Source organism: Crinia signifera, chromosome 4 (assembly GCF_055691185.1).
Source record: "Crinia signifera chromosome 4, ASM5569118v1, whole genome shotgun sequence".
NCBI lineage: Eukaryota > Metazoa > Chordata > Amphibia > Anura > Myobatrachidae > Crinia > Crinia signifera.
In genome coordinates, this window is record NC_139220.1 from 191,765,894 (window position 1) to 191,896,013 (window position 130,120).

The 130,120-nt window shown below is 44.7% G+C and overlaps 2 protein-coding genes across 3 annotated transcripts; both read left to right on the forward strand.

Annotated features, from left to right (window-relative positions):
- The first annotated feature begins 7,596 nt into the window (after positions 1-7,596).
- On the forward strand, positions 7,597-94,507 carry STRIP2 (striatin interacting protein 2). 2 transcript variants are annotated; one of them, XM_083183292.1, is made up of 21 exons: positions 7,597-7,747; positions 16,126-16,195; positions 17,544-17,618; positions 31,127-31,261; positions 34,007-34,127; positions 35,233-35,301; positions 35,433-35,539; positions 35,818-35,945; positions 36,033-36,212; positions 37,948-38,159; positions 56,138-56,203; positions 56,368-56,431; positions 57,185-57,256; positions 58,510-58,584; positions 62,827-62,924; positions 70,588-70,714; positions 71,995-72,095; positions 75,821-75,887; positions 79,430-79,534; positions 82,197-82,401; positions 93,650-94,507. In XM_083183292.1, the coding sequence occupies exons 1-21, from the start codon at positions 7,703-7,705 to the stop codon at positions 93,898-93,900; spliced, it is 2,373 nt and encodes a 790-aa protein (XP_083039418.1). In that variant the 5' UTR covers positions 7,597-7,702; the 3' UTR covers positions 93,901-94,507. The 2 variants fall into 2 exon arrangements, with proteins under 2 accessions (XP_083039418.1, XP_083039419.1); XM_083183293.1 differs by lacking the exons at positions 7,597-7,747; positions 16,126-16,195; positions 17,544-17,618 and having other exon boundaries at positions 31,130-31,261; positions 34,081-34,127.
- Positions 94,508-109,943: 15,436 nt separating this feature from the next.
- Positions 109,944-115,824, forward strand: SMKR1 (small lysine rich protein 1). The gene is made up of 3 exons (XM_083179720.1): positions 109,944-110,170; positions 113,191-113,237; positions 115,097-115,824. Exons 2-3 carry the CDS (start codon positions 113,235-113,237, stop codon positions 115,337-115,339), a joined length of 246 nt encoding a protein of 81 aa, XP_083035846.1. The 5' UTR covers positions 109,944-110,170; positions 113,191-113,234; the 3' UTR covers positions 115,340-115,824.
- Positions 115,825-130,120: the final 14,296 nt, after the last annotated feature.

Below are 130,120 nucleotides of genomic sequence, written 5' to 3' on the forward strand. Positions count from 1 at the left end.
CAAACAATAGTTTTTACATCTATTTTTTTTACACTGAATCAGCCCGGTGGCCACCGCACAGGGCCACTGGGGACAGCACCAGGCTTCAGCCTGGTCAGGTAAGTCCTGAAGGGGGGGGACCCCTTTATTGGGGGGGGGTCCCCACTCCCCCAGGGCCCCTGGCCAGGCTGACCGGTCAGGGGGTTAATGCTTTGGCCGGGGGGACTTGTATAAAAAGTCTCCCCCCCGGCTGTGGCATTACCCTGCTGGCTGGTTTGGCCTGGGGCTGGTTCTTAAAATACGGGAGACCCCTACTCATTTTGTCCCCCATATTTTGGGAGACCTGGAGCCTGGGGCTGGTTGTTAAAAATCGGAGAACCCCTATTTGTCGGGTTCCCTGATTTTTAATTACCAGCCCCGGCTCTGTCAGCCTGGTGCTGGTTACAACACGCCGATTTTTTTATTTATTTATTTTTCTCTTTTTTTTTACACCTTGCAGCCTGCCGTGCAGACTGCCTACACTAATTCGTATTAGCGGCCGTATATACAGCCAGCTAATACGAATTAATACACCATCGGAGGGTTACAAAGCAGTCGTATTTGACTGCTTTGTAAACCCCCCTCAGGAACACTACTTGGCATATGACTTATGCAGTCGTAGCCATTCGTATTAAGAATACGAATGCAACTTTTTGCATTCGTATTCTTAGTAAATTTCCCCCAGTGTGTGTGTGTGTGTGTGTGTATGTGTGTATGTGTATATATTATATATATATATATATATATATATATATATATATAAATAGAAGCAAGCAGTCTGGTACATCTACATCAATCCAGTAATGGTAGAGTGCCTTCACAACCAGGAAGGATACCAGGGTTGCCGACCCTCCCGGAATTACCGGGAGGATCCCGAAAATCGGGTCCTCCTCCCGGCCCCCCGGAAAGGTGGGCAACCCTCCCGGATTCCGGGGGACCCCCACGCCACCCCCCGATTGCGGCGTCTTCCCCATACCTTTTGGATTGAAATCGTCAATCCGCGGGTGTCAGAGGAGGGGGCGGAGCTAAAATCGCGTCTTTTTAGCTCCGCCCCCTCAACAGAGATCCGTGTATTGGGGGTTTTAACATCCTGGGGGCGGGGCTTAATGATGTAAAGCTCAAGCCCCGCCCCCCGACCTGCAGCTGGAAGTCTCCTCTCCGGGCTTCTCCCGGAGAGGAGACAGAAAAAGTCGGCAACCCTGAAGGATACAATAGCAACAGATAGTGCCGCACTCACAAATTCCTTTTCTGGCACAGGCCCACCAATTTGTCTAGTCATGGTATTGCTGCTACTTGGCATATTATGTGTATGAGGTACTACTACTATGGGCAGTATACACCCTTTTGTGTGCACCTTCTGCTCGTGCTGCCTTTCTGTAAACTTAAAGTATGGGCGAGCAAAAGTTTCTGTTTATGTAATTCTCAAAAGTTTTGTAAGTGAAAATGTTTATCATTACATGCACCCTTATAGGCCTTCAAGTTATTCGGTGGTATGGCTGGAAATTTCTCGGACTGAGCTGCACTGAAGGAGTGGACACTCCGGAGAAATTTCCAGGCATGGCACTGTAAAGAAAGGGTGTGCCAGTAATGCCTCCAGCAGTGTACCACTGGCACAACACCATCCCCCCCTGATCCCCCCCATGTTGCTGATCCTCCCTGTTGGGAGAGAGGCAGCTGCAGCCTGTGCACCGGCACACAGCTAGGGAAGGCCATTGACTATCAATGTTCCCAAAACATTGATGGTCAGGACCAAATGCTCGATGCTTTGGGCATCGATAGGCGAATAGTTTTATGCCATTTATGGACGGCATCCATTGGCGATTATTTTTATTTTTTTTCCTGCCACTACTCGGACAGTCCCTCCCGCTCAGTCTGTCTCCCGCTTTCCATCTCATCAGCATCACTACAGTGCGCCACGCCTAAGTGGCTTCCAAGTTTGGCCAGTAATGATGCTACAGCGGCATTGGGTGGTCTTGGTCAGCGGCAGCATGATTGGCCTCCCGGGTCCCAGCTGAGTGTGACGTGGCTATGCTGTTGAGCTGTGGCCGCCCCCGACCGTGTGCACAGCCCGCTAATGTAATTCAATAGACGCCACCAGAAGGAAGGTGGACCCCATCCTGGACCCCGCCCCCTCTGTCAGTCTGTCATGGTTACCATCCCACTTTCTCCCTCCTCCTCGGCTCGCCTGCGTTGCCGTCGCCCCGCTACCTGGCCTGGCTACTTCGGAAAAGGTGGTGTGTACACGCGCAGAAGAAAACTTTAACTAGAGTGAGGTCCAGCTAAAGTTTCTACTGGGCTGGGAACAATCTATGGCCAGTAATAGAATGGTTTATAGCCATCGATGGCAACTATCGATGGGGGATGTGTTGATGGCCAGCCCTACACACAGACCACACCCCCTGCAATTTTTTTTACAGGCTCTACTCCCCTGTTGGCCACACCCCTTTTGCCAGGGCTTAAGGTGTGTACACACTTGTACAATTTAGACTATATTACAATTTAGACTATATATACAATTTAGAATATCTGCATACAATTTAGACTATCTGCATACAACTTACACACAGCACATAAAGTCTGTGCATCTCGTGCTTTTAGTACTAGATTGCATCGTATCTAGTACAGCAAGCACGGTGCTGTAGCACACTCTATGCCAGTGGTCTCCAACCTTTTTGGGGGCGGGAGCTACTCGCGACAAAATAAACCGCCCGAAGAGCTACTAAAATAAAAAAAAAATTAAAAAAATATGCATAATAGCCAAAAAATGCCCTTTACACACCGTAATCCCCCTGACACATTATGCCACACACCGCAATGCCCCAGACACAAAATGCCACACACTGCAATGTCCAATATGCTGCATACATACCTCCCAACACTGGAGGTAGAGGAGAATGGACATCTGCGCGTGCCAAAGGCACGCGCCCAAAATTAGGGGTTTCACCTACTACCGTGGTACTCCTGCAAGGCTACATCCCCATTTTTTATTTTTTTTTGCTGTGGGGGCATGGCCAGAGCTCTAAGAACTGTAGCCTATTTTTGGGGAGGTAAGCAAACATAGATTTGGGCACCCCTCACTGTGGTTATTGTGAGTCAGGGGGAAGTATTAATTGGCCAACTAACATAAAGCAAAATAGATATATTGTAGAAAAGACAACCCTGAAACAGGGACAGTGCACGCCGAAGGTCTGTGTCAAAAATTTAGGACATGGCTTTGTGGGGAAGGGGCATGACAACATAATGCCACTTATACACCAGCTAGACCCACTTGGACACACTGTGCTAGGATTACGCACACCATTATGCCACACTGTTATGCCCATTACACAACATGCCACACACCATAATGCCCAGTACATATTATGCCAGAACAAGTACAATACACATATATCCAGTGATCAGGGGACTTCATAAACGGAGGGGACTAATAACTACATACCTAGGGATGAGGGGCTTAAAATAGGAAGAGGACATATAGAATACCTATACATCCATAATTTACAGGGAGAACACTAGTAGAGGGCTCCATAAAGTACAAATATATTCAGTGATGTGAGTGATCTGTACTTAAAGTCTGCATTAAACACATTATGTACAGAGAGAAAACAATGTTCAGTACAGAAGCTGTTTGGCATGCATGTGCTGTGAGTGTGGCACACAGGGATTCAGGTATGCCCAGAATTATGTCTGGTACATAGGGATGCCCAGTGTTGAGTGGGTGACACACAAGGATGCCCCGTGGTGGGTGGGTGGCTGGCACACAGAGGCTTGAGGATGCCCAGAGGTGGGGGGCTGGCACATAGGGATGTGAGGATACCCCGTGGTGGGGGGCACACAAGGATGGGAGAAGGCCCCCCGTGGTGGGTGGGTGGCATTATGGGATCAGAGGATGCCTCATGGTGGGTGGCACACAGGGATGAGGAGGATGCCCAGTGGTGAGTAGGTGGCACAGGGATGGGAGGATGCATCTTGTGGGGATGAAGGGATCAGTTGCACCACTGTATGTAACACATAACAATGGTGGTGGGCTTGCTCACCCTGGGTGTACTTGATGCTGCCATTCTCCCAGCGAGATACATATCCCCGGAACACTGTTCAGCCTGGACCTCCGCCTGCAGTAGATGTCCCGAATGGCGGCGGCTCCTCCACGGACACTACATACAGTAGGCAGCAGCAGAGCATACCATCTCCTCCCCCTCCGGCGGCAAGTCTCCCTCTCATTGGGACATGTAGATACCTATTAGGAGGTGCGGAATCTCCCGCTCACGCCGCAAGAAAGTGACCTCCTGCTGCAAAGTGAGTCACTTTACAGCAGGAGGTCACTTTCTTGCGGCTTTGACCTCCTGCCACCAAGCAAGATCCACTACATGGTGACGGAGCAGCAGGAGGTCACTTTCTTGCGGCGTTGACCTCCTGCCGCCGAGCGACGAACACAAACACGTCAAATGTCAGGCGAGCTACCAAAAATCACGGGTTGGCGGCAATGTTCCCTCTAATTTTACGAAGGCTGTGTGCGGCTAAAGATTTTGGCTGTGCAACTTTGGAATGAAATTTACATTTTTGTGCGTCACTTATATATAACTGGAAAATGACGTTCAGCATTTGCGTTAACTTTACTTCAAAATTATATTAAACATTTGAACATTCAAATTACAGTACACAATGTAGTTAATGGGTAAAACACACATTAATTGAGTCCACAACTGCAAAGAGGGACCACTGCTGCTTTGTGCGCTCAATTGTAATGTCTGTGCGCACGCTCGTCAAGGTGTGTGCGCGCGCACGTGCGCACAGCTTAGAGGGAACACTGGTTGGCGGTCCCTGCTCTATGCTTTTTGTAGTAGATGCTATGCAATCTAGTACTAAAAGCACGGAGTTCATTGCACCGTGTATGGGCACCTTTAGACTATATAGTGCAGATCTGCACTATATAGTCTATGCAGCCAAGACTTTCTGGCTGCGATACAGGTGTGCGCATCGGGATTGCAAGGGTTAAAACCTGTGCGATCTGCATGCGATCCAGATGAGATTTTGACTATATAGTCAAAATCTCATGCACATTGTACGAGTGTGCACACACCATTAGATTGTCCCTATGGGCTATTTCACGCGCTCCGGCTCTTGCCGTACGGCGAAATTCCGCACGGCCAGGAAGTCGTGCACACAGTAGTTTACAATGGAGGGAATGGCCACAGCCCGGCAGCTGTCCCTTCCAGTGGTGGGATCCGGCTGCAACCGGACAGGTCCATTATTAACTACAGTGTGTGCGGCACGGCTTTTCGCCGTGCGGGATTTCGAAGTCCGTCAGGAGCCGGAGTGTGTGAAATAGCCCTTAAGATGATAAGGTAGTGTGCAAAGTTTGAAGACGATATGATTATTTAAAGCGTGAGAGACTTAATGTGGAACATCCATCCATCCATACACACACACACACACACAATCATCATTCAATTAAACGTATGTGTGTGTGTGTGTGTGTGTGTCTGCACATCATATATATATATATATATATATATGTATATATATATATATATATTTATATATATCACCTCCCTGTTACCAGGTTTAACAAAAACATACGGTATACATATACGAAGTCATTCTAGGAGAGAAGAAATACTTATTTTATCTGTACCAGAAAGTATTGAGAATTCCTTTTTTTAGCCTATGAAAGGCAATCATACTTTTGAGATATGTAAAGTTTAATAATAATTTTAAAACTTTTCTGTATATTCAGCCGCCTGTATATAAGTTCTCATCAGACAATCCATGTTTTTCCAACATCTCTGTTTCCATTAACAATCCCATCTGCTCAATCAATGGGTTTTTAAGGCATATTGAATATTATTTTAATAAATATACTGGTGTAATATATATTTTGTCTGCAAATATTGTATGTAAAATCAATGTAAGCAATGTTATGATGTTGATAGGAATCTATGTCATATTTTATAGATCAAAAATACCCCCCCTAACCGGAACGAAACGCGTTAGGTCTTGATCATTATCTCTGAAAATAAAAATTATCCCAAAGAATCAGAATCTACAAGCATATTCTTCTTTCATATTTTATTTAAATATTTTTATGGACATTGCACATTGTAACTAGGGCGCTTCTGACACTATTGTGGGTATATATATATATATATATATATATAACCAACAGTCAGAACCGGCACATCAGGACTTAAACGTAGCCAATGCAGATAATGTGCCCCAGTGCCAGCAATAGGGACCTCGCAGCCCCTTGTAGATACACACTGGAAGAAAGGGCACTCAGGGACTCAGTCATAAAGCGCCAACGTTTCGGGGTCTCCCCCTTCGTCAGGACAGGTACTATATACCTCATATAACATCAGGTTATACTATATACCTGTCCTAACGAAGGGGGAGACCCCGAAACGTTGGCGCTTTATGACTGATTAAACCAGTCCACTTTCACCATACTGAGAGTCCCTGAGTGCCCTTTCTTCCAGTGTGTGTATATATATATATATATATATATATATATATTTTTTTTTTTTTTTTTTTTTTTTTTGGAGGATCCGCACTCACAGCCAGCCAAGGTCATCAATTGGGGTGCTTAACTAGAGTGACAATCAATGTGTCCTAATAATATTCTGTGTATGGGATGATTAATCCATCCCTTTAGAATGTAAGCTCTCACGAGCAGGGCCCTCTCTCCTTATGTGCCTTTCTTAGAATATATAAACCTTTGCCACCCTGATAATTGCTTCAGTGTCCTGTCCCCTGGTGCACCTATCCATATTAACCATGTACTTGTCCGAAACTGTCTTGTACTGTAATTTGTTATGTGTTTTTGATTATAACTATGCTCTGTAAAGCGCTGCGGAATCTGTGTGCGCTATATAAGAAACTGTTAATAAATAATAAATAAATAAATCCACGATGAGCACTCACCAGTAAAAACATCAATCTTTTAATTTCTTACTTGCTTATTACAATATAAAGATCTTACTTCGAGGATCCTCAGATCCTGTAGGTCGACGTTTCGGCCACTAGAGGGCCTTTTTCAAGACAGCTCCAAATACTCACAACTGCACAGTTCAAGGATTTCAAGTACTTAAAATCTTTGAACTGTGCAGTTGTGAGTATTTGGAGCTGTCTTGAAAAAGGCCCTCTAGTGGCCGAAACGTCGACCTACAGGATCTGAGGATCCTCGAAGTAAGATCTTTATATTGTAATAATAATAAGCAAGTACGAAATTAAAAGATTGATGTTTTTACTGGTGAGTGCTCATCGTGGATTAATCATCCCATACACAGAATATATATATATATATATATATATATATATATATATATATATATATATATGCAGGTGTATGTATATGTTTGTTTTGTACTCTTTACTTAATGCAACGACACCTAACCCTAGGTCTCTCTCTGTCACCGCGTGTGTAACAGGCGAGTGTCTCCGTCACAGGATGTCACAAACTAACTGACCCGCCGCCAGTCTCAGGACAGTCACACCTCGCGCAGCCGCCCAGTAGCCGCGCCCTCTCCGTACTTTTGTCCAATCGTTAGAAAGAAAAACACGTTCCCCGGCCCACCCCGCTCTCCTGCGCCAATCCGCCAGCGTGCATGGCGCCCCGCCCGTGTCAGCACGTGTGTCACACACATAGCTGGGACGGGGGGCGGCGGGTGACAGCAGGTGCGGCGGCATGGTGGAGCCCGGGAGCAACAGGAGCAGGAGGAGGGAGTCCGAGGTGAGAGATTGGCAGCCAGAGCAGGAGACCGTGGAGGGAGCTTAGGAGAGGGACTCTGGTGGTCACCTGGGGAATGCATGGCGGCTGCCTGACGGGCGAGGGGCATCGCTGAGTTATGGGATTGGCTGTGACTGCAAACATGTACTTTGTGTTAAGGGTGGGGGTGTAAGGCAATTTATAGCTCATAAGATGTTATAATTAGCAGGGATTGTTGGGACTTGAAGCTCACAAAAGCTGCAGTGCTGTATGGTCCCTAACACTAGGCTAGTGTCATGTGACCTCAGAGGTACAGGACACATTTCTAGCATTCTTGTTAAGTGCCCTACATACATGCCGATGTGTGTATGGTTTTCTAGCGATGCTAGAACGATCAGCAGACAGTGCTGACAGCCCACACACAGGGCAACCTGTGAGCGAGCTGACAGCGCCAGTGTTCTCCGGTAGAGAACAATGACGATCAGCAAGATTCATGCTTATTGACCACAGATCTCGTCCAGCGATAGCAACGCTCGACGACCCACATCGCTGTCGCTATGGCCCCTACACACACCGATGTATGGGCATTTGCCAAATTTAGCAAAGTTGCTTAGACAATGCCTTAATATCAGCATGTGTTTAAGGGGCCTACACACATGCCGATATTAAGGCATTTTCTAAGCGACTTTGCTTAGTTTGGCAAAGTTGCTGAGAAAACGCCCCTACATCGGTGTGTGTAGGGGTTATAGCGACAGCGATGCACGTCACTATCGCTGGCCGAGATTGATGAGCAGTGTCCATTAATCTCGCTGGTCTCCAGTGATTGATGAGCAGTGTCCATTAATCTCGCTGGTCTCCAGTGTTCTCCCCCAGAGAACACTGTCTCTATGTGCTGAGCGACAGAGGCGTAGAACTGCCCGACTTAGCATAGCTCAAGTCTCTGGCAGAAATCGCCATGTGTGTAGGCCCCTTTAGTCCAAGTAAGCGAGCAGCCGAGTATTCTAGGTCCAAAGGTGGCTACATAAAAATGTTTATTTTTGTGAAGAATGCAGTCCTATATGAATGTAACCATTTCCCTGTGATTGAATTAGGTGAGCGAAGACCAGCTGTCTCCTCTCCACGTGATCTGTAATCTATTATCCTGTATTCCTTTGGCGCCTTAAAATAAACATAAGCAGAAACAGTGCAAACAAAACAAGAAAAAAGTGCAAAATACTTAAACATAGTTGACCGTGATTGGAAAAGAACTGTCTCGTTTCAGGAACCTCTGTTCACTGGCTCACGCAGGGCCGGCCCAACCATTACGCTGGGTACGCAGCCGCGTAGTGCGCCGCACTGTGGAGGGTGCCATCACTGTCTTCTCACTCCATTTGCCAGGCGCTCGCTGACATTATATTTAATGTGTTGCCTCTGGGCACCAGCAGGGGGACACAGAGTCTGAGCAATCATGTGGCCAGTGCACGGTTTGCCAGGGGGGCTACTTGTTACACCATGGGGAGTGGAATAGCTTTAAAGACTCGGCTCCCCTCGTCCCATCTGCCCAGGTCAGTGCATTGTAGCTTTACTGCGCACAGGTTCATTACCGCGCCTACCTGGCACACACGCAACACACATTTCTAGCACCTTGCACACCTGTGTGTGCGCAAGGAAGCTCCACAAGCAATAGTACCTCCGGCCCTGTTCCGTAGCTGCACTCTCCACCATAAAAAGCCACAACCACGTATCCACCCAGCTCCCCCAAGGTCCCATGTGTAGAACTGACTGCTCAAGAGTGTCTTCTAGGCTCAGGCCTGACTGGATGTCTGAGTAGGTCCCCATTTAGGTGCATGGCTGTGTATGTAGATGAAATAGGGTGTTTATGTAGGGCATGGGTCCTCAAACTGCGGCCCTCCAGATGTTGTGAAACCACAAATCCCAGCATGCCTTGCCACAGTTTTAACACTCCTTATAGCAAAACTGTGGCAATGCATGCTGGGATTTGTAGTTTCACAACATCGGGAGGGCCACAGTTTGAGGACCCATGATGTAGGGGTACATTGTCAATTTGAGTTGTGTGTGGCAGTAAGGGTGGTTGTAGAATGGTATGGTGGGGACTCTGGCTGAGTACCATATGGGGTTATTGGGAATAAGAGGTTATGTGTGTGGTGATAAGGGGGATAGGAGCTGTGTGATGCAGAATGAGACTTGATGATAATTAGTGAGCTGTCTGCCCTTTGAAAGGACCAGTTCTTTTCTGTTAGCGGAGACTCTCATGGAAAAGAGCAGAGGTCAGTGTTCCCTCTAAGCTGTGCGCACGTGCGTGCGCACACAACTCGACGAGCTTGCGCACAGACATTGCAACAGAGCGCACAAAGCAGCAGTGGCCCCTTTTTGCAGTTATGGACTCAATTAATGTGTGTTTCACCCATTAACTACATTGTGTACTGTGTTTTGAATGTTTACATTTTAATATCACTTTGAATTCAAGTTAACACAAATGCTGAACGTCGTTTTCCAGTTACCGTATATATAAGTGACGCATTAGAGTGAACATTGCCCTGGGCGCTCCCTCCCAGCACTATTCACAGCGCCCTAATATAATCAAATCTAACGAAGGAACTTTCACAAACCTGAGTATGAAACAATTCATCTTTACTCATGTAATATCACCCATACTACTTTTATATGGACCCTGCTATGTCAGAATGGGAGGAGGGGGGGTTTGTTAACGGGTTAGGGTTGCGAGGAGGGAGGGTTAGATTTGGGGAGGGGGGGTGTTAGTGGTAGGCTGTGAGTAGAGCAGAGCATAACTTATACCCCTTTCCCACTGCAGGCTTTACACGTGTAAATGCCGTTTTTTTAGCCTTTTTAAACGGCTAGAGCTGCAGTGGGAAAGCTCCAGGTTGCTTTACACGGGTAACAAATACCGGTTTTTGTTACCCGTGTAAAAAGCAGTGTTTTTACCGTGTAATAGCCGTTTTTTCGGCAGTGGGAAAGGGGTAGCCCTTTACCCGTTAAAAAAAAAACCGGCATGGGGTCCCCCCCCACTGCCGAAACCAGCACCAGGCTGAAGGAGCCGGGGCTGGTAATAAAAAATCAGGAAACCCGACAAATAGGGGTTCCCTGATTTTTTACAACCAGCCCCAGGCTCCAGGTCCGGGGCTGGTTCCCAAAATACGGGGGACAAAATGACTAGGGGTCCCCCGTATTTTAAGAACCAGCCCCAGGCACAACCAGCCAGCAGGGTAATGCCACAGCCGGGGGACACTTATGATATAAGTTCCCGCGGCCAAAGCATTAACCCTACCGACCAGTCAGCCTGGCCAGGGGCCCTGGGGGAGTGGGGACCCCCCCAATAAAGGGGTCCCCCCCCTCCAGGACTTACCTGACCAGGCTGAAGCCTGGTGCTGTCCCCGGTGACCCTGGAGCGGTGGTCACCGGGCTGATGGTATTGTGTAAAAAATAGAATAAAAACCATTGTCTTTTACTGGTGAACTATGAGTCCCAGCAAGCCTCCCCCGCAAGCTGGGACTTGGAGAACCACAAGTCCCAGCCTGCGGGGCATTAAAGGGCCCGCTGGGTCTTGTAGTTCCACAGTAAAAGAAAGAGTTAAATAAACACACTGACACACGTGAAAAATAAAAGTTTAATACATACATAACACATACATACTGATACTTACCTATCTTGAGCCCGTAGGTAGCCCTGGTCCTGATGTCCTGGTCCGTGTCGGCGTCTGTATCCAGTCGGCATCCCTGTCGGCGACGGCGTCGGCGGTCCGGAGTCCGAAGAAATCCATTTGGGAAGCTGTGGAAGGAAATCCTACTCACCTGTCCCAGCGCGACGTAGTCCAGGTAAGGTCTTTGCAAAAAAAACAAACCGAACACCCGATCCAAGCGGACAGCTGAGAGACGCACGGTGTGTTTACATCGTGCGGCTCCGCCCCCGAATGCCGCTATAGGCCGCCTTGCGGCCTAGCGGCTCCTGATTGGCCGCTAGGCCGCAAGGCGGCCAATAGCGGCATTCGGGGGCGGAGCCGCACGATGTAAACACACCGTGCGTCTCTCAGCTGTCCGCTTGGATCGGGTGTTCGGTTTGTTTTTTTTGCAAAGACCTTACCTGGACTACGTCGCGCTGGGACAGGTGAGTAGGATTTCCTTCCACAGCTTCCCAAATGGATTTCTTCGGACTCCGGACCGCCGACGCCGTCGCCGACAGGGATGCCGACTGGATACAGACGCCGACACGGACCAGGACATCAGGACCAGGGCTACCTACGGGCTCAAGATAGGTAAGTATCAGTATGTATGTGTTATGTATGTATTAAACTTTTATTTTTCACGTGTGTCAGTGTGTTTATTTAACTCTTTCTTTTACTGTGGAACTACAAGACCCAGCGGGCCCTTTAATGCCCCGCAGGCTGGGACTTGTGGTTCTCCAAGTCCCAGCTTGCGGGGGAGGCTTGCTGGGACTCATAGTTCACCAGTAAAAGACAATGGTTTTTATTCTATTTTTTACACAATACCATCAGCCCGGTGACCACCGCTCCAGGGTCACCGGGGACAGCACCAGGCTTCAGCCTGGTCAGGTAAGTCCTGGAGGGGGGGGACCCCTTTATTGGGGGGGTCCCCACTCCCCCAGGGCCCCTGGCCAGGCTGACTGGTCAGAGGGTTAATGCTTTGGCCGGTGGGACTTGTATAAAAAGTCTCCCCCCGGCTGTGGCATTACCCTGCTGGCTGGTTTGGCCTGGGGCTGGTTCTTAAAATACGGGGGACCCCTAGTCATTTTGTCCCCCGTATTTTGGGAACCAGCCCCGGACCTGGAGCCTGGGGCTGGTTGTAAAAAATCAGGGAACCCCTATTTGTCGGGTTTCCTGATTTTTTATTACCAGCCCCGGCTCTTTCAGCCTGGTGCTGGTTACGGCAGTGGGGGGGACCCCACGCCGTTTTTTTTTTTAAATTCTCCCCCCCCCCCCCTATCTTTACACTGCTTAAACGGGTTTTTAAACGGGTAAGTGTGAATGTGACAAAAACAGCTTTTAAACGGTAATTTACCGTTTAAAAGCTGCAGTGGGAAAGAGTCTTTATGGCTCTTACCCGTTTAAAGACCCGTTTAAAAAAAACGGGTCTTTACCCGTGTAGGCAGTGGGAAAGCAGCATTATATTGGGAAAAGGCAGCACTGATTGAACCTAAAAGTTTGGTGACATTTTGGGAAGTCATTACTGACTGACACATTTTAAAAGATCAATCAGTGGTTGTAATTATTTCATTTGTCAGCTGTAATGAGACCTGCAAATTCTGGTCTGTTGTACCCCTTTCAGACAGAAAAAAAAAACCTGGAATTTCCCTGGTCCTGGAGGGTAGGTTTTTTTTTCTGTCTGAAAGGGTCAACCCCCGGTCTAAAATACCCGGGCTTCAACCCAGGAATTTACCTGGGTTTTTCCCAGGTCTGAATTCCAAAAACCTGGCTGTCTGAAAGGAATCGACCCGGGTTTTTGGGATTATTACACATGGTTAGGCACTGATTGGCTCTCCTGGTGGGGTACACCCTGTGCATTTCCATGCCCACTCCGATGTGCAAAGTAGGGTTGATGTTACCAGCGCTGTCACAGTAGCTTACTGTACATTACTACTAATTGAACTGACGCCGTAGTCTTTAGACCAGGCATGTCCAACGTTGGCCCTCCAGATGTTGTGAAACTACACATCCCAGTATACAGACTCAGACACACACACTATACAAGTGTCATATATCATTAATCAACACCATGTGCTATGAAGTGCCTCAATGTAGCAGCCGCCCCTTGTTTAACAAATACAAGTTATCTTCTGCTCTGTATACAGGAAACTGTTTTCAGAGAGGATTTAATATGATGCGATAAATTGTGGCAATATCCCAATTCCACAACCCAGCTAAAAAACGGTCAGGATTGGCAAATAAGGCATTTTTAACATGAAATTTATCAGATTCACTGACACATCACCGATCATTGCTGGTCAGCAGATCCGGTCTGCGGTGGCTTCTGGGTCAGATAAACGGCATTAAGATTTATGGGGTCCTTAAGTACAAATACTGCAATCTCTATGATAAGGGGCAGTGATAGATATTAATGATATGTCCTTAGCATGTAGGGTAATTGTGTTAAAGCTTGCCAGATTTATTGCAGAAGTTAATACGGATACTCAATTCAAGGGGCTCGACTAATGGAAAAAAGGGGCAGCCCAGTTTTATGCCAGTGGATATCAAATATGGTGTATTTGAAAGTAACTTTTTCTAATACTTCTGCACATTAGGAGTAATATAGTGTAGAAATTCTAGTAAGGAATTTATCTGTAGAACCCATATGCCTTATCTTGCAACCAAGGATAATAACAGGGAGAGAAGTTTAATAGTGTTTATGGAATTAATTAAATCTACAGTGTTTTTGCCTTTTTATTAATAGGATAAATATGTGCATCACAATTGGTTCAGGCACTAAAATAATAAACCTGGACACATAGGGAAAGTGAACCTCAACATAATTGGTGTTCATTTTAGCACTCTTTTATTCAAAGCCTGTGCAATTCCTCTTCCCTGCCCTGGGGTGTCGCTCTCTGCTGTGGTGCTTCTTGCACAGGTCTGGTCTATATTTCGGCACTGATATGCAGATTGCAGAACAGAACTTTGCTAGAAGCACCACTGCAGAGTGTGACACCTCCGGCAGGGGAATTGCATGGGTTTTGAAAGATACAGGGTACCAGGAGTCTAAAATAAGTATCTCTCAAGTGTGAAAACAAAATATTAAACATCACAAGAACGGCACTGTATATTAAATAAAGCCTTAACACCAGAATTTTTTTTTTTTATATTCACAAATAACATGTTTATTTGTATTTATTATTAGCAATTCTATGTTAATGCTGTACATAAATGCCAACAATGAATTGGGTATAGTATTTAAAAGGGAAAAAAAAATCTGAAAATGTGTATAAAATAAACTTTCACCTTCAGTCAGATTTGGAAATTAATTTTTTTTTATGGTCTGTTTAAGGAATAAAAGTAATTTGATCAAATTACTCATATTGTTTGTGGGAACTTGTATAATATATAGTAACAGCATCCTAGTAACCCCTCCAGGATCATGGCAGGGCATGGTGGAGAGAGAAAGAGGGCAGCTTTAGCTCTGCCAGCCCGCACGCCGATGTCATTAATGTAAGCAGGCCCGGCCCGCTGATGTCACTTTTGTGGATGGCTGCCCCCAAGCGCTCTGGTCAATATAAATGGATGCCGTGCACATGGTATCTATTCACACTGTGGCCGGGACCCACAGGCCCAGCTGTTATAGCAGGGAGTGTTTTGCCCCGGTTAAAACTGTGTAGAGCAGGGTTGGACAATAAGCGGCTCTCCAGCTCATCCCAGCAGGCCTTGCATCAGTTTCAGCAAGGCTAAATAGAAATCTAAGGCAAGGCATGCTGGGATGTGTAGTTCATCAACAGCTGGAGTGCCTCTTGTTGCCCACTCTTGGTCTAGAGCAGGGCTGGGCAACAACGGCCCTCCAGATGTTAATGAACTACACATCCCAGGATGCTTTGCATTAGTTTTGCTATGTGGCCATGCTGAAACTGATGCAAGGCATGCTGGGATGTGTAGTTCATCAACATCTGGAGGGCCGCTGTTGCCCAGCCCTGGTCTAGAGTGAACACTAGCAACCTGAGGTATTGCCCCTGTATCAGTGCAGAAGGATAGTATAGTAACTATAAATGAGATGTTGGTAGTCTTCTCTCTAGCACTGAATGGGATAAGTGACCTCTGCAGTCCTGCAGTTAGCTATAGACGGACAGATTTCAAGCAGCTGGGACTCACAAGAACTTATTATTAGATTCTGCTTCTGTCCATTACACGCCCTCAGCTGGCACTGCGGCCAGTTCATGACTTGATCTGTTACAGATTTAAAACCCTCCAGTAATACATTTACTTTTATAAACACATTTAAATAAAATATTGTATCTACTTGTAGGACTTTCAGACTTGTGTTGTGTTCCAGACAGACCCTGACATGAATGAAACATTCTGGACAATCTTTAAAGACATCAAGTTGATCTCACATTATTGTTTTCTTATTCTCAGGTTTTTATATAGTACCGTTTATCAAAATGGGCCACTTTAAATGAAATGGCTTGTTATGTGGATTGGAGCGCCACAAGGTGTGCTTCAAGAGAACTTTTTGCCTTACCTGTTCAGAAGCAAAGTCTCTCTAAAAAAGGGTTTGCATTGATGGACAAGTCCTGTACAGTTGGCTTTTTAATGTTCACCTATATCCTTTAATTTCAAACATTAGTATTGAGGGTGCTTTCGTACCAGTCACACCAGTGTGGTTATTTGTGGCTCTCTTTGTGGTAGTAGTACATGGTATAGCCAGCTAATTGGCTTTTGTTCTTTCCAGGGCTCACAAGATGGTCCCAGTTTGGAGTTTGAGTACAACGATGCAGACCACTTGCCAGCGGAGTTGGCAGGTAAATGTTTAAGCTTATCAATAACATACTGCTGCTGTCCTCTTTACATGATTACTCAAGCATATTCGTGGACTACACTTACAGTATATATATGCCAAGGAATTCTGTCTGTCTGTCTATAGGGTGGTTTCTAAATTCTAGTGGGCTAAAGGACCTTTCACACCCAGGGCACACCCACACCACCAATTGTTGCTTTTAGAAACCAGGTAGTGAGCCTGCGAGGGTCCATTTGGGTATCCCTTGTTCCAATCTTGCTTCTCTTCTCTCCATCCCCTCTCCTCCCCTGTCATGTCAGGAGGTCCTTTTAGCCCACTTGAATTTAGACCTAACTATATGTCTAGTGTCTCCAAAACACTGCCATCTGTTGGCAGCGAGTGAAACTAAATCTTTCTCTCACTCACATGCACAAACACAGAGGCAATCACAAGGTAGCAGAGTTGCTTTCAAAGCATTAGCTTCGAGCGGGTTTACTAGTAGCATAATATGGTCTTTGACTGTGATTTAAGCAGCACACCTAGATTTCCTCTACGTTGCATGTGGTAAATATGTGAGGAGCAGAAGGGAGCATTTCCTAAACTTAGTTTTGTTAGTGCTTAGCAAAGGCCAAAAATGTTAAATAAAATAAAGGTTATCGAGGGCTCATTTTGATGGGTATTGTGATAGGGCACATAAAATAGGACACATTTTGCAGATGTAACTTGCAAATTACTGGATAGAATGTCATCTTCAGGTAGTGGAGGTGTAGGAGTATGTGTGCAGTGAGTGGAGGGTTGGGGAATGTTGGGTGGAAATACCTCTCCAGAGAGCTGAGGAGAGGTGCACAATGGAAGGAAAGGCATCACCAGAGATGTAGGTGTGTGCTGGGTGGAAAGGTGTCACCAGAGAGCTTTGGGTACTGGATGGAATGTCCTCTTCAAGGAGTGGAGTAGTAGGAACACTGGTTGTAGAGGTGTATCCATAGAACAGAGAGTGTGTTGGGTGGAGAGGTGTCAGCAGAGAGTAGAGGGTATACATTGAGTGGAGAGGCATCTGCAGAGATATGAGGATAGGTGTGTGCTGGGTGAGGAGGTGTCACCAGAGAGTGGAGGGTTAGGGAGTACTGGGTGGAAAGACATCTCCAGAGTGCTTGGTGGTAGGCGCACAAGCTGAAGAAAGGCATCGCCAGAGACTGGGAGTAGGTATGCACTGGGCAGGAAAGTGTCACCAGAGAGTGGGGAGTAGGTGGTTGCAAGCAAGCCATTAAGGAAAATTGGTGCAATCCTAAAACAAATTGTGCTGTACATCAAATATGCTTTGTAAGTAAGATCTCAAGGTTCCAACCATAATCTGTTTGGCCTTATTCTCACAGAGCTGTACAGTTACACAGAGGAGACAGACCTATGCATGAACCGCCAGTGTTTTGAGGAAAAGTTTAAGCTCCAAGGTAATTCCTGATCATTTGTTTCCAGGGGTAAATCTCAAAGAAATATAAAACAGCTACTACACCAAACAGAATCGAAGTTATACCTGTATTTTAACAATTACTTTTTTGCAATACTTTGTACAGTAAGCTCCTTTGGACTTCTTGCTTCATGTTACCTGTATGGCATCTGCAACTACAAACTTAAAATACAAGCAAACAAATCCAACAATTATACATGCATGGTCAGATCCAGAAGAAAATGACAGGGGGCGCACCATTATTCAGACTTGATCGCAGGGCAAATTTGTTCTCAAAATGGACAAAACCAGGTTGCACTGTTGGGTGGGGCAAATGTTACATGTGCAGACAGTTTGGTTTGGGTGGGGTGTGTTCAAACGAAAATCTAAATTGCAGTGTACAAATAAAGCAGCCAGTATTTACCCTGTGCAGAAACAAAATACCCCCCCCCCCCCCCCTCTGCACGTTTTACATCTGCCCCACCTGCAGCGCAACATGGTTTTGCCCATTTTTTTTTTTTTTTTTTTTATAATATTTTATTAATTTTCTTTAGTATGAAATATAAAAACATGCATACATGTATATAGCAATACATAACAAACATGTATACATCTATATAGCAATACATATCAAAAACACAAAAATATAACAATACCTGGCAGTAATGCCTATCAATCCTTTAACGGCAATACCTAATGCTTCAACTATGCTATCAGCGTCTTTTGCTGTGGCCTTCTTGTATATTCTATATCTTTCCCGCCTTTTATCCCCATATTTACTCCATAGACCTGTTTATTTATTTCTTTCTCTCTGCTTAAGTCTTATCTTTGTTCGTTTATTTAAAATGGGTGTCTTCCAAGGCGTACTGTTTCTTCATTATACCAAGAAGTTAATTTTATTGCCTGTCTTAGCGATTCTTTTGTTGTTGGAGAAATGTTTTTAATATACGGTGCCCAAATGGAAAAGAATCTTTCCGCCTTCCTTTCTTTATTTAAAGACATTTCAAGCCAGTCCATATGGAACAGGTGCGAGACCCGGGGTTCTAGCAAAGTTAGAGTTAAGGTATTATTTGACACCCACTGCGATAAGATTGTCTTCCGTGCTGCGGCGAAAATTTTTGCCAGGAATATTTTCTCTCCTTGGGTTATATTTCTTTCCCTTACTTGGGTATGTATATCCCACAGGGCCCATTCTGGAGTGAGCGCTACCCTGATCTCATATCTGTTCCATATGTAGTCGCCAATCGCCTGCCAAAACTTATTTACCTCTGGACACTGCCACATGCAATGCATTATGTCTGCATCAGCTACCTTACATTTAAAGCATGTTGAGTCTGATGTTAAACCCATTTGCCATCTTCTTTTCGGCGTATAATAGGCCCTATGCAGCAACTTATATTGCATCTCTGCATATGTGGCCGTGATTAACGTTTTATTTAATCGTACAAAAGCTTTTAAGATTGCTTGTGGTGTTATGCCTGGTAAGTCCTCTGACCACCTCGTAAACCCCATATTCTCTCCCTCCACTAATATCTGTTTTTTAATATGTTGATATATCAATGATGTTGTAATCATTTTGTTTTTATTCCCCATGCTCTTTATCATTTTATTTAGATTTTTCTCAGTTTCAATAACTGTTATTTTTCTTGTAATACTCTGGACATAACTTCTCAATTGGAAGTATACAAATCTGGGTATTGATTATATCAACATATTTTTCGCATAACCCCTGGTATGGCAAGACCGCTGTACAATTTTCGTTCATAACATTGTGCAGGGTTCTCATTCCCGCCCGGTCATAGCTCCTGACAAGTCTGCTATCTTGTAGGGTTGGCATGCCTGTTTCAGTATTGTGCAGTAATGATTGGAACAATGTGTTATGCAAAGTCATTCCCAGCCCAGCATGGGCAAGCCTCCATGCTGCACAGGTTGCCATCAGCATCGGATTATCTGCTACCTTTGCCGGGTATTTTGACGGCCTCATATGCAGCAAACTTGTCAGTGGTATTTCCGGGCAAGAAGCTTGTTCTATTGCCAAATTTACATAATGTTCTTTTGCGTGTATCCAATCTACCGCGTATCTAAAGTTCGCTGCCACTGTGTAACTCTTTATACATGGCAGATTAATACCTCCCAGTGAAGTTTGTTGGGTTAGTTTGTACATTGAGATTCGTGGCTTTTTTCCTTCCCATATAAATCTACTGATCTCTCTGTTTAGTAGTTGTATGTCAGGGTCTTTAATCAGCAGGGGTAGGGTTTGTATAACATATAGCAATCTAGGGAATGATATCATCTTAACCAGCTGGCATCTCCCTATATATGATAGCGGTAAAGACCGCCATGCCCGAAAGTCTGTTCCAATTTTTTTAATTACCGGTACATAATTTGCCTGGTACAGTTCTGCTGGGTTTGCCGTTATGACTAGCCCTAGGTATGTAATATGATGATCTGCCCATAAAAATGGAAAATCATGTGTCCATCCTATTTTTGCCTCTCTATGCAATGCCAATACCTTAGTTTTTGCTTTATTGACCATAAATCCTGATATATCCTCAAACTCCTTCAACGTCCTTAGAAGGCTAGGAAAGGCCTTCTGTGGGTTTGTAAAGTATAACAAAAGGTCATCAGCGTATGCTGATACCTTTAACTCTACGGCTCCGAATTGTATCCCCTTCCATTCCGTTTGGGAGTGGAAGATTCTAATAAGTGGGTCTATGGCGATGTTAAATAGTAGAGGGGATAATGGGCACCCCTGTGGGGTCCCCCGGGCCAGCTCAAATCTAGACGTATTCAGGCCGTTTATTGTCAAACTAGGTGATTCATCGCGCCCTACGGGCGCTCTTCACACCGTCGTAAGGGGCTGCGCCCCCTTAATTTGTGAACGTTTGTATATGAGAAATATGGTTAGAATTGTATGAAAGATGCCTGTATTGCAACTTAGGTGTCCGCGAATCGCGGGAGGGGGGGTCGCGGAGGGTGCCGCGAATTGCAGGAGGGGGGGTTGTGGGGGGGTGGATGCTGCGAATTGCGGGAGGGGGGTCGCGGGGAGGGTTGCCGCAAATCGCGGGAGGGGGGTTACGGGGCGGGGGTTGCGGCGAATCATGGTAGGGGGGGTCGCGGGGGGTGTGCCGTGAATCACGGGAGGGGGGTCACGGGGTGGGGTGCCGAGAATCGCGGGGGTGTGTGTGTGTGCCGTGAATCACGGGAGTGGGGGTTGCGGGGGGGTGGGGGGGGGGTGTGACGCGAATCGCCAAAAGAAAAAATCAACACAGAAAGGTCAACACATGTAAATGTTGACATAAGTGTGGCACTTCATTGGTGTCCATGTCGACACATGAGAATGAATATGAAAACATTCAAAAAATGAAAAAAAAAACTTCAAAAACTCATGTCAACCTTTTTCATTGTCGACCATAGCCATGTCAGTGTTTTCCATGTGCAGTTTAATTCTGGAGCTGCCGCGAATCGCGGGGGGGTGCCGCGAATTGCGGGAGGGGGGGTTACGGGGCGGGGGTTGCGGCGAATCATGGGAGGGGGGGTCGCGGGGGTGTGCCGTGAATCACGGGAGGGGGGGTCACGGGGTGGGGTGCCGAGAATCGCGGGGGAGGTGTGTGTGTGTGTGCCGTGAATCGCGGGAGTGGGGGTTGTGGGGGGGGGGGGGTGTGACGCAAATCGCCACAAGAAAAAATCAACACAGAAAGGTCAACACATGTAAATGTTGACATAAGTGTGGCACTTCATTGGTGTCCATGTCGACACATGAGAATGAATATGAAAATATTCAAAAAATGAAAAAAAAAAAACTTCAAAAACTCATGTCAACCTTTTTCATTGTCGACCATAGCCATGTCAGTGTTTTCCATGTGCAATTTAATGCTGGAGCTGCCGCGAATCACGGGGGGTGCCGCGAATTGCGGGAGGGCGGGGTTCACAGGGGTTCCGGTGGGGGGTTGCCGCGAATTGCGGGAGGTGGGGGGTCACGGGGGGTGCCGCGAATTGCGGGAGGGGGGTTGCGGGGGGTGTGACGCGAATCGCCACAAGAAAAAATCAACACAGAAAGGTCAACACATGTAAATGTTGACATAAGTGTGCCACTTCATTGGTGTCCATGTTGACACATGACAATGAATATGAAAACATTCAAAAAATGAAATAAATCTTCAAAAACTCATGTCAACCTTTTTCATTGTCGACCATAGCCGTGCCAGTGTTTTGCATGTGCCATTTAATCCTGAGGCTGCCGCGAATCGCGGGTGGTGCCGCCATTTGCGGGAGGGGGGGGGTTGCGGGGGGTGGGTGCCGCGAATCGCGGGAGAGCGGGGTTCATGGGGGTTCCGGTGGGGGGTTGCCGCGAATTGCGGGAGGGGGGGGGGTCGCGGGGGGTGTGACGTGAATCGCCACAAGAAAAAAATCAACACAGAAAAGGTCAACACATGTAAATGTTGACATAAGTGTGGCACTTCATTGGTGTCCATGTCGACACATGAGAATGAATATGAAAATATTCAAAAAATGACAAAAAAACTTCAAAAACTCATGTCAACCTTTTTCATTGTCGACCATAGCCATGTCAGTGTTTTCCATGTGCAATTTAATTCTGGAGCTGCCGCGAATCACGGGGGGGTGCCGCGAATTGCGGGAGGGGGGGTCGCGGGGGTGGGTGCCGCGAATCGCGGGAGGGCGGGGTTCACAGGAGTTCCGGTGGGGGGTTGCCGCGAATTGCGGGAGGTGGGGGGTCACGGGGGGTGCCGCGAATCGCGGGAGGGGGGGTTGCGGGGGGGTGTGACGCGAATCGCCACAAGAAAAAATCAACACAGAAAGGTCAATACATGTAAATGTTGACATAAGTGTGCCACTTCATTGGTGTCCATGTCGACATATGACAACGAATATGAAAAAATTAAAAATAAATCTTCAAAAACTCATGTCAACCTTTTTCATTGTCGACCATAGCCATGTCAGTGTTTTGCATGTGCCATTTAATCCTGGGGCTGCTGCGAATTGCGGGGGGGAGGTGCCGCGAATCGCGGGAGGGGGGTCGCAGGGGGGGTGCCGCCAATCGTGCAAGGGGGGGTCGCGGGGGGGGGTATTTTTGCCGCGAATCGCGGGAGGGAGGTCGCGGGGTGGGTGTTTTTTCCGCGAATCGGGGGGGGGGTCACGGGGGAGGGTTTGCCGCGATTCGCGGGAGGGGGGGGTCGCGGGGTGGTGGTTATGCCGCGAATTGCGGGAGGGGTCGTGGGGGGGTTCTTTTTGCAGCGAATCGCGGGAGGGGGGGGTCGCGGGGGTGTTTTTGCTGCGAATCGCGGTAGGGGGGGTCGCGGGGGAGCGGGAGGGGGGGGTTTTGCCGCAAATCGCGGGAGGGGGGCGCTCACCTGGTGGCTGTGGAGTAGCAGTGCTGGGCAACATGGGAAGGCAGTGGGTGTCTGGCACTGTCTGTGGGCTCACTGGGCTGGTTCTCTGTCACATACCTCCCAACATCACCCTCTCCAGGAGGGACACAATGCTCTGTTTCTAGACTTCCCCTTAATGTATGATTGCCATCACCTGTTTTAAACAGGTTAATTTCTCAGAAAGGTGTTCAGCACAGATGAAGGCAATCACACATTAAGAGGAAAGTCCAGGAACAGAGCGTTATAGACACAGACACCCACTTTGAGTGACAGATGTAGCCAAATATATAGGAGATGCGCTTTCGGCGAGGAATACAGGTTCCTGAACAAAGTGATAAATCCCACTCCCAGCCTTTGCGTATGAAATACCCTTAACAAATGTGCCCAGGATACTCGATCAAATGCCTTGTCGGCATCACAACTCACCAGCAGGGAGTTTCCCTTAGCTAGTGAGTGTGATTGTACCAATGCCGCTATCACTTGCCTGATGTTATGTATTGAAGATCTGCCCCTTAAAAATCCCGTCTGTGACGGGTGAATCAATTTCGGCAAAACCAGCTGTAATCTGTTAGCAATAATGGGTGTTAGGATTTTGAGGTCCTGATTTAATAATGAGATCGGTCTATACGATGTCACCAAATTTGGATCTTTTCCCATTTTTTTAATCACAATTATTCTTGCCTCGTTGAACCCCATCGGGGGTGAACCACCCTTAATGATGTAGTTAAAAAAGGCAAGCATGTATGGCATCAATTCTGGTAGCGTCAATTTATAATATTCCGCACTTAGGCCGTCAGGCCCTGGTGATTTACCTTTTGATAGTTTATTTATAACTTGTTTGAGTTCTACTTCTGTTATTGGGTCTATTAATGCCTCACTTTCTGATTTTGTTAATGTAGGGAGTTTGGCTCTTCTCAGGAAGTCCATCCCTAGCTTTGGTTGATCTTGGGGTGGTGCATACAGGTCCTTATAATAATTTAAGAAAGCGTCCGCTATTTCTTCCGTCCTTTTATTCTGTATCCCTCCCTCTGAGGTTATGTTTATGATACGGGTTGCTGGTCGGTGTCCTCTGGCCACCGATGCTAGCAATTTCCCAGCCTTATTACCCCATCTAAAATACCTATGCTTTTGAAGGTCTAGGTAGTATTGAGCTTTTTCCGTACATACAGTATCGTATAGTGCTTTTGTTTCCAAAAATACCTGGCGGGTCTCCCGAGTACCGCTGCTCAGCATTGCTGCATATGCTACTGATACCGCCGTACTCAGTTCTGCATATCGTTTCTGTATTATTTTTCGTTTTACTGCTACATAAGCCATAATACAGCCCCGCATGACAGGCTTAGAGGCCGCCCAAAATAAATTTATGTCGTCTATGTGCTGTATATTATCTTCCACATAATTTTGAAGGTGCTGCTTCAATGCTGCCCCAAACTCGGGGGAATCCGCCAAGTATGTAGGAAATCTCCAATTACGGGACTGGGCGATTGGAGCCTGCAGTGATAGCTTGAACCAAGTTGGTGCATGGTCTGAGATTAATATTGGTTCTATTTTAGACTGGATTACCCTTGTTAATAAAGTATTTTGTATTAGCCAAAAGTCTATTCGTGTTGATGTGTGATGTGGGTGGGAGTAAAAGGTATATTCCCTGTCTGCTGGGTGCTGATGTCTCCATGGATCTGCCACATCCAGGGAGCTCATCAGCAACCGCAGGCCTGGTGGGGGGGTGTTCCTGCTATTATCCTTGGATTTATCCAGTAGTTGCTGTTGTGTGGTATTAAAGTCTCCCCCTATTATTATCTGTCCCTCCGCCCAGTCCTGCAACTGCACATATAAGTTTGTAAAAAATTCCGTATTAGGGCCTGTAGGGGCATATATTGTAGCGATCGTAAACAATTCTCCCTCTATTTTTATTTTAGCAAACAGAAATCTACCTTCTGGATCTTGCAATTTTCCCATTATTTCATAACTCAATGATTTATTTATAATGAGCATAACTCCTCTTTTTTTTGTGGGGAAACAGGTGGTAAGGTATTCTGAAAACCAACTATCTCTGAAAGTATTAGGGTCTCCCTCCTTCCAATGAATTTCCTGCAAAACCGCTATGTCTGGTTTTAGGCGTTTTAGGTGCTGTGCTATTTTTTTTCTCTTCAATGGGGAATTCAATCCCTCCACATTCCAGGATACAAATTTTATACATGTACGATTGGTCCTTGAATCATTCGGGGAACTACTCATGTCAATTTATCTTTATGTACTCTACTATTTGGTTTACCTCCATAATAATGATATAACCTATGTTCGTGGATATTTTTACCTATTTTAAAGCCTTCAAGTGTTTGTATGAACATGCTTTCTGGGTGTTGTATACCGTTTAGTCCTAGTCGTGATATTATTAATTGTACTAATTTCCCCCTAGACCCCTTGAAACTCCCAATCGGCCCAAATAAATTTCCTCACGTGTGTGTGAGATATCTTTCTGTGAACTTGTGGTTCTATAACAAAAACAAAGAGAAAAGAAAAGAAAAATTAACCCGGCCAAGAAACCCCTGTTCCTCTTCTTTACCACACTACACCTCTGCTTCCGTCCTAACCGTGACCTTGCTAGCTTTACTAATGACCCTTTGGGCCCTCCGAGATCACTCAGTCGGCTCAAGAGCGTTCCCTCATATATTTGTAAAGTACCCCTCTGTAAATTTGTGTTTAGCAGAAAATTATCATTTCTCACAGGCCTAAGATGGAAACTATCTCTTTCCACAGTGATATGCCTATATTTTAGACTGGAAGGTAACCTTGTTAGTTTTACTAGTTCCCCCCTGGGTCCCCTGGAACCACAAAGTTGGTCCAAGGGCAGTGCTTCATAAAGGGTGCCACTCTGTGAATTTGTGATTCTGTGACGTAAACAATCAAATAGTGACAGTAACATAAAAACCCACTCAATCCAAGGATGCATATTATCTCTTTCCACAGCATTATCAAAATACGCTTCCTCATATGTTTGTGAAATACCTTTCTGTGAACTTGTAGTTCTGTGACAATAATAAAAATGAAAAAAAAAAAAAAAAGAGAAAAAATGGCCTTATTGACTTTACTAATGTCCCTTTGGGCCCTCTGAGATCACTCAGTCGGCTCAAACGCATTCCTTCATATATTTGTAAAATACCTCTCTGTGAATTTGTGATTCTATAACATACACTAAAAAAAAACAAAATTAGCAGAAAATTAGCGTTCTTCTCAGGCCTAAGATAAATATTTACTCTTTCCATAGTGTTATACCTATATTTTAAACTGAAAGGTGATCTTGTTATTTTTACTAGTTCCCCCCTGGATCCCCTGAGACCGCTCAGTTGGTCCAAGGACAATTCTTCGTAAAAAGTACCTCTCTGTGGATTTGTGATTCTATGACATGAACAATCGAATAGTACCAGTAAAGAAAAAACCATCTCCATCAGGAGATGCATGTTATCTCTTTCCACCGCACTATGCCTACATTCTAAAAAAAAAAAAAAAAAAGTGAAAAATAACCTTCCCCAGAACAAATATCCAAAAAATAGCAGGAGAATAAGGCCTATCCCAATCAAGAGATAGGTATTTTCTATGACCTAAGCAGTCCAGAAATATTAAGAACATCAATATGCATATGGACTCCAAACCAAGCAAAAAACAACCATTACATCTTTCAATGACATTACTATACCCAATTTCCCCCTTCCCTTTCTTTAGCTGTATAGTTACTCTATCAGTTATGTACTTTATGTTGATTATGAAAATTAGCATCCTATATAAATAGGCCCTTAACTTTAAGCCCTTGTAAATCATACCCTTTACTCTAGGTTCTATCATTGGCCTTAGCCCATTGATAATATACTTGCAGAGTTTGTTTCATCTTAGTCTTTGTCCTTTGGTATATACCCCGTACTTCCAAGGACCGAGTCCATGAAAATCTGGGCTGATGAGACTGTTTCAAACATGTATGATTTTTCATTGTGGGTTATCCGTAATTTTGCTGGGTAAATGAGTGCGAACCTGATACCTTTTTCAAACAAGGATTTACAGATTGGGGAAAATTCTTTCCTTTTTGTCGCGACCTGTGATGAGAAGTCCTGAAATAGAAGCACTTTTTCCCCCTGATATTTCAGGTCTCTCTTCTTTCTGTACATGTCCAGGACATGGACTTTATCCTGGTAATTCAGAAATTTGAAGATTACTGGTCGAGGTCTGCGGCGTTCGGATTGGCTTTCTGGGCCGATGCGGTGGACCCTCTCAATCAGCATATTTCCAGTTTCTGTCGAACATTGTAGTTCACGGGGTAGCCATTTTGAGGCCATATCCATCAGATCTTTTTGCTTTACCGATTCCGGCAGTCCAATCATCCGCAAATTATTTCTTCGGCTCCGGTTCTCGGCTTCTTCTAGTTTTTCCTGAATGTTTGTTATTGTTGCTTCATGGGAAATTATAGTGGCCTAAGCCAAATTCAGTTCGTCCTCAATATTAGAAATCCTCTGCTCCGCCTCGATCAGCCGAGACCCGTGTTCTCTGAGCTGTGTTACTACCGTCTCAATTGCTTCCTTGATGCCGGCCAATTTCTCATCGAGCAGTGGTGCCAGTATCGCGGTGATTTCTTTGGCAGTAATAGTCGCTGCTGTTTTTTGGGTTGGAGAGTCCACATTTTTAGATGTTATGTAATTATCTGGGGAAGCTGGTGGGCTAGTTATATAGGAGGACTGAAACTTTGTGTCTTTGCTTTTTGCAGCTGTACCTCCTTTGCCGCTTCTAGCTGTTTTCCCTACAAATTTCTCCATTACCTCTGCTCCCAAGCTGTCGACTCTTTGGCTGTGTGGCCCTTCTTTCTCCTATCACCAGTATACGTTTAGTGGGGAGGAACCAGCTGGGATCTAGGGTAGGCAGATCTTATAATCAGTAGTCAGCCGACCCCTAGGTATGCTTTTTCCGCACAACTGTCTATTAAAAGATTTGTATATGAGAGTAGTCCTTTAAGACCTGTGTGGCCTGGAGTTTTATGCTTCAGGAGGACAATAATGGAGTTTAGGGTATCAAAATTTCTATTGTTCCCTGAGCAGGTCCCCTCTCTCCACACTAAAGGCGATATATAATTCACCCCAAAACAGCAGCAGACACTTAACTTTGTAGAATTGTCATACAGTGCACCGGCCGGTGTATTACCTTAACCTTCGCTTGGATATGCAGAGGCAGCGGTGTGCGGGTTCTCGTGAGGCTGGATACCCACTCTTTCAAGAGGCAGCTCGATGTAATGGCTGGCTGCTTATTAGCTAGTGGTGCTGGCTTGCTTACTCAGCCTCCCGTCAGGCAGGGTCTGTCAGCTTCTCACCCCTCCGCTTCGTATATAGCGTCTCCTGACGAGGGAATAACTGCCCGCTCCTTCCGTGTGCAGCTCAGGGAAGTGGCTAGCTGCTTGGCGGCTGGGTGTGCTGGCGTCTTTCGTCCGGCGGCACTCTCCGGCTTCTCCCCACACAGCACAGCGTGTAGCAGAGCAGAACGCTGCGCTGCGGTCTCCGTCTCCGTCTCCTGACGTCTACAGCGTGTGACGTCCACCCGGTCGCCTTACTGACGTACCCGCTGGATCTGTATGGCGCGTCTGTTGGTCTCTGCGCCTGATTCCGGTTACGATGGCTCTTTGGTGGGAGAGCTGGATCCTCTCTTCTTCCCACGTTTATCTCCCAGATCCCCGTCTCTCACTCGGGTCTGTATCTCCAATACTTCGGCCGCTTTAGTTGGTAGCAGCCCTTGGAGCAGAGAGCTCACTTCAACACGGCCTTTCCCTAGGTCCGCCCACCGGAAGTTCCGGTTTTGCCCATTTTAAGAAAAAAAAATTGCCCAGTGATCAGGTCTGAATTAGGCCCTGTTAGCAGTGTTAAGGGATATGGTCTCACTGTAAGGGGTGTGGCCTTGCAGGATATGCCATCCCCATGAGCCACACGCCTCATTTTCGTCATGATGCAAACCCTAGACCCGTCACGCATTCAAAATGGGTGCTCCTCCAACCAAATGAGTGATATTGGAAGACCCGTTCTGTATGAATATAAATTTTGTTCACATGCCTGGTACTGGAAGGAAGCTGCGTTTTGAGGGAAGTTTGCCAGCCGCTCTGTCCTCTGCTTGTTATGCACACTGTACACATCCGACCCCATCCCTAATCGCTCCCTAATCAAGAATTGTTAAAGTTACCCCCCAGTGCATTATTTTTATCATTATCCTTTATGTATAATATGCTGCAAGGGATCCGCAGCTCCCAATTGCAGAGTACTTAAACTATAAGCCACAGTTTCCTGTCCTGTTTATTCATTAAATACAATAAAGGACAAATGCAGGGTTCACAGCTGCATTAGCAGACAACTGAAATAAGTATGTGTCGCAAAAAAAAGCAGGATTTGGTGCCATCAAATAGAAGGAAAAACACACGAGGAAAGAGGGCTCTGCTCATGAAATCTTACATTCGAAACATTATCAATGATAATTAAAAAAAAAAAAAACACATTTTTTTTTATTAATAGAATGAGAGAGACATTACAGACCTACAAAAAGGTCTGACAATATTATCACACCATGTCGCAAACATACATCAATTAATACCACAGGGGATATAGATATATAATTTTGAAAGAAAAAAAGATTGCAAAGGGAAGAAGAGTAAAATATACAAGAAGGAGAGAGTGAAGGGGGCCAACCCGAACAGACACAACTATGGCAAGACAACATGATGCGCAAACAATTGGAAATGAGAAGGTGGTCTGTGTGTTGGAAAGTCCTAGGGTGGTCAAGTGACTGTAGGAGGAACTCCAAAGTAAGAAGTTCATGGTTCCCAAACCTTCGAGAATGTTTTAGAGGAGCCCCTGAGTATGCTAGTAATAAATTCCATAGAGTGGACATGCCATACTTTAGCTATGATTTCACTTATATTCGGTGCCTCAGTTGATTTCCAAGCAGTGACTATTGGACCTCTAGTCGCCAGGACCATATGGGTAAAGCGTTTGTTTTGATGACGAGTTGCCTCTGGGATACATACTGAGAGAAGAAAAAAAATTAGGAATAAAGGGGACCTAAATATCTAAGATAGAGCCAACCAAATTATTTCCAGAGGAGAGCTAATTTTGAGCATTACCACCAGATATGAAGGAACATTCCATCCGACTCACTACAGCGCCAACAGGCAGGGGAGATTTTAGGGTGCGGTTTGTTCAGTCGGATAGGGACAAAGTAGCATCTGTAAAACAAGTTATAGACAATTTCTTTCATAACAACACAGATGAAACTGGAGGCAACATTAACATAAATATCGGTCCAGTCTTCATTGTCCAAGTTTTCTCGCAAGTCGGTCTCCCAGGCCCTCTCATGAGAATCTCTATCATCTGGGGATGATGGTAGAAATGAGACCTTTAGTAGATGTTTCCTGTATTACTAGACCCTATGAGAGCTCTATGGTTAAGCTGTGAAGTTATTTTAGAATGAACATGGTGAATTTGTAAATATTGAAAAAAAAGGCAGTGAATGACGAATTCTGAATGACATCATATCTACTTCGATAATTCCTCCAGTAGACAAATGCGCCCGGATGAAGTCAATGATATTTTTATTAAAAAATGATTATTTTTATGTTTTAGGATAATTTACAAAACACTAAAATAAATACAAAGGCTCATATGCCCACTCCCCTCCTTCCACACACCACCCCATATGTATCTTCCAGCCTCCTGGATCCTGTGTTACTCCAGATCGAAAGCTTCCAGCAGTCCTCCTTATAGTCTTGCCTTCTGGCTACCCAGTACCTGCCTGCTCCTTAACACTGAAGCAGCTCTCTGCTTTTCCCTTCTGCAGGGAAATGGGATGGCAGTAGCATGTCAAAACTTTAAGAGGAGGCTGCATTGGCCTAACAGACAGCTGTACCACCACACTTGGAGCTGCGGTCTGCAGGGAATATGCAGGCCGGTGGAGCGGGAGCTGCCTAGCTGCTGTTAGAGCCACAGTGGGGCTGCTGTAAATTTTTTATTTTATTTTTTATTTTAAAAAAACCCTGTCCTGTATGCAACAACATTTTTTTGTCATTATTGTTATTCTTTATTTTTCCTATAATTTCTTGTATTGGTAGGGAGGGGGGCCAGATGGACATCTCTGGGATCAGCTCAGCACAGAACACATGTCATGTGTCTCCTGGACGGGTTGGAGGTAGTAAGCAGGGAGCAGCGGCTGTCTGTGGCTAGAGCAATTTTATACTTGGCACAAGGTGAGCACTTGGAAGTCTGCAGGGTATCTGGACTCATGATAGAGTGACTCTAGGTCGTCAGTCATAAGGTTGACAGGGTCAAAATGTTGACATGCATTTATAACAAACTTTTGAGCCGAAACGTGCTGAAAAACGGTATTTCATCCCCTACCATCCACTACTGCGTGGACCGAGCCCGCGACCCATGAGGTACACTTAGACATGTCGACATAGACACGAAAACACATGAAAAACTCATGTTGACCTTTTGGCTGTCGACCTTTTGACCGTTGACTGTAGATCTAATATACCATAACAATCTACAGATTACTGGGAGGATGATCTATAAGTGGCAAGCTGTGTACACACCTAAAGATGTATCTGTCTGGTGGAAACAAAAACATGGTAATGTATAGAAGCCTATGACAATCAATCATTTGCTCCAAAAGCTGAAAAATGGGCAAAAGCGATTCTTCGGATAAAGTTAAATGGATTTGCTGGTTTGTTTTCCAGTGTTTGGGAGCAAATGATTGCTTCTCATATTCCCATACATTACCACATTTTTGTTCCCACTGGACAGATAATCTAGGTACACACCTAAAGATTTGTGTGCTAGGCTTCTTACGTGATCATCAGGGAATTAAAGAGGAATGTGTGTTCTTCACAGAAAATGCTGCAACCATACATTGCTTGTTGGATTAACCATACTTCACTAATCCTTAATGTCTTCATTTACTTTGTTTGGTCACACCAGAAAAGATTTTTATTAAGATGCTTACAGCTACATTACATTGTTTAATTTACAGTTAAACAAAGCAAGTTTGACATATTCTAACCAAACACATGTTTTATACCAGATATAAGAAATTCCTTCTGAATACTCCTTCCTCTACACCAGTGGTTCTCAACCTCGGTCCTTAAGTACCCCCAACAGTTCACATTTTGCAGGTCTCCACACAGAATCACAGGTGAAATAATTAGCTCCACCTGTGATCTTTTAAAATGTGTCAGTGAATTAGGAGTGCACCTGCCAGGTGACCTGGAATATGTGCACTGTTGGGGGTCCTTGGGGACCAAGGTTGAGAACCACTGGTCTACACCAACTGTTCTAGACCTCAACTTTCAGGTATCACTAACGGGAAATGTTTTGGAGATTTTTGCCAGTGGGAGCAGGTGGCATAATTACTGACTCAGCAAAATAGATCAACTCAACTGCGCATGATTAATGACCAACACATCAGGAGCTGCTAGTGATAAATGAGAACTGGAGTTGAGAACCACTATATATTAATCTTACTAAGTTATGTTAGGTGACTGAGCATCCGTTAAATACTAGTGTGAGCTGACAGATCGATTGCGGTAGCAAAATCTACATATCGAGATTTGTAGACCTGGTGTGACTTCCATTTCCCAATACCCACGCACAATAAATTAGTGACTGCATTCCAATGACACCCAACAGCTTCCTAGAGAGAAAGGAAAAGGTTGAAGCACCTGCACAAGACAATAATAAAAGTACTGGTGATAATAAACCAACATTTCCTTTTTAGATGTTTGAGAAATATTATATAAAATGGGTGTCTTAATTAACTTATTTATGTGTAAGACACGAGGAAACATTTCCTCCATCACTGGCTAGAGTCTATAATAATAATAATAATAATAATAATAATAATAATAATAATAATAATAATAATACAGGTTGAGTATCCCTTATCCAAATATCCGTTATACAAATTATTCTGAAAACCATACATTCCAGAAAGTGAAAAAAATATGTTCTTGCTAAAAGCATTACTGGGGAAATCTGTAACTGGCAATACTGGGGAAATGATATGTAACTGGCACAAAATATGTGCAAGAAAATAATTGCTTGGCATTCACATTCAGTGCCTGAGATAGTACACAAACCTTGTTTCATGCACAAATAAAATCTATTTGTGTGCATATCATGTGTTTGATGTGTTTATACAACATAAATGCAAGATACCTCATTGAAATATAAATATATTTTGTAATACGGCATAACCCTTTACCAAAAACTTTTTGGGTCGCAAGCATTTTGGATAATGGATACTCAACCTGTATAACGGTTCTAATAATACACTTAAAAATCAAAGAGTGCTCCCACACAGAGGTTCTACATCTTGGTCCCCTTGAGGTCTTTTTCAGGTGACATTTTGTGTTTTGTGTAGTTTCCCAGAGACCTCAGCTGGAAATCCAATGCTTGCTTCTTAGGGGGGTATTCAATTCCTGCTGAAAAAACAGCACTAATTTGGGCCCCTCAGTATTCAATTGCGGTTGTTTTTTAGTACATTTTCATCCATGTCTTTCACTTTTTTTTGGCAAATCAGTATGGGTGAAGATGGACAATTGAATTCTGAGGGGCCGAATTAGAACAAAAGTGGTCAAACACATGGATCGGTGGCAAATCCACGTGGTTTTTGGTGTGCCGAATTTTTCAACCATGAGCATTGAATAGGGCAAATTAAATTCACCCTAAAAATGACAGAAAATTGCAGATTCTTTGACTAGTCGAAAAATCTGGCAATAATTGAATACCCCCCTCAGTGTCTATGCAATAAAAATAGATTGTGATATCCGTTGGATAGGTCCTAATTGTTATACAGTGTATTTGGCTTGTCATTTTTTGTTGTTGTTGTTGTTGTTCTATCAAATATTTTGTCTTTTTCATAATTCCAGAGTGAGTAGTCCTGTTTGTTAGTCATTGTATTTATGTTGAGAAATTGGTCTGTTTCCGGCTAGGTGTGTTTGGAGAGTGTGAGAGTGAGTTGGATGTCCTTCACTGGTCCCGTTATAACTGCTTCCTCCTGTACCAGATGGGAACGTTTGCTGTCTTCCTGGAGCTGCTGAACATGGAGATTGCGTGAGTTTAGTTGAGCCCTTTTATGAAAAATGTTTGTATGTAGTGTGTGTATCTGTGCAATAAAGAGGAATTCTCAATATGTTCCCTGTTGATACACTTGCTTCCCATGGCAGGCATGTAAGTTTTATCCATCATGTAACTAAAGATTGAAAAGGAATTGCATAACCTAGCAGCTCCTCTCCTAATAGACATTAGCAATTTCTTGCAGCTTGCATTGCTACAGAGTAGTGCCGTACTCCCTGTCCCACTGCCTGCACTACTAGTGTGTTGCTCTAAAACCTTCCACTTATAAAAAAAAAAAAAATTGGAATCTACTTGCCCACCAATGAAGGCAATCTATCCTAAGCTGGCAATAACTGTTGTAGAAAATCCTTGAAGAAATGGATTCCCTATGCTTTCCCAATATGAGATAAGAAGCGCTATCACCTGTGTTGATCCACTAATATTGAGAATCTATATCTGTTGAGAGAACCTGCTTTTGAACAGACAGCGTTTATTTTCACATTGATAAGTAAGGCCCCCCTGTGCTCTTATGTTCCTCACTATGGCCCTTATTCTGGTCTGTACGCTCCCCTGTGCGTTTGCAAGGGGGAGGGATGTTGAGCATCTGCTCCTGCGCATTTATGCGCAGATACAGATGATTGGTGCGCGTAGGCACGGCAAATTGCTAGTTCCCCGCCCCGTTCGCACCTAGCAGTGGAGGCGTTAGGGGGCGCCGAGGGGTTGTGCCTATGGGAATGCCCAGCATTTCACGGGTGCCTGGGGCAGGCCGCTGACGTCAGCGGATGTCAGCAGCTCGCCCGCGTCCTGCACAGGGCTTTCCCAAATGTAAGACACGAGAGAGGTGTCTTAATCTGCGAGTGGTGTAGAAATCATTCAATTGGGGGAACATGGCGAGCAAAAGGAGGGGGGGGGGGGGGCGGCAATTCCGGCAGGCGGCGTTTCAGCCATACACAATGCTGCAAAATTCTCACCTTTGCATGTGGACCAGAATAAGGTCCTATATATCGTTCTTTTTATAATTCTTCCTTTTGTTGCTTTCTTTCTGTAAAGTTGTTTCTCTTGCTCTCTTTCTGTACATATGTCTTGCTCTCCCTGAGTACAGGAACAGCCAGGCGTGTAGCAGTGCTCTGAGGAAACCCGCTCTATCATTAGCTGACAGCACTGAACTCAGGTAATGTGCATTGTTTTTGGTCTAGTGACTTGGTGAATATTTAAGGTTGGGTAATACTTGGGTACATGTGCACAATGTTTTTTTATTTAGCAACAACATTAAGTTCTATACCCAATGTTTATTTTGTGTAGGGTGATTCTAAGTGTTATGTACCTGCTGGTAGAAAACATGAGGCAGGAGTCACCAGGAGATGACGCAGAAAGGAATACTCAGAGAGAGACATTTCGCGCAGAACTTGGTGAGTATTTGGCCGCTCTTTGGGATTATGGAAACATCCCTTGTCCCTTACGGCATCTGCTAACATACTAATTAAATGTTAAATTGACTAGCTTAAACTTCTATAATAATGTCCAGAAACCATGCTGATATAGGTTCTTGATATTTCTAGTTGTATAAAATGTTGGATTCCGTGTCCTCACAATAAGACACTTGTACAGATAAACAGCCTAAAATTCCTCAACTGACAATTTATTGTAAGGACACATTAGCGTTACAGTAATATGTGTTTAATCTCAGCTTTTCCATCCAATGGCGAGGAGCCATTTTCTCATCTCCTTTTCACAATGGTGACGAAGTTCTGCAGTGGTCACTCTCCTCATTTCCCGATGAAAAAGGTCTTACTGCTTCTCTGGAAAGTGCTGCTGGTAGGCTAACAATGACCTAAGTCTGACATACACATAGTTATAAACTGAACACTTTCATGATCTTTATTCTATTCCTCCATGTGCCAGTTTACGCTAGGGGGATTTTCAGAGCTGCAGAGGATGAAGGAGAAGAAAAGAGCAGAGCTGGGTCTTCCTCCTCTAACGGAAGATAGCATACAAGTAACAAAGAAAATGAGAGCCACGGCGCCACCATCTTATGGCATGGAACAGGGGGAGCAGCAGAAGCGAGGACGACGTAGCCGCAGGGTATATCTGGGCATGGGGTGGCTTTGCTTCAGTTTTGTATATTGTTGTTATTTTGGGATATTATTTTCAGAACATGAGCATCACCTGTAATTTAAACTGTAAAAATATAACTTAAAAAAATAATAATTTATCTATGATGTATTATAATTGGTTAGGAAAAAGCCTTAAATACCTGGGATTTTATATAAAATTATATTGTAACTTTATGGCAAATAAGGCAAAATTGGAACTTTGTGCATGGGTAATTGGTGTCCTGTTGAACTTTATAAATAAATCCGGTACTTGTGTATTGTCATGGCGCTATGCTACGTTTTCAGCGTAGGCTCGCTACGTTGTCAGCGTAGCCCAATGGTTGCCTAGTGTAGTCAGCGTAGTGACTCCGCGGCAGCCCTGCGTAGTCAGCGTAGTGTCCCCATCAGGCAGCTAGTCACCCTACTGTCCCCAGGAGCTGCAGCTCTGTCACTGGCAAGCCTAGTGAGCTCCTCTCTCACAGCGCCAGTAACCGCCAGATCCCCTGCGCTGGCGGACGCTGGCTGAGAGGGGATCATATGGGCACCGGCTGAGAGGTGCTCCATCTATCTCCTGCACAAAGGGGGGGTGCGGTGTGCAAATGCATCTTATGCACAATAAAGAACTCATTTGCAAGTGCTCCATTTTACATACTGGCAAATACCTCCATTTCAATACCCCACTATCCACGCCAGCCCGAAGCGTGGCGAGCATACGCGGTACGCGTCCTCCCGACCTTTTCATACCCCCACTATCCATGTCGGCGTGGAGTCGATTTTATAAAGTGCCCGAAATCAACTCCACGCCGACATGGATAGTGGGGGTATGAAAAGGTCGGGAGGATGTGGGGCTCGCCACGCTTCCGGCTGGCATGGATAGTGGGGGGGTTTCAGGAACACATTCACACCGGTGAGGTCATGCAGGTTAAAATGGTCAATGGTTCCCACACAATGTAATAAGCTAACTGACTACGCTAACTACATAAGCTCCGGCTAGCCGCGAACGGGCGGGAACATGACGCTGATACTAACAGGGACACTGCCTACGCTGACCGCAGGAACACTATGCTGATTCTGACAGGGACGCTACGCTAACAACGTAACAGGCGCCGTGATAATACACAAGTACCCTAAATCCTCAGTGGTTTAGCTTTTATTTTTGTGTCCTATACATATTTTTTCACTTTTTCTTCCTGGCAACATACTAATCTAATGTCCTCCCTCTCACAAATAAAGATATTCAAGGGCAGATGTGCTAAGCCTTGGAAACTGATAAACTACCAATACTCCTAACTGCCATGTTACACGTTGTGTTTGAAAGCAGCAGCTGATTGGTTGTTTTTTTCTTTCTCTTGCTACTTGATCACTCTCCAAGTCTTAGTGCATATACCCATTAGCAAGTAATACACCCCCCCCCCTTTTTTTTTTAGCATTTATGAAATAAATAGAAATTAAAAGTTAGTGTACAGCCTAGAATAAGAAAATCTGGTGTTTTTGTTTTCTCTGAATTATTTATTTACATAATGCGCCTACAGCGATAGGAAACTGTTTCACAGACTTTGTGATGAGCCCTGGCCATACATACATACATACATACATACATACATACATACATACATACATACATACATACATACATACAATGGCATGGCCTTATACATATTACATTGCAAAATAAGAGTTTGAAATAGCTCTTGAATTACTTTGGCTGCATCATTTAATTTCAGGACAGCCTGGATCTTTACAATGAGAAAGACCCTTTCAAGAGTGAAGAAAGCACTGGGACAGAAGAAGAAGAAAATGAGGACTCTGACAACATGGCCGATGCAGAGTCAGAGGTGCAAGAACGAGAGCTCGTGTCTCAACCTATGGCTGGCCTGAGAATCCACGCAGAGAGAGTGAGCTTCCCAAAAGGCCTTCCCTGGGCACCTAAAGTGAGGTAAGATAACTATTGCATAATTTTTACATAAAAACATAGCATTTGGTGACCAATAAGAACAACTTGGCCCATCTAGTCTGCCCCTTTTTCAAACATGTTACCTCAAACCATATTTGATCCTTATTTTTTTTTGTAAGGATATCAATATGCTTATCCCAAGCATGATTAAATTGGACTACTGTATTTGCCTCTACCACCTCTGATGGGGGGGATATTCCACTTTTCTCCTTCCTGCTTCATGGCAGCCTTACTTCACAGAAAGTAAGGCAGAATTACTTCGAAAATATCAGCCACACGGGGGGCGGTAATCACGGAAGTCTCCGAGTAGGGCGGGAGCCTGTGAGCCCTCTGATGCGTGGAGCCAGGTGAATGCTGGGAGAGTCGGGTCGCGCTAACGTGGCGCTCTAGCATGCACGAAGGAGACTGAGTGACTCCCTGACTGGACCGAGAGGAAGGCGATACGCACACGCTAGCTGCCGATGGGAGCGTGGAACAGGACGCTGCAGCACAGTACCGCACAGCCCTGATACTCGTGGCCGGAGTGCTCTGTGAGCCTATACAGCTGGGAGATCCGAGACAACCAGGCGGCTATTAAGAGGAGACAGTGCCGGGACGTGCCTACCCGTGGAGGGGGGAAACCAGGAGTGCGGTGCAGCGTGGAGAGGCGGCCTCCCACGGGACGGACGGAGGTGCCAGGAGAGTGGATGGAAAACCCCTGACACACCAGGAGCCTGACCGGGCGCTAAAACAGCTGACCCAGAGGATATAGGCTGGGAGCAGCAGGAGCAGGCTGTATATCCCCTGCACTGCCACAAGCCATTGCCGAGAGAGATTTCCAGAGAGGGGTGCACGACAGAACTGAGTGAGTACTCGTCTTATAAGTACAGTGCACTAAGATTTAGAGGCTTGTGGTGGTGAATGGAAAGGCGGCCAGGGACAGAGCCAAAGCAGGAGGGAAACGGCCGACCCCGGAGAGTATAATTCAGACTGGTTGTGTATATAAACACTGAGCGGAGTTGTAAAACAAGTGAGGCAAGGTCTGCTTAATACGCTGCACCCATATAGTAAACATGAGGAAGGCCGGACAGGCAGCTGCAGCAGCAGCAGCTGCTGCCAAACTGGAAAAATTTGCAAGGGATAGTACAAATCAGCAGAAGGCCCAGAGTAAAGGGAAACGGGACTCAGTGTCACCAAATGAATCTGCCCTGCTGAATTCTACAATGTCTGACACGGTACCAGAGGCCACCTTTCAGAAACTGCTAGAGGCCATTAATGGGAGTGAAGAGAGACTAAGTGGCAAGTTTGAGCAAATGCAATCCGAAATTACCCTGCTAAGGCAATCGGTACAAAGCATACAGACCCGGGTTAATGAGACAGAAGCTAGAATATCCCAGCTAGAGGATATCCAGAGCCCTATGGTAGAGCAAATTAAAAAATTAACAGGGACGGTGGAACAGGTCCAGAGTCAAATTGCTGATATGGAAGGGCGCCTTAGACGCAATAACATTAGACTAATTGGGGTTCCCGAAAAAACGGAGGGGGAGAGTGCCGAAAACTGGCTGGAATCCTGGCTGGCAACTCAGTATGGCAGAGACTCACTCTCAGCACAGTTCTGCATAGAGAGAGCCCACAGGGTCCCAATGAAAGCCCCGCCACCAGGTGCCCAACCTAGAACCCTGATAGCAAAAGTTCTCAATTATCGGGATCGAGATACTATAATTCGGAAATCAAGAAATCTCGACTTAAAAATCAACGGGAACAATGTAATGATTTTCCCGGACTTCGCCAAAGAGGTTCAAAAGGAAAGAGTGAAATATGCAAACATCAAGAGACAATTAAGGGACTTAAATATTCAATATTCAATGATGTTCCCAGCTAAGCTGAGGGTAGTCATTGAAGGTAAAACCAGATTTTTTAACAACCCAGAGGAAGCATCGGACTGGTTAACAAGTTATAAACCAAAAGCAGGAAGATAAGGAATGATTATACGATGGACTGTGCATTTACCCATGAAACAGGAATGTTGTCACTAAGCGTGAACCCATTTTTTTTTTTTTTTTTCTCTCCCATAAAATAATATAGAGCAAGTGATTAACATCAGAGGGCCCACTCGAGAGTGTGATTACTAAATGTTTTATTGCCCCAAGTGTTTGAGATATGTGGGTGTGTATGTTGGGGGGGGGGGGGGGGGGACACTAGGTATACTGTGGTAGGGATGGTATACAGGGAGGGGGGTGGTGGGAGTAAGGGGAGAGATTTGTCGCCAATAGGAGTTAGGTTAATGTGGGTAGAAAACAAGGTAAAACTTGGTAAAAACTGTAACACAAGGTAAAACATGGTAAAAATTGTATATTGGAATGTTCGAGGTCTGAATGACCGTATAAAGAGAGCAACCGTGATGAACCAAATTAAGAAATATGGGGCGCAGATTATATGTTTGGGGGAAACACATCTGATTGGGGAAAAAACTATGGCCCTGAAAAGGGCGTGGGTTGGGAGCATGTACCACTCATGTTTCTCCAGCATGGCAAGGGGCGTGTCGATAATGATCCATAAAAATGTACCCTTTGTGTGCGAGAGAAAGGAAATTGACCCAATGGGAAGATACGTGTTCCTACAGGGGAAGCTATACAGAAATCGGGTATGCATCATGGCAGTGTACATCCCCCCACCGTTCCACTACGAGGTACTGAAAAAGGCAGTGGAATTTGTGGCTAGGTCAGGAGGGGCGGCGGCCTTATGCTTGGGGGATATGAACAATGTACTTGATCCCAGCCTAGATAGATGGAGGAAGAATGATACAGGCACCAGTGGGGGAAATAAGGGCCTGCACAAGTTTTTGGAAGATGTGGGGTGGAAGGATTGGTGGAGGGAGAAGCACCCCGAAACATTAACATACTCCTGCTACTCTAAATCATATGAAACCTTTTCACGTATAGACATGGCCCTAATGGATGAAACTATGTTCCCCCATATACAACAGGTGGAGTACATGACACATGGGATCTCCGACCATGCGCCCATCTTGGTTCAGATTAGTGAACAAGTAGATAGGGGTAGGCGGATGTGGAAATGCCACCCTTCCTGGCTGAACCAGATGGGTGATGGGAGTGAGATCATTAGGGAATGGGAAATGTACTATGAGGAGAATGAAGGATCAGCACCAGAAGGGGTGGTGTGGGATGCTGGGAAAGCTGCCCTGAGAGGAGCCCTTATAAAAAAGATTGCCCAAATCAAAAAAACCTCGAGGGAGGAAAATGTAGAGGCAGAAAGGAATAGCAAAGCCAGGGAGGTGACATATTGGCAGGAGGGGACTGAGGATGCAAGAAGGGAATGGGTAGTTGCCAAGACAGCATGGTTGGATGCAGTACAGGAATATACAGTGAGACAGGAGTCTTTCAGGGAACACAATAAATATATACTATATGACAGACCGGGTAGCTACTTGGCACAACTAGCTAGGGGTGAAATAACCAGCTCGAAGAATATAATATATGTGATGAGAGAGGATGGTAGTAAGGCGGAAACCACCCCTGAAATAGCCAGCGCCTTTCTTCAATACTTTGAAGAACTGTATAAGTCTATATCCCCAAGAACAAAAGAAGAGAGAACAGAATTTCTAAAGGGAATAGAGGTACCTACCTTAAGTGAAGCAGATAGAGTAGCATTGGAAAACCCCATTTCAGAACAGGAAGTTGGAGAGGCAATAAAAACTATGCCCGGGGGTAAAGCGCCAGGTTGCGATGGGTTGCCACCTGAAATATATAAAAAATTTGCAACCCAAATGGTGCCTAAGATTACAGAAATGTTAAATCACAGTCTACAGCAGGGGCTAATCCCGGAATCAATGAGGGAGGCGATGATAGTACTTATATTGAAGGAAGGCAAGAACCCAACTGCAATGGAATCATTTAGGCCCATATCATTAATAAACACAGATGCCAAAATTTTGGCTAAAGTGTTAGCAAAACGGTTGGAAAGGGTGATGGATAAACTTGTACATGAGGACCAAACAGGATTTCGCAAAGAAAGGAGTACAGCAATAAATATCCGTAGGTTTTATACAAATACACAAATCGATCAGCAAGAGGGAGACACCCCATGTACCCTCTCTTTGGATGCCGCGAAGGCATATGATAGTATAGAATGGGGATACCTATGGGAAGTGTTGGGGAGATTCGGTTTCGGGGGGAAGTTTATTAATTGGATTAAAACTTTATACGCTGCTCCAAGGGCCAGGCTACAAATTAATGGGTATGTAACGGAAACCTTTGAACTTGAGAGGGGAACGAGACAGGGGTGTCCAATGTCCCCTGCATTGTTTAACCTGGCACTGGAACCATTGGCATGCTCCCTGAGACAAAACCCAGCGATGAGTGGTCTGGGGCGAGCCGTCGAAGGAAAAAACAAACAAGTGATATCTGCCTATGCAGATGATATGCTAATATATATTGCGGACCAAGACAGGGAGATGCCAATTGTATTAAGAACATTGGAGGAATTTGGCCAACAGTCTGGGATAAAAATAAATTGGGATAAATCCAGTATAATGCCAGGTAAGGGAGGATGCCCAACTAGTCGGATGGAAGAGGGAGTGGTAAAATGGACAGGGAGTATGAAATATCTGGGGGTCCATATATCAAATGATGCAAATAAGTATGTCAAGATGAACCTGGAATCATTGATAAAGTGGTATCAGGGGAAAATAAAAACATGGACAAAACTGCCACTATCCATAACGGGGAGAGTGAATGTGGTAAAGATGGTAGTACTCCCCAAGATGCTTTACATCCTTCAACAAGCACCAGCCCATATACCCGCAAGAATATTCAAAAAAATCGATAGTATAACATCAACCTTCATTTGGGGGAATAAAAGAGCTAGAATTAAAGTAACTACTTTAACTAGAAATAAAAAACAAGGAGGCTTGGGGCTGCCACATTTTAAATTGTATTATATGGCAACCCAGTTATGGCACCTGAAGGGCTGGGTAGTAAGAACTAGCGGGAATAGCCTAAACGAGTTAGTGGATCAGAATAGAGAGGGGGACTCCCCTAGGCAGGTTCTACTGGACCATAGCAAAGGGAAAACTCAAAAGCCACTAATCAAACAAGCTAAGAAGATCTGGGATCAGACAAATAAAATACTGGGCTATGAGGGACTGGATCCGGAAACCCCGATCTGGGCAATAAATGCCCAGGGAGGAGAAGTTCGATACAGGAGAAAAGAAATCAAGGTTTGCTGAGGGAAATATGGAATAACGCAAGTGGGACAAATATATGAAGAAGGAAGGATAAAGACGTTTGAACAGCTGACAACGGAATATATGTTGGGAAAAAACATGTTCTATAGGTATCTCCAGTTAAGGAGTAGCTTAGGGACAGCATATGGGAGGGAAGGGGTTAACATAGAGGACTGCCCAGTAAAGAAAATCCTAGATTCCAAAAATAAAATCAAAGTAGCCGGTATATATAAAATATTGATAGGGAAGGTAGAAGATAGCCAAATAAAGAAAAACAGAAGTGAGTGGAGTAAGGATATAGGGAGTATGTCCGATGAGGAATGGGACAAAGTATTGGCATCCCCTACAAAAGCAACAGCATCAACACGGTTCCAACAAATACAGCTCTTCTTAGTACACAGAGTATACGTGACCCCAGTAAAACTCAAACAATATAATAAAAGAAATAGTGATAAATGCCCCAAATGTAGAGAACAACAAGGAACACTTCTACACATGATTTGGCAGTGTAGACATGTTCAGAGGTTATGGCAGGCGGTTGGCCAAGTAGCTATACGGTTGGGTTTCGACCAAAACATTCTAAATGAAAAAGTATGTATATTAAATGCACAAGTTGGCACAGATAAATATCAATCACAATGTATTGTAAACTTAGTCACTTTGGTTAAGGTATTAATAGTCAGGAAATGGCTGGCACAGGACACCCCGAATATAAAACAATGGAAAAATTTAGTAAATAGCACTATTGCACACGAAAGATACATGTACTCAAAGAGAGGTTGCATAAGTAAGTTTCACCAGGTTTGGGATATTTGGATACACTCCGAATTTTATGATGGAGAATAGGTAGGTTCACAGGAACAAAAAAAAAAAAAAAAAATACGGCACACCACGCACTTTAATAGGATTAATAAAGATACAGAGGAGATAGAACAACAAGACGACTTAGTGGGGACAAATCTCGGGGAGGGTAGGGAGGGGGGGGGGATGGGTAATTATTAGGATAGGGGGGGGGGGGGAAGGAGTCTCAAGGGAATAAGTCAGTTCGGACTGTCAATATTGGATAGGATGTTATTTATGTGTTGTATATTTGTTAAAAGACGTTCGGATTTGGACTATATGGTTGTCACCACCTGACCCCCCTTTTTCCTGTGTTGTTTTGTTTGTTGTGTAAGAAAAACTGAAATAAATAAAGACTATATTTAAAAAAAAAAGGCAGAATTACTTCACAGAAAGAGTAGTGGATAATAACGAATTATACTCGCGATAATTCCTTTCCTTCGGAATACTTCATGACAGCCTTACAATGGGTTAATCCCTTTTCTCCCAGTCTGTAGACAGGTAGTTTTTTCCTTAATACGCTAGGCTCCTCCCCTTTGCTCCTCTTCCTTATGGTATATATGCCCTCTCCTCTCAATCCCCCTCAGTCTTTTTCCTGTCTCCTTAGGAGTAGGTGTAGGTAGATAGGTTTATTAGGTACTTGTTTCCTAGCACGGCCACAACGATTTGGATCTCGGGCATCGCAGGTAAAAAAATCGCGTCGGTCGCATCGCATGCGGGCAAAAAAATCGCATGTGATGCGACCGACGCGATGCCCGCGATTTTCCATAGGGAACAATGTAAAATGCCTCAATTTACCCAAATCAACATAGGAAACAATGTTAAATGGCCCAGAGACCCCAAACCCCCCCCCCTGCACAGTGAAATGGCCCCCCAAAAATTTTTAACGCCACCCCACGACCAACGTGAACCCGAAGCGTGGCGAGCGCAGCGGTACGCGTCCTCCGACTTTTTCATACCCCCACTATCCACGTCGGCGTGGAGTTAAGAATAGAAAGTGTGGCGAGCGGACGCGGATACCTTCACAGGTATCCGTGTCCCCTCGCGGGCTTCACAGGTATCCGCGTCCCCACGCGGGGCTCGCCACGCGTCGGGCTCGCTGCGCTCGCCACACTTTCTATTCTCAACTCCACGCCGACGTGGATAGTGGGGGTATGAAAAGGTCGGAGGACGCGTACCGCCGCCCCTCGCGGGCTCGCTGCGCTTGCCACGCTTCGGGATCACGTTGATCGTGGGGTGGCCATTTCACTGTTCAGGGGGGTTTTTTGGGGTCTCTGGGCCATTTAACATTGTTCCCTATGTTGATTTGGGTAAATTGAGGCATTTTACATTGTTCCCTATGGAAAATCGCGGGCATCGCGTCGGTACCATTGCATGCTTTTTTTGGCCGCATGCGATGCGACCGACGCGATTTTGACATTTTCAATGCATTTCAATGGCAAATCGCGATTGTGGCCGTGCTAGGAAACAAGTACCGTTTATTATTTTACCTTGTCAGCTGGCTGGTTATGCGGCTGTCCCTGGGCAGTGCTGTGGGATGGCGGTGCCTATATCCTGGCATCTGGTCCTGGCCGACGGCAGTGACATGGATTGGATGAAAAAGACATTTGCGTCTAAAGGTCCATACACACTGGGCGACTATGCCCAGCGTGTATGGACAGCGATGATGTCAATCATCGCTGCGGGGAAAGCCGCTCAGTGCATACTACTAAGCGGCTTTCCCCCTGCCCGGCGCCGATGGAGGGGGGCGTTGTATAGCGCAGAGCTATGCAAAGCCGTCAACGCCGCTCATCTGCTGGTTATACCAGCAGATGAGCGGCTTTCCCGGCGATGATGCGGGAGCGCGCAGCTGCGCTCACCGTTGGGGCATACACACTTGGCGGCTTTGAGCTGAAAGACGCTCGAACAGGCTGTTTTGAGCGGCTTTCAGCTCAGTCGCCCAGTGTGTATGGGCCTTAAGGAAGATTTTTTTTTGTCAAGTTCTAAAATAAGCAGATCTCCTGCTAGCCTGGATCGTGATTTAGAACATGTGGCTCCTTTTTTGCCTACATGGAAACTTTAGACTCTATCATTCTAGGAATAAAAAGAGGAGATTATTTAATCTCAATCGATCTGAAGGATGCTTATTTCCATGTTCCAATAAGAAAATTCGAAAGAAAGTACCTGAGGTTTTGTGTGCTAGGAACACATTACCAATTTACCTGCCTTCCATTTGGCCTCACGTCATTTCAAAGAATATTCACAAAAGTATTGCTCATCTCAGAAGGAGAAGAGGTTGCAGCAGACGTTACAGTGGTCATAGAAGTATTACAAAATCGTGGATGGATAATAAACTGGGGAAAGAGCCAGCTACAGCCATCTCAAGTCATTCAGTTTATTAAAGTGGTAATAGACACAGGAAACTTCACAGTTTCTTTGTCAGAAGGCCGGTGGGTACTTGTGAGTTATCTGGGCGTCCGATTTCTAAATCGGGTCGGATCGGGTACATCGCATCGCATCGCATGCGACGCGATGCGATGACCCGATTTTTCCATAGGAATCAATGTTAAAATGGACTGAGTCCATTTTAACATGGAATTCAATGGGAAAAAGGGGTCCTTTTCATACCCCTACTATCCAAGTGGGCATGGAGTTGGATATAAACCTGTGGCGAGCGTAGCGAGCCACCGAGCCCGAAGCGTGGCGAGCGGACACAGAATACCGTCCCCTCGCGGGGCTCGCTTCGCTCGCCACGCTTCGGGCTCGGTGGCTCGCTACGCTCGCCACAGGTTTATATCCAACTCCATGCCCACTTGGATAGTAGGGGTATGTAAAGGACCCCTTTTTCCCATTGAATTCCATGTTAAAATGGACTCAGTCCATTTTAACATTGATTCCTATGGAAAAATCGGGTCATCGCATCCGATGGTCGCATGCGATGCGATATCGCATCGCATCGCATCTGATTGTATGCCTTAACTTAAGGCATACAATCAAAAAATCGGGCGCCCAGATAACTCATAAGTACCGGCCGGTGTTTAAAAATGCAAAAATTTATTTCTATTGTCCAAAACACAAGAAGAGTCCAGGTAAGAATGGCAATAAGTCTTCTAGGCATGATGTCCTCCACAATCAAGATTTTCCCTTTTTTCACGGTATCAAACGGCTCTAAATTACCATGTGGGCATTTCTATGGTGACAAGCGACTCCCTAAACTGATGGTGTCATCACCATGGACGCAAGTGCTGTAGGTTGGGGAGCCCATCTCCAGAACAAAACCTGTCAAGGAAGGTGGTCTATTCCAGAAAGCAAACTCTCCTCCTATCAAGGAGAGTGAAGAGCCATATGGTTAGCAATCTGTCACTTCAAAAACTAGATTCAAGGTTCCCATTTAAAAATGAAAATCACTACAGTGTCCTATATAAACAAGCAGAGAGGCACAAGAAGTGCGAATCTGCTAAAGGAGCTAACAATAGTATGGAATGGGCGGAGCTACATCTGCAGTCAATATCAGCTTTTTATCTTCTAGGCAGAGAAAATCAGAAAGCAGATTTTTTTTTTTTGAGCAGGAAGATAGTTTTGTCCAGGGGAGTGGGAGCTACAGACCTCCATATTTCAGCTGGTAATTCAAAGGTCCGGAAGACCGGGCATCGATCTAATGCCAACCAACAAGAAAGTGGATCTCTACTTTTCCAGGTACTAGATGCAAGGCTCTTGGGAGATAGATGCATTGTCCCAGAGTTGGGAATTCAGGCTGGTATACATATTCCCACCTTTTCCCCTGATTGCCAGAGTTTTGAAAAAGATTTGGGAAGAGAAGGTGTTGGTGATGGTTGTTTTGGCCCAGCAGTCTTGGTTTCCAGTGGTGCTGGACATGGCGCTAGAAGATCCTCTGACTCTGCCCATATCCCCTTATATGTAGAGTCAGGGACCTCTTATATCCGGAGCCTCAAAACACTGCTTTAACGGCTTGAAAATTGAGAGGCAATTATTGAAAAGTAAAGGATTGTCTGTGTTTGCGGAGGATCTTCTTCAGGCAAGAACAAAGGTTACGTCAGACCTTTACTATAAAATATGGCAAACTTTCCTGGACAAGTGTGACACATCCAAGTTGAAGATCTCAGATGTATTACAATTTCTATGTGATGGCTACAAGAAAGGTTTAGCTACCGCAACACTAAAGGTGCATATTTCGGCTTTAAGTATCCTCTTGGACAAGAAGATGGTGGAGGATAAGTTAATTAGTAGGTTTTGTCAAGCTATTAGGACAAGACCTTGGATAAAATCTTTTGTTCCTCAATGGGATCTCAATCTGGTCCTTAACCCCTTCCCGACATTTGACGTACATTTACGTCATGGTCGGGAAGTACTTCCCGACACATGGCGTAAATGTACGTCATGGCTTGTAACTGTCACCGCGTCTATAGACGCGGTGACAGTTTCAACATGTCTGCTGTCCCTGACAGCAGACATGTCCCTGCATGCCCAGGGGGGGCTGCGATGCCGCCCCCCCGTCGGCGATCGCTGTGATTGGCTGTTCAGTGTGAACAGCCATTCACAGCGTTTTCTGTGTCACCGGCGAATAACGTTCGCCGGTGACACGCGATCGGAGGTGATTGGTGCTGTAAAGTACAGCACCAATCACCGCGGGGTGTAAGGGTGACACTGGTGTCACCCCACCTCACCCCGCCCCCAAAGGCCGTGATTGGTTCGTCGGACCGACGGACCAATCACAGCCAAGGAGGGGGATTTAAACTAACGGTGACTGCACTGCAGACGCCATTCCGGTCTGGAATTGCATGCAGTGCGGTCACCGTGCCTAGCTGCCGCAGTATACTGACCTGAACCGAGCAAAATACTTACCTGATCACTGCTTCATCACTGCTTGTAGTGTGCTGGATGCTTCCTGGATCCTGTTACTACTTGTGACTTCCTGTGTTGTGAACTTGTGCTGCTGCAGTGTAATAGCGTTAGATAGAGAGAGAGAGATAGAGAGATAGTGTCAGAGAGTGCTATATTTTGTGCTGCTGCAGTGTGATATAGTTATAGATATAGAGATAGAGAGAGAGATAGTGACAGATTGTGCTATATATTTTTTATATAACTGACTGCTGCCCCCCTTTTGTGCTGATCAGTATAAATTAACTGATCAGCAACTTTTTGGGGGCGCAGGTTTTTTTTTATATATATATATACCTGTCAGTGCTGCTGCTGCAGTGTCATAGTGATAGATAGTGAGAGATAGAGAGAGATAGTGACAGAGAGTGATAGAGACTGCTATATTTTGTGTCTGCTGCCCCCCTTTTGTGCACCCCCAGCAACTTTTTGGGGGTGCAGGGGTTATTTTTCATATATATAACTGTCAGTGCTGCTGCTGCAGTGTCATAGAGTGATAGATAGTGAGAGATAGAGAGATAGAGAGAGATAGTGACAGAGAGTGATAGAGAGTGCTAAATTTTGTGTCTGCTGCCCCCGCCTTTTGTGCTGATCACTATATCTGAGGTGATCAGCAACTTTTTGGGGGTGCAGAGGTTTTTTTTTTTTATATATACCTGTCAGTTGCTGCCAGTTGCACCAAAGGTTGTGCACCTGCTGCCCCTCACTGGTAATCAGTGTCGCATCACTGATCACCTTTTTTTTTTTTTGTGGGTGCTGTGGGGTCTTTTTTTAATTTTTTTTTTACACACACTGTGATTTTGTGGGTGTCCTGTGGCCACTGTGCGCTGATCAGTGACGTACATCACTGATCATCTTTTTCGGCACAGGGTTGATCTATTTTTTTATTTTTTTTTTTTATCAAATTCCTGTTGCCTTTTGAGCGCTGTTCAGTGACGGACGTTACTGACCAACATCTGTGCTCAATTTTTGGCGCAGGACCTTTTTTTTTTTTTTTTTAACCCCTTCAATTTTTTTTTTTGTATAAAGTATTTTTTTTTTCTGCACTACATACACGCTACACACTACATACCCCCCGGGTTGAAATAAAGTTTGTACCCCCCCCCCCTACACTATACACGTGTTGAAACATTTCACTACCAGTAACACAAAAATAAAAATGGCATCCCAAATGTCATCCCAGTCATCCAGAAGAATGTATTTAGCGGAGGTGGCATATGCCATGCTTGCCTCTGACTCTGACACAGCCAGTGATGCAAGCGGGGAATTTGAAGGATTCGTCTTAAGCTCCTCTTCCTCCTCTGGTGATGAGGGACCCCCTCAAAGACGCCCCCGTAGAGCAGCTGAGACCCCCCCCCCAATAATTGATCTCGTATGGACCCCACCACCAGACAATTTTGAGCCCCAGGTTCCTGAGTTTTTGGCCATGCCAGGAATCCAATTTGATTCCACAGGTCTCAGAGAAATTGACTTTTTCAAATTTATTTTTCTCTGATGATTTTATAAATTTAATGGTGGACCAAACTAATTTATATGCCCAGCAGTTTATTGCTCAAAACCCCACGTCATCATTTGCTAGGTGGACCCCTGTAGATGCAGTAGAGATGATGACGTTTTGGGGTCTGGTGTTTCATATGGGCATAGTAAAAAAGCCAGAAATTAGGCAATATTGGAGTACAGATGTTCTGTACAGCACCCCATTTTACCGTATGGCCATGCCCCGGGCTCGATTTGAGACGATCCTTAAATTTTTGCATTACAACGATAATGCACAGTGCCCACCCAGAGATGATCCCACCTTTGACCGGCTATTCAAAGTCAGGCCGGTCATTGATCATTTCAGTGCCAAATTTGAAGAGATGTACATCCCAGATAAATTCATTTGCATAGACGAGTCCCTTATACATTTTAAAGGAAGGGTTAAATTCCGCCAGTACCTTCCCAGTAAGAGGGCAAGGTATGGCATAAAAATGTATAAGCTGTGTGAAAGCACCTCAGGGTACACTCACAGGTTTAGGGTATATGAAGGGAAGGATTCAAGAATTGAACCGCCAGAATGCCCCCCCTCCCTCGTAGGTGTTAGTGGAAAAATTGTCTGGGATTTAGTGCACCCCTTCCTGGATAAAGGTTATCACCTCTATGTGGATAACTTTTACACTAGCATCCCCCTGTTTAAGGCCCTTGGTTCAAGAGGTACAGCAGCTTGCGGTACTGTGCGCAAGAACCAAAGAGGCCTCCCAAAAACGCACATTGCCCAAGTAATGAGAAGGGGTGAAAGCAGGGGAATATGCACCGAAAATATGTTGTTGGTCAAATATAAGGACAAGAGGGATGTCCTTTATACTGACAACAATTCACGGAGACAGTACCACCTCCGTCCCTGTACGAGGTACCAGTACCCACACCTCCAAACCTAATTGTATCCTGGATTACAATAGGTACATGGGCGGAGTGGATCTTTCAGATCAGGTACTGAAGCCGTACAGTGCCCTGCGGAAAACAAAAATCTGGTACAAGAAGCTGGCCGTGTATATCATCCAGATGGCACTGTATAACGCTTACGTGCTATTCCGTTCTACCGGCCAGAGGGGGACATTTATGCACTTTCAAGAGGAAGTCATAAAGGGCCTAATATTTGGGAACCAGCAGGCAGAGGGCCCCAGTACTTCTAGTACTGGCCCCCGTATTGTACCAGGGCAGCATTTTCCTGATGAAATCCCCTCCACTGGAAAAAAGGGCAGGACACAAAAAAGGTGCAAAGTTTGCTATAAAAAGGGAATAAGATAGCAAACTATTTTCCAGTGTGACACTTGCCCCGACAAACCCGGCCTATGTATAAAGGAGTGTTTTAAATTATACCACACATCTATGGATTATTAGGTTCATAATTTCACCGTGCTTCGGGGGTCTTGCTAATGCCACATAGCACCCACCATTCATTCCACCAGAATCTGAGCCGCAAAATCCAAAAATCACTCCTTCCCTTGAGCCAGAACTGCATTTTTGTGTAAAAAAATGTAATTTTTCATTTTCACTGCCCAGTTGTACCACAATTGGTGAAACCCCTGGGGGTTTGAAATGTACACTATACCCCTAGATGAATTCCCTGAGGGGTGTAGTTTGCAAAATGGGGTCACTTGTGGGGGGGTTCCACTGTATTGGTGCTTTGGGGGTCTTGCTAATGCGACATAGCACCCACCAACATTCCACCAGAATTTGTGCTGCAAAATCCAAATATCACTCCTTCCCTTCTGAGTCCTGCCACTTTTTGGTCACACATGAGGCATTGCCGTACTCGGGAGAAATTGGGGCACAGATTTTGGGGTGCTTTTTCTCCTTCATACCTTCTGAAAATGAAAAATTTTGAGCCAGAACTGCATTTTTGTGTAAAAAAATGTAATTTTTCATTTTCACTGCCCAGTTGTATCAAAATGGGTGAAACCCCTGGGGGTTTGAAATGTACACTATACCCCTAGATGAATTCCCTGAGGGGTGTAGTTTGCAAAATGGGGTCACTTGTGGGGGGGTTCCACTGTATTGGTGCTTTGGGGGTCTTGCTAATGCGACATAGCACCCACCAACATTCCACCACCAAAAATCACTCCTTCCCTTCTGAGTCCTGCCATGCACCCAACTGGTATTTTTTGGTCACATATGAGGCATTGCCGTACTCGGGAGAAATTGGGGCACAGATTTTGGGGTGCTTTTTCTCCTTCATACCTTCTGAAAATGAAAAATTTTGAGCCAGAACTGCATTTTTGTGTAAAAAAATGTAATTTTTCATTTTCACTGCCCAGTTGTATCAAAATTGGTGAAACCCCTGGGGGTTTGAAATGTACACTATACCCCTAGATGAATTCCCTGAGGGGTGTAGTTTGCAAAATGGGGTCACTTGTGGGGGGGTTCCACTGTATTGGTGCTTGGGGGGTCTTGCTAATGCAACATAGCACCCACCAACATTCCACCAGAATCTGAGCTGCAAAATCCAAAAATCACTCCTTCCTTTCTGAGTCCTGCCATGCACCCAAATGGTATTTTTTGGTCACATGTGAGGCATTGCCGTACTCGGGAGAAATTGGGGCACAGATTTTGGGGTGCTTTGTCTCCTTCATTCCTTGTGAAAATGAAAAATTTTGAGCCAGAACTGCATTTTTGTGTAAAAAATGTAATTTTGCATTTGCACAGCCCAGTTGTATCAAAATTGGTGAAACCCCTGGGGGTTTGAAATGTACACTATACCCCTAGATGAATTCCCTGAGGGGTGTAGTTTGCAAAATGGGGTCACTTGTGGGGGGGTTCCACTGTATTGGTCCTTGGGGGGTCTTGCTAATGCGACATAGCACCCACCAAAATTCCACCAGAATCTGAGCTGCAAAATCCAAAAATCACTCCTTCCCTTCTGAGTCCTGCCATGCACCCAAATGGTATTTTTTGGTCACATGTGAGGCATTGCCGTACTCGGGAGAAATTGGGGCACAGATTTTGGGGTGCTTTTTCTCCTTCATACCTTCTGAAAATGAAAAATTTTGAGCCAGAACTGCATTTTTGTGTAAAAAATTTAATTTTTCATTTTCACTGCCCAGTTGTACCACAATTGGTGAAACCCCTGGGGGTTTGAAATGTACACTATACCCCTAGATGAATTCCCTGAGGGGTGTAGTTTGCAAAATGGGGTCACTTGTGGGGGGGTTCCTAAATTTTAGCATCTTATGGTGCCTAGAAACCTACATGGTGCCTAAAAAATAATCTCATAAAAAGGAGGCTCCAAAATCAAGTAGGTGCTCCTTCTATTATGAAGCCTGTGGTTTGGTCAACGTGCACACTAGGGTCACATATAGGATATTTATGAAAACAAAAGAATTGGGGGAATCAATTTTTAGTCACATTTCTCTAGTAAAATGTACTGTGTTCCTTAGAAAAATGTATTAAAATTGCAAATCTGCAAAAAAAATGAAATTTTGAAATTTCACCTACACTTTGTTTTAATTCCTGTGAAACACCTAAAGGGTTAACAAACTTCCAAAATGCTGTTTTGAATACTGTGAGGGGTGCAGTTTTTGAAATGGTATCATTTATGGGGGTGTCTCACATACAAGTCCCTCAAAGTCACATCAGAACTGAACTGGTCCCTAAAAAAATCAGTGTTTGAAATTTTCTTGAAAATTTGAGAATTTGCTATTCATATTGTAAGCCTCCTAGTGTCCAAAAAAATTAAAAGGAAGTTGAAATAATGATGGAAACATAAAGTAGACATATGGTCTATGTTAGTTATTAACTATTTTGAGTGGTATGATTATTTGTCTCACAAGCAGAAAATTTAACATTTTGCAAATTGCTAAATTTTCCATTTTTTTACGACATTTTGGTATTTTTCACAAAAAAACACAGACTGTATCGACCCAAATTTACCACTAATTTGAAGTACAATGTGTCACGAAAAAACAATCTCAAAATCACTGGGATAAGTAAAAGCAAAAAAAAGTTATCCCCACTTAAGTGATACATGTCAGATTTGAAAAAAAGGGCTCTGTCAGGAACGCAAAAACTGGCTCTGTCAGGAAGGGGTTAATGCCCTTATGCAGTCACCTTTTGAGCCACTAGATAGCGTTAAATTGAAATTTCTAACTTGGAAAGTGATATTTTTAGTGGCAATCACTTCTGCTAAAAGGATTGGAGAACTTCAGGCATTGTGGGCGCATAATCCTTACTTGAAGATTTCTTGAAGAGAAAATAGTCCTTCGGACTAACCTGTCTTTTTTTACCTAAAGTTGTGTCCTGTTTTCACATAAACTGGGAAATTGTATTGCCTTCATTTTTCCCAAAGCCATCTAATAAGAAGGAACAAGGTCTGCATACGCTGGATGTGGTGAGAGCAGTGACGATCTATCTAAACAGAGTCAAAACATTTAGACATTCAGAGACACTTTTTGTTATTCCGTTATGCACAAGGAAAGGATTTACGCCTTACGTTTGCTTATAAAAAAGTTGGACTTCAATTACCAGGGATAGTGAAGGCACACTCTGTAAGAGCAATGTCGGTTTCCTGGGCTAAAGAGGCAAAGGTATCCATGAAAGACATTTGTGAAGCTGGGACTTGGTCGTCTAATCACGCATTTGTTAAACACTATGAATTGGATGTGACTAAAGAACATTTCGGAAGTCAAGTTCTTAATCAAGTCATGTCTTAAGATATTTATAGCATTCCCTCATATATGCTTTGGTATGTCCCATTGTAAGGCTGCCATGAAGTAGGAAGGAGAAAATAACGGATTATACTCACGATAATTCCTTTTCTTCAGAATACTTCATGGCAGCCCATGTATATCCCTACCTGTATCTGTTTTTTTCTTGCTCTAGGATCCAGCGTAGACATTCAAAGACTGAGGGGGATTGAGAGGAGAGGGCATATATACAATAAGGAGGAGGAGCAAAGGGGAGGATCCTAGCGTATTAAGGAAAAAACTACCTGTCTACAGACTGGGAGAAAAGGGATTAACCCATTGTAAGGCTGCCATGAAGTATTCCGAAGAAAAGGAATTATCGTCAGTATAATTCGTTATTATCCACTACTCTTTCTGCGAAGTAATTCTTCCTCAAATTTCCCCTGAATCTTCCTCCCTCGTTTATCCTCAATTCACTTCAGATCAGTGCAGGGGGACCTACTTAGCACCTATAAATATTTAATTCCTGATGTATGTAATATACATGCTCGCTGGTGCCACCAGGGATCGGGCAGCCTGTGTGTATTAGGCACCATGCAGTACCTGGGACTCTGCTTCATACACTCCTCTTAAGCCCACCCATAGACTCCTGTAAACCTAGCCAAAGGGAGTCTGAAGGAAGGCGAAGGAAGAGTGTGTGCAGTCTTTTGCTGAGTCCCAGGAACCGCATGGTGCTTAATACAGTGCTGCTGATCAGCGTGGGGGAACCAGCAAACTCATATATTAAATCAAAGCTTTTATGTTGATAAAATGTAGAAGGACTGTGTCTTCCTGATTTGTATCCCTTCATTTCTTTTCAGGGACAAAGATATCGAAAGCTTCCTGGAGATGAGTCGTAACAAGTTCATTGGTTTTACCCTAGGACAGTGCGTATTGGTAGTATACACATATTTTAGTGTTCCTTTACTTCACTCAAGCTGCATCTATTCTGTTTTTAGTGTCTACTATTTTATCCTAGGCGTGTGCAAATATAAACCTGTCCACTTGTCTTGTCCCAGTAAAGCATTAAACTTTTGTTTTGTCCTTTTAGTGACACGGATACTTTGGTAGGATTGCCTCGTCCTATTCATGAAAGTGTGAAGATTTTAAAGCAGGTAAAACACCTAAATCTTTCCAGTGCACTCCCTGGGCTGAATTTTCTTTTCTTGCTGCATTTAGTTTAGAACCAATCTGCAACTTTTTGAGGGACTTTTTTATAAAGTGGAAGGACAAATTATTTTAAATAAAATATTGAATTTGGATCAAATAAAAAATGAGGAAGTCTTCCCCTTAAATGGATACACTGCAGGTGCCAGGATTCTAATACAACAATTCGTTTTTTTTTTATCTAAATCTCTTTTATTGTGTCTTTTATTAAATCTCTTTTATTTATAAAAAGTGGACGTGTACATATTTTGTAAAAAAAAAAAAAACCAACAAACTGGCAAATAACATTGCTGCAAAGACATGCAACAATAACATTGAACATTGATATGACAAGGAGAGCCACCTGAGCTTTAGGGTTGGGTTTCCCAACAAGGCTCATATTCCAAATCAAGGGAGAAGAAGTGATAAAGTACCTGGTACTTTATCACCGGCCAATCAGCTCCTAGCTGTCCCTTTTTTTTAAACCCTGTAACTTAACAGTCAGGTGCTGATTGGCCGGTGATAAAGTACCAGGCACTTTATCACTTCTCCTCCCTTATCACTGCTTCATACATCTACCCTTGTGTTACTATTGTTAACCATCATTATAGGTGCACATGTCACACATCACACTTTACAGTGTAGTATGTATGTAATGTCATTATGCGTACAGATGTCTATATTTTTGCCCACTAATTTTTTTTCTTTTCTTTTTTTTTCAGCACAGATATGTTTCAGTTGCTGACATCCAAATCAAAAAGGAGGATGAGCTAGAGAAATGCCCTATGTCACTGGTATGAGCAGTTTCCACGTCCTCAATTCCTGTTGTCATTAAGTCTGTTATTTGCTGCTCTATATGCTACTGAATATTCTGTGGAAAGAAAACTATAATCTCTAAATTTGAGATATTACGTTCCTTCCTTATTTGGGGGCTATCTGGTGTGATTGTGGTTTTGCTTTTGTTCTTTTTGTTTTTTTCTTTACGATAACGCTCATCTCTGTAAGTATGAATTACCAACTGCATCAATGGTTTTGTGACCCAGAGAAATCTGACCTCGTTGCTGCAATTATACCATAGAATGGAAACCTGGCTCTATGCAATATGTAATTGCAGGTTTTGGTAACTTTGATGCGTGCAGATCCCCATAATACAGTAGAAACAGATTGCGTCCACAACCTCTTTCTGTGACTCTATTAGCTTGTTAGGTCATCATGCTTTAAAATAGTGCTTGGATGTCCCTTTAAATATCCCAAAGTGAATGAAGGAATGATGTGTCTGGTAAGAGTTTGCAGTTTACAAGTATGATTAAACTAAGGCAATTTAGAAAAAATAAACTAAAAAATCCAGGGATGGATGGTGTTGCTTCGGTACATCCAGCCAGATGCCGAATGCAGCCCAAACACTTGGAATAGGGGTCGATAATCTGTGCAGTGATAAATGGGTCTGAGATAGTGGTAAACCTAAAAAAAAAATCATTTTAACCTAAGGAAGTCTGCACAGATTATAGTAATCTGTGCAGTGCTTCTCTCACAGTCGCCTGCCTATTAGGCCGGTTCGCCTTGGAATTTTGGACAGTTTTAAAGCCAACTATTCGTTAATCTGCAGTTTTTATGTTCGTCTATGTAAAGGTATCGACTTTTGGTCGGATGTTCTAACGGAACATCGTCTGAAACACAAAATTAACCTCTAGAAAATCTACCCCTTTATGTCCAGCTCATTGGGGAAGTTTACACTTCTCTACTCTGCATACAAAATCCTGGGACTTCACAATTCGTTTTAAACTAACTGTAATTCAAAGAGACCAACATGTCTGCTGACATGTTGTTATTTTGAAGGAAGGTGATGAACAAGTAAAAAAAAAAAATGGAGTAAGCTAGAAGTCCACTACAATATATGAAGTTCCCATAAGTAAACCAAAAACTGATGAATCCTGTACAAAACAGGTGATCTGCCACCACAGGTACTGTTCAGCAAATAATAAGGGTAATAGCATGTAAAGGTCAGAATATTGGCACTGTGTTGTAATACCTTTTTGTCAATTTTTAGGGAGAGGAGGAAGTGGAGGAAACCGCAATGGAGTGTCTATACAGAGCAATGTTATTCAATATACCTCAGTACATGGTAAGGTGTATTCTCTTCTCTAGCACTCTAAACACTTTCACTCCTTTTCATTCACAGTAATATTTGTATGCATGCTGTGCAGTGAAAGTTCAGAGAGTGAGTAACTGGTCTAATGCCCACTGCTTTGTAGCAATATGCCCCCAACACTATATGGGATGAATCACTGTACTGTAGAAGCCATTTAAGTATATGTTTAACATTCACATTTGTTTGTTTCTTCTAAAGCTCACTATATTTAATTTTTTATTTACAACGTTCTTCTGAATGTTAAAGCTACATGTCACGGCAATACAACAGGACTGAGAGCCATTTGTAGTTGTAAAACTGTGTAGGCCTGTTTCTTGCAAAACATTTTATATAAAACAATAACATTTGGACACTTGTCAAAGAAAAGCATATAAATGTAGTGAATGCTTTTAGTACAATTCATATGAGGTATACAGTGCCTTGCACACAACAAGTAGGACAAAATAACCTAAAACTTCAGCGTGCATAACTATTCACCCCCCTAAAGTCAGTACTATGATCTGGGATTTGACTAGGCCATTCCAACACATTGAAATATTTCCCCTTAAACTACTCGTGTTGCTTTAGCAGTATGCTTCGGGGCAGTGTCCTGCTGGAAGCAGTCTCAAATCACAGCAGACTGAAACAGGTTATGCTGAAGAATTGCCCTGTATTTATCACCATCCATTGTTTCCCTAGATTCAAATAAGTTTCTCAATCCCTGCTGCTGAAACACATCCCCACAGCATGATGCTGCCACCACCATGTTTCACTGTGGGGATGGTGTTCTTTGGGTGATGGGATGTGTTAGGTTTGCGCCAGACAGTTTTCCTTGATGGCCAAAAAGTGAAATTCTGACCAGAGAACCTTCCTCCCTACATTTGGGGAGTCGCCCACATGTCTTTGGCAAATTCAAAACATGACTTATTATTTTTAACACTTCTTTCTGGCCACTCTTCCAGCTCTACGTAGGGTACAGCTTATTGTGGTCCCATGCGTAGATACATCAGTCTCTGCTGCAGAACTCTGCAGCTCCTTCAGGGTTACCTTTGGTCTCTGTGCTGCCTCTCTGATTAATGCCCTCCTTCCCCGGTCTGTGAGGTTTGGTGGGCGGCCCTCTCTTGGCAGGTTTATTGTGATACCCAGGGCCAGATTTGTGCCTAGGCCTGTGAGGCATGGGCCGCAGGGCGGCACCAATCAGGGGCGGCACAGCAGGCTGATATTTAAATAGCAGCATGGCAGAGCGGGTGGGCAGCGGCAAGTGACAAGCGCCGCCGACATGATTCATCATATGTCAGCGGCAGCGCCATTCGTCACCCACCGCTGCCCACCCGCTCTGCCATGCACAGTACATCACCGGCTATCTCCGACAGTCCCCCTACGCGCCCGGCTCCGCCGCTGGGTGAGCTGAGCTGAATTGGTCCGGCTCACTGCCGCGGGCGGGGAAAGCAGCTGAGCAGCGCGAACCTCGCTGCACTCAGTCAGTCAGCGTGAGACTGACTGAGACTGCAAATAAAGTTAATTCACCCTCCCTCCGGGTCCTCCATACAGTTAGCTTTACATTTTTTTGAGGCGGGCAGTAAAATATATATATATATATATATATATATATAGGTATGGGGGGGCGGCGGCACTCAGAAGAAAAAACACATGAGACGGTTTTGGTGGACCGACGTTTCAAAGCCCGCAGGCTTTTTTATCAAGGACCTTGATAAAAAAGCCTGCGGGCTTTGAAACGTCGGTCCACCAAAACCGTCTCATGTGTTTTTTCTTCTGAGTGCCGCCGCCCCCCCATACCTCCATACTACGAGGGACCAAAAATCTCTCCTTGGAAGGCACCAGTTCTTTGTGTATGCTTATCGAGAGAGTCCTGGAGTGCCACCTACAGCAATATATATATATATATATATATATATATATATATATATATATATAGTGTGTCCTCCAACTGGAGGTGTGGGGCACTCTCCAGGACAACTTTTATGCAAACTGGAGTTGTCCAATCAAAAAGACATCATGTTCAAAGGTACAAACGGGTTTTATTGGTCCAACATCGCCAATCCAAACATGCCCCTTTGTTGGGCACCCCATTGTTGGACTTTGGATTATTAGTGAGAGTGCGGTCTCTCCTTCGAATATATATATATTCTCTATCTCTATCTTTCTTGGGGGGGGGGCAGACAAAAATGGTGTGCCTAGGGGCGGCATGTTGGGGGGCCAGACCCATACCCAGTATTAGGGACCCCCAGTGACAGAGAGGCCTTGACGTACGGCCTGGGGGCTTAGCCCTATATCTGCAGATATATGCAACCAAGATCTCTGTATTATCTGATTAATATGTAGTTATTTTCTCACTCAGTGTGCAATTGGGATACAAAATGTTTTTTTTTCCTAGACAGAATTACCCCTTCCTTTTGGCACCTGAATGACACACCTCTGATTGACAAAAGTGTTCGATATAGATATATATATATATATATATATATATATATATATATATATATATATATATATATATATATATCTCTTAGGGGGGGGGCGGCCAAAAATAGTGTGCCTAGGGGTGGCCTGACCCCTAAATTCGCCCCTGGTGATACCATGTTCTTTCCATTTGAAGATGATGGATTTGATGGTGCTCCAAGGGCTCATCAAAGTTTTGGATATTGTTTTATAATAACCCATCCCTGACTTGTACTTATCAACAACTTTGTCCCTGACTTGTTTGGAGAGCTCCTTGGTCTTCATGGTGTGATGTATTTTGCTTAGTGGTGTTTCAGCCTCTGGGGCCTTTCAGAAAAGGTGTGTTTATACTGACAGATCATGTGACACTTAGATTTATTTATTTACAGTTTCTTATATAGCGCAGCAGATTCCGTTGCGCTTTACAATAATAGACCGTGATAAACCAAACTGGGTAACAACAGACAGACTTGGAGGTAGGAGAGCCCTCCTGCAGCTGTTCCCAGCAGCTGCTTAGAAGCCACTTGTGTCAAAGCGCCCCCCTTCTAGAATTTCACCCTTTCAGGGTGTCTTCTAGTCCTTTTTGTTTTTTGGAGCCCTGCTGCAAGCTTACAATCTATAGCAGGGGTCCTCAAACTTTTTAATCAGGGGGCTGTCACTGTCCCTCAGACCGTTGGAGGGCCGGACTATAGTAAAAACAAAAACTATGAACAAATTCCTATGTACACTGCCTATACAGGGTGTTTACATGCTTGTACCCCAAGGGTTAAATGCTCATTGCATTCCCAGCAGAAACAGCACTGCTGCCTCCTTCAGTCTCCCACCCCAGCGCTTCCTCATGTCTAGGATCACAAGCGGTGGCCGGGAGCTGCGCGTACCATCTCTAGTTAGCTGCACAGCTCCCCCGCCACAGCCGCAGACCTTTCCGCCTCACCTGCCCACAGCACGGAGGAATACACACCAGCACATACTACCAGCCTGGCGCTGTTCTGCCAAGGCTACCCAGGCCAGCAGCAGCCAGTGGCCACCGGAAAACATGAGGAAGGGGTTGTGCCGATGCACTGAGGAAGTGGTGTGCATTTTTTTTTTTATGTGGCAGCGCACTATTCCTAGACTTCTATATAGAAGTGCATCTTCATGTTGGGGGGGGGGGGGGGTCAGGGAGCAGGGAGCTTTCTCCCTTCTTACCTCCTGCTACAGCCCACCAGACATACAGCCCAGCATCAGGGCTGCTTGGCCGCGGAGCCTGGTGTATGGCAGGCGATGTTTCCCTGCCTCCTGCTGCAGCCCGACACACTGCACGTAGGTGGTCAGTCCTGCCAATGGACGGTCCATGGGAGGAGCACACAGGTGGACTTCATCACTAATTATTTGACTTCTTAAGTTACTTGGTTGCACCAGAATTTTTGAGGGGCTTCATAGCAAAGTGGGTGAATACATATGCACATGCCAATTTCCAGATTTTTATGTTGAAAAATTATTTTTTATATATATTTTTTTTAATTTCACTTCAACAACTTTTGTGCAGATCCATCACCTAAAATTCAGTTAAAAAAAAAAAAGTTACTCAGGATAGCCACAAGTTAATATGTTTACAATGTATAAGTTGTTTTATTGTGTGCTCTAAATGTTCTGATTTGCAAAAAGAATCATAAAAAATCTAAATCAAACAGACTAACGATGATAGTGAACCGGCATGCCTTTTTAAAAAATTATTATTATTTTTTTAATCAGAAATTGTGAGCTGTCTAACTAAGCATGCCTATCCTTTGGCAGATTGCCCTGCTGAAGATACTACTGGCAGCTGCCCCAACTTCTAAGACCAAGACTGACTCCATTAATATTTTAGCAGATGTGCTGCCTGAGGAAATGCCGTGAGTACCATTGGAGAGGGTTGGCACCAGTGTCTATGAAATGCCATTGTACAGCTCTGTAATATGTTAAGTAATAATGCAGCAGAGTGGTGGTGGTACACCAATCTATCTCAATATGATGACTTATCCATATTTGGTATATAGCTAGGTATTAAGAATAGCCGTCAGTTCATTGTAGACCTATAAATCCACATTTTGTAGACATAGAAGTGTTGCGGCACACATTTAATAGACACATTTTTAAAGACACATTTTTAAATTCAGTAATTTTTATAAATTTTTCTGCACATAACAAAAAACCTCAAACTACGTTAGACATGCTTTACATAAGTGATATGCTGCAGTACAATGTATTAACAACATATTGCAAACAGGGATGAGACATAGGTTGTGGAATAAGCAAATTTACCACATAACCCCCACTTTGTACAACCCACCCCCAACTCAGGCGTATTTGGATCCCATAAAAGAAACCAACCCCTGCCCCTCTAACTAACTACTATAGCCTATAGGAGAAAGTAAATTAGTGGCCCTTATCTTGTTTGATAGCGAAGGGTGCCAAAAAAATCTAACCTACCCACCTTAATATGCAAACTACACTAATACTAATCTGGCCTACCCCTCCCGCACTGTCCCACACCCAAATCCCTCCACCCTACTTCCCAAGCAGGAACAATTGCTTTAACCAAGACAAGGCAGGTTTGCGCACTCGTTTTTAGGATATATTGTTAAAAATATGCAGGCAGTATCGAACAAACCAACACACCGTATGAGGAGCGCATAGTAAACCAGAACAATGGGTATAGAAACATTAAACATTAATCCAGCCAGGCCTCTCGCTGGCACCGCCAAAGATAGAGACATAGTAGTTCCTCCTTTGAAGATCCAAGGAGACACACACCTGAACCACCAGAGCTGTGACAAGGGTTTAGGAGTTTCACATTCATCCAGGGATACATAGATAGGCTTAAAGACCATAAAAAAGGGGTTCTGCAGCTTCAATTCGACTGCCAAAGCTGTAGAATGGATCCGCGGAGAGTCCACAGTAACAGGAGCTAAAACCGTGTCAGAGTTAGCAGGAGAAACCTCTATATGGCAGTGTGGATCCAAAAGGGTCATTGAAGTAGATGATTTAGAAATCATAGATGCAGGATTCGAGAATGCAATTTCCAGATCTCCTCCCAATTTATCAAGGATCCTCTGAGTGCAGGCACCAATGGCCTGAAGTATTTGTTGCAGGGAGACAGACATAGTTAACTTAGTATGTGAAAGTAGCACTCCAGACAAAAGGTAGAGGCAAGAAGGTGGCGGCTAGCACACCACCACACCTGCCAGCAGACACCGATAGTGGCCTCCAAGGCGTAGTGTAGTGGTCCTGTTAGGGTAGGAGCTGGAGAAAATAGTCAGGCAGAAGTGGGAGGCAGCAAGCAGTAATCTAGTGCTATTACACAGTGCAATATCGTACTCACCCCTCTAAGGATAGAGGAGGCTCCGGGCGATAGTTTATCGCTGGCGTACTCAAAACAACTCAAAGTGGTGCCCTTGCCACGGAGGAATGGAGGCTAGTGGACTTGTTTTAATGTGAGGTCCCAGGAGGATTTAAGATGGTGGCACCGCCACAGATTAGTGCAGGTCAGCGGTCCCACTCCCCACACAGATCACCGTCTCCAGTAATATATTGTGGCCTCACAGCCAGTGAAGAAGGGAGGAGGGTGTGGGGTGGCCCCTGCAGGAGCGCGGAGGAAGAAGAGACCACAGAGCTGGCTGGAGATTCACTAAAAGCACTGGTTACCCGCCAGCGCACAGCCTGCACTCACATCGGGATATCGGCCGGAGAGATGTGCCACGGACCTAGCCTCCAAGATGGCGTCCACCACGCATACGGAGGAGCTTACGGAGGAGCTTAGAGGAGAACGCTCACCAGGCCCAGCCAAGCATTGCAGCCGCACTAGGTCCTCCAAACGGGCACCAAGTGCAGGGACTCAGTGGACCTGTGCATAAGTAAGTCTGTGGTGCCAAACGTCCCACAGGCAGGATATTTTCAAAGGATATTAGAGGAGCTCGTTCCCCCTGCGTCTGCTCACCTGCCCGGCCAAGCCATGCCCTAATACACACATTTCTCCTTCATACTTCATGGCAGCCATTACATTGGGTTTATCCCCTTCTCTCTCCCAATTAGACAGGTAGTTTTTTCCCCTAGGACCCAGCTCCTCCTCTTCCTCTTGCTACATAACCGAGCACCTCCCCTTAGACCATAGTCTTTTGAATGTCTCCTCTATCTGTAAACAGGTAGTTAGATTAGTGTAGAGACATGACTAAAAGACCTGGCAGCGAGGGGTGGCGGTGCCTTACCCTATATATGTGGTCCGAAGCCGGCGGCATGGATCTGTGCTCATGGGATGGCGGAGCCTGTAACCCGGTATCAAGGAGGTATGGGACTCACCTAAAGCCTTTAAGTGCGGGAGCCATGGCGCAAGTATGGTGAGTCCAGAGCACGAGAGAGCGGCATCAGCATGCTTCCCCAGGCTGGCGTCTGTTCCAGGAAGCAGACGCCGGAGGGGAAGTGAAGCGAGCCTCCGGCGCGCGGTCTGCGGTGCATAGGCAGACCGCGTGCGTTCCACTGACAGGAAGCGTACAGCGCTTCCTTGCTTGGCGTCCCGTGTGAGACGCGCGGGCGGACGTGACGCACGGGCGGACGTGACGCATATGCGACGCGTCAGCACGCGGCCTGCGTTCCAGCGCGGGTCGCGTGCGTTCCACAAGGCGGAAGAACAGTGTATATATAGCGCCTGGCCGGTGTGACAGGCGCTGCTGCTTCTTGTCTGCGTGGTTGCTCTGTGGAGACTCGGCTGCAGTATGGAGGGAGCCTCTCCTAATGTGAATACACCGCTGCCCAGGTAAGTCCTCAGTGAGGACTGGTTATGGTACTTTGTTGCTGGTCAGTCAGTTAGTTAGTTGTCTTTTTCTTCTGTTTTAGTGTGCCTGTTGTGGCCAAAAAGAAGACAGCTAAAAAGCGATTGGATAAGATTTGCCCTGAGTGTGACAAGTCGTTTATTGGAGAGGATGTATTATGCAAATGTTGTCTTCAGAAGAAGGAATCTGCTTCAGTGTCTAGCCAGATATCAGAACTTAGGGAATGGATGGAGAAAAATTTTGTCTCTAAAAAAGAATACTCTGGCAATAAAAGGTCTAGGTCTCAGACCAGTTTGGATGTGGACGATGATGTGGGATCAATAGGGGCCGGTTCTGATGACGGCACAGGTGGTTCCACGGCCGAATCTGGAGAAGTGACTGAAGACGAGCGTTTGTTTGATTTAGGTCTTGTGGAAGTGGTGTTAAAAAACTTATATAAGACCTTGAATTACAAGCAGCCGGTTAAAACGGAGTTGGACACTCTTTTTGAAGATAGGTCAAGGAAAGGCAGATGCTTTCCTGTCCACAAGGTAGTCAAAGACATACTGATAAAAGAGTGGAATAATGTGGACAAACGTGTGGGGTCCTTTAAAAGGGTTGAGAAAATGTTTCCCTTAGAAGATGAGGAGTTTCTGAAATGGAGCAATGTGCCCAAAATTGATGCATCTGTATCTGAGGTCACTACCCGCACGACTATTCCGTTAGAGGACGGTGCTTCCCTGAAGGACCCTATGGAAAAGAGGATGGAGAGTGCTCTGAAACGTTTGCATATATCTACCTCTGTGTCCATGAAGGCAGGCGTAGCCATAGCTTCTCTGTCACGAGCATTACGCATATGGTGTGCGGCACTGCAGGATGATATGCAGGATAAAACCTCCCGAGATCATATGAGCAAAAGCCTGGCTCAGATACAAATGGCCATAGATTATGTATGTGAGGCATCGCTGGACATGCTGGACTTTTCGGCCAAATCTTTGACCTCAGGAGTAGTAGCCAGAAGGGCACTCTGGCTGAAGTCATGGTCAGCGGACTCACACTCCAAAAATAAACTGGCCACACTTCCGTATGAGGGGGCTTTTCTCTTTGGAAGTAAGCTTGACCAAATGATTCAGAGGATGTCGGGGGGTAAATCGGTCAGGTTACCCCAGGACAGGAGAGGTAGATTTAATGCCTACTCCAATAGGCAATCATTTAGGCAGGCCAGGTCTTACAGACCAGGTAGGCCTTTTCGTGACAAATACGCATCAGGTACGTCACGAGCGTTTTTTCGCCAGTATATTAAAAAGAGAGGCGAAAGCTCTAGTACAGCCCAGAAGCAGTGACACCAGGGGCGCTATGGAGCGGATTCCAGTAGCAGGAAGACTGTTGGAATTTGCTCACGTCTGGGAGCACAACGTCTCGGACAAATGGGTCTTAGAGATAGTATCTCAAGGATACCGGTTAGAATTTCTGTTAAAGCCGAAATGGGCAAAGTTTTTAAGTTCCAATCTTCCCCTATCAGAAGCGGAAAAGGAGGTGTTGAAGTCAAGCGTGCAGGATCTGATCGACACAAAAGCAGTCGAAGAAGTTCCGTTAAAAGAAAGAGGACTGGGGTATTACTCCCGGTTGTTTGTTATAAGCAAAGCCTCAGGCGGGTTCAGAACCATCCTCGACTTGAGGGGTCTGAACGATCGGCTAAGAAAAAAGAAGTTTCATATGGAAACGACCAAGTCGATCTTGATGGGAATCAGGAAGGACGATTATCTGGTAGCAATCGACCTGAAGGATGCGTACTTTCATATTCCCATCTTTCCAGCCGACAGAAAGTATCTAAGGTTTGCCATAAAAGAAAGACATTTCCAGTTCACATGCCTGCCATTCGGGCTAACCTCATCACCCCGGGTCTTCACGAAGGTTCTGGTGGTATTAATAGAAAACCTAAGAAGGCAAAAAGTGATGGTGTGGGCATATCTAGACGACATCTTGATAGCAGCACAGTCCGAGGAAGAAAGTGTACGAGCAAGAGACTACACCATCGAGTTTCTTCAAAGGCACGGTTGGATGATCAACTGGGAAAAAAGTCGTCTCACTCCGTCAAGAAAGATTCAATTCCTAGGCATCATGGTAGACACCGTCTCTTTCCAAATAGCGCTCTCAGAGAAAAGGTGCGAAAAAGTCCAGCAGCTGATTTCTCTTATTCACAGCGAACCCCGCGTGCCCTTAAAAACGGCAATGAGTTTGCTCGGGATGATGGCTTCAGCAGTAGAAGTTACGCCTTGGGCAAGATGGAGAATGAGGCCACTGCAATGGTTTCTCCTGAGGTTCTCACGAGATCATACGCCACTAGATCAAGCAATAGGGATCCCAAACGCAGTAAAGGTCTCCTTGAATTGGTGGAGCTACGATCTGTTAAGAGAAAGAAGATGGTCCCTACAAAGTCCGTCATTCGTAGTGATAACTACAGATGCCAGCGCCTCAGGCTGGGGGGCGCATGGGGTAGGAAGATCGTGCCAAGGAAGGTGGTCAATGCAAGAAAAAAACTGGTCCTCGAACCACAGAGAGTTGAGGGCAGTGTGGCAAGCGATAAAATTCTTCGCGGACGACATAAAGGGGTCACATGTGCGGGTGTTCTCAGACAATGTCACGACAGTCTCTTACATCAACCGTCAAGGAGGCACAAGAAGTCGGGTGTTGTTGGAGGAAGTAGAGAATATAATGTCTTGGGCCGAAGTAAATCTGCTGTCTATTACAGCCTTACACATTCCAGGAGAAGAAAATCAAGCAGCAGACTTCTTGAGTCGCAATACATTAATTCCAGGCGAATGGGAACTAAAGCAGTCAGTCTTCCAGCTCATAGTGGAAAACTTAGGCATGCCAGAGATCGACCTAATGGCAACATCGGTCAACAAAAAGGTTCCCCGGTTCTTCTCACGATACCCAGCACGCGGGTCGTGCGGAGTCGACGCCCTATCTCAGGAGTGGAGCTATTCCCTAGCCTATGTGTTCCCACCATTTTCTCTCATCCACAGAGTGTTATGGAAGATCAGATCGGAGAGATGTCAGGTGCTGATAGTTCTTCCATATTGGGCCAGAAGGGCTTGGTTTCCGATGCTAGAGAGCATGGCGGTAGCCGGACCTCTGTTTCTGCCAGTGTCATCAGACCTTCTGTCTCAAGGGCCAATCAGATGCCAAGATCCGCAGAACTTGTCGTTGACGGCGTGGAAATTGAGAGGCAGCAACTAAGGGAGAAGCACCTATCCCCAGAAGTGATAGAGATACTGCTCCAGGCGAGAAAAAAGGTTTCGTCGGCCATCTATTACAGAGTCTGGAGGATATTTGCTAATTGGTCTAAAGGCAAATTTCAGTTTCCAAATGCATCCATCTCTCATGTGCTACAGTTTCTGTGTGACGGTTTCAACAAAGGGTTAGCAGTTTCTACCCTAAAAGTGCACGTCTCGGCATTAAGTGTGCTATTAGACCAAAGGCTGGCAGATCATACTTTAGTAAAAAGGTTCTGTCAGGCCATCAAGAGGATCCGGCCTAGGGTCCGTTCTTTGGTTCCTCAATGGGATCTTAACTTGGTGCTAAATGGGCTTATGGAGGCTCCATTCGAGCCGTTGGACAGAACAAGCCTTAAGTTTTTGACATGGAAAGTGGCGTTTCTGGTAGCAATCACTTCCGCCAGAAGGGTTAGTGAGCTCCAGGCGCTGTGCATTCAGGAGCAATATCTGAAGATATTCCCGGATAAAGTAGTCCTGAGGACTAAGAATTCTTTTTTGCCAAAAGTGGTGTAATTTTTTCATTTAAATCAGGAAATTATTTTACCTTGTTTTTTTCCCAATCCTTCAAATAAAAAAGAAGAGAATTTGCATTCATTAGATGTGGTCAGAGCCATTAAAATTTATTTGGATAGGTCTGCTTCATTCAGGCAAACAGAGAATTTGTTTGTGATTCCGCAAGGTGCGAAGAAGGGATTCGTTCCAGCGAAACAGACAATTTCACGATGGCTTAAAGAAGTAATTTCCTTTACCTACAAGAAAGTAGGACGTCCAGTCCCGGAGGGTATCAAGGCACACTCGACACGGGCAATGGCGGTTTCTTGGGCGAGAGAGGCGAACGTATCGGCCAGTGAGATATGTCAAGCTGCTACTTGGAAATCTCTGCATACGTTCTCCAAGCATTATGCCCTGGATGTGGCAGGAGCACGTTTCGGAAGTGAGGTCCTAAGACAAGCGCTAGCTTGAGGTATTGTATATCCCGCCCTACTGCTTTGGTACATCCCAATGTAATGGCTGCCATGAAGTATGAAGGAGAAAGCAAGGATTATACTCACGATAATACCTTTTCTTCGGAATACTTCATGGCAGCCCATATTTTTTTAGCCCTCCCTGTTTCTGTTTTTTCCCTAGGATCGGGTCGGAGACATTCAAAAGACTATGGTCTAAGGGGAGGTGCTCGGTTATGTAGCAAGAGGAAGAGGAGGAGCTGGGTCCTAGGGGAAAAAACTACCTGTCTAATTGGGAGAGAGAAGGGGATAAACCCAATGTAATGGCTGCCATGAAGTATTCCGAAGAAAAGGTATTATCGTGAGTATAATCCTTGCTTTTTACTAAATTGAAGATTAAATGGATGGGACCATGTTGGTGTTTATAAACGTAATCATTGTATTTACATTCCATGTGATGATCCATGTATTTGTGTATGTATATGTATCCTGTATAGAGGATTGAGAATGTTGGACTTCACTCAGTCTACTTTTTCGTGCTCCCAGAATCACTGTTCTGCAAAGCATGAAGCTGGGAATCGATGTGAATCGGCATAAAGAGATCATTGTGAAGAGTGTATCTGCTCTCCTGTTGCTGCTGCTGAAACATTTAAAGCTCAACCACATCTACCAGGTGAGCTGCATAACTTTGCACATGTCCTCACTGAAAAATACAGGCTGACTCTGATTTGTGAGCACAGCAAAAAAAAAGCAAGTAACTGCTCCAGGGCAAACCATACTGCAATACAAATACATTTATTGTCATTGCATGCAGGGTAAATATTTGCTGCTTTTGTATGCAGCCCACAAATGCTAGACAGCTTGATGTTTTATATATTCACACACATTCCAGCCTAATAACCATTGTCTTCTAGGCCTTGTTTTAGAGCTTAAAATGTTTAATAAACTCTTTCATCGTGTTGCAAAATGCAGTTTATAATGTAATTAATACCTTCAAGCTGGTTTTGCTAAGTTTACAAATGAATGACTGGAAACTGCAGTACATATAGCCAGACAGAATAGCAACAGGATTTTGTATACCCCTTTCACACCACACAAATATCCCGGGTGGACCTCGGATATTGCCCAAACCACCCGGATAAGCGTGCGATGTGAAAGGGACATTTTCAATACCCAGGGTAATAGCAGTGTTTTTATTTGGGTCGGAGCCAGGTTGCTGGGCAGTCTGAACGGGAACCCAAGGTCGAGCGATCCGGATCCTGTTCACTGCTATGAAGGAGGCAGCAGCGTCAGTGCTGCCTCCTCCCCCACCCTGCATGATGCTCCACCCCCATCTGATGTCAGCGCCCGGCAATATGCTGGGTGCTGACAGGTCATACCTGGTCCCTCTCATGCCAAAACGGGGTCCAAATCCTGGGGGCGACCCGGCATTTGCAATGTGAATGAGGTACTAGGGACTAATATGTGCCGGAATCTCATGATAAATTCTGTTGCTTGATTGCTACAGATCACAGCAAAGGGAGGCAACTGCATACTGTATAATGCTTTGATTACAATACATTTATCTGGGATATCCAATAATTATACTGTGTATTCACTTGATAATCTAAAAATATTGATCGCTTTGGAACTGCCAAAACAGCAGCATGTCCAATAGATCTGGTAATTGGTCAACCGTATTTGGCAGTTAATGCACAGTTAACAGACACACATTTCCCCTGTCCCTTTAGTGGGGAAGGTCATGGAAATGTCCCTTTGTCAGGGGACCAATCACATATTGTGTGGCCATACACTATGGGATATATCTGTGTATAGCCACAATATCTGCTGGAGGTTCAGGGTGTCAGATAAAATGTCAGTGGGTCTGATACACATTTTATCTGTCTGCAAGATGTTGATGCACTGAAATCTTTTTTTTTTTTAATCTGAAATGACACTCTTTCTGTTCTGCAGTTTGAATATGTCTCCCAGCACCTGGTGTTTGCAAACTGCATTCCTCTGATCCTCAAATTCTTCAATCAGAACATCATGTCCTACATCTGTGCCAAGAACAGGTGGGAGCAGTTGCTGCATGTTCTACCAAGATTGGATTTACTGATACTAAACAATTAATTGCCTAATTTTTAATAGTCTTCCTAGAACTAGGAGATAACTGATGAGATTGATATCTGTGACATTGTTCCAAATCAAATGAATACTGCATTATAAAATATTTACTAATTCGGTAAAAATATAAAAAGTGGAGGCATCTTTGCAAAAAGATATATATCCACGGAAAGGTTCTTTAATACGTGGGAAAGTTACATTGATACCCAACCTCATACCCAACCTCATACCATAAAGGATCAGATATGAGGATGCTTCCAGAATACAATTTGGTAAGTGTATGCAGGACACACCCCCCCCCCCCCCCCCCCCCTTCCCCATCGTTTCTATTGATACTACCCAACATTAGTATTTTATGTTTTTATTTGGAATTACCTACTATGGGACTATTGATCTGGACGTGAATCCGGACCCACCATGTCATAACACTTTTTATTAGGGGGGGCGCATCAGGTGGTTCTATACAATTGATGGTAGGAAACCGTCTGGTTCTCCCCACATCAATGACGAGTATTTAACGTTGACCATAAAACATTGAATTTATTATTTTATTTTTAAAATTAGTGATGGTTGATTGCTATACCTATGAGGATAGGGATATGTATTTTCAAGCCTATTGCATTTACCTTTATTGAGAAACTATGCTTCTATTGGTGTGTAATTCTGAAACAACGTATGGTGGGAAATCATAAATCAAAGCCGATCAAATTCCTAATTTGGGAATTCCTGATACTTTTGCGTATTTGTTCAAAGGTTGATGTGTACAAGACACATCTGTTGCATTCCAAAAATCCTCCTGCGAACTTTAGAGTAAGTGGATGAAAAGTAACGTCCCTATCTCAGAAGGAGCGTTCCTCTTCTCCGCCTCAGGGTATAAAAGCAGTTTCCCAAAGGTGGATATACAAATGGAAAGTAACGTTCCTGTACCGCAAAGAAAAGCTCCTCTTCTCCGCCTCAGGAAAGCAGGGTAAATTTCACCAATGTGAATTCCTGATTCATATATACCGGACAAAATGTGCACCCTGCACCACACTTTTTATAAAGAATTCAAAGAGGTACCCTACGTCCCTTATAAGGGATAGGCGTCTCCTCTTCTCCGAATTGGTCTTATATCGTCACACATTGGATTATATAACCATCCTTCCTTTATCCATATATATAGCCGTTGGTCGGGATATCATATGGGAATAAAATATAACCGGATATAGTGTAATACAATCTTATTTATTTGAACACACAATACACTGGTAAGACCAGATAAAAAATATGTACAAGTTCTGTAATAGAATAGTAGAAACAGCCATATGAGGGGATTCAAACAATTACCGGAACGGGTGGAGAACTTGGTGGAAAAAAGTTCTCAAACAAGCATGGAGGGTCGGAGTCCCGGAAACTCCTTTACTTCAGGCAAGTACACACTCTTATTCGTTCTGGCAGTAAGGTCCCCAAATCGGTGGTGATGATCCGACGCGTTTCAACCGCCTGCTGCGGTCTTTATCAAGGATATGATAGTGGACTGTCCTTTTCCCTATTTATGAAGGTAGATGGCCAATCGGAGATGTGCGTCTGGTCGCGCCAAAAACCTCCGCTACGAGCAACGGAAGTTGTCACCGCTGATCCTGCCCCACTTCCGTCCTGTCTGGTCGTAGCGTCTTTGCCACACTTCCGGATTTCTGTCTCAGGCGTAACGCTGGTGTCCGGAGTTGTTCTACCTATTTCACACTGCGTCGATGGCGTAGTGATATATAGAATGTGTGCAGCAGAGCAAAAGGTACCGTCTACATGGAATACTTTTCTCCAGACAATAATTTATGAGCGATGGATAAAAAAGAGAGGGGAACATAATTAGGATACAGTCGGTACATAAAAAGTACTTTTAAAATTTATATAAAAACATTAAAATATGAATTTTAAAACAGTGAGTGGTAAAATGAAAAAATTAATTTGGTTAAAACAAAGACTTTGAGATATGGGGAAAAACTATAAAAACCATTTAATTTCAAAATCTTTGTTGAGACCATTAGGGAATACACTATTCCCTATTGGTCTCAACAAAGATTTTAAAAGTACTTTTTATGTACCGACTGTATCCTAATTATGTTCCCCTCTCTTTTTTATCCATCGCTCATAAATTATTGTCTGGAGAAAAGTATTCCATGTAGACGGTACCTTTTGCTCTGCTGCACACATTCTATATATCACTACGCCATCGACGCAGTGTGAAATAGGTAGAACAACTCCGGACACCAGCGTTACGCCTGAGACAGAAATCCGGAAGTGTGGCAAAGACGCTACGACCAGACAGGACGGAAGTGGGGCAGGATCAGCGGTGACAACTTCCGTTGCTCGTAGCGGAGGTTTTTGGCGCGACCAGACGCACATCTCCGATTGGCCATCTACCTTCATAAATAGGGAAAAGGACAGTCCACTATCATATCCTTGATAAAGACCGCAGCAGGCGGTTGAAACGCGTCGGATCATCACCACCGATTTGGGGACCTTACTGCCAGAACGAATAAGAGTGTGTACTTGCCTGAAGTAAAGGAGTTTCCGGGACTCCGACCCTCCATGCTTGTTTGAGAACTTTTTTCCACCAAGTTCTCCACCCGTTCCGGTAATTGTTTGAATCCCCTCATACGGCTGTTTCTACTATTCTATTACAGAACTTGTACATATTTTTTATCTTGTCTTACCAGTGTATTGTGTGTTCAAATAAATAAGATTGTATTACACTATATCCGGTTATATTTTATTCCCATATGATATCCCGACCAACGGCTATATATATGGATAAAGGAAGGATGGTTATATAATCCAATGTGTGACGATATAAGACCAATTCGGAGAAGAGGAGACGCCTATCCCTTATAAGGGACGTAGGGTACCTCTTTGAATTCTTTATAAAAAGTGTGGTGCAGGGTGCACATTTTGTCCGGTATATATGAATCAGGAATTCACATTGGTGAAATTTACCCTGCTTTCCTGAGGCGGAGAAGAGGAGCTTTTCTTTGCGGTACAGGAACGTTACTTTCCATTTGTATATCCACCTTTGGGAAACTGCTTTTATACCCTGAGGCGGAGAAGAGGAACGCTCCTTCTGAGATAGGGACGTTACTTTTCATCCACTTACTCTAAAGTTCGCAGGAGGATTTTTGGAATGCAACAGATGTGTCTTGTACACATCAACCTTTGAACATATTGTCACGGTGGTACGGGGTTTACCACACGCATTCCATACCCACCTGCAGAACTCTAGCGCTCTGATTCGGTTCACCACCTTTCTGTCCACTTTTGCGTATTTGCATGATTCTATAATATTGCTTGCAACATAACTGAAAGCATGTGTGTAACTATCTGTAAAACACGTACATATGTGCGAGACTAATCTTATGACATCACAAAGGTCCATTTTCACAGCAGGGTTATAGCTTTCACAAGTTTACAAATTACCCCTTTTTGACAATTTCTGAAAAACAGATTATTTATAATCATTTGCTTTCTAGCCATCTCCGGTAGGGTTATTCTCTGGGCCACAATTAAACTGCTGCTATTTGCTGTGTTGTGCTGCAGAGCTAAATGGCCCTTAATGTTTTATGAATGTTGACATTTACAATGTTTTCATTTATTTATGTGTCATGATTGATCTCTTATTCTTATTGTCTTAATTCCTTAGTATTTCTTTATTGGACTTTCCGTCCTGTGTTGTCCACGAGTTGCCTGAACTGACAGCTGAAAGCCTGGTAAGAAATTTAGAGGTGACAGAATTGTAGGCACTTTGTAGGTACTCTGCTACAGTATGTATGGACATTGATTTCATTTCTATCTACTCCTTCACACACAGGATTAACTTTGTTTAGGAGGGAAGCCACTAGTAAGTGGCTTGGTGTTTACTACAATAAGTAAGGTGCTTATCTCAATAATAAGTTAGTGGTTCACAAACTTTTTTGAATTACGCCACCCTGCTAGTATCAGAATTTTATCTACAGCACCCCTTTCTTATTGAGAAATGAAAAAAAAAAAAATTACATTATTTGTGTCAATATTTCATCATTAGGTTTAATTATGTAGTGAGGGACAACATTTGCTTCTGTTTGTCCACATAATTTATGATTGGCTGGCACAAGCACTGGTTTTTACTATTAAATTGACTAGAATTTATTTATTTGTATTATTTGTATTGGTCCACTGACTCAAGGCACGCCAGGGTGCAACAGCACACAGTTTGGGAACCACTGTCCTAAGTACTTCTTTGTAAATCATGCAGGAATAGGGCAGCCTCAAATATTTATGTGCCAGACCATAGCCGTCCTGTATCTCCCACCAGTTCTCCTCCCCATTTCAGTGGGCCCAATTCAAACCTGATAGCACGTCTGCAAATTTGTACAGTGTGCAATTATAGATACATTGCACATGGGTACAACCTGTAGTATGCATGCGCAAGGCCATTCTGCGATTTAAGTCCTGCTATTTTTTCTATACGCACCTCATTCGCAAGGTGATTGAACGCTGCAAATTTGTAATGCTTCTCCAAATATGAAGCAGAAATTAACATTTTATTGATGCGCTGGAAGGCAGGAAGCATGCTTTTAAAAGCAATAGATGGCAAAAGCATTGCCCTATTGGCCATACCAGTTTGCATCTTGTCTAGATCTAGAGGTCTTTTTATATGAGAGTAAAGAAAAGCGATGGAGCAAATTACCCAAGGATTTTGACGTAGCACACATCCACCTTATGAAGTCTATCAGCATCCATCAATCTGGAAAGTATTTTAGCTATATAACTCAGAATTTGATAACCTGTGAATAAAGGAATACAGATATGGGGAAATAAATCTTGTAGACAATTTTATATGGGAGAATTTTCAAAGTTTGTTGGTCTAGAAGTTGAAAAGTCAAATAAAAACCTTGGAGATTCCAGGAATGTAAGACATTAGAACTATTCTCAAGTGATCCCTGAGGTCCCTTATAGTAAAGTAAGGGGAGAAAAGGGTGTTGTATGAATAAATACCCATTTTAGAATGGGACAATCGCCAGGCTGTGCATGCGGAGAGCGGCAGCAGATTATGTGAGATAGAGGATGGAAAAGTTGAAGATCTCATATGTAGAAGGCTCGGAAGTGGAATCTCGGGGCAGAAGGCTCGTTCTAGGCTAATATTGGCAAATTCTTCAGAGTTACGCAACCAATCTACTGCATGGCGATAGTTAGCAGCCAAAACATAGCTTTTAATGCAGGGGAGATTCATTCCACCCAACTTTGGGGACTGGCTCAGTTTAAACAAGGACATTCAGGGTTTTTTTATCAGACCAAATCAATTTACTAATAGTTCTGTTTAACTGTTTCAAATCGTAATCTTTTAACAGTAAAGGCAAAATCTGAGTTGGATACAATATTCTGGGAAAATAAATAATTTTCACCAAATGGCACCAACCAATATATGAAATCGGTAGATGTTTCCATATTGCAAAGTCAGTCATCAATTGACAGCAGGGAAATTGGCATAAATCAAAGGGATTTACAGGGATAGTAAGTCCTAAATATCTCAACACTCGTGATGCCCTGCGAAAGGGGAAAGAGTGATTCCAATTATCTGCAACTCCAACATGTGAAACTAGCACGAGTCCAGGGCAAATTAATCTGTTGCCTGCATTTTCATTCCATTTCTTTATCTCCAGTGCAGCATTACTGGAGATAATTCCTATATCACCTATAACCTACCTCTTTTATTTTAGCATAGTTGAAACGCCTCCAAATAGTAGTCATCATTTTAAATGCTTTGTGCAAACTCTACAGCTCTGACTTTCTGCTGCACCCCAGACTTTTCGCTGATTTAGCTTCTGGCTACTGTTTCTGCAAAGTATCATACACAGGTTCCATTTAGAAGTGTGATCTTTACTCTGCAAGTGAAGGTTATTTTTAACTGTGGTGTAGACATATGAAGCAGTGATAACTGAGGAGAGGTGATAAAGTGCCTGGTACTTTATCACGGGCCAATCAGCTCCTGACTGTTAAATGACAGGCTGGGTTTAAAGGGGATAGTCAGGAGCTGATTGGCCGGTGATAAAGTGTACCAGGCACTTTATCACTTCTCCCTTATCGCTGCTTCATACATCTACCTCTGATTTCTATAAATCCACTTAGTCTTTTGGCTTACAACTGGCTTGCTGGGGGCTATATAGTACATACACTGCCTCTTGTATATACAGAACATACATCCACTGCCTCTTACATATGTATACCCATACATACACTGCATACAAATTCATATACTCATACATACACCCGGTTCAAAATCCTGACACCGGAATCCCGACTGCCGAAATCCCGAAACTTTCTCCCTCTGTGGGTGTCCACGACACCCATAGAGGGAGAATAAATTAGTATGCCGAGCGCAGCGAGCCCACAAAGGGGGGGGGGGGCGATCCACGTCCCCCCATTGTCGGGATTTTGGCGGTCGGGATTTTGAATGCCGGGCTTCCATACCGAATCCATACACCCATATATACATTGACTTTCATATATATACACTACTGCTCTCATCTATACACTGCTTCCATACACTTATACATCCCACCCCTGCACCATTGCACATCGACACCACTAACATAGTCCCCTTTGCTGGGCAATGACTCCAGGCAGCCACTACTCCTGCACCAGCTTAGAACTAAATGCAAAAGACCTCATACTGCTGCACCCCTTTGCTGCAGGTCTCCCTGCTTATGGTGATACTGACCATCTTCGCTTCGCTGCTGGGTGGGGGGAATCGAGGAGTGCGCACTGGTCCCCACTCTGCTGTAGCTGTCTCCTTATGAATGCTGCCAGTGGTGCTGCTGCCAGCGGGGGGTGCAGAATCCAGTGCCGCCTCTGGCTGGTTCGGCGCTGCTGCTGCCAGGGTAGGGGTGGTTTAAGTTTGCTGCCACTAGCCGGGTCTGCGCTGCTGCTGTCGAGGAGAAGGTGAGTGCAGCTTAGCGCTGCTGCCGGCTTTCTCCCCTTCATCTCAGGAGCCGGCACCAGTTAACCGCATTCTGAAGTGGTTGACTTGCTAGATTCACGGACCCCATATCAAGCGCACCCTCTCTAGTTTTGACACTGACACAGATCATTTCTTGTATGCGATGAGGAAAACCATTTAGTGGCGCCTTATTGTCATTATAAAGACACATTGCTGCATGTCTGTATAGCTGCTGATAGACCATTTTTGTCTTGATCACTATATTATTGTGCACACTATTTATTGTAAGCAAAGGATAATGTGTGATTATGTTGTGCTTGCTTATATTTACAGGAATCAGGAGATAACAACCAATTCTGTTGGAGAAATCTGTTCTCCTGCATCAATTTGCTGCGAATCCTGAACAAACTCACAAAGTGGAAACATTCCCGCACCATGGTAAGTGTCGATCATACTACTATATGGAGATCAGGGTGGTGGCACAAATCCTTCTTGCAGATTATAACACAGTGATAATGGAAATCACTAAACTAATGTATGCCTGAGCATCAGCGAGTAGTATGGGGACTGTTGCTGGTTGGCCGCCCCACTGGGTCTGCGCTGGTCTCTTCTGCTCCCCACAGCAGTGGTCCTGCGCATGAGAAAAATACCTGTTTCTATGGGCTGCATCAGCTGCAGCCATTTGAAGCCAGTTAGGGCTGCACGGTATGGCAGATAGAGGCTAACCAGAACCCAGCTCTCCCGGAGGGAGGGAACACCTACCAAAGGGACTGGCTATCATGCGGGCAGTCCAATAGAAAGTCACTGCCAGTCACATATTAAAATAAAATGTACATACATACATACATACATACATACATACATACATACATACATACATACATACATACATACATACATTTAACATTTTATAATATTTTAAAGTATTTTTTTATATTTTATAGTGCAAAGAAAATCAATCAGTAATATTTATAGTAGTGAGCATAATAAGTTATGGGATATTGCAAACAAATATATGAGCACAATATGGTAAAATTTTCATCATAAAACATAATGACCAACTAATATGGATAAAAGTAAATACAGGACAGGAATAATTATGCCCCTTTCCCACTGCAGCTAAAAAACGGTAAATTGCAGATTTTCAGTGCAATTTACCGTTTAAGGCTGCAGTGGGAAAGTGCCAGAGTTGAAATACCGTTTAAAGCTAAATGGTATTTCAACCCGTTTTTAAAGCAGAGTCCTGCACGTTAAAATAACGTTTAAGAGGCAGTGGGAATGCCTCTTAAACGTTATTTAGCCTCCAGGCAGTCCTAGTGCCCGATGAGACCTAGTAGTTCTCACTTTGTGCATGTGTAATGAGTGCACGTGCATAATAAAGAGCCGCTCATTACATATGCGCATATGTAATGAGCGGCTCATTATTATGTACGTGCACTCATTACATATGCGCAAAGTGAGAACTACTAGTTCTCATCAGGCACTGGGACTGCCTGTACCCTGCATGGACCCCCGCTGCCTCCCCACTGCCCTGCATCCCCGTGCAGGTAAGTACAAGGGGAGGGGAGGTGGGGGCACAGGGCAGGTAGGGGGGTTAGGCACTCTTTACACTTGGGGGGGAGGGATTAGGCACTCTTTACACGGGGGGGGGGGGGGTTAGGCACTCTGCATTTTACACGGTTCACTGCAATGGAAATGGTACTTAAACGGTAATCTGATGCAGTGGGAATGCTAATACCGTTTTAAATACCGTTTAAGATTACCAGTACTTTAAACTGGTCTGCAGTGGGAAAGCAGGATTATAGTATGATAAGTTACAATAGTCAATACAGGGCTAGAAATGTGTCAACAAAGGGCAGGTGTAGCAAAAACAACAAACGTATCATACATTGAGATAGACATCTGCTGGCAGAGGCATTTCAGCGCAGGTCACCGTGTGGACACATTACAAAGACTCTGCCAGGTTGAGGTTAAATGGAAATACATGGTTTAGCAGGGGATTCTGTATACTCATGCATTGTATACAAGCAACAACTCTAGAGCAAATGAAGGCCACCTAAGGGCAGACCTAATGCAGATACAGTACGGATGGTGTAATGGTTAGCATTACTGCCTCACAGCACTGAGGTCATGAGTTTGATTCCCACCATGGCTCTAACTGTGCAGAGTTTGTATATTCTCCCCGTACTTGCGTGGGTTTCCTCCGGGTACTCCGGTTTCCTCCCACAATCCAAAAATATACTGGTAGGCTAATTGGCTCCCAACAAAATTAACCTTAGAATGTCTGTGTCCGTGTGCATGTGGTAGGGAATATAGATTGTAAGCTCCATTGGGGCAGGGACTGATGTGAATGTTCAACTATACTCTGTAAAGTGCTGCGGAATATGTATGCGCAATATAAGAAACTGTTAATAAATAAATACAAGCAGAAGGGGTTGTACACTTGTGGCAGACATCCAAAGACGGACCACAAAACCCATAAAGCATGGCCAGGGTCCTGTGTAAGATTTACAGCTGGCTTTACTGATCTCTGGCCTCTAATGTCATCATCAGATCATCATCTAACAAGACATTTAATTCCACAGGCCATCGGGATTCAAGGACACGCAGCCCATACAACACTTTATACAATGTTGTTCAAATGCTCTTCAGTGCTAACAGCATTGGCCTTTTTTTCTTAATCAGTTTTAATTGGGGCTTTTGATGGAGGGAATCCACATTTGCTGTTGTGTTTTTTTTTTTTTGTTTTTTTTTTTGTTTTACCTCCCCTCTTTTATTTTTATATTTTCTGCCAACCCTTCTGGTGAATTGTGTGTCTAGTGTGCATTAAATTATCTTTGTCACTATATTTTATCACACTTTGTTAGTTTGTACCTATATCCTAAAATACATGTAACTCTAAATAGCCAGTTAAAGTGCAATGTTGCAGCCATGTCTTAGGTGTACAGAAATAACATGTATATTATGACCAGTGCCATTGAAACAGAACCCGATCCCATGTTTTTTTTTATTTTTTGTTTTTTTTACTGTCCACGTGAAAGAAATAAAGCTGCTGATTGCCACTATGTACTATGACCGATTAACTTTATTTTGTTGGCAGATGTTGGTGGTGTTTAAATCTGCCCCCATTCTGAAACGTGCTCTGAAAGTGAAACATGCTATGATGCAGTTATATGTGTTAAGACTACTGAAGCTTCAGACCAAGTACCTTGGAAGACAGTGGAGGAAGAGCAACATGAAAACTATGTCTGCCATTTACCAAATGGTGCGGCACAGAATGAACGATGACTGGGCATATGGCAATGGTGAGCGATGATCAACATTTTACCTGTTTTGTTATATAGTGTTCCCCATAGGCTGTTTTAGCGGGGCGCTGCACTCTGCCCGATTTTTAAAGGGCAAAATGCACCCTGCCTCTCTGGCAGTGCCCCGCTAAAACAGCCTGCCTTCCTCCCTGCAGGTGAGACCAGGGAAGCCCGGCGCTTCCCCGGCAGTGCAAAGCCTTCGGAGTGGCCGGGCCCGCCCCCTTCTGTGACTAAGATGGCCGGGCCCGCACCTTTTCTTGACTGCGTCGGCCGGGCCCGCCCCTTTTTGGCACGGTTCGGGCAAGCCCCTTTTGTGCCGTCGCCGGCCCGGGACTGCCCAATATAGTGACGACAGCGGGCCCGGTCCACCCCCTTCACGCGGCCCCCTTTGAAACGGCGCCCTGCCTACTGAAGTTCCTAGAAGGAACACTATTATATATCCACTTGTTAATTTTTTTAAGTTAAGGGCATCTTAGAACACCTAGGTCAGTAGCAGGCCATTGGTGGCTCTCAGAGGCTACATGTAAACCTATCATCGGCTTCCTTAGCTAATAGGATTTTATTTTAATTAAGCTTTATAGTCAAGGTTTTTGCACATGGACAAAACATTGAAAAAAATACACATAATACATGCATTAAACACCTCACAATATCAGTTAATCGTAAACCATGATCAGAAAACAGTATTTACTAAAGAAGGGCAGAACATCTTAAAGGCAACTATTGTTTTTCAAGATTTGTGCTTAGACTTACAATGCAGAGGCTAATAAGACATGGCTTGGACACCCACATGTGATTAATGCACCAAAATAATTTGGGAAGGTACTTTCTGCTATTACACACAAAGTGGTCATGTCCTATCATTGATCTGATCAGCCAATATGTGGGAGATTAAGGAGCCATCCAACAATGTGCAGTGCAAACCTTTGCTAACATACACACTTTATATGAATAAAGTGTAACATTGATACCAGTCCCCAATACCAGTGCCAAATATGCATATCTCTGGGTTGAAGAGGGCATGTGAATGCCTCTCCTAATGATATAGTTAGTGTCAGTAGATCAGACTTGTGGTATTTTGGGTAAGCCTATAACAGCCAGAAGTCCAAACCCATTTACGCTATACTAAACCCAACTACTAGTAGTTCACTCTATGAAGAATAAACCTCTGTATTTTCTGTAATGTCAATGTGACCCTATGAGGCTACGTAAGATTCCAATCCTCATCCCCCAACATGAAATAAGACACTCCCCACGTGTCTCTAAGAATACAAGTCATCTCCTGCATAATCATGTAATAGGAATACAGTACATAGCGGATATAACCTTACAGGTATCTAGTGACTCCAAGAGCTGTTGCAGTGAGAAAACCGTGCACGGTGAGAGTATGCTGGAACTGGAGATATCAAGTAAAATAAAGTGAAGTATCCAAAAGAACATCTGCAGTTGTTCAAAGCTCGAGCAAAACCATTTCATACAAATGACAATAAAAGCATGTCATCATAGTCACACAGAATCTCCTATTGACCACCATCAACTCTGAAGTCAACCCAAAGCTGTCCTCGCTGGAGCTTTTTAGCTGTGCAAAGCACCTTTTGCTCCAAGCCTGTGTCACTGGAAGTAGAAGTGTGAACTAAAGGTCAGGCACCTGCCCACACAGCTGTTCAGCAGATGCCCTATAGCTTGCTGCCCATAAACCTTTCACTGTGACCTAGCAGGGTGTAATCCAAAATTTGCAGGCACTGGTTTGCCCACTATTGAAAATGTACTTTATTAATTTGATCTGTAATCCAATGGGAAATTAATGGTGGTGAAAACAAAATGTTAAAATCTAGCACATGTAATGTTTGAATGTACAGGTGACAAATGTAATGCATAGATTTTGTAAGCCCTCCAAACTAGATGTTCCACCCCTCAAGCAAATTACACATCTACATAAGGAAATTATCTATATCCCTTTTGGTTCTTAAAACCGCTGCTATGACAGTGATCTGTTAGTGGCGGAACTACCGTGGGTGCAGGGGGTGCAGCTGCTATGGGGCCCGGTGGCTGGGGGGGCCCGATAGACAGCATGCACTTCCCTGCCTTTTTCCTGTACTGGTGCTGAGCGGTGGGAGATCCAGTGGGGAACAGCGCTTGCCACCGCCTGCTGTCTCTCCCTCCCCGCGCATGTGAGAGGGATAGAAGTAGCTGCCCATCTCCGCCCACCCAGCGTGTGAGGCTGTGGCTGAGCGGGAGAGAGTCAGAGACTTGCCGGGGGAATGCAGCACTTGCCGTGAACCCCTCCCCCCCCCCAGCGCATGTAAGGGAGCAGCACTAGAACAAGGGAGCAGCAGCTGCCTGCGTCTCCTGTCTAGCGCATGTAAGGGGGAGACCATGCAGGGAGCAGGCCAGAAGCTGCCTACACCTCCTGTCTCCTGTCCAGCGTATGAGAGGGGGAGACCAAGCAGGGAGTAGCCAGAAGCTGCCTGTGCCTCCTGTCCAGCGTATGTGAGGGGGAGACCAAGCAGGGAGCAGCCAGAAGCTGCCTGTGCCTCCTGTCCAGCGTATGTGAGGGGGAGACCAAGCAGGGAGTGGTGAGTGGTGATGTCCTGTCCCTATTGTTCTGTGCTTGTTCCCCTCCTATCTCAATTGTCCTGTCCTATCCCTATTGTCATCCTAATTGTCCTGTACTGTCCCTAATGCGTATGAATAATGTCCTATCCTGTCTCTATTGTCCTGTCCCTTTGTGCTGTGCCTATTGTCCTGTACTTATGCCTAATATCCCTTCTATTGTGTCATACCCATCCCCCTTTGCTATTCTGACCTCCACCTCCCCACCTCCCTAAGGGCGGGATGTATTAAAATACATTGACGCCATTCGCCGCCCCCCCCGCCGCGATGCTGCCGTATATGTACTAACATATGCGGCTGGCATCGCGGTGCGGTGACGGAGGCCCCCCCGCGATACCTGGAATGTGGTGTGCGGGGGGGTCTCCGTCACCTCCCTGCCGCGACGCTCTCCACTCACGCCAGGGACAGCTATGCAGGCTGTCCCCGGCGCTTCCTCCTCCCCCCTGCAGCCGGAAGGATGTCCGGCTGCTTCACTAGGGGGAGGCAGGGCTTACCTTCTGGGGTCCAGGAGGACCCTTCAGGAAGGTAAGCCAGAGGGGGGGTCGGCGAGGCGGCGGGTTTGCGGCGGGTGGCGAAACGAAGCCCATAGGCTTCTATAGGGTATCGCCACCCAAAGGTGGCGATACCCTTCAGTGCGGTATCATTTTTGATACATTGGAAAATGCGGTAAAACCGGGGTTTTACCGCATTTTCCATTTGATACATCTCGCCCCAAGTTTAGTGATGGGCTAGAGGGCCCTTTCAAAATTTTGCTATGGGGCCCGCAAAGGTGTAGTTACGCCCCTGCCCCTTGGTGCCATGGAAAGTCTGAATGAAGGGCTTGGAATTGAAAAATGAGATTGTATTGCAAATATGAAGAGACACCTATAAACATCCAAGATGAGAACATGGAGAGAGACATCGCTGGTATTTATTGATTCCAAATGCTACTTCTCTTCCATACTATTTACAACTAATCTAAATGATTTCATCTTGAATTCCTTTAATCATAGATATGAATTAATTTTCTTTAAATTTAGAAATGGTCAGAAGGACCCATCTGGCTTCATCACCAAAACTTTCATAGAAGTTTAACAGAGTTTTATCTGGTGGAACTGGTATAACAATTCCTGAACACGGCAGGGTCAGAAAGTTCTTTATAGACAAACGTGTTTTCAAGCTGTCAGTAGATCTCAATGGTCCACTATGTATCTTCTGATAGCAATTTCTCATCTGTGGTCAAGAAACCATGTCATGTGGGAGGCTTATATGTAGGTTTGGGAGACTGTTGTCAGCTGACCCATGCCTGTTCATCTCTTTCATCTTTAATCTTGAGAATTGACCTCTTGGAGAGGATGTTCCTCAGCTTGAATGGATATAATCACCAAAATAACTGATTCCAATGCTTTCTTTAATTCTAAGTCAGTCTGCCCATAGCCAGGGCTGGCGTAAGGCTTATCAGCACCTTAGGCAAAACTTCAACCACACAGCTGCGGTGACTTTAAAAAAGGCTCCTGTTTTCTATCTTTCACACTTTATTAGTAAGAGGGAAACGTGTTGTCACAATGATGGGCCATTGGAGTTTCCACAGGAGGCGAGTCAGTTTTGTTCTATGTGTAGCTGGGAGTGGATAAAAGGTCTCCTATAAACAGCTACTGGTGATTTGAATAATGCAGCTATAGGGAGGAGACACATCTGTTTGACGAGTGTTAAGACAGGTCCAATTATTTAATTTTTTTTTTATAACTTTTTATTATTGAGACATCAAAGGCACTATAACGAATACATTTGAAAATGTACAGTATACACAAATGTTACATTGGTAAACAGCTGTAATATACAATCAATCATTAATGTGAGTCCAATAGTCATACATAGATTAGGATTGACATCTGATAGAGGTTAATTGTCATTGTAAAAATACCTCAGTCCAAGGGAACAGGTGGATCCTGAGCAGCTGCTCTAGTGAGAAACCACATGGTGGATTTTAAGCTGTCATGTACCATCTGTCTTGTGTTACGTGGAAGGGTTCAGGGGCGGAACTACCGCCGGTGCAGACGGGGCAGTGCATCGGGGCCCGGTGCTGCCGCCTGCCCGGCATGACAGAGTTCCATGGGGTTTTTTTTATATTGTGCATGGCCACGCGCGGGTGGCAGTGGGTACATGGCAGGGCAGCAGGTGCGTGTACGTGTGGGGCAGACATGGATGCAGAAGCAAAGGCAGCAGCGCCCTGCATCCATACTGTGTCCGGCGGTGACATCCTCCTTCCAACAGGCAGCCAATTGCAAGGCTGCCTGTTGCTGCTCTCAGTCTTGGAGGCTGACAGGAAGTGAATTCCTGTCTGCTCTGAGGCTGAGCACGGAGGGCTCCAGGCGGAGCGTCACAGACAGCAGCGCTGCCGTGCCAGGGGAGGGTTACTTGGAGGGAGGGGGGGAGCGCATTACACATTGCTGAAACATTGGGAATTATAAGGGGGGGCTGCATAAAACTTGTTAAAATAAAACGGAAGCTGGAGGCAAAAAAATGTGTTATCATATTAAAGGGGGGTGGGGGGATGGAGGGTGCCGAAGAAATTAACTAAAAATGTAATAGGGGCACAAACCCTAACCCTCCCAGCCTAACTAACAATACACCCCTGTTCCCCAACTGTAACACACCCCACCCTCAGCCTAACCTTAGTTATACACACCCCAGTAACCTAACCCTAACTATACATCCCCCATAGACTTAACCCTATATATACACCCCCTCCACAGCCCAACTGTTCACCACCCACCTGCAGCCTAACCCCACCCAACCCCCTCCCCACAGCCTAAACTTACATATACTCTCCCGCCCGTAGCCTATAGCACTAACCATGCAGGCACACCCCCTGCAGCCTATAACCCTAACCACACCCCCTGTAGCCTATAACCCTAACCATACACTCTGCAGCCTATAACCCTAACCTTACACACACACACCACAGCCTGTAACCCTAACCATACACACACATCGCACATCCTGTAGCCCTAATCTTACGCGGAGACACACACACACACACACACACACACTGCAGCCGTCTTTGGCGCACACTGTTCCCATTTTGAACATATGTTCCCATATTTTTTTGCACCTGGGCCCACTACTCGCTAGTTCCACCTCTGGAAGGGTTGGTATATATGAATGGGGGGTGGGGTCAATCCAACCTTGAAGTATAGTTTTCCTGCCTGCAGCACTCAAGGCCAGTAGTAGTTTTTTGCTTTCTCTCGTCATGTGGAGATTGGGATCAAAGATACCCAATCCAGTTAATTGTATTTATTCCTAGCGAAGGGGGATATAGTAAAACAGTTGATAATGTCATCACCACAATGTAGACGGTTATGATGTTGACATTGTTAAAATGTTAACAGGCAAAATGTTGACTTATGATGGCAGTTCAAATATTTACCCTGTCCGAATGTCAACATTAGGAGTATCCTGTAGACAGGAGGGTTAGGCTGTGGTGGTGGGGGAGGGGGGAAAGATTTAGGGCAATAGAGGGAGGTGTTGGGCTAGCCAAGAAATACTAACCAAATGTTGGCGGATCAAAGGTCTGATCATAAGTATCTGAAGATACTGCTGGAGCCACCAGGAGAAGGAAAGTTACCACTGGGCTACTAGCAAAAAATTTCAGCATTCTAATATTTTGACTGTTTCATCACGGTCTACATGATGAATGTTGACATGGTCAACATTATCAATTCAACATGTTGAATTGACATTGATTTTGTTATGTTATACCCAACCCTGTGGAACATTGTATTTGTGGTGGATCATGGAGGATTAGCACTGTCATGTGTCTCCTCTGTAAAGCTGCAGTATAGAAAGCACCAGCAGCTGAGATGCAATGGGACCACTTAGTCGTAAATTAGTAATTGGGGCCACCTTGGCAGATTATAGAACATTTGGGACATTAACAGTACATCATGTACTTTGTACCTTTTTATATTGATTCCTTACTGCTGGAAGTGAGTTTATTACTAACAACAAACACATTGTGGATTATACAATCGCTATTAACATCTGGCTCTCGGCAGACACGGAAGCCTAATTGTTTGAACAATGCTTGTTCTAAATATATTTTGTTGCTTGAAGAATTCATCTGGATTGCGAATATATAATAACTGGAAAGCAGAACTCACCCAAAGTCACTCTCAAAGCACCACTGAGACCCAGAAGAAGACTCTAAAGCAGTGGTTCTCAAACTGTGAGTCCTGACCTTCTCAGCATGGGGTCACGACTCCATGTTGCTGACCATCAGGCTGATGACTTTTCTAATCTCAGTCAGTGATTCAAGGGGTCTGAAATATATGTTGAGATGTCTGTTATTTTAGACTCCTCCCATCAGTATGTGCCTCCACAATGCTGTCATACATGTGCTGTCTGCTGACTACACATGTGATGTGATGACCTTCTGCAGTAACTTGCTGGGGTCCTGTAATCATTTCTATTCTCTGATGGGGTCCCAGAGCAAAATAGTTTGAGGACCCCAGCTCTAGAGCCATTGCTGCAACTGGGAGAAGGTAAGAAGCCACTAGACCACCAGGAACTGGTTGTTAGCAGTTCATCATCTAAACATATCTTTGTAGATATGATGCATGTTGACAGATCCCCTCAGCATTCTGTTGAAATGGTTATAACTAGCTTATTTTCTATATATTTAAAGGTAACCTCTTTATAGCTGCAGCAATCTGTCACATTGTTATTATACCAAACATTTAATTAGCACCGAGATTTATTATGTTCAAAACCCTATAAATATATATTTTTTCAAAGTAGGATCTTACTACATTTATGTTAACAAATTGTTTAATTGAGCAGATGAGAGAAAATCTTATTATTGGTACCCTGGGATTTGTTCATGGTCTAATATTAAGCACTTATTAAGACTGTGTATAAGCAATGTGTCCACAACTGGGGCCCACTGTACTATTTATTGTGCATCTGGAAAATATCTAATTCTTCCCAAGTGAAGCTGTTGGAGGTGATTTTTTTTATGGGTTCTTTTGCTGGTCCACTTCACTACAAATGCCCAGTTGTCTCACTCTACCTCATACACCAAAGAGAATAGACAGAAAAAAATGTGGGGCGCTCAAAGGTGAACAAGAAAAAATAACAATTTATTAAAACAACAGACATTACACATATACGATACAGTTAATAAAATAACACTAGTTTGGTGCACCAAAATTACTGTCACTGGATTGTGAACCCAACCATAATTAAAAATCCTTTTTCAAATGAAATAAATCTACCGGTTGGATCCCAGTAGAATTCCTATTAAGGGCTAAAATGTCCAAACAAATAGAGCATGTGTTTTTTTCAGTGAGGGCTGTTAATGCGCATTCAATGTTGGATATAAACCACACTGATTGTGTGTGTATATGCCCGTACAGTTGGGGGGCAAGGACTTCTGTCTAGTTGGTGATGTGACAGTGTCCGTCCTGCCTCCACAGTGTGTTGCCCGCACGGCAAATACAAGCAGGTAATACAGTCAATCAATTGGCATGTATGCGCCGCAGCGCTTGCTCACCCCTATGCCGCTTGGCTGTCCCAGATCTTTGTAGGAGCTCAGCCGTTTGTGAATGTCCCGACAATAGCCGCATCCGTTGTTGCAGGCTCCCCAAGCTGTGAGGCTCCTACGGCGCACTGCCACTGCGTCCGTGGGGGTAGATGTATGGCTGCAGCTGGAGGATGTATTTGAGTCGGCTCTGGTCAGAGCAGGTAAGACGGCAGCGGGGGTGTCCTTTCTCCAATGTCCTTATGGAACACGTTTCGCCGCACACAGGGCGGCTTTCTCAACCAGGATATGAGGCAGGACGGACACTGTCACATCACCAACTAGACAGAAGTCCTTGCCCCCCAACTGCACGGGCATCTACACACACAATCAGTGTGGTTTATATCCAAAATTGAATGCGCATTAACAGCCCTCACTGAAAAAAACACATGCTCTATTTGTTTGGACATTTTAGCCCTTAATAGGAATTCTACTGGGATCCAACCGGTAGATGTATTTCATTTGAAAAAGGATTTTTAATTATGGTCGGGTTCACAATCCAGTGACAGTAATTTTGGTGCACCAAACTAGTGTTATTTTATTAACTGTATCGTATATGTGTATTGTCTGTTGTTTTAATAAATTGTTTTTTTTTCTTGTTCACCTTTGAGCGCCCCACATTTTTTTCTGTCTATTCTGTTTGGTTTAGAGGTTGGCAATCCTCTTATGTGGTGGCTGCAGGGGAACAAGCTACAACACTTAGTCTCTAGCGCCAAAGACTTAAACTCTGGTTCTCATACACCAAAGAGTCTTCATTGCCCCATGTTATGAAAGCGAAATACCTATTCTATTTTATGGAAAATGTGGGTACTTGTGTATTATCTGGGCGCCCGATTTTATCATTGCATGCCACTACTTAAGGCATGCGATGCGATTTTTCTTTGTAAAGACCAGATTTTTAATTGTATAGTCACCCATGGGTGATTTCATACCCCCACTATCCAACTACGCATGGAGATGATTTTATTTAGTGTGGCGAGCGCAGCGAGCCACCAAGCCTGAAGCGTGGCGAGCCCCGTGAGGGGACGCGGATTACTTTACATGTATTCTGCGTGCGCTCGCCACGCTTCGGGCTCGGTGGCTCGCTACGCTCGCCACACTATATAAAATCAACTCCATGCGTAGTTGGATAGTGGGGGTATGAAATCACCCATGGGTGACTATACAATTAAAAATTGGGTGTTTACAATGAAAATTAGAATATAGAATTGTATGCCACTATATTGCATGCGATGCGATGAAAAAATCGGGCGCCCAGATATTACACAAGTACCAAAATGTGGAAGGGCAAAAACACCAGGGATGGTTGAAGTACATGAAGAAAATTCAGCTTCACAACCATTTTCACATTGAGCAACAATGGCCATCTTAAAACCAGGAAAGGATCCAAATAAGTGGACCGCAGGCAAGTGAACAAACAGATGGCTCTGGGTCTACTGGATCCTTGCCCATCTCCCTTCCTTCCATCCAGGGCAGGCAACAGGGGGGGTCAAGGGGGACAAGTGTGATGGGCCCCAGAGATATGAAGGGCCCCAGAGCTTTCATGCCTGGGCACGGCCACTGCCTGTACTAGCTGACTTGTCAGTGACCCTTGCGGGCCGGCCATCTACTGTGCACCATCCGTTTTTGGCTGAGTCTGACTCACTGTTTGCCACTGCCGTCTACTGTGTGTGCGCCCTGCCACTTGGCGCTCAGAGCCATCTACTCTGTGTGGCGCACAGCCTTACCCACTGCTGGTGCTGTGGCCTCAGTCTCTGGCTCCTGTACTTCGACTGCGCGGGTCGTCTGTTCCGCACTCTGCGAAAGACCTGCCCTGCCTGCTCGTAGTGCTCAGCATTCTTTTGTGAAAGTGAAAGGCCAGCAGGAAGAAGCAGCAGCAGGAGCCAAGCCAGCAGGACTGAGAATGAGAGAAGTCTGCACCTGAAAGCAGGATCTGGAGCAGCGAAAGGTTAAGGCTCATGCAGAAGAGCATTATGTGGATTTGGGATTAGGTGGGGGGCCCCAGAATATCATTGTACAGAGCCCCAATGTTTCTGTTGCCGGCCCTGCTTCCAGCTACCATTGGCCCCACATAGAGGAGTAAATTCTACAAATGCAGGCAAGGTGTTCAAGTGAACAACCCAGTCTAGTCCTCCTAGCCAGGAAAATAGAACCCATAAAAAATCTATTAACACTAGCTCTATCCACAATAGCCAGTCAGTAGATGTATCCACCACCTAAATGTGAATCCCACTCTAAAATGACACATCTACCAAATATAAGTCTATCAACTGAAACAAAGGCTTCAAGTGAAACAAGCACCTAAAGTCTATGCATAAGGATTTCCCAGGTAATAAACCCTGTTAGGTTGGTATATAAAAGTTCCCCAATATCCCCACTAAGTCTAGATGCCAGTATTTTAGCAAGAACTATGATATCGGCTGGCATTAAAGAAACTGGCCAGTATGAGTCAGTATATACAGGACAGGACACCTCCCTTGGCTTAACATAGCATTAAACCTATATCCAGCAAATTAGGAATGCATAAAGTAGGGTGTGTCTTAGAAGGTTCTATGTTGATAGCATCCACCCCAGGTTTTATCAGTCTCTAAAGAGTCCAAATAAAGCGTACAGGCGATTTAACAATTGGGGAAGAACAATACCATCTAAATATGTTCCAAGAATAGTTATGGAGAAGCGTCCCTGGTTGGAACAAACCTGCAAATGGGGGTAAAACACTGCTGCAGTTTCACTAGTCCGCAATTACAGGAACAATGACTTTAGTAGATACAGCTTTAAGCCATATTTTTGCTATTTTTGTCAGCCTCGGGTGTACAGTGAGCAGCAAAAAGGAGCCTACATGTAGCTTTATCTAATAAGTCATCCATCTGCTGTTCTGCAATTCCAAGCAATCTGATAGGGAACAGTCTTGTGTTCTAGCTATTTCATAGTACGGTTTGATGCTTGTATATGTAATGTATGGCCTCTTCTGTGGTCCACCTTTTGAGAAAATTCATGTTCATTATGAATTCTGTCTATGCATGACCTAAATGTGTCCTTTTTCATTATAGCAATATTTTGTATGTATTCCTTTAGATATCGATGCCAGACCGTGGGACTTCCAGGGTGAGGAATGTTCCCTGCGCGGAAACATTGAGTGTTTCAACAGCCGGCGATATGAGAAGAACCCGAATTGGGAGTTTGCCCCTGTAGATAACTGTTTGCAGAGCGTGGTGGGTCAGAGGCTAGAACTGCCAGAGGACTTCCATTGTACGTATGAGCTGTGGCTGGAAAGAGAGGTGTTCTCTAAACCCATTCAGTGGGAGGAACTTCTGCAGTATTCGTAATTAACAAGCGCACTGTCTGAGTGTTTTATATGGTGCAACATCCTAAACAGACGAAGTACAAGTAGCAGGCAGGGTTACAATGTGTGCAAATATCTATGTATACTATATAGGAATATCGGTAGAAAATGATAGCAAGTCTTTACACTTTTGGAATCCTCTTGTAGAACTTTGCAATGTTTAACATTAGCTGCTCATTAACTGGGTGTTCAACGCTGCAGGTCTCTGTCAGCAGAATCCTGCCTCGCAGTAATCATTACTGCAGTGAAGTCACATGAGGTGCAACAAATACACTGGGTAAAGTTGTTTTGTAGCAAGGAGGAATATAAATGTTGTCCCATATATTGAGGGACATGATGCTGCTATGTGCTGACCTTTTCCTTGCAGCTAATCTGCTCTGATTCAGACTCTCAGTCTGCTATGTTTCCAGGATAGTCATTGATAGAGGTGGATTTTTCTAACAATTTCCAACTTTTTAAAGCATCTGTGAGCATTTTTGTACACTGAACAGTATTTTTGTACGTATAAAACATGCATCAGACCTGGCCTTTGTCTGTATTTTAACTGCTCTGGATGATTTTTGCATATTTAATTAAATTCAAGGACTTTATTGCTTGTGTGATGTTTGCGTATTATTTGCTTACCTTTTTGTTGTGCGATTTTAAATGGTTTATCAAATAAATATTTTAAAACCATGAACCTTGCAGCCAAGAAAGAGATTGCTCACGCATTCTATTCTCCCCAACGAACCACTACATGGTATATTCCCCCTGGACACTTATTTCCCCATTGACAGTCCACTGGGGAAGAGGGTGGAGGTTTCTGTCAGGGTATCGGTAACCTCTATGGGTGGTAGGGGTTGACCAGTCGGGATGTTATGCCACTAGGAGGAATATTTTGTAATGGCTGTAGGAACTAAAATCCAATGCAGACTGGTGTGACGCCCAAAAGTAATAGGTATTTCGTTTTGTTAGCTGAAATAATAATTATTTATATTGTGCTCTTAGGGCCAGATGTATCCAGCTTCAAAAGAGATAAAATGGAGAGTGAGAAACAGCCAGCCAATTGGCTCCTACCTGCCATGTCACAGACCCAGTCTCCCACAGAGAGACAATTTTCATATCTATTTTGACAAATTTCCCATGGCAATCAAAGGGTTAAGAGTGCATGAACGTAATACAGTACAGAAAAAGTTTTCTTAAACTACAGAGCACATTGACATACTCAAGGGAATTCTGAAAATGTCTGAGTAAACAGGAAAGTCTTGAGTCAGTTTTTGAAGGATTCTAGAGTTGGGGCCTCTCGAACTGTTCGGGGAAGTGAGTTCCATAGAGTCAGAGCCGCACGGCTAAAATCTTGACCCCGAGATGACTTGCATGAGATTCAAGAATCTAGGTACTGCTAAAAGTCCTTCATATACAGATCATGGTAATCAGGTCAGAAGCTGCTTCAGGTACTTTGGGCCTTGGTCATGTTGGGCTTTGAAATTCAGTAAATTAATCTTGAAGATGATTCACCATCTTATCGGCAGCCAGTATCATTTACCGCACGCTGGCCACATCATACATGGGGAGAAGCGGTATCAGCGCGCATAACTTGCACCGATGACCCTTTTCCTCTAACACTGCTTAATACATCTGCCCCAAGATTAGAACAGCAGCATGTTCAATTTGTTACACTTTATACCTCCACCCACAATTTCCTCTTTAGGGATGAGGTCTACACTTATGTAGCCTAAAACAGCATATCAGAAGAATGGGAGTTGGGATAGACACCGCATCTCGATGGTTCGCATTGGACATTGCATCTCGATGGTTCTTTTTATGATGGCAGGGAATTGGCATTCCGACATTGAATGGTAAACATTTGATGGTGTTGCGATGGTCCCACCCCCAGCTGGACAGGCTGCAGGGTTTTGCCAAATAGACTTTTTTTTTTTTGGGGGGGGGGGGGGGGGGGGGGGGCGTTGTCTGGGCAATGCCAATGAATAATTCTTTTGATGCAATAGTCTGTTACCATCGCATTGAAAGATTCGATGGCAGATGCCCACCAATCATTTGATGGTGGGCTTCTGATGTCCATCCCTAAATGGGAGCAGGTTGTTACAATCTGTTATGAAAATCCAGAAACCTCTAGAACAGGAGACCAATAAGACTTGACTGCCCCCTTGTGGTATTGATAGGAATTGCTACAATATAATAAGTAGAGACAGGATTATATGCAACATAAAAAGCTTGAAATATGCATGCAAATATGCATGAAAAATACTTAAAATATGCATGAAACGTGTTAAAATATGCTACATTAAATAATAAAAAAGTATTTTTAACTTATTTAAAAATCAGCATACAATTAGTTGCAAATAAACCTCAAAAATAGGCCCACAGCATCTGCAGATGTATAGTGCTGAACACAGGATTTATTTTCTTCCTGGCTGCTACACCAGACTGCAGCATCCAAAGCTCTTCTTGCATCAACTACACGGACACTCATCTCCAGCGCCGATGGATCCAATGTCAGCATAGCGTGTGAGGGCGGTGCAGTGGAAGGCTTCCTCCCTGCGCTGCATACTCACTGTGACATGGCATTTCCTCCGCGCCACGTGATGTCACAACCCTTCCGCCGGCCTCCTCTGCTGCAAAAAGTCTGTCTCTTGGTGTGAAGTCCCAGGCCAGGGGCAGGCAAAGGTTCAGGAGCTTCGTAATGGCATCTGCCCCGACTGACTTATCAACATGGATTGGCAGCCTAGAGCAGTGTCAGACATAGCGTACATCTAAGGTTCCCCACAGTGCGCACATATTGCCCCAGCCTGCACACTCTACCACTACCTGGCCAGTAACAGCAGGGCAAAGCAGTGCTGTGACTCGCGGGTGGAAAGGGGACGGGGCCTAAAATATGCACCATCACTAGATTTTAGGTAAAATATGCAATAACCAGTAAGAATGGGCAAACTATGCAAATGCATATGCAAATATGCAAATGCATATAATCCTGTCTAATAATAAGTAATACATTTGCTGTCATATTTGCAAAGCCGAAAAACTGGAAAGTTTTGTTCAGTAAATGGAGGTTTATTAGAATCGTTGAGCTAAAGTTTCCCTCACATCTTCTGGAGTGAAGGAAATAATTAGAAACTTCATTAATGGTGAATGTGCCTGTTTGTTGGCTACAGTAAATGATGCTGATTATAGACATGAATGCTATTGGTAAACATGTACTACTCGAGGACCCCGACAGTATTCTTCGGAAGCCTACAGGTTTGGCATCTGGATATAGTAAAGCAGGGTCGTAAAGGGGTATAGGTCTGCAAGTTCAGATTTTGTGGTGCACATTCTCCATGTGTCATCATGCAGATTGTTGGAGCTATGGTGAGGTAGCATCAATCCAGGTGGTCTTCAGATATTTGGACCCTGTCTTTGCTCCAGAAAACAATTTTTTTTTTAAATTCTGTATTTTTTAATGAAATTTTTCGTATACAGTAACAATAGAACACCCAATTAAAACAGGGGGTAAAGCAGACACATTCACCAAATATCATAAGTACCAGAGCAAGGATTGCAATTGTCACATACAATGAGATATAAGCATGATGTCAATGGGAGTATCGGATCTGCACCATACAACGGCCGTGGATTGGTACCCGGAGGCGCCATCCGGGTTCTCCCACCCACCGCCTCAAAAAAAGAAAAAAAAAAAACAGGAGAATAATAATTATATGGATACAGACCAACACCGCAATATCCGACAATAGTAAATCGTCAGACTAGTAGAAAAAGGTATATTATAAATTCAAGTGTCTGAGTAAACGGATAAATAAGAAAAGGATTTTTGTAAGAACTTACCGTTCGAATACCTTTCTCTGATATGGTCCTGGTGACACAGCTCAACACTGGGATGTAGGAGGGTCCGAAGGAGCCAGGCACCTATCCTAAAGTTTTCAGAGGGTAGGTTCCTCCCCTACTGCATCCCGGACTCTTCAGTTCAATCTTTCAAAGCCACTGGAATACATTAACTCAGTTCAATCTTTCAAAGCCACTGGAATACATTAACTCAGTACAAACGCCTGCACATATTATATGCACATTTTTTAACAATAACTGTTTATTAACCAATTTAACATGAACATCATGAACACTGGCATACTTACTGAGCGTAAGGGAGGGATCGCTGTGTCACCAGGACCATATCAGAGAAAGGGATTCGAACGGTAAGTTCTTACAAAAATCCCTTTTTCTCTTTCAATGGTCCTGGTGACACAGCTCAACACTGGGACGTTCCAGAGCCGGTCCTTTGGGTGGGTACGCTCAGGTCTGCAGCTCTCATTACTGCTCGCCCGAATGATGCGTCCTCCGACGCGAACTCCATGGAACCTATAGAATTTGGCAAAGGTATAAACAGATGACCAAGTGGCAGCCCTGCAAACCTGCTCAGCTGTTGCCCCATGTCGAACCGCCCAAGAGGTGGCAACCGACCTGGTGGTATGCGCATTAATCCTGGCCGGAACAGGCCTTCCAACTTTTGTGTATGCAAACGGTATAACAGAGCGCAACCACCTTGCAATGGTCTGCTTAGATGCAGGCCAACCAATTTTGTGTATGTCGTACAATACTAACAAGGTATCAGTCTTTCTGACACTCTTAACTCTTTCCACATAAATGCGTAAGGCACGCACCACATCCAAATTCCTCAATTTGTCCCTTTTCCTAGAACCCTCTGGGGTTGAAACACAGGCAGCACTATCTCCTGATTTAGATGGAAAGCAGAGACTACTTTTGGCAAAAACTGAGGTACCGTCCGAAAAACTGCCCTATCCTCGTGAAATATCAGGAAAGGAGACTTGCATGACAATGCTCCTAACTCTGACACCCTTTTTGCCGATGCCACTGCCAACAAGAATACCAGCTTCCATGTGAGAAACTTAAGGTCCGCCGACCTTAATGGTTCAAAAGGTGCCTTCTGAAGGCATTCCAAAACCAGTGACAAGTCCCAAGGCGCTACTGGTTGTTTGTAGGGAGGTTTCAACCGAGACACCCCCTGTAGAAAAGCTTGAATTTCTGGTAATATAGCAATCTTTTTCTGGAAGTAGATGGACAAGGCCGATATCTGCACCTTTAATGATTGAAGGCTTAACCCAGAAGAAAATCCATCCTGCAAAAATTCCATCATTTTTGTCAACTTAAAACGTGATGTATGAGCCTTTCGTCTCTCACACCATCGAATGTAGGTCTTCCAGACCCTATAATAATTTGCCGCAGACACCGATTTCCTGGCCTTTATCATGGTGTTAACTACTGCATCTGAGAATCCTTTATTCTTTAGAATTGTGGTCTCAATAGCCAGGCCGTCAAAGTTAATCGAGCTGAATCCAGATGATTGAACGGTCCTTGTTTTAGAAGGTCTGGCCTCAGAGGTAGACGCCACGAGTCCACAGACAATCTCTGAAGCCTCGAGTACCAGGACCTCTTTGGTCAATCTGGGGCCACTAAGATCACCGGGATCGCCTGGCCCTGTATTCTTTTTAACAGTCTCGCCAGCATTGGAACTGGCGGAAAAACATATAGGAGATTCCCCTCCCAGGGGATAGTCATGGCATCCACTGCTTCTGCCAGTGGATCCCTTGTTCTGGCATAAAACCTGGGCACCTGATGGTTGAACCTGGATGCCATCAGGTCCACATCCGGAGTTCCCCACTTCAAGGTAATCTGATAAAATACTTGGGGATTTAAACTCCATTCCCCTTCCTTCAGCTCCTCCCTGCTCAGGAAGTCGGCCTCTATATTCTCCACTCCTGGTATGAATATAGCTGAAACTGCTGGAACATTCTGTTCCGTCCACAGGAAGATTCTGGACACCTCCCACATGGCCAATTTGCTGCGTGTACCTCCCTGGTGATTCAGATACGCCACAGCTGTGGCGGCGTCGGTCTGAATCCTTAAAGGGAGTCTGTGTAGCCTGTCTCCCGCCAGAGAAATCACTTTCCAGACAGCTCTCAGTTCCAAGATGTTGATCGGTAGAGCCGCCTCCTCTGGGGTCCACAAGCCCTGCAGCCGCAGGTCCAAGACCACTGCCCCCCAGCCCCTGAGACTGGCGTCGGTAGTCACAACCAGCCAGCTCCAGGACTGCAGTGACAGACCCCACTGAAGGGAATCCACGTCTGTCCACCATTTCAGGGAGGCTCGAGTCTCTGAAGACAGCACTATCTGCTCTGACTTCATGGTCTGTGTGTTTCCCGACCACGCCGTTAAGATGTTCCACTGGAACACCCGAGAGTGGAACCTGGCGAACTGCAGCGTCTCGAACGACGCCACCATTTTCCCCAGCAGCTTGAGGCACCTCCACACTGACGTGCTCCGAGAGCTGAGAATCTCCTGGACTAAGGCGACCAGATCCCTGGCCTTCGCCTCTGGTAGAAATACCCGATGTAGATGGGTATCCAGAATGACTCCCAAGAATTGGAGTCTCTGTGACGGCATCAACTGAGACTTTTGTAAATTTAAAAGCCAGCCGTGAGCCTGTAAAAAACTGATGGCTTCTGCCAAATGACTGTGCAACCTGTCTGCTGACTCTGCTTTGAAAAGCAGGTCGTCCAAATAAGGTATCACTGTGATTCCCCTCAGCCGAAGCACAGCCGCCATTACAGACATTATCTTGGTAAATACCCTTGGCGCTGTGGCCAGACCAAAGGGCAACGCCTGGAACTGTAAATGCAGGTCTCCTATCGCAAACCTCAACAGGGCCTGATGTTCTGGGTGTATAGGAACATGAAGATACGCGTCCTGGACATCCATGGACGCTAAAAATTCTCCCTGGTCCAGGCTTAGCAGCACTGACCGTAGAGACTCCATTTTGAAATGGTCTACCCACAAATGGACAAGCCTTTCTTCCACTCTGCCCTGGGAACCGGAATCACCACTCCCTTCTCTAACAGAGAGTGAGCTGCTCCTAAAAGAGCTGTACGAAGCCGAGCTTCCTTTGGTAAATATGTGGGAATAAATCTTCTCGGAGGAAGACCTTTTGAAGGGAATTTTGTAGCCCTGGGCTATAATGTCTAACACCCAGGCATCCTGGTCTAGAGAAGCCCATGCGTCCCTGAAAAGTGATAGACGCCCCCCCACCTTTACCACTGTCGGGCAAATCCCCTGACAGTCATGCGGAGGGTTTGTCCTCTCCCTTGGTGACAGGCTTCTTGTGAAAGGAGCCACATTTGGATTTCGGGGCCTTACCCCTGGCTGACTGGAACTTTCCCCTAAATGACTGTCCTCGAAAGGACGCACCACCTCTAGGGGAGGGCCGAAAGGAGGGCCTAAAAGCAGAGAATCTGGATGTCTGCTTTGCCGCGGGAGCAGGCAGGAAGGTACTCTTGCCGCCCGTGGCCTGCTTAATAACCTCTTCTAATTCAGAACCAAATAATAACTTTCCTTTGAAAGTTAAAGTTTCTAAGGCCTTCTTAGACTCATTATCTGCTTCCCAGGCCTTAAGCCAGAGTACTCTCCTGGCATTGATAGATACTGTGGAAACTCTAGTCGCCATTTTGAGTGCTTCCTCCTCCGCTTCAAACACATACTCAGCTGCTGCCTTAAGTTTCTCTGCCAGCAGCAATACACCAGGATCAGCATGTAAAATGGTTCATAAATCATTAGCCCACTCAATCATGGCCTTAGAGACCCAGGCTGAAGCAATAAGAGGACGTAGGGTGAATCCCACCCCTTCAAATATAGCCTTGAGTTTACCCTCCAGCTTTTTGTCCACAGGATCTTTGAAGGCTGCGCCCCCTTGTACAGGTAACACAGTAGCCTTAGACAAGCGCGCCACAGAAGCGTCCACAACTGGCACTTTTTCCTAGAGCTCCGCATGAGACTCTGGCATGGGGTATAAGCTTAGGAATCTCTTTGGCATCTGAAGCCTTTTATCAGGGGTTTTCCAAGCCCCTTCCAATAATTCCTGTAAACCTTCATCAGAAGGAAATGTGACAGCCTCCTTACGCTGTCGCTTAAACACACCTTTAGCAGGAGTTTTATCCTCCACTGAAAGTTTAAAAGCCTGTTTTACAGCTCTAATAAGATCCTCCACCCCTGCAGCTGAGGAATCTTCCAAATCATCACCCTGGTCCCAGGGGATATCAGTATACGCTCCCTCCTCTTCATCTACCAATAAAGGCACCGAGTGAGCCCTCTTAGGGGTCCCTACAGTATCAGCATCCATTTTGTCTAGTAATTCACTAAACCTGTTGATCCCTTTTGCAGTATCCTGCATCACCTGTATGAAGGCAGGATCTGCCTGGGTAAGAGGCAAGGAGCCAGAGGACTGCTGAGATGATGGCATAGGTCTCTGAGATTCTACCAAGACATCACTCTGCCTGTCCAACAATTGCACTAAAGCGTTAACAGACCTGCCCAGGGCACTAGCCCACGCGGGTTCAATCTGCTCTGCCCTCTGGGATTCACTTCCCATGGGTCTCACAGCAGCGCAAGCAATACACAAGCCCCCCTTGGCCATCTGCTCAGGTACAAATTTCTGTGTTCACACAATACAAGCGCTCAGTGTAATAAGGGCTCCCTCCCCCAAAACCACAGCTTGTTGCTCAGACATGATGAAAAGTAACCCAAACAGTGCATACAATGTACAACAGCGCTTATACAGGGTTAATGCACGCAGTCACTTATCTGTCTGTCGGTTTCTGCAGGGAAACGATGCCCAGGAAATCCAAACACTCTGTCAGGATCTGTAAGCCAGCTCAGCTCCGCTGCCAGCGTTCTGAAAGGCGCCAAAAACAGAGTGAGGGAAGAGACCAAGTCCCTGCTGCTGCAGGGTCCGTGACTTTTGGCGCCAACCACCCCCAGTCAGCCGCTCCCTTAGTAGGATTTCCTAGTTCCAGTATCTCCCCCTCGGCTGGGGACCACTTGGAACATGCCTGTAACAACACTGCTGTCCTCTCATAACAGGAGCTCAGTGTGTAAGCGCCGCAGAAAATGGCCGCCGCCATCACGGAGTGCCTGTCCCCCATGATCCCCACCTAAGCGTGAAGCCGGTTTCAGGACGCTCCGGAGCCCAGGCAGCTTCTTAAAAGAAGCTGTAAGCGCTGCACAGGGAGGCCAGACAGCGTCTCCCCTGTGCACAGCGAGCTGACAGGACGCGCTTCTGTCAGCTCCTGCTGCGCTAGCAGTGTGAGGATTCACTAGAAGAATCCTCACACTGTGCCTACCTAGCTAGAGTGAAAATTAATAAAATAATAAAAATCCCCTAACTACTCTATTTCGTCAGCTGCTCCAGCAGCTCTTTAGAATAGCACCCACTCCAGTGGGCACCTAACACGAACTGAAGAGTCCGGGATGCAGTAGGGGAGGAGCCTACCCTCTGAAAACTTTAGGATAGGTGCTGGCTCCTTCGGACCCTCCTACATCCCAGTGTTGAGCTGTGTCACCAGGACCATTGAAAGATAAATACAAATTAAAAGAAATCTAACTACCCAAAGCAACCCTCCCCAAAAACCCCCACCCTGTATAACCTAACCCAATTCTAGGCATACTTGTATCCAGGGGTTAAAGTGAGGTGGAACGGAGTTCCACCACTTTTCATGGCGAGTTAGAACATTTTAACCTCCACATTGGCCCTGCACAGTAATTCTCACAGTAAAGCATTGTAGTTTGCATGGGGATGCCAAAAACCCTACCACTGGCCCTGTCTCTGCCTAATGGGGGGAGAGGAGGGGGTGCAATTAGGTGGCATACAGAAATGAGTTCCCCCACCTCTGCATTACCTCTTTATGCCCTGCTTGTATCTCTTAAAACGATACCCAAACCTACTCCCACACTAAACTAAACTATACAGCTAACACCCCCCCCCCCCCCCCCCCCCCCCCAAACAAAGGATACCTAAAAGGATGGGCTGGCCGGGGCGATATATTATTAATTTTAGCTAGGGCGAACTCTACCTTCCCACCTACTTGAGGATATAAAGGTCAAGTCGCACTCCAGCCAGATATTACAACCAGAAATAGTATAATAAACTATGATATTTAAGTACTGTAAATAATCCAGTTTCAGAAGTTTAAAGTGGTTCAGAGCAGGAAGTACAGGATTATACAATCTTCATGATATAAGATTGAAAATTGACCCGGCTCTCCCTTAACAAGTATACTGTAGCTGCTTAACATATAACGTGCATGTACTTGTCCTGCATAATGCGCATAGCGTAACAAGGAGAAAGAACTTAGCATAGAAATGCACATCAATACAAAAACAAACAGAAATATACAGAAAAACTATCCATGGTTGCTATACAGACGGAGAATCTAGTCTGGCCAGTTGTTGAAGTTGCAAGGGGATCTAGAAGTAGAGAGTAGCATAGTCTCAAAGGATCGCAATCGCGTCGAGAGAAAAACAGGATATTGGAGTAGTAGAATCCAGAGTTCCAAGGCGGCTGAAATAGGCAATACAAGATAACCTGGGCAGTTCCCACCAGCATCCGACCACGGCATAGAGAAAGACATCAGGGAATACATCTCCTTGTATCTGTATAAATGATCGTTCCACGGTCATAAGGTACAGCAGCACCATATCCATCCTGCCTACAGGAGACCAGTAGATCTGCTAAGAGAGGACAGGATTCATTCCCATAACAGGAGGTGGTCATCCAGGATACTTCCTCCAGGGAACAGTACAGCACCATGTCAGTGCTGACTGTAGGTCCACAGACTTGAGGTGTATGTTTTGCAACAGGAGTACATGAGATAGGTAGGTCATTCCCCTGCACGGCAGTAAGCTTGGCCAGGAGCCTATCAGCAGAGGCAGATATAGCCTGTAATATGTGTTGTAAGGAAGCTGCCATGTTAGAATATATACCAGAGACTGCAGCTCCTATAAATGTGCAGAGCAGCAAGTTTGTTTGATTTCAGAAATATAGAGAGAAACCGTGGTGGCTAGCACACCACCAGGAGAGACAGAGAGCGCATAGCTGCCAATCTCCCACCATGGTGCTCAACACCGTCGAAAGTCAGACGCCCCCGCAGAAAATCAGACCAGGCAGTGTCAGCAATATTGTAGACCCCGGCAGCAGCCTAGAGAGTCTCTGCAGGAGGAGTGAGTGTCGGTGTCATGAACCTTCTCAACGGTCCCCCGGTCGCATCAAAGGCACCAGATCAGGAACACGTCCAGCCTCATGCCCTCCAGCGCGGCCGTCAGATAGGGCCACAGTCGGAGCGGACAGAAGTGAGGGATCCAAAATGGCGTCCCGGCAGCACGGAGGACCCAAGGCCCGGATAAACACAGCAGACTATGCAGGGGACACGGGAGAGCCGCAGACAACACAAAAGAGGCAGGAGAGGCTTCAGAAAACACGTTTTTAACAGAACCCATGTATGGTACAGTGATTGGAAGGCTCACAATATATTGCCTTACAGATTAACTTGATAGTTGAAAAAGGCAGACCCTGCTTGAGATGACTTGAGGCAAGTGGGATGATGCTGAATTAATGTGCTTGAGCCACAAATTTACAAGCAAACCAGCAGGGTTAATGTTATAGCCACCTCTGGTGGGTCTGTGTCTGGTGTTACTCCTATGTGTTTGTTCTGTGCACAAACCTGTCGCATAATTAGCCCATAATCATGGGTTTCTAGCCTGCCTCCGCATTTGTTCAAGCTCTGTTTTTACTCTCCAGCACCTCAGCCACTGCCTCCTCTCTGTTGTTTATTTCCCAATACACTTCTTAGTTCCCACCTTGTTTCAATGGTCATTCTCTAGTCTCCTCCTTCCAGGCAGCATTGATTCGGGGCAGTTGGAGTTGCCCGGCACCCCGCTTGGCAAGAGGGAGAGGAGAGGCTGCAGTTCCAGGGTGGGTTAGGGAGTGTGTTAGCATAATAGAGCACAGGCTATAGGTTACGTATTTTGTCAGTGTTATAGAGCACAGGCTGCGGGGTGATTGAGTGCGTTGGTGTGATATAGTGCAGGGTAAGGGAGCCATTCTGCATGATCTAGCACAGGCCACAGGGTGAGGGAGCATATCGGTGTGATAGAGCGCTGGGTGAGGGTGCACGTTAGTGTGGTAGAAAGCAGGCCGCGGCGTGAGGGAGCGTGTTATTGTGATAAAATGCAGGTCGTGGGGTGAGTGGTAATGCCACATCCAGGGGACACTTATTATATACAGTCACGCAGCCAAAGCAATACCTCTGTGGCTGATCAGCCCGGGCCAGGTTCCTGGGTGAGTGGGGACCAACCCAATAAATGGGTGTTGTCCCGCCTCCCCCCCCCCCCCCCCCCCCTTGGTGGAGTAGTGCTCCTAGGGATGCCAATCCTGGGGCATTTTTTCAATCCCGGGATTGGCTTCCCTAATAATAAAAAACACCCCGGCCGCCCGCATATTTACTTACATTTGCGGAGTGGGCGGCCGGGTTGCTGAGTGGGTGGGTGGTCTGCTGGCTTGCCGGGTTGGTAGACCGTCTCCTATGGCGGGGAGGACGGCTGAGGCGGGATGTGCGGCTGTGACCCCTGTGCAGTGTGACCTCTGACCTAGTCACACTGCGCACTGCTGCGTAAAGGAGAAGCAGGGCAGCGTCTGAGTGCTCAGATGCGGCCTGGCATTAGACTGTGCATGCGCAGTCTAATCCCGAAATCCAGGGATTGGAAACTCCAATCCCGGGATTAAAATCCCGGCGTTTTGGGGGCCAAATCCTGGGACCCTGTCGATCCTGGGATTGGCCACCCTAAGTACTCCCTCTTACTCCAACCAAATAAACATTGGTGGCATAGTGTTCTTTTCCCTCCCCCCAAACAAATAAACTGTAGTGGCAAGTGCGCTCCCCAAAAAAGTATTATCATTGGTGGCTAGTGCCCCCCCCCCCCCAAAAAAAAGTTTAATATTGATGGCTAGTGGTCCCCCCCACCGCCCCACAAACTTTGAATTGTTGTTGGCACAGTGGAGACAAAAAAATACTTACCCAGTCCGGAGTCCAGCGTCGCATCCTCTAACTCCCACAGCTTCCACCGAGTGAAGAGGGTGGGCGCTGCGTGGGACTTCAGGTAGGCATCGGCGGGGATTCTGGGTGACATCATCGGGGCTTCATGGCGGCGTTCTGCAGCATCTTCAGTCGCTCAGAAGGCCCTGCTCACCCCCCGTGCCACACATCCGGGAGATGTGCAGGAGCTTCTGAGCGACTGCACTGTATCATCCAACGGGGCCTGCAAGTCGCCCAGTGTGTGGGGCCCATTAGTGGCGATTATAATATATCCTAAAGGGTACTCATCTCTACAATGGAGCTGCTTTGGGTAATAATGTACTAGGCCACTAGGGGTCAATTGGGACAGCCACTCCCAGTTCTTCTCTAAAGGTGCATACACACGGAGGAGATACTGTATATTGCTCAGCAATATATTGCTCAGTGTCTCCTTTTCATCAGCGACCAGAGATGGTTGCTGATGAAAGGGAACCTCTCCCGGCGGTGCCGAGGAGGTAATCAGCTGGTCGCAGGAGCAAGCTCCTGCGACCAGCGATTAGAATGGGGCTGAAAACGGGAGCGCGCACCCAGTGATTTATCGCCGGGGCATATTCCCAGCGATATCAGCCCCTATCGCAGCCGTGTGTACACCGCTTTATGAGGGGAAAATATTCAGACCAAATTGGGCGCAACAGTGGACGTTGGACATGTCTAGAAAATGTAATAAATGTTCCCAACACATCCACAATTCCTCTCACGGTATTGCGATGTAGCAGGCCATCTTGTGCTGCTGCTCTAGTGTTAAGTATTCCCTCTTACCTAATTTGTAAAACATCTCAGAGTGGTTCAGACATAAAGAAATTTTAAGGAATTAAGAGATATGTAATCCCATTAATCTTCCTGAAGAGATCTGGAAAGATCCTGCTTTCATCTAACATGGGCCGACAACTTCCCTTTCTTATCTGGATTATATATATAGTTACCACCATGGATTATATATATATAGTTACCACCATGTCGCGGGTTGATTCCTTCAAATTCCTAGGGACAACCATGTCCAGTGACCTAAGATGGGGATTAAACATAACCACAAACATCAAAAAGGCCCAACAGCGCCTGTTCTTCCTGAGGCAACTCAGGAAATTCAACATCCCACAGGAGCTGCTGTGCGTATTCTACACCGCCATCGTGGAGTCTGTCTTATGTTCCTCGATCACAATCTGGTACGGTGGCGCAAGCGAGAACGACAAACAAAAACTGCAGAGGGTAGTGAAGACTGCGGAAAGGATCATAGGGACCGACCTCCCCCGATAAGGGATCTGTTCTCAAACAGGGTAAGGAAACGTGCTGAGAAGATCGCAAACGACAAGCTGCATCCTGGTCACAACCTGTTCGACATCCTACCATCCAGAAGACGGTTCAGGTCCATCCCCGTCAAAACGTCCAGATCCGCAAGAAGCTTCTTTCTGTTAGCCGTCCATCACCTGAACAATCCAATCAAAGCGAATGCAATCCCAATATCAACAGCCAAACAACGTGTCCCTACTTGGCGACCTGACCACCATAGTCGTAGCTAGAAATGAAATGCTTGTAATGTCTTTATGTAATATATGTAATGTCTCCCCCCCTTTTCATCCCTGCTTGATGCTGCACTGTAATCCACAAAAAATTCCTAGTATGCGCAAGCACACATGGCCAATAAAATTGATTCTATTCTATTATATTCTATTCCACTTCTGTTGCATGGAGAGGTTAAGCAAGAGAGGTTATGACTACTTAATCACTGCAAGTATTTATAAAAATCCTGTTTAGGAATACCAGTGTGTTTGTAAATGAGACAATGTTGCCAAACTATCTTCAGAAAAAAAGCATTTAGAGTAGAGCGACAGGGACTAAGTAAAAACCGGACCCGGACAAAACCCTGGAACGTCGGACTGGACATCAAACTCTGCATTCTGGAGCTTGTATTCTGGGTGGTATCTTGTCTGGGTAATGCCTGTGATAGCATTCACCAGGGGCATGGGGAAGGGGAGATTACAGCCTCCCCGTGTGGTCCAGACTGTTCCAGTTCTTGCTACATGAGCAGACCATACTTTATTTCTTTCCCTCCTCCTCTCCCTCGGACAGGGATTCAGTATGAAATCCCGGCGGTCGGGATCCCGGCGTTCAAAATCCCGACTGCCGAAATCCCGACAAGGGGGGGACGTGGATCGACCCCCCCCCCCTTGCAGGCTTGCTGCGCTCGCCACGCAGCTGGCCCGGTGCCTCGCTACGCTCGGCACGCTAATTTATTCTCCCTCCAGGGGTGTCGTGGACACCCACGGAGAGAGAAAGTGTCGGGATTTCGGCGGTCGGGATTCCGGCGTCGGGATTCTGAACGCCGGGATCCCGACCGCCGGGATTTTAACGGCATCCCCCGGACAGGCACCCCCGGACTGGACACTACAAGCTCCGGAAATGACAAATTGATGAATGGAACCTGTCTGGTCCGGCATTCCGGGGTCTTGTCTGGTTCCGGTTTTTACCCATACCCAGAGAGACCCAAAGTAACCCAGGAGTCAAACTGTAGATCAGGGATTAAATGTGCAATAATCTATAAAAAAAAAACAGCTCTGGAATAGGCAGATATCGCTTGGTATGAGCAGAGACCATTTGTAATGTAGTTCTGATTGCTTTGCCTGGGCCGGGTCTCAAGGGTAGGTTTCTTAAGAATCAGGAAAATAATGACATGCTGGTCTTCCTTGTTATTATAATTGGTCTCACCAATGTATCATGTGGTATATCTGCACACTATTTTATCACTCTTAATAATACATATAATGCAATGATGGCAGAGGGTATTTGCCTAAAATCATGATGGGGCAGAGACAGAGGCTCATACCTAGAGAATATAATAGGGTTCTTAGAAGAATATTTGCAGACCATAGAGAACAAGGCTGATGTCTATTGTTCACTGTGTGTTGAGCGGTGCCTTTGTCAGGAAGTTGTGTATCATTCCTTAACCTCCGTTTACAGAGCCACAATGACATGTTTGCCAGCTGTCTCCATGCACAACCACGTGCAGCAACATGTTCCCCAGCATAACACCCGCTACTGCGTCGTTTCTATCTATCTGTGGCTGCTACAGTAGTGCCACTGCGTCTTACACATAACCCCGTGACCCACTCCGGGGCGCAGCCGTCCTCAGACAGCCACGGAGACGCCCGGACGTAGTGGAGGCGGTGCTTTACCACCATAGCAACTGTTGTCAGAGCAACGCAGGATGCAGCTACAAGAAAGGATCGAGCGTCGAGCTGTGACCGAACCGCAGGAGACACCGAGCCCCGCTGGGATCCGACTGCACTGGTGAGGATCTCTCTTTCCTCTCTCACCTGAGTTGCCACATTTGTGCAACCTGTGCTTCTCCAGTTTTTCTGGAACTACAAGTCGCAGTTTGCCTTGCCTAAGGAAGTTCCGAAAGTTAAAAAAAATAGTTGTAGTCACAGGTTGCCTGCTTCGGATGATGGCTGGTGTCTGTACATGACATACATATGGGTCCTTATTCTGGTTTACTCGCAACCCCCGTGGGCATGCAAATGATTTGCATAATCACTCATTCGCAGCTTTGGGTGCAGGGAAGAAATCATTAGATGGTAGACGCCCATCGACGATTTCTTCAGCGCACGCAGATCTGAGACACCTCTCTATGGTTGCTCAGACCTGTGAGCGCCCTGTGTGGGAAGCTGATGTCAGCTTCCCGCCCCCCGCACCTGCATCATCATGGAATTACCATCCCAGCATTCTCATGGGAACGCCCATAGGTAAATTGGTACTTATGTAGTATCTGGGCGTCCGATATCTGGGCGTCCGATTTTGTGATTGTATGCCTTACCTTAAGGCATACAATCAGATGCGATGCGATTTTGCATAGGATTCAATGTTAAGAAGGTCCTGTTCATTTCCCCACTATCCAAGTGGGCATAGAGTTGATTTTATATAGCGTGGCGAGCGCAGCGAGCCACCGAGCCCGAAGCGTGGCGAGGGGACGCATATTTCTTAAAAAAGTATTGTGTCCGCTCGCCACGCTTCGGGCTCGGTGGCTCGCTACGCTCGCCACAGGTTTATATCCAACTCCATGCCCACTTGGATAGTGGGGAAAGGAAAAGGACCCCTTTTTCCCATTGAATTCTATGGAAAAATCTTGACCATCGCATCGCATCGCATACGATTTGGTCGCATGCGATGCGATTTCTAAATCGGACGCCCAGATACTACATAAGTACCGGTAAATTTCCCGGCCTGCCCCCCCAGACTTCTGTGGGCCCTCGCACACATCGGCTGCACATGCGCATAAAAACCTATGCACATGCACAGTGCAAACGTGCGGGGACCTATTGAATTAGAATAACCCCCTTGATTTCACTTTGTATTGTTTTGTTTTGGAATCATATTTTTTTTTATTATAAGTATCCAAAGATGTTGAAACAAATTATTATTAATATAGGTGCTGTCATGTTGGTAGGTTTTGTGTTGCATGTTTTTTTTTTAATATCACTGATTATTGTGACAATAAAATAAATACTTTTTTTTTTACCTTATTATTAGAGTTTAACCAGGCTAATATTTTAAGTATTGCTCAGAAGTTTTATATCATTGAATTAACAACATATATTTAAAAAAAAAAGGCTGGCACTGGGGGAGGGACTGAAAGGTCCCTCTGATAGTAGCAGTTGCAGGAAGATTTCTTACTTGCAGCCGCACAGTGGGCTTTCTGCCTGGACGTATCAGATGTGACCATGTCACACAAACTCCATCCTGGTGTGGTTGCATCTGACATGAGCACACCAACCAAGTGGTTAAAAAGCAAAAATACCATGACTCATCCCTAATTGTAACTATGGGGGTTATTTTGGTTCACTCTTTCTGACAAATTCCTTCTTATGCTGTGTACACACGGTGCAATATGATTGCTAGCGATATATTGCTAGCAATATATTGCCAGCAATCATATTGCTCAGTGTCTCCTTTTCATCAGCGATGAAAAGGAGACACTGCTACAGGGCGGAGGGGGAGTGCAGCAGCAACAGACGCTGCTGCTGTCACTTTGAAGGGAGAAAGGAGGGAGCAGCGGCACGGGGCTGGGGAGATCAATGCTGATCTCCCCGGCGCTGACCTCCGTGAAGGGAGGAGGGAGGGAGCAGCGGCACTGGGCTGCGCTGACCTCCCGGCACAGTGATTGCAGGGGAAAGCCGCTGGTCGCAGGAGCATGCTCCAGCGACCAGCAGGGAGTGCACACGGGAGCGCAGCGACCATATTCCCAGCGATTTTACCTAATATTGCTCCCGTGTGTACACACCATTAGATGGACAAAACCATGTGCACTGCAGGTGGGGTAGATGTAACTTGATTGTAGAGAGTTAGATTTGGGTGGGGTGTTACTTCAAAGTGAGATCTATATTGCAGTGTAAAAATAAAGCAGTCAGTATTTTCCCTGCACAGAAACAAAATAACTCACCCAAATCTAATTCTCTCTGCACATTTTACATCTGTCCCCTGCAGTTAACATGGTTTTGTCCATCTAAGAAGGAATTTGTCAGAAAGAAGAAGGAATTTGTCAGAAAGAATGAACCAAAAATAACCTCCTATGTGAGCTAGCTATCAATTCATCTGGCTAAAGCAGTACAAGCCACATTTACGATGAACCTCAAAGCTTGACCTATTATTTCCACTGCTATTTAGAAAAAGCAAGCCAAAAAAGCAATGCATTTGCTGAAATATTTTATAAATAAAGGGTTACCAGTCACTGGTGCGATTTGGGCACTTTTCACCTAATCGGTCAGAATCAGGTGAAAAGTGTCCAAAGCGCATGTATTTGATATCCCATCTGATCCAATACACAATCCCGTGAGGTTGGATGTACTGCATATAAGATAAATGGGATGTGCATCCATCTGTGTACATCACTGGTGTTTTTTAGCACCAGCAATGGATTGCATCTGATTTCCCCTGAACTCTCCTTTTACATGTGATAAATTGCATATGATATAATGCATGTAAAAAATTACATATCAATTGCACTCCTGGGGAGCTGCCAGGGAAGTTCAAGGGAAATCGGGTCTTACTTGTGCCTCAGACAAGATCAGACCTTTAGTTCCCACATGCATAAGAGTCTTGTAGGTGGGAATAACATTAGTGCATAGGATGAAGGCAAAACGAGCCCTTTTGCCAGTAAAAATATTGCTCTTCTTCCTGGCAAATGCTTCAAAAGCTAGATGTAGTTTCACTTGCTGCCAACAGATGCCAGTGTTTCGGTGACACATGGACACTAGACATATATATATAATTAATATAACTTTTATAATGTAATTGTTCTTTTCTTTCTGTAGAAAGAGATCTCATGGGGACCTGAGCACTTCTCATAGAGCCAAGAATGGTAATGGCAATGAATATAATTTTATGTCTTGCTCGCAATTTTAGCTTGCATATAGTTGTACCTTTTATGTTTCATAGAATTAGCTGAAACCATCATTGATAATTCTGTAAGCATATTACACAGCTTCACACATAAATTGTGGTACATACAAAATTGTGCATACACTTATGGGTATTCTATGTTGCCGATCTACGGCAAAACTTTGAAAAAGCATCCGTAGATTTTCGAAAACAATACAAAAAATCGAAAAAGACGTGAACCCATGTCTTTTCCCGTGGAAACAATCGCTAATCCGTGTCCGCAAAAGCAGATTTGGCTTTACAGAGAGCCTGATCTGCAGACACATATCCCAGGTGTTTCCCTGCTGAACACGTCAGGGACTGAATACTTACATACCGTTATTTCCGAAAATTAGAAATAAAGGAAAACATTGATTACCTTAATTGGTAAAGTAATTTCTTTGTGAGGGAAAAGCTACAGTATGTTATACTGAAACTGTACTAAGATTTATATATATATATATATATATATATATATATATATAAATAAATAAATAATAGAAGCATGTGAATCAGGGGCGTAACTAGAACTTGTAGGGCCCCATAGTAGAATCTTCAAAGCCCCCCCCCCCCCCCCCCCCCCACACACACACCCACCATTGTCACTACAATTAAGCGTGAAGAAGAAGTGCCATCAGACCTGGTGCTCATGGTGCCACAAGCGCTGGATTTCATGCTAACAGCTCCTGCTGTAGCGTTTGGCAGTGCTGGATCTCCCGCTGACAGCTCCTGCTGTAACGATCAGCAGCGTCGGGTCTCCTGGCAGCCCCAATTCTTCCCTTCCCGGGCACCAGGACTCGCAATGTCATGTGGGTAGAACAGGGGAATAAGAAGGTCAAAAGACCACAGCAGCCGCTGACGGAGTGCATAGGACGGACAGCAGAGCCGCTGCCACTACCTGGCTGCACTATTTAAAAAAAAACTACGAGAGAGGGTGCAGGGGATTGCCTGCTGGTCCATGGGGCCCCTCAAACCCCAGGCCCCATAGCAGTTGCACCCTCCATAGTTACGCCACTGATGTGAATAGTACACAGATATGCAGAGAGCCTATTCTAGCACAAGTTATTAGTAAAAACAGAGGCCTGTAACTACAACTGAACATTTAATTTAAACGTATGTTATTAAAATGATTAATGAACATGTGACTTATATAACTTCAATGAAACTGCCCACACATGGCTGGGTAACATGATCAATGTGTGTGTCAATATGTGCAGAAATACAACAGATTTGCCCGCAGCTTGGACATCTTTTGGCCACACTGACCAATAGGAGTAATTATCCTACATAATGTACAACAAATGTGTTTCAGCTGATATAAGGATATGTTCTAAAACAGATGACCTAATGTTTTTTAAGAGATTTTTATATTAATATTTTCTATGATTAATATCAAGGAAATAGTCTATTATGGTTGTGTGTATTTTTCTCATATAACAGACTAAAGCTCTTATTCTTGTTCACTTGCAAAGGCAAATTCCTTCTCAAATGGACAAAACCATGTGCACTGCAGGTGGGACAGATGTAACTTGTGCAGAGAGAGTTAGATTTGGGTGGGGTTTTAGTTCAAAGTGAGATCTATATTGCAGTGTAAAAATAAAGCAGCCAGTATTTACCTACACAGAAGAAACAAAATAGCTCACCCTAATTCTCTCTGCACAAGTTAAATCTGCCCCCCCCCCCCTGCAGTTGCCATGGTTTTGTCCATTTGAGAAGGAATTTGGTTTGGGAGTGAACCAGAATAAGGGCCTACTAGTCTTCCCCTGCTTCACTTTTACAACTGTGTAACTTTCTTTTTAGCCAACAAAAAGTGCCAAGTTGAAGGGTTCAGCCAAGCCCAAAAGTAAGGGAAAGAAGACTAAAAAAGCTAAGAAGAATAAAGAGCCTAAAGCTGTGGTTGATATACTCAGCCCAGAAGCCATGCTAAATGCTTACTATATCTCTCACAATGTTGTGGACTGCTTGGGATTTCGGGGATTTAGCTGGCCGGGAGCCCCAAAAAAGAAAGGAAAGAAAGGAAAAAAGAAAGGAAAGAAGAAATAGTACTAGTGTACTATTGTCAGTGTCAGATATACTGTATGGTAACAACATTTCATGATCTTTTTGTGTCAAATGCTGGAAATGAAGAAACCCAAAAGCAATTGACTGTACTCTATAACTGTGACCTCAAATGCCAACTTGGATTTCCAGTATTACGTCTGAAGCAATAAACTTTAGATTTTAGTGCCAATATCAGTTTTTTGAGGCTTCTTTTTTTTTCCATTGTATTTTACAAGACATGTTTTAAGCATTGTATATAATAAAAAGCTAACTTTACTCCTCTCCTCTATGGGAGGATTTGGTGTACTATGCATGCCGGCAGCCAATAGATGAAGTCTGGCAACGCAATTCAGGTGTTGCTCTGTTTGGCAGTGCACTGTCGTCGGCACTGACATTACTGTTATGTTTTTCTGTCATTTTGACAGGCTGGTAACTAGTTTTATGCTAAATATCCTATATGTACAGTGATGGCAATAAATGGTCCATGTGACCAAAGTAATTTCCCTAATAATATTCTACGTGGTGGTTTCTGCTATGTGATGATGCCTTTTCAAAAGCGTGGCAAGATACCTATACCATCCTATTGCATATCTCCCACCTGTCCCAATTTTCACGCCTGGGGCCTGCAGTGTCCTGCGGTGGGGGGCAGTTGGGAGTCCCCCCTGCATGCCACTGCTCTGCTCAGCAGAGCAACGGTGACCAGATGCTGTGCGCATGCGTACAACGTCTATTCTGTGAAGCAGAGGGGTTGGGGTGCATGGCCAGCAGCTTACCATACACCCATAGTGATGGAACATGGGGCCACAACCCCTCCTACATATGGCCACGCGGAGCCATGTGGGCGTCCCGATCAACGTAACTGGTAAGTTGGAAGGTATGCTACTGTTTGGGTAGCATTGTTATTACCTAACTCGAAATTTCAGTATGAAAATAATGCTGTCCAGCATTTCTATGCCACAAGCAAAAAATGCTTGCTTTTGTATGATCTCCCCTGACTCTTAGCTAGTGACAAATGAGGCGGTTTACGTTGATGTCAGCTGATGTCTCTCTCAGTGAATTTGATGTAGAGAACATAACAATAACTGCAAAATAATGCAGAGAGCATCGCAGTGGCCGGCATATAATGCAGAGACATTGTGACCACCATATATCACAGAGAATATCGCTTTGACTGCCAAAGAAAATGCAGAGCATCTCAGTGATCACGATATAATGCAGGTAGAGTCACAGTGCCCACCAAATAATTCAGCGAGCATTGGATTGACTGCCATATAATGTAGAGAACATCACTATGACCACAATGTAATACAGATAAAATAGCTGTGAATGCTATTTAATGTACAGAGCACCAAAGAGTCTGCCATATAATGCAGTGCTGCAGACCTCGTCGTATACTGCAGGGACCATCGCTGAGTCACATATACCACAGTTAATACGAATACACCCCTCGCACGCACACAATGTTATTACCACCACGTACACATTAATACACCTCCCCAACCACAACCGGATTAAAACACAGTACCTCCACCCACATCACATAACTATACCACCCTCTACATACATTTCACATCTCTAGTGGCACTCAGTTACCTGTCCATGTGAATCTGTCTCTCAAGGCCCCCATACATTAGTCCGACTTGTCCTAGGGACAAGTCGGACCTGATTTCCCCTGCAGCTTCCCGGGAGGGGGACACACGATTAGGCACTTGATGTGCCAAAGTTTGCATATGATAAATCGCATGGATTTATATGCAGTCCCTGGGGAGCTGCAGGAGGAGGGAGCTGTGCGGGGGACGGCAGCGGGCGGGGAATGCCGGCTAATTGAGAGCCGAGCAGGGAGAGGCAGGAGGAAGCTGTTGCGGTGGGGTGACAGCGGGAGGCGAGCAGGGAGAACTTGATGACGCTGGCTGCCGAGCAGCGACGGGAGCCGGGAGGAACAGATAACTTGGAGGAAAAAAAACGCCCATAGAGATGACTAGCAAGCCATTGATTGGCTGAGACCTCTCTCAGCCAATCGCTGATTGGCTGAGAGAGGTCTCAGCCAATCAATGGCTTGCTAGTCATCTCTATGGGCAATTTTTTTTTTCAAGTTATCTGTTGCTCCCGGCGCTGCCTGGCAGCCAGCGTCATGTCATCAAGTTCTCCCTACTCGCCTCCCGCTGTCACCCCACCGCAACAGCTTCCTCCAGCCCGGCGCCATATGCAGCCTCCCCCTGCTTGGCTCTCTATAGCCAGCATCCCCCGCCCGTTGCTGTCCCCCGCACGGCTCCGGGGCTGGGCTGCACATAATTAATGTGCAGCCCGTATGTAATTATGCACATAATTATGTGCAGCCCGTCCGACCTCCCGACCCCGATCCGATGCGCACGGGACCGCGCATCGGATCGGAGGGGATGTCTACAAGTGCGATTTGGGCCGATTTCACTGCCCGATTCATCCGAATCGGGTAAAATCGTTCCCATATTGCATAGTGTATGGGGGCCTTCAGAGTGATAGATCTAGCTCCTGGATCCGCCCCCCCAGTGATGTTACCGCTGATTCCATCAAATGGAATTAGTGTGATACTTGTGTGCTGCTGATGCCCACATAAAGGGGACAGATGTATTAAGCCTTAACAAGAGATAAATTCAAGTGTGATAAGGAGAGATAAACGTCCATCCAATCAGCCCCTTTCTGACTTTTTTCAAACACAGCCTGTAACATGGCAGTTGGCAGGTGATTGGCAGGACGTTTATCTCTCCTTATCAGACTTGCATTTATCTCTTGTTAAGGCTTAATACATCTGCCCCAAAGCCTGTTTTGCCCACTACCCACAGCCAGAGGTGTAACTCCCAGAAGCAAGAGGAATGCTCACAGTGGGATCCAAGATTGACCGCTGCTCTTCCACCAGAGCTCTGCAGCTCACTGCTGCATATTCATTGGCTATCTCCCAGATGCCCTGCTTACACTTGCAATCATAGGAACCTGCAGATTGGGGTTCTTTGATGACAGGCTGGAAGCCTAAAGGTGCGTACACACGGCAGCGATATATCGCTCAGTATCACGTTTGCATCAGCGACCAGAGATGGTCGCTGATGAAAAAGAAACTGCCAAGGAAGCCCGGCAGTGGAAATCAGCTGGTCGCAGGAGCATGTTCCGTCGACCAGCGATCACTACGGGGAGGAAAAAACGGTAGCACGCACCCGGGGATATATCGCCGGTGCACACTCCCATCGCAGGCAATATGGTCGCTCAGCGACCATATTGCCAGCGATATTAGCAAACATCGCCCCCGTGTTTTGTTTTGATAAAAATAACAATATCCCAATGCTTTTAATTTCTAGATAAACCCAGACTTTCAGTACACTATAATTACCCACAAAAAATATAAAACGGTGCAAGAAGAAAATATAAATGGTAATATTTATTAATATAATATACATCACTGGCCAGTGCTATGAATACACACACAAACATATAATAAAAATCTATACGAAAAAAAGCCTCTATTTGCTAGCAGCACCTGAGTTGTGTGGCTGTTACTTATATATGTCAAATATTTCCATTCCCTAGCTGGATTTTTCAGTAATAGAGAAAGCAAGTTTTGTTAGTTGACTTATACTCCAGTTCAGTATGTTAATGTATGTCCAGGTACCTTTTTCAGATTCAACTTGATCGTGTCCCAGTTGCTGGTGATAATGCTTTTAAATGCAGCTAAATCAAGAACTCAGTAGGTGTATAAGCTTCTTGGGACATAATAATAAGGCATATATCCTTATGCAGTGGTAGCCAACTCCAGTCCTCGAGAGCTACCAACAGCTCACATTTTCCAGACAACCTAGCTGCTGCACAGGTGCACTCATTACTAGCTGACACATTTTAAATGATCCACAGGTGGAGCTAATTACTTCACTTGCGATTCTGTGAGGAGATCTGGAAAACATTAACTGTTGGTAGCTCTCGAGGACTGGAGTTGGCTACCCCAGCCTTATGGTATTCCAAGGTGGATGGCAATGGTGTATGACACAGTTCTCCACCTCTTTCAAGTATCAGCGGCTTCTTCAGATAGAAGGTGATGCTATGTCTTGTAATCTTGGTAATGATTGTGTATTGAGGGTACTTTTTATTTGATTACCTTTTTGTAGACAGACATCTGCTATTCCTATGTAAATATATTAACTCATCTTCTTTCAGGACATGTACAATTAATACTGAGCTAGAAGAATACCTAAATCCAAAATATTGGTGGGGACTGAGACTGTCAAGATGCCTGAAACATGTTATACTTACACCACCTTGTGGTATAAAAGTAAATGACATCTGTGTATTAACTATACTGTAAATATATACATTGTAGTGTATATTAAACATAGGATTTGATGGCAGATAAGAACCACTTGGCCAATCTAGTCTGCCCTTTTTAAACCATAATTTATTTAAAAGAATATTCATATGCCTATCCCAAGCCTGTTTAAAGACAGCTCTACTGTCTTAGCAGAGGATATTCCGTTTATCCACTGCCCTTTCTGTGAAGTACTTTGTTATAACCCTTGGTATATTTGAAAGTTTCTATCATGTCTCCCCTTTCCCTTCTCTGATGCAAACTATACATATTAAGCAGTGGTGTAACTATAGAGCAGGCATTCCCAACCACGGTCCTCAAGGCACACCAACAGTGCAGGTTTTAGTGATATCCAGGCTTGAGCACAGGTGACTTAATTAGTACTAATTGATTCTGATTAAACCATCTGTGCTGAAGTCTGGATATTACAAAAACCTGCACTTGGTGTGCCTTAAGGACCGTGGTTGGGAATGCCTGCTATAGAGGAATGTGGGTTCTATGGAGCCCTGCAGTTTGGAGACCTCAAAAGCAATCCCACCGCATCCGTTTTAATTTTATAATGTATTTTTCCAGGAACGATTTGGCCCACCGGGATACAGAGAAAGCATACCGCTTGGCCGGTGCCATGCTTCCCTTTGTACACAACGCCAACCAGACACTTATTTATTCTTCTCGAAGGTCAGCTGACACGCTTACTGGATTTGTGTTCCACTGCGTGAAATGCAGGCTGGAGGCTGTCATCACCCGAGAACTGCTACGGGTCTTTGCGTGCATTAGAGGAGTGGATGGTGTGGCCAGCACTATCGCAGAGGTAGGGGTGGGGGCGACCGATGGATGACGCCTGGTAATCCCTGTGCCCCTGGGTCACCCAGAACAAGTAGACACTCTGCTGCCTTTGCAGCTTAGGCTCTGGGAGTCTCTGGTAGGAAAGCTAAGAGCCCATCTGCCCCCCTGCCTGGGAGTGTCTTCTGCGGCGTGTGTGTATGCAAAGCCGGTGCTAGGATGTTTGGCGCCTCCCTGCAAACTATAATGTTTGCGCCACCCCCCAAACCTTATAAAAGAGTGCCACACTAGAGGCATGATCCACACAAAAAATAGGGGTGTATTCTCACAAGGAATGAGTTTTCAAATAATACCACATAGAAGCACAATTTTAGGTACTTGTGTATTATCACGGCGCCCATCGCATGGCATCGTGTACCTTATTTATTGGTGTGCGACGCTTGTACAATTAAATATCGCATAGCATCGCATGCCAGCAAATGGTATGCGATTTTAAATTGTACAAACACCCATGCCATGAGATGTGATGGGTGCTTACAATGAGATGTAACCCCCAGTATCCACGCCATCCCGAAGCGTGGCGAGCCCAGCAGTACACGTCCTATGACCTTTTCATACCCCCACTATCCACATCGGCGTGGAGTTGATTTTTTTTTTTTTTAATCAGATACTTCTTTATTGCATCTTTTTTTTCTTTTTTATCAACACAACACTTACAAACAAATTAATCACAATACATATAGCAGATGTATACACTGTATAGATCTCTCTAGGGATGGCCTTTACCCGTCTGAGACAATATCCAAATAATCTTTACCAATCTAATCTAATTATATATTTTTTCCTCATAATGTTCCCCTTGCTTCTGTGTATATGCATGTAGGAGGGGGAGGCAGAGGGAAAGAAAAGGAGGAGACAGGAAAAAGAAAAGAGAAAAAAAAAAAAAAAAAAAAAAATTTATATTATTTATTTCTATACTTTTACTTACCCTTTACGTGTACCTATCTCGTGCATCTATCTCACATTTTTAGGTGTTTAATGTATCTACCTTTACGTGTACCTATCTCGTGTACCTATCTAGCATTTTTAAGTGTTTAAGTGTTTAATGTACCTACCTACTATATGGCCTCCTTAATTTCCCTTAATGTGCATAAGACAGCAATATAATATACTGCTGTGTAGGGGCGTTTGCCATTGTGTAAAAAAAAAAAAAAAAAAGAAGAAAAAAAAAGTGAATAATTAAATAATTACTTGCTGTGCCTATAGTGTGTTTTGTGTACTAATTTACTATGTGACTGAACATAATCTTATAATGTATTGCTATGTGAAAATAGTTTACCGACGTGAAGGAAAAAAAAAAAAAAAAAAAATTAAATAGTAGTAAAAGAGATTCCCATGCCCTCCCCCCCCTCAGCCCCAACCCCCCCACCCACACACACACACACATCCACACACAATAAATATCAATATGGATATCCAATAAAGAGGGGGGGATCCCCATGCCTATCAATTTTCCATTTCTAGCTAATAATTAATAGTTTACCGATAAAGCATTGCTCAGGAGACAAAGACCACCCCTGTACATAAATAAAGGAAAAACAACAAACCAAAAAAAAAAAAAAAAAACCCAAAATACAATTATTTCATATTATGCTATCTATATCACTTATGCAGTCCATATACACTTTCATCAAATATATCTATATTCCTTCTCTTCTTCCCTTCCTTTCTAATCTTTTATAACCCACATATCTACCTTTCCACCTTTTTCCCGCAATTTCCAGTGTTATCTTTTAATTCCAACCTTATACTGTACTTCAGAGTTTTATGGTATAGGTCATTTATATATTTTCATTCCTCTCTACCTATTCCCGATGTACACCATCTATCCCATTTTTCGGAGAATCCCAATAGGGTCCCTCTTATTTTAAACATATGCTTCTCGTGACGTACTACTTCATTCACCAATGCTCTCCACTTATATATACTAGGAGGATCTGAAGAAAGCCAAACCCTTGCTATTATTACCTTTGCCATTGTACTAAGACATAAAACGTATCTATAGATGCAGCTCGAATATAATTCTTCTAAATCTATACAGAATAAAGATATCCGAGGATCTATTTCTGGTAACATCGGAGCTGTAGAGCGAATATCCTTCCAAACAGCCTTCCAAAAGTCATAAACAATTGGACATTCCCATACCATGTGCCAAAAATCTGCATTGTCCTTCTGGCACCTTGGGCAAATTGCATTATCTTTAAGACCTGCCTTCTGAAGAGATACTGGGGTCCAATATACTCTATGTAAAATATAAAAGAAAATTTGTCTATATCTGATACATGGCGTGGTATGTTTCAATGAACCCAGTAGCTGATTCCACTGCTCATCAGTAAAAAGGCCAAGATCCTTTTCCCACTTCTCTCTAAGATTAAGTATTTGATCCGGGATACCTTTATCATTTATATTTGCATATATAGTGGACATTTTCCCCTTCTGCCCCACGTTTAATAGCATTCTTTTTACAGGGGAATCTACTAATATCGGGGAGCCCTGGGGAAACTGGGTTATTACCGCGTGTCTTAACTGAAAATATTGGAATAAAGCAGTATTTGGAATTCCCAGAGTGTTTTTAAGTTGTTGAAAGGTTATAAATCCATCATCCCCATATATCTGGCCTATGTCCAGTAAACCATGGACAACCCAAAGATTATCTTTAGAGATTTTAACTAATTCTGGATACGAGCTATTAAACCACAATGGGGTGCATTTATCTTGTGCTGTCCATTCATATAACGTATGGGCAAATCGCCAAATCATTATAGCTTGACGTAATATGTGCGGCAGCTTAGTACATGTCAAGCCAGAAAGTAAAAATTGTAAAGGTGAAAAAGAAAAGTTAGGGGAGCACTCCACTTGTTCAGCTAAAAAATGTATTAATGTTGACTCCGCCCTACCCTTTACCCATTCAGACATGTATGCTAACTGTGAAGCCACATAATATAATCGCAAGTTAGATAAACCCAGCCCTCCCATTGTCTGCGATTTGTATAATGTTTTGATTGAAACTTTAGCTCTACCATTATTCCAAATAAACGACAATAATACCTTTTCGATTTTATTAAATACATATTTTGGTATATATATTGGGGAATTTTGAAGCATATATATAAATTTTGGTTGTATAACCATTTTGAATAAATTAATACGGCCTAGGACCGAGAGTGGTAGTTTCCTCCAAGCGATAGCTCTATCCCTAAAGTTTGCTATTATGGGATCTATATTCTGTGTTACATACTGAGTAGCCTTGGGTGTAATCCACACCCCTAAGTATTTAAACCTAGTCGTCCATTTTAAATCTTGAACTATAGGTTCGATTTCAGGGATCTGACCGGATATTGGGAATATATGTGACTTTTCCCAATTAGTCAATATTCCAGAGTATTTTCCGAATTCTTTTATTATCTGAAATGCTGTTCTAAGCGAGCCTTCTACATCTTTTAAAAAAAGTAATGCATCATCCGCATATAAAGCCACCACCTCAACTATTCCTCCTATTCTAATCCCCCTGACCCCTTCTGCTTCTCTTAATAGACATGCAAGAGGCTCATTAGCAATAGCAAATAATGCAGGGGAGAGGGGACATCCCTGTCTAGTCCCTCTTTCCAATGGGAATGTATCCGACGTATAGCCATTTATAGTCACTCTGGCCCTGGGATTGGAGTATAATAATTGTACAAAATTTATAAATCTTGGCCCAAATGCAAACTTTCTAAGAACACCCCATAAATACCTCCACTCGACAGAGTCAAAGGCCTTGGCAGCGTCAAGTGACACCACCACTGCCCCTGACTCTGCCGAGTTCCCTCTCTGAAGATGACAGAATAATTTCCGCAAGTTCTGGCTGGTAGATTTGCCTGGCATAAAACCAGTTTGGTCTTGATGGATTATAGACTCGATGACTGTACTTAATCTAACCGCCAATATTTTTGCCAATATTTTTATATCTGTAGTCAACAACGAAATCGGACGATATGATTCGGGAGCTGTAGGTTCCTTTCCTGGTTTTAATATTGCAATAATATTTGCCTCCGCCATGGATGCTGGGAGACATCCCCCATCTAGAAGTGTATTAAATAAATTCAATAAATATGGAGCAAAGAATTTCCTAAATAATTTATACATCTCCGCTGGGAACCCATCACACCCAGGGGCTTTTGAGGCAGGAAGTGATGCTATAGCAGCCTCTATTTCCTGCATTGTAAATGGAGCATCCAGAGCCTCAGCCTCCACATTTGATAAACGTGGAAGTTTCATTGTCTCCAAGTAATTCTCCAGCTGTATATCGGAGTACGTAGCCCTAGATACATACAAGGAAGCATAAAAGTCCCGAAAGACCCCTGCCACCTCCACCCCTGAGTAACATACTTGTCCGTCCGGTTTCTTTATTTCTCGAATTATATTATTATTGGCAGTATCCGTACGAGCCAGATATGCCAAATAACTACCGTTTATCTCGGCATGTAAATATTTCTCATGTCCTGAAAAAAGCAGACGGCGTCTTGATTTTTCATATAAGCAGTCCACCCATTCTCTTTGTGTCTCCTGCCATACTATTCTATCTGCAGGTAGTTGTGTTATTATATATTGAGCTTCCAGCTGCTTACTCACTCTTTCCAATCTCTCTTCTTCCCTTCTACTAACAGTCTTAATCTGGGATATACGTTTGATAAATGAACCTCTTATATATGCCTTAAAGGCATCGTGTTTTATACTAAGGTCAGAATATGACAAATTATCTATTTGAAATCCCTCCCAAGATGAAACCAAGTCTAGCCCCTCTCCCATAAGAGTCAGCCAAAACGGATTAAGCTTCCATAGTTTCATCCCCTGTTCTGGATGTGTTCTAATGCTAAGGGATATTGGAGAGTGGTCCGATATTCCTCTTGATAAATAATCTATTAATACTACATCTGGGATTAATTCTGGGGAAATTAAGGCTAGATCTATTCTCGAAAGAGTATGAAATGATGCTGAATAACAGGAGAATTTTCTAACATCTGTATTACGCTGTCTCCACACATCCACCAAACCCATCTCTGTCACTAAACGTGCAAATGCAGTAGGGGAGGATATTATTCCATTTTTATCTATTTCTCTCCACCTATCTATGTCTGCATTCATTACATTGTTGAAATCTCCTATACATATTATAGGGGTCATGGGCGAGTTAGCAATAAATTTAGCTGCTTGCCGCAAAACATCATTTGAATACGGAGGAGGAACATATACAGCCAATATATGCATTAATTTACGATTAATGTATGCCCGCAAAAAAACATATCTACCTAATGTATCTATTTCACTCTGCTCCAACTGGAACTGTACCGACTTCCTAATCATAACACAAACTCCTCTTGCATTACTAGCAAAGGTAGAATGAAATATATGCCCGATCCAAGGCTTCTTCAGTGATAGCACTTTATTACCAACCATGTGGGTTTCAAACAAACATATCACGTCTGCTTTGTATTTCTTTACCTGCGACAGTACCAATGACCTCTTGATTCTACCGCTTAAACCCCTTACATTCCAACCAAGAAAGTGAGTTTCACCTATTCCAGTACTCATTTAAGAAGAAGAGAAAAAATAAATAAATAAATAAATAAATAAATAAAGAACAAAAAAAAAAAAAAAACAAGGGGTGAGAAATTTTTTTTTTTATATATATATATTTTATATACTAAACCAAGGGGCTATATATTTGAACGTAATAATTATTAGAGTGGGCATCCCAAGCACCCCCATCATAAAGTAAAATAGTCCTAGATTCCTTCTATATTTACACCCTAAACTATTACTCATCTGATCTATTCCTCCTAAGTAGTTTTCGTCATGAAAGATTATCATAGACTCGCTCATAAGTGAAAATTGTACAATCAAAAAAAAAGAAAAAACCTCCCTTACCCTCCCTGTATAGCCTCTAAATTTAAGGTATACCCGTACCCCAAGAAAAAAAAGAAAAGACATCGTGATTACAAAAAGAAAAAAAAGAAAAAAAAACGTATTTTGACGGGGGATAGTGGTATACAAAACCACTACACTCTCTTCAACAGGATCTCCTCCCCTAACAAAAACGTAATTTTTAGCCCTAACATCTCCCACTGCGGAGAGTTATGAGTAGGATTAAAAGGAGCTAGGCGGAGTTGGATGGGAAAAAAAAAAGAAGAGAAAAAAAAAAAAAAAAACCCCACCCCATCCAATCCCACCCCCCCCCCTTCACATCCTCAATATTATTTTCCTGAATTACATCCCTACAACATTGATTATTCATCACCAGTATACATTGCAGAGTTACTCAATATAGCCTACAGCTGTTTCTCCAGCCAGTCCTCGGCTTCTTTCGGGGATGTGAAGAAATATGTCGTATTGTTAAAGATCACTCTTAATCTGGCTGGGAACAGCATAGAATACTGTATGTTGCGATCCCGCAGTTTTTTCTTCACTTGTATAAAGTGAGAGCGATTTTTCTGTACTTCCTGTGCGAAGTCTGGGAAGACAAGTATATTCTGTCCATCCAATTTTAACGGACCCTTAATACGAGCCAACTGCAAAATAGTGTCCCGATCCTTATAATGCAAACAGCGTGCAATAATGGTTCTAGCAGGTGAACCTGGAGGGAGTAAACGAGCTGGGAGCCTATGGGCTCGCTCTATTGAGAATTGCGGTGTAAATGCAGTTTTCCCAAACAGCTTAATTAACCAATTCTCAATAAAAAGTTCTGGAGTAGTTCCTTCCACTTTCTCTGGAATCCCAATAAATCTGACATTATTACGTCTTAATCGCCCCTCTATATCAGCGATCTTAACTTGCATATTCGTTATCTGTACAGACATTTCTGTTACTTTCTTTTGCATAGGGGACGTAACATCTTCCAGTGTTGAGATACGATGCTCAGTCTCGCTTACCCTATCCCTAATTTTCTGCAAGTCTTGTCTCAGCAGGGAGACATCCACCTGTACCTGAGCTATTTTATCTGTAACTCTTTGCTCCGAGGAGGTTATAGCCTGCAGTATCTGCTGGGTAGATTGTGCTGTATCCACAGTTTTAATGCTTTCTTCTACCACCACCGATGTTGATAGACTGGTGTCTCCCTGTTTAGTAGAGCCCGGTGTTTGTCGGGTGTATTTCTCTAGTTTTGCTGCAGCTGCCGCTGCTGCTGCTGCGCCCTTCACCATTTTCAGTATTTAATATTTAATATGGGGTTAAAACTGTGTAGGATAATTCTCAATTATCACACCCCGAGGGGAGAAATAATCAAACAGTTCAAAGCAATTTATCCCCTTTATCTGAATTATCTTTATGGCATATATGTAGACCGGTCAGCAAGTGGATTTTATATTCAGTGGAGCAAATAGTCCATTAATTCAGAGTAGGGGGAGGGGAGGGGGGTCTTGCAGTATACAGGGTTAATTTTTCCTCAAGATTTATCAGACACCCTCAAACCCTCCAAAAAAAGAAGCAACTGAACTTAGCAAATGTCACCTCCAATCTATACCAAACCGGTATTTGACCCTTTTATCCAACAATAGTCAGTCTCTCTTCAGGGTTATATTCCTAGCAGTTTCCTTAGATTCAATAATTCATATATATTTTAACTTCAGCTTCCAGGAGCATTAACACAGTCAGCATTATTACCTGCCTTCCAAGGCTCGCTCTTTTCAGCATGTATCAGCAACTGGGTTTAGACAATTTTCTCTCCTATCATACGGCGTCCTCTCTCACAGGAGCCGGCGATAGTCTCTTACTTAGAAGGGTCAACCACGATCTCGCCCAGCTGCCGCTTGCTCACCACTCCCCGGCGTCCTCTCTCCAGGGGTCGGTACTGGTCGTTGCCTGGGGGAGGCAGCCGCACTCCCACCCGGCCGTCACTTGCTCTCTGCTCCCCGGCGTCCTCTCTCACAGGCGCCGGTATTAGTCGTTGCCTGGGGGGGGGCAGCCGCACTTCCACCCGGCCGTCTCTCACTCTCTGCTCCCCAGCGTCCTCTCTCACAGGCGCCGGTATTAGTCGTTGCCTGGGGGGAGGCAGCCGCACTTCCACCCGGCCGTCTCTTACTCTCTGCTCCCCAGCGTCCAAAGGAGTTGGTGCTAGTTTTGCCTGAGGCGGGGATCCGCACTCCCGCCCGGCCGTCACTCGCTCACTTCTCCCCGGCGTCCTCTCTCACAGGATGTGTCACGTCCAGGAGCGATCCCCGCCGGAGGGGGCTAGCAGCGCACCCGCTGTCAATCACTCGTTGCTTCCCCGGCGTCCTCTCTCTAAGGATACACTGGGCGCCGGGAGAGAGTATCAACACGCCGGTCAGTCACTCGCTGCTTTGGACTGTTCAGCACATATCGGAGATCCAGCAACACCAGGGTTTCTAGAGGGATGCCTCCTTCAAACTCTCATCTCAGCACGGTATGTCAGGGCTCAGGATAATAGTATGGAAGTAAGAGAGGAGCTACAGCCCGTGGCTGCTTACTCCATGCTGACCCAAGCCACTCCCCCCCGTCCGACGTGGCGTGGAGTTGATTTTAGATAGTGTGGCGAGCGGACGCGTAATACGAGCCCGAAGCGTGGCGAGCGCACGCGGAATACATGCAAGGTAATCCGTGTCCGCTCGCCACGCTTCGGGCTCGTATTCCGCATCCGCTCGCCACACTATCTAAAATCAACTCCACGCCGACATGGATAGTGGGGGTATGAAAAGGTCAGAGGAAGCGTACCGCCACGGCTCGCTGCGCTTCGGGATGCCATGGATACTGGGGGTTACATCTCATTGTAAGCACCCATCACATCTCATGGCATGGGTGTTTGTACAATTTAAAATCGCATCGCATGCCGCAATATTCCAGGGGGATGCAATGCGATTTTTAGGAACCCATACAATGGAAATCGTGGGTGCCATGATAATACACAAGTACCCAATTTTATTCACATTACACCTCATGTAGCGCCACTGATTCACATTATACAACACATAAGTGTCCCTTATTCATGTTATAGTACACAGTAGAGTCTAGGGTTGCCACCTCACACATCATAGATTTCCCCCCCCCCGCAATCTTCTCACCAAAATGCGTGCGCCTAGGGCGTGCTCATGGAAAAGTGGGCGTGGCGTCACAAAAGTGGGCATGTCTTCATCTGAAAAGTGTAATACAACATGTATTCATGTGCCTATTATTACATTTATTATATTCATGCATGTCAACATGATGTGACATGCATGAATATAATTAATGCAATACTAGGCACATAAATGCAATTATTAGATTTACTTGTGGACAAGACAGGTGGAGCTGCATCCTGCTTGCTCCTATGTTTCACCCACGTGGCCACGCCACCCCGCTGGCTCCTGGACATAAGGATGCTGTGCTGCACATTGATGATTCGGCTGGTGCACACAGCGTGTAGGAGGAGTGCGCAAGGCAGACGCACAGGTGACGTCGTGCACCCCATCCCGACCTGGCCAGACCCCGCAATCAGCCCCTACCAGACCCTGCAATCAGCACACAGCCACAGTGAGCGGGGAGAGGGAGCGAGGCTGTGCAGGATTTTCCAGTCACCCGGATTCCGGGAGAATTCCGGTGACTGGAAAAGCCTCCTTGAGGGTTGCCACCAAAACGGGGGCGGGCAG

Excerpts from the sequence above, each read along its gene's own strand:
- STRIP2 (XM_083183292.1), top strand. The coding sequence starts at position 7,703 with ATGGTGGAGCCCGGGAGCAACAGGAGCAGGAGGAGGGAGTCCGAG. Across the intron at positions 31,262-34,006 it reads AATTTTATACTTGGCACAAG|GTGTGTTTGGAGAGTGTGAG; the intron begins GTGAGCACTTGG and ends GTTTCCGGCTAG. Across the intron at positions 58,585-62,826 it reads TCAATATACCTCAGTACATG|ATTGCCCTGCTGAAGATACT; the intron begins GTAAGGTGTATT and ends ATCCTTTGGCAG.